General features: G+C 36.6%; 5 protein-coding genes and 1 long non-coding RNA gene across 10 annotated transcripts; 2 read left to right on the plus strand and 4 right to left on the minus strand.

Annotated features, from left to right (window-relative positions):
• Positions 1 to 26,906: 26,906 nt before the first annotated feature.
• On the minus strand, positions 26,907 to 29,933 carry LOC145141178 (E3 ubiquitin-protein ligase CHIP-like). The gene is made up of 8 exons (XM_079074499.1): positions 29,622 to 29,933; positions 29,448 to 29,515; positions 29,036 to 29,099; positions 28,000 to 28,071; positions 27,723 to 27,856; positions 27,474 to 27,627; positions 27,259 to 27,369; positions 26,907 to 27,142 (listed from the first exon to the last, which is right to left on the minus strand). Exons 1-8 carry the CDS (start codon positions 29,727 to 29,729, stop codon positions 27,017 to 27,019), a joined length of 837 nt encoding a protein of 278 aa, XP_078930625.1. The 5' UTR covers positions 29,730 to 29,933; the 3' UTR covers positions 26,907 to 27,016.
• Positions 29,934 to 51,414: 21,481 nt separating this feature from the next.
• HINT3 (histidine triad nucleotide-binding 3) lies at positions 51,415 to 53,493 on the minus strand. Its single transcript, XM_079074390.1, has 7 exons — positions 53,115 to 53,493; positions 52,435 to 52,490; positions 52,240 to 52,297; positions 52,086 to 52,152; positions 51,951 to 52,006; positions 51,768 to 51,821; positions 51,415 to 51,680 (listed from the first exon to the last, which is right to left on the minus strand). Exons 1-7 carry the CDS (start codon positions 53,313 to 53,315, stop codon positions 51,540 to 51,542), a joined length of 633 nt encoding a protein of 210 aa, XP_078930516.1. The 5' UTR covers positions 53,316 to 53,493; the 3' UTR covers positions 51,415 to 51,539.
• A 26,228-nt stretch (positions 53,494 to 79,721) lies between these two features.
• On the plus strand, positions 79,722 to 80,448 carry LOC145136382 (uncharacterized). The gene is made up of 3 exons (XR_013720427.1): positions 79,722 to 79,763; positions 79,858 to 79,931; positions 80,251 to 80,448. It is a non-coding gene; the product is annotated as an uncharacterized LOC145136382 (long non-coding RNA).
• A 14,694-nt stretch (positions 80,449 to 95,142) lies between these two features.
• On the minus strand, positions 95,143 to 96,579 carry LOC145139039 (uncharacterized). The gene has a single exon (XM_079072997.1). The coding sequence runs from the start codon at positions 96,577 to 96,579 to the stop codon at positions 95,143 to 95,145; it is 1,437 nt and encodes a 478-aa protein (XP_078929123.1).
• LOC145136866 (uncharacterized) lies at positions 96,537 to 101,056 on the minus strand. Of its 3 annotated transcripts, none has more exons than XM_079070975.1 (3): positions 100,944 to 101,056; positions 96,923 to 97,672; positions 96,537 to 96,821 (listed from the first exon to the last, which is right to left on the minus strand). In XM_079070975.1, the coding sequence occupies exons 2-3, from the start codon at positions 97,365 to 97,367 to the stop codon at positions 96,658 to 96,660; spliced, it is 609 nt and encodes a 202-aa protein (XP_078927101.1). In that variant the 5' UTR covers positions 97,368 to 97,672; positions 100,944 to 101,056; the 3' UTR covers positions 96,537 to 96,657. The 3 variants fall into 3 exon arrangements, with proteins under 3 accessions (XP_078927101.1, XP_078927099.1, XP_078927100.1); XM_079070973.1 differs by lacking the exon at positions 100,944 to 101,056 and adding an exon at positions 98,027 to 98,478; XM_079070974.1 differs by lacking the exon at positions 100,944 to 101,056 and adding an exon at positions 98,022 to 98,478.
• Positions 100,693 to 105,167, plus strand: LOC145136864 (serine/threonine-protein kinase OXI1-like). 3 transcript variants are annotated; one of them, XR_013720752.1, is made up of 4 exons: positions 100,693 to 101,343; positions 101,525 to 102,408; positions 104,698 to 104,890; positions 105,067 to 105,167. XR_013720752.1 is itself a non-coding variant. In XM_079070972.1 (3 exons), the coding sequence occupies exons 1-2, from the start codon at positions 100,961 to 100,963 to the stop codon at positions 102,375 to 102,377; spliced, it is 1,236 nt and encodes a 411-aa protein (XP_078927098.1). In that variant the 5' UTR covers positions 100,693 to 100,960; the 3' UTR covers positions 102,378 to 102,408; positions 105,067 to 105,167. The 3 variants fall into 3 exon arrangements, 2 of the variants coding, with proteins under 2 accessions (XP_078927098.1, XP_078927097.1); XM_079070972.1 differs by lacking the exon at positions 104,698 to 104,890; XM_079070971.1 differs by lacking the exons at positions 104,698 to 104,890; positions 105,067 to 105,167 and adding an exon at positions 104,131 to 104,354.
• The last annotated feature ends 39,012 nt before the right edge of the window (positions 105,168 to 144,179 follow it).

The following is a 144,179-nucleotide window of genomic DNA, read 5'->3' on the forward strand; positions in this document are numbered from 1 at the left end:
CTGTCAATCATCAAAATAACACCCAATCAGTAATTGGGTTCCAACTTATATCCATAAGTCCATGCTTGGGGTAAAAGGCTACTTTACCTCCATCTTAGCTTGATTCAAGCTCAAGGCCCAATCCAAGGCCTAAAAGTCAAACTATGAATCAAAACCCAACATATGGCCCAATTTTCCAAATTGGTCCCAACCTTTACATGGTCTTACCCTAAGGCCCAACCATTTAGTCCAGTCCAAACATTTGACATTTCTAATGGCCCAATATCTCATAATCATAAAGGCCCAATTATGGCCCACCTATGGCCTAATTTTCCAAATTGGGCCCAAACCCTCACATAGGCCTTACCCTAAAGCCCATCCACTTATTCTAGTCCACATGATTGTTCTTGGATGGCCTATTATTGGCCCAATCATCAAAGCCCAATAGAAAGGCCCGACTTAAGGCCCAAGTAAGATTAGGGTTTTCACATAAAATGACGATTAGGGTTAAGTGTTTCTTACTTAACCCATTAAGGACTTAATCCATTAAGTCCATCAATCTATTGGGTCAATCATGTAGTGTGGCCGGGCTTAATACATAATCCTAATATGGTCATCCAAAACGCGGGTCCCGACAACCCATAATCCATATATCCAAAATTAGGGGTTTCAACCCAATTAGGGCCAATAGCTAAGTCTTTGGATCAATTAGGGTTTCATTTGGCCCAGTAGGGTTTCATTAGTCGGGCACCACCCACTACCACCTCGGGTAGTGGTGGTCAACGGCGGCGGCCACCACCCCACGGTGGTGGTTATGGTTTTAGTCCATTTTGTCCAAGCATCCCAAACGAAATCCAAACAGAAACAAAGCACACCGCCACCCAACATGGCGGCGGGTGGCGGCAGCCACTACCTCACGGTGGTGGTTATGAGTTTTCTTTTTATTATTCTGTCACGATTACAGTTTACAACACAAATCCCAATAACACACACACTCACTAACATAAACACACACACACAGCCACCCTAGTGGTAGCCGGCGGCGGTACATGGCTGCAGCCACCACCTCACGGTGGTGGCGGTGGCTTTCTTGGTTTTCCGGCCAAGAAACCCTCACACAACACCCACTCACAGCAAAAATACACACATACACGTTTTTGCTTGCAAAGTGGACCCAACCACCCACCTGGTGGCGTTTGGCGACGGTAGGAGCAACCCAGGCGGCAATAGCCGCGATTGATGGCGGTTTGCGATGTAACAATGGAAGAGGATGGCGGAGCGCACCCGGAGCAACTAGTACGAAACGTATAGGCCGCGGCGGGTACAGGGAGGCGAGCAGCAGTCCTAGCGGCCACAACGGTACGTCCCGTCGAAAAGGGCAACAACGACAGAAGTAGGGTGGTGGTTGCTTAGCTTCGCTGAAGCAGGCCACCACGATGTTGACGGTGGTGCGACGACCAGACGTTTCACTCTCCGACTGCGTAGCTATTTTCTGTCGTAGAGGGAAAAAAGGACGTCGTCGATCAACCAAGATGGTGGCGGTTGAGTTCGGCTGTGACAGTGGCGGAACTAACTGGCGGTGGGGGCTAGAGGTCTCAAAGGTGGCTGGAGAAAGATAAAGAGAGGAATGGGGACCATCCTGTAGTCGCTTGTGGTCGTTCACCGATCTGAAATGGGTTGGAGTCCGGTGGCAACGGCGCCGGAGACGAAGAAGGGGGAGTGGTGGGAGGTATAAGGATGGATGTGACGGCTGGTGGTATCCCTTTAGGGTTAGGGTTACATTGGATATATATATATATATATATATATATATATATATATATATATATATATATATATATATATATATATATATATATATATACCCGACACAATGAAACCTATTGCCATAATGGCAGAAATGGTCCCTCCCCATAAACATCTTTGCAAACCAAGGCCCAAAATTTACTCTTTATACCCCTTCTCCCACAATTATTTTCATTTTAAGTCCAACAGTTACCAAACAGCCCCTCCTCTACAAATTGTTTTCAAAAGAAGTCCATATGTTACCATGTAGTCCCCGACTTCATAATTATTTACGAAACCAATCCGAAACTTACACTTTTAACCCCCGACTTCTAAAATTATGACAATTAGCTCCTCGAGACCAACACCTTGCTATATAATTATTGATTTTAGGGCTACTATACATTAATTAATTAATTAATTAATTTATTTAATAACTGGGGTGTTACATTTTGTGTCTAATTTTCCTAAAACCTCCCCAATCCTAAATACTAACCATCGTCATAAACACTTCCCCACTTCTTTTGAACAACATTCATTTTATGCATCCCTCCGAATATATCCTCAAAAATCTTTCTTAAGCTCAATGTAATTTTTGGTTAAGCCCGCAAGCATACATATGGAAAAATAACCTAGAAAGAAAAATTACAATAAATAATAACTTGGAAAATTGCCTTATTCTTGAGTCTTCGATTTTTGGATTTATTGAACTTTTCTTCATGATATTTCTTGATCTTATAACTTTGTAGTCTCCTATTCACTCAAACCTTCGCAACTTTTTTTCATTTCTATTTTTTTCTTTTCTTTTCTTTTTATTTTACAACTCACATTTTTCACTCAAAACTAAAAATCCTAAAAAGAAAAACATATGCTTAAGCAATGGAACTTAACTTCAACCTTTATTGGTTAGAGGTATTAGTATAAAGTTCAATGACTACATAAGCTCTCCTGGATACATTTCGGGTACACGATGTTAAAAGTATTATGTCCATCAAACTAAGCAAGGTTATGTTTTTGTCCCATGATTTTAGTAGGATGGGGATGCCACAAATATACTAGAACATATGTTGGCTCAAATAAACATCGAAGCTCGCATCGGATCGTCTCACACAACACTAGCAACCTAGGTCTCAACCCAAAGATACAACTTTTTTTAACTAGACTAAATATTAGACTGTAACGTCCCAAAAATACAACCCAAAAATTTCGTTTTCAAACCATTATTAAAGCCATCAACCATCCAAAATCATAATCGTGTATCATAAACATCATAGTATCTGTCTCAAATCAAATCTCATATCCAAATATCAGAGTCTAGCTCCCAAGCTGAAGACTGTGGTGTGTGCCATGCGATCATCCTGAGCCCTTCCCAGTGCTAGTGGAAGTACCTGAAACCAAAACTGAAAACAGTAAGCACAAAGCTTAGTGAGTCTCCCCAATCTACCACATACCGTCTACACATAGCATGCAACTAGGAGATACGGTCCTCGCCCACACTCGTGGAGATACGGGCCTCGCCCACACTCCGCTATCTAGGATACGGGCCTCGCCCACACTCCACTGTCTAGGAGATACGGGCCTCGCCCACACTCCACTATCTCTGAGGTATGGGCCTCGCCCATGCTCAGCTACTTCGACATACGGGCCTCGCCCACACTCGACTATGATGAGGTACGGGCCTCGCCCACACTCAACTACTAAACCCAACATACAAGTATCACACAGACAACATGTAAAGCTAATCTACTGCTCATACATCATATTTAACTACTACTGTGAGATACGGGCCTCGCCCATGCTCTGATAGGATAGGATACGGGCCCCGCCCACACTCAGCTACTATCATTTCACACTACGGGTCGGCCTTAGTGCCGTAGACCCGTTCCTACTGAAGGAGAACTCACCTCATATAACTGGTTGCTGATATCCCGAGTGAGAAATCCCTGTCCGCTGCTCCGGCGACTCCCCGGCTACAATCACATAACATTCTAAATCAACTGATGATTCCTCCTGGAGTAAATGACCAATTTACCCCCCCCCCCCCGGGTCAAAGTCAAAGTCCTGGTCAGAGTCAACTTCCAGGTTGACTCTACTCGCCGGGTCCTACTATGGACTCACCGAGTTCCCTAACTCACAATTCTCTAACTCGCGACTCGACTCGCCGAGTCGGGGCGTAGACTCGTCGAGTCCTTCTACTTTCAGATCCTTGTTCAAACTCACTGACTTCTCTTCCACTCACTGATTCAACTCGCAACTCTCAAATCGGAGAAATCAGGAGTTTGCACTCCTACTCGCCGAGTCCAATGAACGACTCGTCGAGTCCTATGCATGTCTTCACTAAACAGTTGATTCTAATCGATTCCAGTGCATCAAATTCATAGATCTGAGCTTCTAGGGCCCATATAACACGTAAAGTTGCCAACTTTACGTACATGCATAGAGGTATGAAGCTAAAACACCAAAATAAGCTAGAAATGGGAACCTAGGGTTTGGAACAAGGCCTTGCTTTGCATAAAGGTAGCTACTTTGAGCTCCTGGAGCTCAATGATGTCCAGATCTATAGTTCGCTACCCTAAGGGAGCTCCAATCTCGAGTTTGGACCTTGAAATGTCCCAAGAGTGGCAAAGCAAGCATATATGAAGATCTATTAGGAAAATAAACAAGGTAGAGGCTTTATTACCAGATGAAGTAGCAAATGGAAGCTAGTTTCTAGATCTCCTTCTTCTCCTTTGCACCTTCTCTCCTTCCTTCTCTTCTACACTTCCAAGAATACACCAAAACACTCGAAATCAAGAAGGAATCACTCAACTCACCAATGGAGGGCTAGGGTTTTGAGGGGGAACGCTCTAGAGGTGCTGGAGGCTGGGATGGGGGCTATAAGGACGTTTAAATAGGGTACAAATCCTAAGAATTAGGGTTTCATCCAGACTGGCAGACTCGACGAGTCGGGAATAGACTCGTTGAGTCGCCCCACTAAGTTCACGTGCATTCCCGCTTCTACTCGACGAGTCGGGGATACTGACTCGTCGAGTAATCCTAAGAAAGGAAATTCAATATTTAAATTACATACCAGGAATGGGGCGTTACAATTCTCCCCCACTTATCTTAGACTTCGTCCTCGAAGTCTGCTGTCTCTGGAAACAACTCTGGGTAGTGCTCCCTCATCTCTTCCTCGTACTCCCATGTCCACTCCGAACCCTTGCGGTGCTGCCAATGCACCTTCACCAACTCTACTCTCTTGTTCCTCAGCTCTTTTACCTTGCGATCTAGAATCGCCACTGGTCTCTCGATATAGTTCAGGCTGTCATCAACCTGAATGTCCTCCAGGGGTACCACTGCTGAATTATCCACTAAGCACTTCCGCAACTGAGAAACATGGAACGTGTTGTGGATCTGGCTGAGCTCTGCTGTAAGGTCTAACTGATAAGCAACCCGACCCACCCGGGCCAAAACCCTAAACGGACCAATGAATCTGGGGACCAGCTTGCCCCGCTTCCGAAATCTGATAACACCCTTCCAGGGTGACACTTTCAGTAGGACCATATCGCCCACCTGAAACTCCAAGTCCGAACGCCGCTTGTCGGCGTAACTCTTCTGCCGGCTCTGAGCAGTTTGGAGTCTGCTCCGGACTTGCTGAATCTGCTCCGTAGTCTTGAGTACCACCTCTGTACTCCCCATGACTCGCTGACTAACCTCACCCCAACAGATTGGGGTCCTACATTTCCTCCCGTAGAGCATCTCGAAGGGAGGCCGGTCTATACTGGAGTGATAGCTGTTGTTATACGAAAATTCCGCTAACGGAAGATACGTATCCCAACTGCCACCGAAATCTAACACACATGCCCGAAGCATGTCCTCGAGAGTCTGGATCGTCCTCTCGCTCTGTCCGTCCGTCTGAGGGTGGAAAGCGGTGCTGAAATTGAGACGAGTACCTATCTCGTCGTGAAACCGCTTCCAAAACCTGGAAGTAAAACGGACGTCTCTGTCTGATACCACTGAGACAGGCACTCCATGATGTGCCACCACCTCTCGCACTTAAATCTCAGCCAGTTTTTCGGCTGAGATGCTCTCCTGGATCGGTATGAAATGCGCACTCTTGGTCAACCGATCCACAATGACCCAAATCGAATCTACCCCACGTGTGGTCCTGGGAAGCTTAGTAATGAAATCCATGGTGATATCCTCACATTTCCACACGGGAATGTCCAGCGGCTGCATCTGGCCATGGGGCCTCTGGTGCTCTGCCTTGACCTTCCTGCAGGTCAGGCATCTCTCCACATACCAAGCTACGTCCCGCTTCATCTAGGGCCACCAGTAATCGGGTCGAAGATCTCTGTACATCTTCGTCTCCCCTGGGTGAATGGAGAACCGAGACTTGTGGGCCTCATCCATCAATACCTGCCGTACTCCGCCCCAGCATGGTACCCAGACCCTCCCGTGTAGGGTCAACAGTCCTCGGCTATCATAATCAAAAGAAGTCACCCGGCCCACGATCCTCTCACACTTCTATCTCTCCTCCTTCAGGCCCTCAACCTGTGCCTCTCTAATCTGCTCCAGCAATGGAGTCGTCACTGTCATCCTCAAACAGATGTCTCGTATCGGGGCCGCCACCACCTTGCGGCTCAGGGCATCGGCCACTACGTTGGCCTTGCCCGGGTGGTAAAGGATCTCACAATCGTAATCCTTAACCACATCTAACCATCGACGCTGCCTTATGTTCAGATTCGGCTGATCCATGAGGTACCTCAGACTCTTGTGATTCGTGTAAATAGTGCATCGGACCCCATAGAGGTAATGCCGCCAAATCTTGAGGGCGAACACAACAGCCCCCAACTCTAATTCATGTGTCGGATAGTTAGCCTCGTGAGGCTTCAACTGTCTAGAGGCATAAGCTATCACATGGCCTCACTGCATCAACACTGCTCCCATGCCTGTGATCGAAGCGTCACAGTAGACCACAAAATCATCTACTCCCTCTGGCAGGGTGAGAATCGGTGCCTCGCACAATCGCTGCCTGAGCGTCTCGAAGGCTGCTTGATGCTCAGGACCCCAGCGTTACGCAACCGACTTCTTGGTCAGTCGAGTGAGCGGTACTGCTATCTTGGAGAAATCCTGGATGAATCTCCTGTAGTACCCTGGCAAGTCCAGGAAGCTCTGAATCTCAGATGGAGACTTCGGGACCTCCCACTGCATCACGACCTCTATCTTGGCCGGATCGACTAATATACCCTTCTGGTTGACGAGGTATCCTAGAAACTGCACCTTGCGCAACCAGAACTCACACTTGGAGAACTTTTCGAAAAGTCTCTCCCTCCTAAGTGTCTCTAGCACCTCTCTCAGGTGCTCCTCGTGCTGCTCCTGAGTCTTGGAGTAAACCAAGATGTCGTCAATAAACACTATCACAGACCGATCCAGCATCGGCCTACATACGCGGTTCATGAGATCCATGAACGCAGCTGGAGCATTGGTGAGCCCAAACGGCATCACCATAAACTCATAATGACCATAGCGGGTCCTAAAAGCAGTCTTCTGCACATCATCATCTCTGACCCGCATCTGGTGATATCCGGACCGTATATCAATCTTGGAAAAGCAATATGCCCCGTGCAGCTGATCGAACAAATCATCTATCCTCGGGAGTGGGTAACGGTTCTTCACCGTTACCTTATTCAGCTCCCGGTAATCAATACACATACGGTGCGACTCGTCCTTCTTCTTCACAAACAGGATCGGGGCTCCCCATGGCGAACTGCTCGGTCTGATAAAACCCTTGTCTGGTAGCTCCTGCAGCTGCGTAGACAACTCCTGCATCTCAGGAGGAGCCAACCGATACGGTGCCTTGGCTATCGGAGCCGCACCAGGAACCAGATCAATCCTAAACTCAACCTGTCTCTCCGGGGGTATCCCAGGTAAATCCTCTGGGAATACGTCCGGGTACTCTCGCACTACTGATACATCATCAACTGTCGCCTTACTCTTTTCCCGGGTATCCATAACATAGGCGACGTATCCTGCGCATCCCTGCTGGAAATAGCGCCTCGCTCTCGCTGCTGAGCAAAGAATCGGTTCGCGCTGCGGCTTTTCGCCCTGAATTACTAACTCTCCCCCGCTAGGAGTGCGAACCCTCACCAACTGGCGCTCACAGTCAATCACTGCCCCGTTCGGGCTCAACCAATCCATACCTACTATAACTTTATTCCCTCGTAAGGGAATGGGAACCAAATCCACCATGAACTGCTCGTCATACAGCCGTAATGTACATCCCCTATGGACTCTCGCGACCCTGACGGTCCTGTCATCGGCTATCTCAACATCAAGTGGACAATCCAGCTCCCCTGGAGCTCTACTAAATCTCTTGCTAAATGCGAGCGAAACGAATGATCGGGTAGCCCCCGAATCAAACAATACCGTAGCTGAAATGTCGTTCACTAAGAACGACCCTATACACAAACACATAATCATGAGAAACAAACTATATCAAAAACAGAGATAAGAGGAAAATACATACCCGTCACCACATTAGGAGTCGCTCGCGCCTCCTCTGCTGTCAGCTGAAAGGCTCTACTCTTCGCCACTGGCGCCTCGGACCGACCCTGACGGCCGTCTGTAATCCTCAATGTAGCAGGGGCAAGTGCCGCCACCTTCCCTGCTGCTGCTGCTAAGCTCGGACACTAGGACCTATTATGGCCCCTCTGATTGCACTGAAAGCAAATCTGGTCAGAAAGTGACGTGGTAGTAACGGTAGAAGTAGCAGTACAATCCCTGCTCATATGACCTGTTCGGCCGCATTTGAAGCAGCCCGAACTCCCTGCCCTGCACCCCCCATCGTGCGACCCACCACACATGCCGCAGCGGCCTCGGCCATGCTGGCCCTTCCCTCGGTAATTTGTCTTGGGCCTTTTTCCCGAACTATCTGAACCAGACACTACCTCTGGTTTCCTCTTTCTCTCCATCTCAAGATCAATCTCCCTCTCACGAGCCCTCGCAATCATGTCATCCAGCATTTTACAGCTGGACCGGCTCACAAACTGTCTGATATCACTCCTCAATATCTCATGGTACCGGGCCTTCTTCATCTCCTCATCTGCCGCGTACTGAGGAACGAGAAGAGCCCTCTCCCTGAACTTGGTGGTAATCTCCGCCACTGTCTCCATCGTTTGCTGGAGATCCTGGAACTCCCTAGCAAGCTGTTGCACCTCTATGACAGGTACAAACTCGGCCCTGAACCGGGCCACAAAATCCGACCAGGTCATAGCATCAAGGGCTGCATCATCCCCAATGACATGTCTGGCCTCCTCCCACCAATCACGTGCCCTGCCCTTCAGAAGACAGGATGCAAGTCGGACCTTGTCCCCCTCGGGACATCTGCTAGTGCGGAAGGCGTTGGCCACATCAGCCAACCATCTGGTACTCGCAATGGGGTCTCGGGCTCCCTGGTAATCTGGAGCTCCACAAGCCCGGAACTCCCTGAAGGTCAAAGTACGTGACCCCATCATAGTCACCATCTCATCGCAGAACGCACTCAACCTCTCATCCAACAGCTCAAGAATACCCTCCTTGACCGATCCAAAGATCACAGGAGTCTGCTCAAGTATGCTACGCGTGACCTCTAAAGAGATGAACTCTCTGGTCTGCTCATCCAAATGCTCGGCTCCCGAGCCTGAACCTGATCCCTCTCCGGCACCTGAACTGCCGACTGCTGGTCTAGGGCGTAAAACCACCATTCTGAAACACATAATGACAATCGTCAGAAACACTGATATAACTAGAGGGATCACATCTACCACAAGTTTCCTGGTTTTGCCTCAGCCTTCCTCGATTCGAGTACGGATCCTCTACTTTCAGTAGTACGGGCCCATACTACCTTCCACATCTATCCGTACTTTCCTCAAAAACTGCCTTGACTCCACCAAGTCCCTTCTACTGCTACTGATCTCTGCTACGCTCTTCCTAGGCTTGCCCTAGGGAAATCTCCAACCCACTCTCCGCCATCAGCTGCGTAAGAAGTCCCTGCTTTCTTCCCTTAACTAGCTCGCAAATACTATTACATATCACTCAGACTAGATAATTCTTCGAATGAGAGATCCTACCCTACAACGGTTGGACTCAAACAAGAGCTACGAAATAGGGCTAGACCTAACCTTCTGGAATTATTTAGTCCTAGCAATATGTAACTTAACATATTTGTTTACTAGCTAGCGAAAGACAACTAGAACTCCTAAAAGCACAAAGCAAGCAGCATTCGGACATCGAGTGCACATAATCAAGCATATACTACTCAGGCTATCCTCCTGTCTAATCTGTACTAGCATGCAGTTCCCATAAAGCTGAAACACATATAGCAGGCACATAAGGCATCCTCCTAGATCCTTAGCCCTAATCTAGCATGCTGTTCTACTAAAACTGATAATCATAACATAAACTTGTATGGGTAAATTGGGAGTACTTACTTGAGCTCGGCTGATTGCATGCACCACACCCTTTTCTTTTTTTTCAAAACTCTTTTCTCTTTTTAAGTTTCTTTTTCAAAAAATCTTTTCGAAAATGATCTACTTTTGAAAACCTTATACCATTTCCTTAGTTGGAGTTCAGACACACCCGAAAGTGTGCCCGAATCCCTCAAACCAAGGCTCTGATACCAACTTGTAACGTCCCAAAAATACGACCCAAAAATTTCGTTTTCAAAACATTATTAAAGCCATCAACCATCCAAAATCATAAGTGAAATCATAATCGTGTATCATAAACATCATAGTATCTGTCTCAAATCAAATCTCATATCCAAATATCAGAGTCTAGCTCCCAGGCTGAAGACTGTGGTGTGTGTCATGCGATCATCCCGTGCCCTTCCCAGTGCTAGTGGAAGTACCTGAAACCAAAACTGAAAACAGTAAGCACAAAGCTTAGTGAGTCTCCCCAATCTAACACATACCGTCTACACATAGCATGCAACTAGGAGATACGGGCCTCGCCTACACTCGTGGAGATACGGGCCTCGCCCACACTCCGCTATCTAGGAGATACGGGCCTCGCCCACACTCCACTGTCTAGGAGATACGGGCCTCGCCCACACTCCACTATCTCTGAGGTACGGGCCTCGCCCATGCTCAGCTACTTCGAGATACGAGCCTCGCCCACACTCGACTATGATGAGGTACGGGCCTCGCCCACACTCAACTATTAAACCCAACATACAAGTATCACACAGAAAACATGTAAAGCTAATCTACTGCTCATACATCATATTTAACTACTACTATGAGATACGGGCCTCGCCCATGCTCTGCTAGGATAGGATACGGGCCCCGCCCACACTCAGCTACTATCATTTCACACTACGGGCCGGCCTTGGTGCCGTAGACCCGTTCCTACTGAAGGATAACTCACCTCGTATAACTGGCTGCTGATATCCCGAGTAAGAAATCCATGTCCGCTGCTCCGGTGACTCCCCGACTACAATCACATAACATTCTAAATCAACTAATGATTCCTCATGGAGTAAATGACCAATTTACCCCCCCCCCCTGGTCAAAGTCAAAGTCCTAGTCAGAGTCAACTTCCAGGTTGACTTTACTCGCCGAGTCCTACTATCGACTCGCCGAGTTCCCTAACTCACAATTCTCTAACTCGCAACTCGACTCGACTCGCCGAGTCGGGGCATAGACTCTTCGAGTCCTTCTACTTTCAGATCCTTGTTCTAACTCACTGAGTCCTCTTCCACCCACTGATTCAACTCGCAACTCTCAAATCGCAGAAATCGGGAGTTTACACTCCTACTCGCAGAGTCCAATGAACAACTCGTCGAGTCCTATGCATGTCTTCACTAAACAGTTGATTCTAATCGATTCTAGTGCATCAAATTCATAGATTCAAGCTTCTAGAGCCGATATAACACGTAAAGTTGCCAACTTTACGTACATGCATAGAGGTATGAAGCTAAAACACCAAAATAAGCTAGAAATGGGAACCTAGGGTTTGGAACAAGGCCTTGTTTTGCATAAAGGTAGCTACTTTGAGCTCCTGGAGCTCAATGATGTTCAGATCTATAGTTCGCTACCCTAAGGGAGCTCCAATCTCGAGTTTAGACCTTGAAATGTCCCAAGAGTGGCAAAACAAGCATATATGAAGATCTACTAGGAAAATAAACAAGGTAGAGGCTTTATTACCAGATGAAGTAGCAAATGGAAGCTAGTTTCTGTATCTCCTTCTTCTCCTTTGCACCTTCTCTCCTTCCTTCTCTTCTACACTTCCAAGAATACACCAAAACACTCAAAATCAAGAAGGAATCACTCAACTCACCAATGGAGGGCTAGGGTTTTGAGGGGGAACTCTCTAGAGGTGGTGGAGGCTGGGATGGGGCTATAAGGACGTTTAAATAGGGTACAAACCCTAATAATTAGGGTTTCATCCAGACTGGCAGACTCGTCGAGGCGGGAATGGACTCATCGAGTCGCCCCACTAAGTCCACGTGCATTCCTGCTTCTACTCGACGAGTCGGGGCTACTGACTCTTCGAGTAACCCTAAGAAAGGAAATCCAATATTTAAATTACATACCAGGATTGGGGCGTTACATAGACCATTATTTCAAGTCTTTATATACTAAAACTTTAAAATCCTAGTCATTTTTTCATCTCTTTTTTCTTTTTAATTTTTATCAGTATGCTTGCATTCCTATATTCGACCCCCTACCCCACACTTAAGTAATGTCCCCATTGCATGCTTAAAAAATAAAAGAACATAAAAGTAAAAAGGAGAAATTGGAACAGACTCTTCTGGGATAGTAGTGGTTATATCGAATTTTGAAAGTGTGTGGGAAAGCTTGAACATCTTGATAATATCTGGAAACTGGAAACTGGAATCCTGTTGCTCGTGAATGTGAATGTGTCGAATAAAAAATAATCAAAAGAACCAAAAACCCATCTTCAAAAAGTGTGTTGAACAGGGTCACGACGTAGATGTAATGGCCACGACGTGAAGGTAAGTCTGGCAGAACATTGATAGCGATAAAAATAAATGCCATGGCGTGGTATTGAGGATCACGTTGTAGAGGCTTCACAGAACGTCTTTTTGAGCCAAAATATAATTCATGTTTTTTTTCTTAGTGGCTTAGGACCATTCCTAACCTCTTCTTTTCTATCTTGAATAATTCTTTCAAACTCCTCCCGTCATTTGATAGACACCCCACACCCATTCTACAACCATAAGATCAAGATCTACAGAAACACATCATCATTCGATTAAAAGAAATAAACTAATCGAGAAAACAAAAACTAAAAATCAAAAAGGAAAAGGAAATGCAAACTCTAAAAAAAATGTTGGGTTTCCTCCCGATAAGCGCTTCTTTTTTGGAGGAGTCTTAAGCTGGACTCTTTCCCACTCTACGTTGTTGCGGGTGGGATTGGGCTCTCCCGCTTCTCCTTTTTCTCTTTCCACTTTCTCTTGTACGCTTGAACTCACCTTATGTACACCTTTTTGATTTTTCCTTCTTCTTTTGATTGGCGCTTTCTTCGTGTTTTCGTTTCAATCCTTTTTTGCCCTTTTATCTTTTTATTCCACTTCTCATCTTCTTTATGCTCCTCTTTGTCTACCTCCATCTTGACAATTATTGGCTCCTCTAATTGCTCACCCATATCCTCGTCATTTATCTCCCCCTTATCACCCGAATCACCTTCTTCTTTGTCACTTTCTTCTTCCCCTTGATCCTTTGGTGTAGTGAACTAGAATACTTCAAAGGTCAAACGAATCGAAGCTTTTGGCTTGGAACACTTTACTTCTTCGACTTGAGGCTTTTCCCAAGCTTTCAACTCTTCCTCCATCTGCTTCTCTATCTCATCTAACTCGTTTGGACTTTCTTCTATTTTTTACCTTCCACATCATTCACCTCTAACATTTGAAATAAAGGTTCTTCATGATTCACTTTTTGGTTTATTTCAAAGGTGATTTCTTTGTCTTCTACACGATGTGTGAGCTTTGATCATGGATGTTAACGAGGGCTCTCGCGGTACTCAAGGATGGTATTCCCAAGATTATGGGAAGGTCTTCATCTTCTTTCATATCTAAAACCACAAAATCTACTTGAAAGATGAATTTTCCAACCTTCACCAACAAATCTTCAATGATCCCGCATGGATGAGTGATTGAGTGATCCGCCATTCGAAGTGTCATCCTTGTGTTTTGTAGCTTTGGTAGAGCGAGCTTCTCAGAAAAATAATATGGCATGAGACTTATGCTACCCCCGAATCGTCTAAAGCATTTATTGAAGTTGAATTGCCAAATTCACAAGGTAGAGTTAATCAACCCATATCTCCTATCTTAATTGGCAATCCATCAACGATTGCAACAGAAAACAACCTATTTAGCACAATAGTTGATGCTTTTTCCAATTCTTTTCGGTTATTCATCTCATCCTTAGCAAATTTTGGAAGCTTAGCCATGGATTTGAGGAATGGAGCATTGATCGAGAGGGATAGCACTTGTTCCATGAATTTCTTTTGTTTTGTCTCCAGAGGATTCTTGGGGGCTTGAGATGGATATGGCAGAGGAGACTGGTACGGTTTTAAAAACGAAGAGTTTTTATTCTCTAGTGGCCATGTCGTGGCAAGGTCGCCACGTCATGGGCACTAGGCAGAACTCGATTCTTATTTTGCTTTGATCTTCTCTTCTTCTAGTTGTGGATTGGGATGTATGGTAGTTGCATCATAGATCACTAATGGCTCATAATGAACCTCTTTTTCAGTGTATATCACCATAAAGTGAGCTTGTGGTTTTGTTGCGGGATTCGTGAGTGGTAACCACTCATTCATGAGTTTGGTCAATTGCACTAATTGAATTTCAATATTTGATATCACAGCCTGTTGGTTCCTTATCGTAGCATCAGTTGTGTCATGCCTCTTCTAAAAAACGGATGCAAAGCATGCTAGAATCGACTCGAACTCAGATTTATTCTCGGGTGGTGGTTCTTTTTGATAAAAACCTCAGACCTCTTTAACTCTTGAGCTCCAATTAATTTCTAATCTTCCCAAGGTTTTCTGAGGGTTTTTGTCACAATCCTTCTCCAGAAAATCAGCTAGAAGTCCCTCAATTCGACCTAATGTTCGAATATTTGTACTTTCCATAATTCTGACTCCCACACCGTGGCGAACAGGATCCACGGCGTGGCAAACTGGCTCCATGTGTATTCTCCAAGGCAGTCATATAATCGCGAATCTTCCACCTACCACGACGTGGCAACGAATTCCCGCGTCGTGGGCTTCATAAGTCTTGTCTCTTTCGCTAAGATTCCACTTTCTCATCCGATCGCAATGATACTTGGTTTTCGCATCGGGTCGCAATGACTTATGTCGGATCGCTTTCGTTCTTACTTTCGCAACCAATCGCATCGCCTCGATTTCCCTTCGGTTTCGGTCTCCTCTTGTCTGATCGCAATGACGCTCGCATAGGAACACATCCTATCATAACCAATGCTACATAATTACAGCTTCAGTCCACCAAATTCCAACTTTTGTTCGGTTTATGCCCTTTTCTTGAAGAATCTTCTTTTTGGATGGAAAATATAATTTAACTCAATAAGTACCAAATATCTTTGCATTTAACCATATTATAGCTTACAATGTATTAAAATAATGCCTAGAAATATATATATATATATATATATATATATATATATATATATATATATATATATATATATATATATATATATATGGCACTATCAATCACAAATCTAAAAGTTCATATGTTAAGCTTCTCTTAACGACGTGTTTTGATGACTATCTTGTACCTATCCCTCAGCCTGCTTCACCCTCCTCAACTATGGATAAAACCACCACCCTGTCATCAATCCATATCGCTCCATGCGATTTTTGTCCTCATGATTTGGTACCACCACCATCCTCAATGCCTCCCATTGATCAAGATGCACCCGAGGAGCCCGCTCCACAGCCCACACCACCTCCTTATTCATCTAGTCATCCCATGGTAACTCGCTCCAAGGGTGGAATTTTCAAACCATTCTATATTGTTGATCTTTCTTCCATATCAACATCATCTCTCCATGGTTCCGGTCTCCATTGTTTCAGACCGTGATGTTCGGTTCACCTCCCATTTTTGGCAAAAGTTCCATGAGGAACTGGGCACTAGGCTACACTTCAGCACAACTTATCATCCGCAGACCGACGGCCAGAGTGAGCGGATGATACAGACTCTTGAGGATATGTTGCGAGCCTGTGGCATTGATTTCGGTGGGAGTTGGGACTCCTACCTGCCTCTTGCGGAGTTCTCCTACAACAACAGTTTTCACTGCAGCATTGGTGCTCCGCCTTTTGAGCTTTTGTATAGGCGGGGATGTCGTACCCCAGTCTGTTGGGGAGATGTTGGTCACATGGTTATGGGGCGGACCGAGGTGGTCCTTCAGACTACAAAGATGATCCAGCAGATCATGCAGAGATTGCAGACTACTCAGCGTTGGCAGAAGAGCTATGCCGACCAACGCCGATCTGAGTTGGAGTTTCAGGTCGACGACATGGTGTTGTTGAAGGTCTCACCTTGGAAAGGTGTGAGTCGTTTCAGGAAGAGGGGGAAGTTGGTTCCCCACTATATTGGACCATTTCGGGTTATTTCCAGGGTTGGCAAGGTCGCCTACATATTGGATCTTCCTAAGGAGCTCAGTCAGATTCATAGCACTTTCCATGTTTAGCAGTTGCGAAAGTGTGTATTGGATGAGGACGCAATGGTGTCATTGGATGATATTCAGGTGGATGAGCGTCTGAACTATGTTGGGAGACCAGTAGCTATTCTGGAGAGGAAAGTAAAGATTTTGCGAAGAAAGGAAGTACCCTTGGTGAAGGTACAATGGGAGCATCGGAGGGGCTCCGAGCGGACCTGGGAGCCGGAGGCGGAGATGCGGGAGCATTACCCAGATTTGTTTGTTGCAGCAGACTTCGAGGACGAAGTCTAAATCAAGTAGGGGAGAGTTGTAACATCCCGGGCTTTCATGTATTTTTCAAATTCTTCCTTTGGTTTTTTAAATATGTCATTTTGGGTCCTTGGAGTATAAAGAAGTAGCCTTAAGAAGCCCTAGTGGCAAACGGGTAATTCTTAGGAACTTGAGTGGTACGTTGGGCGTACATGTGGGTACGCTAAGCGTACTAGGGCGCGCCCTAGTACTCTGGGCGTACACATATGTACGCTGGGCGTACGTGTGTCCGGGTGAAAACCCTAAAATTTAGGGTTTGAGGGGTATTTAAGCATCTTTATGGACCATTTTCTTTCATCTTTCTAGCCTCCAAACCCTTGAGTCGTTTTTGGCAAACCTCAACCCCCATAAGTGTGTGTGTGTGTGTGTTGAGCTAAGAGTGTGTTTCTTGTGTGCTTGAAGAAGAAGTTGCATCAAGGTGGTTGGGGATTGAAGCAAGCTAGTAGATCTTGGATCATCACTTCATTTAGAAGCTTCATATGGTAAAAAGTTGCCACCTTTATGTTTGGTTTGTTTGGATCTCATTTTGGTAACTTTTTGGTGTTCTTTTGTCCCAAAAGTCCCATTCTTATGCATGCTTTTTTTTGGACGTATTGGGTTGTCCTTTCAGACCCTAGGTTGGGTTCTAAGGCATAAAAATGAGGTCCCTTTAGCTAGTTTGGCTCCATGTTCCTTATAGGAGGTCTTAATGGATTAAGACCGTGTATTAAGGACTTTGTGGACGTCTAAAGTCTTAAAGTTTGAGACATTAAGCACTTACCAAGGTTTTGGGTCTAGGAGGGTACGCCCTGCATAGGTAGAAGTACGCCCCCACGTACTTGATCAACGTCCCCGTATGCAGTCAATGCGAGGCTCGCGTACGCCCTGCGTATCTTCGGAGTACGCCCAGCGTACGCCATCTGTTGGGCTTTCGAACTTTGGGCCTTGATTGTTGGGCCACCTTTTGGGCTTGAATGCTTGGGCCTTATTGGACTTTCTAAGTATGGGTGTTTTGGGCCAATTGGAGAGTTGGACCTTAGGATAAGGCCCAATTTGGAAAATTGAGCCAATTATGGGCCTTGAAGTAAATTGGGCCTTTGAATCAAAATTGGACATTGGCCTTCGCCCAATTGGGGAAGGGGTAAAGTGGACATTTACTGTAAGTATGAATCTTTATTCAAGAATGGTAATCCAATTGCTAATTGGATGTTTATTTTGTTGTGATAGTTCGGGATTCTTCGTGAGACAGCAGTCGGAGGTTTTCAGTTTTGTTTGACATTGTGAAGTGAGTCTTCCTCACTATACTTTAGGGTCGAAGGCACCAAGGCTGGCCCAGTGGTTTGATAACCTGATATTGTGTATGTTGAGTATGGAGTATATGTGCATGCTAGTTTTGATATGCTAGTTTGGTAGATCTGTAGAACTACATGTGATACTGCCTATTTATCTGTTATATGTCGACATATGGTGTGGGTTGGGTTGAGGTTGTACTGCTCTGTGATGTAGCCAACAAAACTTGCGGCATACCAGATATGAGTTGAGGGCCAGGAAGGGAATGCCAGACTCATACTGAGGGTCGGGGAGCAAGCCAGACATAAGTTGTGGGCCCATGGGGCAAGCCAGACTTATGTTGTGGGCTCAGGGGTAATCGAGTCTGTTAGCTATAGACCCCTTGCATGCTGTTATCATATTTATGCTATTTGTTATGTATCAATATTTTGGGGGAAACTCACTAAGCTTTGGGATTACAGTTTTGGATTATGTTTCAGGTACTTCAGAGGATCGCGGGAAATCGAAGGCGTGATCGTGCACCTCCTCATGTTTTATTTCACGATTTTGGGATTTCTCTGATGTTGAACTTATTTTGAAAACAATTTGTAAACGATGATGGTTTTTGAGTATGTTTTAAAAGTTTAAATTTTTTGAAAATTTTATGAATGTTAAAAGTTTGGTCCAAGATTAAGGCCCAAACTCATAATCTAAAAGGCCCAAAAATCAACTAACCATCCAAGGCCCAAACATGGCCCAATTTTCCAAATTGGGCCTAAGCCCTTACATGGGACTTACCCCAAGGCCCACTAATTTTCCTAGTCCTAACACTTTCATTCAGATGGCCCAACAAGACCCCACGCACCTAAGCCCAATAGAATGACCCAAACTCGAAGCCCAAAATGCAAAGCCCATCAGACTGAGTACGTGGGGCGTACTCAGCTGTACGCTAAGCATACATGTTTTAGGGCTTGTACGTTGCGCGTACTGGCTTGTACGCCCACCATACTCCTCCTATTCAGCCACCTTTCACATTTATCCCTTAATCCCTTAAGACATTGCTCCCAAAACATAGATCTGACTTCCTTGAGCTGGATTATCACGTAAAGTTGCTAACTTTACATTCATGCATGGCTAAATGAAGCTCTTAAAGCTCAAGAGGAATTAATAAGTGACTTAATGCATGCATGTAACCAAAAATCCCATCAAGCTTGCGCCTTTATTCCTAAGGAGTCCATAATAAGCTCGGATCTAAAAGAATAAGTCCTTAAAACGACCCAACTCCTCAAACCAACCCAAAAAGGGACTAAAAGCATAAAAACTAAGAAATGAAGAGATCTAATCATGGAGAAGACAAGGTTTGCACTTGATACCTCAATAAGCTTGCAAAAAGGGTGATGATTCTGGTCTATAACCTTCTCACCAAGCAAAGCACCTTCAATCTTCTATACTTCCTTCACAAGGAGCAAAACAACCACCAAATACTTCTTAAGGACTCAAAAGCACAACAATGGAGGCTAAGAGACGATTTCTAGGGTTTTGGAGGCTTAGAGACTGGTAAAGAGGCCAGCCCTAAAGACTTAAGGTGCTTATATAAGATGCATCACCCTAAATTAGGGTTTCATTAATTCTCATGTACGCCTCGCGTACATAAGTGTACGCCCCACGTACGTGTCCAGAGTCCCGATCAAGCCTCACATCAGTAAGCTAAGCGTACCATGTGGTACGCCCCGCGTACTACCCAAGGACCAAAAGTGCAACTTTTAAATAACAAAAGGGGAAATAATGAAACATATCAAGATTCAGGTGTTACATATCTTGTCGTGTTTCTTGTCTTTTTCTTATCCAATCTAAATATGCTCATGACATTCTTTATCATTCTCACTTGCTAGATGCTAAGCCAGTTGACATTCCTCTCTTCATCTCAGCACACTTTACGAGCCAAGGCACTCCATACTTGGATCCAACTTTTAACCGGTCCCTCATAGGAGCTCTATAATACCTTACTATTACTCGTCCTGGTCTATCCTATGTGGTAAATCAGGTGAGCCAATTCTTGCATTCACCAATGCAAGATCACTTTCAACCAGTCAAGTGCATTTTACGTTATGTTAAAGGGACCATCTCCTATGGTCTTTCGTTTTCACATACCTGCTCTCCGTCGCTTCTTGGATATTCTGATGCCGATTGGGCTCGTTGCATTGAAACAAGACGCTCTCCTTATGGTTTCTATTTTTCTTGGCGGTAATTTAGTGTCTTGGAGTGCCAAGAAACAACCCACTATGTCGCGCTCTAGTTGTTAATCTGAATATCGGGCGTTGGAAAACACTGCTTCTGAGATAATTTGGATCACTCACTTGTTATGAGAACTTCACGTCTTGTCTTATGGACTTCCTACTATTCTCTGTTATAATCATAGTGTTTTGTTCTTAAGTCAGAATCCCATCTCTCATAAGCATGCTAAGCATATTTATATTGATTATCACTTTGTAAGAGAACTGGTGCTATCTGGAAAGCTCCATACCAAGTACGTCTCTATGCATCTTCAATCGGCCGACACTTCACCAAAATTCGTATATGCCCTCTGTTTGAAGATTCTTTAAGATCCTAGTTTTTTAGTATTGACTTTGTATATTTTGTATTATAGGAATTTTGTTGTATTTTCATTATAATATATTCAATACATATCTCCTCAAAGACACAATGATTATTGAAAACCATACATGGATTCAAATGTTTTTCAGGTACATATCAGATTGCAAAGACGGGACTGTACACACACATCAACAGTTTTATGATTCGAGATTCCGCATTGCTTTCCTTCTAACTCTAATTTTGAGTTATGGTTTATGAACAAATGGTTTGACTTGAATGTAAATTTATGAAAATGGGTGTTTATTCTATTTTAAAATTTTGAAAATTTTATTTTGTAATTTGGGATGTTACATAAACATTGTACATGTCACGCCCCAAAACCGGAACGGCGGAAACGTTCGGGGGTGGAGGACGTCATGTTTAGTATCACAAGACATGCATCATAGTAATCAAAGTAATAAACAACCATTTCATTTAGAAAGAAAGTGTTTACAAAGTATGTGGTTCACATAACGTAGACTACAAAGTAAATAACAAAACAAGACATGAAGCTATACTGCTCCATCTTCTAAATCCCAGTGCGCGTACCTGTCTACTGGTCTCCTAAGAATACAAGTTATTTTGAAAGAGTAGATCAGCATTTAAGCTGGTGAGTTCATAAGATTTTAGTGATGTAATGTAAGTTGTAAGAAAGTTGGAGTAAGTTGTAACTTTTTAGAAAAGTTCGTCTGTTCCTCCAGAAAATCCTATATTTCCTGCTTTGATGAAAGATAAGTAAAAATGACTCTACAATCCTTTCTATGAGTACTAAATGGATACAAGTTATATAAAACCCAGAGTAAACAAACAATCGGTTGTGTGTATCTGCCCTAAGCCCACAACCAAACAAGGAACAGGAAATGAGGCGGAAGGCACACATCCCATTGTTTGTTAGATCTTTGTTGTATATAACCCTGGTGTATTCACTTGGTACTCACGGAGTTAACTGTAATAGTTCCTTTATATTTGATGAAAAGATTCTTTAAGAAAACCCTTATTTCTTTTAGTAAAATGGTAACCACAATAGTTCCTTCTATAATCACTTAGTTTATACTAGCTATATATAATCTAATATCGAATAGATAGTTAATTGTATGAATCTGCCCTAAGCCCACAACCAAACAAGGAACAGGAAATAAGGCGGAAAACACATATCTAACTACCTATCGGATATTAATTATATATAACCCTTATGTATAAACTAAGGTATTATAGAATTAACCACCTAAGGTCCTTTAAGTTATACTGGTTTAATAAAATGGATTAAACCCTTTACTGGTTAAGTTTCTAGTTTTGTATACCAAATGTTCTATTTGAAAAGTATGTTTTGTACTAGAAAACGGCGCATTGAATTAGTGTCCTATGACCTGAACCATACATGGTACTCCTTATGATTGCTTGGTGTATACGGAATATATATATATATATATATATATATATATATATATATATATATATATATATATATATATATAGCTAAGATCGAATAGATAGTAGGCTGGGTGAATCTGCTCTAAGACCACAACCAAACAAGGAACAGGAAATGAAGCGGAAAGCACACATCCTACTACCTGTCGGATCCGATTAATATATATTCCTGATGTATAAACTAAGGAATCATAAAGTTAGCATTATAGGCCCCTTTCTACTGAATGTACTAGACTCGACTGTTCTGTTTGTCGTTTGAAAAGATGTAAGTTTTCCCTAGTTTATAACTATCTTAACTCGAAAATAGTTTGCATTAACTTTCAAGTGGAACTGTCACAATATGAAAGTAATGGGAAAATGTAAGTACTCAGTTGTCTTTTGAATTGACATCCTGACGTACTGATTACCTTAAAACATGTTTGTTTTATTAACGTCATAATGTGATAAGTAGTACCCATACTATACGCTCTCCCTGCAAGAGATTTTGGGGACCAAACGCGACTTCCGCAAACAAATTGCTAGGTCGTGTAAATTCACATTAATGTTATATGATCATGTATACCCAATTTACTATCACCTTTTGTTTAGAACAATGAGTTAGTGATTATTGGTATAATTAGATCCTGTATTGTTTTTCTGCTATAGCATTTAGTATGTTCTTTCTGTTATAGTGTATAGTGTGTCTCTCTGTTGTATTGTATCTTCCTCCATGTTTCTCCTTAGTATGCTCTTTATGTTATCGCGTATTGTATCTACCTCCTTGATTCTCTTTATAGTATGTTCTAGCATTTAGTATGAACTGAACCCCTAAACTATACCTACTATAGTTTACTAGTATGTTTACTTGAACTGTTATTGAAAAGACTCATTTATCTACTAAGTTATGATTGTACTTTAAAAACGGAGTTTTATAAACTATAAAGTAACATAACTTAAAAAGAGTTTTTGAAATGTTTTGATCACTTATAAATGACATAAGTAATCTATTGAAAGATGTTTATAACAAACATTTACACAATTATCATTGTGTTCAACTTGTATTCCCCTCCTTAAAAGCATTTAAAACAGTTTAAAAGATTGATTACAGGGGTATGAACTCACCTTATGTAGGTGATTCAAACGAATATGCGCGTAAGGATGAGAAGTTCCACGAATGAAGTCCCGAGACACAAACGAGTCTTAAATGACATATAATGGCATATATTGGCATGAATATAGTGTTTAAAAGCAAATACATGCAAGGAAACACCCTTAGGGACTAGGAAACACTTGGACCAAGTGTTAGAATCATATGTGATTGATCAAAGGAGTGTTTAAGGCCACACATTGGTGTTTACGGCCAAGATGTTCACGGCCCTATGTGTTTACGACCATAGGGTTTACGGCCCTATGTGTTTACGGCCGTAAAATCATGAAGTCTTGTGCCAAAGGGTGTTTTTAAGGTCTTTCAAGCATCAAGGAAGTGTTCTAGACCCATTCCTAGCCTTAAGAAGAGTTTATGGCCAAACTAGTAGCCTTAACAAGGGTTTACGGCCAAGGGAGATGCTCCTGGCCGTAAACTCTCATTGATCTTGGAAATTGGTTGATTTCAAGGATGTAAATCAGGAGCTTCTACTAGATAACAAGTATAGGGAAAGGATACTTACGATATGGAAGCAAAAAGGGTTGATTTCGGCCCAAAGAACTAGTGTGTTCTTGGTGTTCTTGGAGATCTAACCCAAAAGATGAAGTTCATGGATGAAATCAAAGGGTGATACTAGTTAAGGAGATGTATCAACAAATCAAAGGATGAAACACTTACATTTTTGAAGCTAAAAATGAAGATCCTTATGATACTTGAGAGAGAATTCGGGTTTCTTGACTTGAAATGGTAAATAATGAGAAAAAGTGAAGGAATATCATCCTTAAGGCCAAGAGTTTACGGCCACCTTGAGTTTACGGCCGTAAACTCATGTGATGTGGACGTAAACTCCTCATGAAGGAGTTTATGGCTTGATTGGTGGTTTTGAGCTTCAGCAGATACTTCCTAACACTCATTCCTTGGATGTACTAGGCTTAGAACGCTCAAACAGACCCTTAAACAAGGCTAACAGATAGCATAAACGAGTCTGACACAGGGTTGAATTGAATGGCTGTACTTAAAAGGCAAAAAATTTCGGGTTGTCATAGTACAATCATCTACTTTACTAAAGTTACAAATGACCTATAGCCTTCGTATTAAGTAACTTGGTAAGGCTCCCATACATCACAGTAAAGTATATCAAAGGGCTTATTTTCAACATTATTCATTAAAACAATTAAGCCTTCACATTGTAGTTGATTCATTGACTTCTGTTTCAACACTTAATTGTCATTGATCGATACCAACAGAATTGGCACGAGACTAATTTGCACCATTGTTTTGAGTTTTATACACAGGAGGAAAACCATGCAGTACGTGTGACCAGTTCTCTTGCTATGTATACAATATGGGAAATCTTTCTTGAAGTTTTTATATGATTGATTAGAATTAGGTCGAGTCTTGTTGACATTATCGTTGCTATTGTTATTTGAACTTCGAAGTAGGAACATTGAATGCAAGGGTAGAATTTTGCATGTTACCTAGATTGCTTTGCCTCTCTTCTTGAATTACTAGATGAGATTTCCTTAGAAACTGAATTAAGGATCCATGAGATAACAACATTATTGTTCCTGATCCAAGATCTTAAACTAATTTGATCAGTATATTTTGGTAGTGTAATTAATCATTCAATAAAATCAAGATTGATGTTGACTGATAAAGCAATACGCATAGATCTGCTCCATTTTGCGTAGTTATATGAATTTGAATCAACACTAAACCAAGTCCATCATTATTGTGGAGATAAAACGGATTGTTATATGAATTTGAATCAATAGATTTTGAATTTACAGAAATGGAATTTGAAGAAGTTGCCATTTGAAATTGATTCACATATCAAATTAGACTAAACTGCACAAATGGTACATGTGGTTTGCTCAAAATTGTCACTTTGGTCCAAAAAGGTTTGGACTAGCACCACAGGTCCAAAGTTTTCATTTTGTTGCGAGTTTGATCCAAAATTTTCAAAACTTTTTTTAAAGACAAATTTGCCCTTGGTATTTTTCCTTTTTCCTTTTTTTAATTATTTTACAATTTTTCTATTATGTTCTTTTAATTTTTTGATTAAAGAAATTGAAAAAAATACATCTCTCTCTCTCTCTCTCTCTCTCTCTCGTACTTATCTTCATCTAATTTTCACATAGAGAAAATACCACCACAACCACCACTGACCGGAGGTATAAACGCCACCATGACCACCGATCAGTACAACCGCCTTCATCCCCACCGTCGAACTGGGTTACATCTCCCAACCATCACGGGAGAATCAGAACGTCGCCGCCAACTTCCTCAGCAAACCCATTTCATGTCACCTTCTCAAACGCCCATCTTCCTCAGCAAACCCTTCGATTCTGACGACGACCTGGTGGGTGTTGCAGATCCGTAGGGAGGGAGGCCACGAGGCGACAACGATTTCAAGATGAACAGAACATAAGGACGATGGAACTGAGAAATATGGCGATGCCATTGTTCGATAAAAAGTAAGCTTACCATATCTGAAGTCTGGCGAACATATATGATCTCCTGTGAACGATGAAATGTCGGAAATGGAGAGAAACGAAGGAGATGACGAGCTAGGGTTTGCTGACAAAGATGGCGACGCTGGTGGTCCGACGACATATGCCGGTGACGAACAGATTTGATGGCTGAAATCCAAATCGATGAAGATGGTGACGCTAGGGTTTTTTACGACCATCATTGCAGATCCAGCTCCGATATTAGGGGTTTCAAGATCTGGAAGGGCAAATCATCGCGTATGTTCTTGGTGCAAACCCAAATCCGATTTCATGTTGCTGCTTAACGATAAACCCATCGATCTTTGTTCAAAACTAGGGGAGATTGGGATAAAAAATATGAAGGTGGATGAAGAAGGGGATGGGTGGTGGTTTTCGACAGATGATGATGGTTTCCGACAGATGATGGTGGTTTCCGGCTGGTGACGGTGGTTTCCGGTTGGTGGCGGTTGTTTCCAGCGACAATGGCAAGTGGTCGGCGATGCTTTCCTGCAGATATTGTAGGGAGAGAGATGGAGTGGTGTTTGTGAAAGAAGAAGAGGGGGTGGAATAATATTTTACTTTTTCTTTTTTGTTTAATTGTTGCAACAAAAGAAAAAATAAAAAAACAAATTAAAATGGGCAAAACTTTAAACATAAAACATATTAAAGTAATTTAAAAATTTAAAAAAGAAAACATCAAGGTTAAAATCATCATTATAAAAAATTTCAAAAAAAAATTGGACCAAACTCGCAACAAAATGAAAACTTTGGACCTTAGGTGCTAGTCCAAACTTTTTTGGACCAAAGTGACAATTTTGAACAAACCACAGGGACCATTTGTGCAGTTTAGTCATCAAATTAAAAAGATTTTAATGATGAAATCAGCATTGATAAATGTAGAACACTCTGATACCATATTAACTTGTTTGAAGAAAATGAAAGAGATAAAAAGCTTCTGATTCTCATTAGGGCAGATTACATCACTATACACAAGCTTAGGCTACGCCATCCATGCTAACCTAGTAACATGTACATTCCGCTAACCATTCTAACAAACTAAGTTTAGTAACTAGCAAGGTTAATTAGTTAAATTACTAATATACCCCCATAGCGTATTGAACTCTAAATTGACATTTAGTATTTGAGTTTGGTGTTCACAAACACAGAAAGGTTCCAAAGAATAAAAGACTTTTACGTATACCAATATTTGATATTTCTACCAATGTCGAGTAGAATCAATCATGATAACCAACCGAATTTAGCATACCAAAAATAAAAACATCATCTACAATTGACTGTACAAATTGAGCAGAAGAACATCTCAACCAGAAAAAGAAAAAAAAAAGTATTTTTCAGTCCATTCTGTAAGCCCAACCATGTGTCTCCAAAAATGCTTGAACTGCTTCTTTTACTGCTAAGTTCTGAACCAATTGAGATGGCCGAAGAGGTTGACGTGTTATCGGATCAAACATTCCCACCTGTCATACCATATTCAAATATATGTAACAAACACACAAAAAATATATATAAAGACTTGAGATTTATAAATTATTAAAAAAAAAAAAAAAAAAAAAAAAAAAAAAAAATTAAAAACCTTGTTGAGGTGATCAAGAATGACTGCTCTCTCGTATGTAAAACCGCTTGGGGCAATGACAGGGTCACGGAAAATATCAAGTGTGATTCTGCAGCATAGATAGTCTGGTATCTGAAATCACATACATACATTTATGTAATTATTAAAAAAAAAAAAACAAAGAGATATTTTATTTTAAAATGAATTCTAAGAACCCGTATGAAAAAAATTTAAACCTCCTTTGGTGTGTCGGGTTCTGAAGCTTTGGAGAAAACTGAATTGAGAGCTTGTAATTGTTGTGAAGCGGAATCTGTGATTTCATCTGTGAATCCTTCCACTTGAGTCACATCAAGCGAATATTTTTCTACAAGAGCTATCTCACAAGATTCTCTATACCACAAACAAACAAACAAACATCATTTTATAGAAAAGAATATGAATCTGAATATATAAATAATAATAATAATAATAATGGAAACACATACTTTAGATTTTGCAAATCCCATGATCTTTGGGTGGAATCATGTTCCCATTCTTGGTATTTTGCTCTTGCTAGCTCTTGCCATACCTCCTCCACCATGTAACTATGAGGGTTTGCTCCTCTTCCAAGATCCAAAGACTGAATATCATAATGTGGGAATATATATATATATATATATATATATATATATATATATATATATATATATATATATATAAAACATTTGCTTCTTTTTCTTTTTAAAAATTATAATCATCAAGTAAACTTTATATAGTTTATACCCTTTCCAAAGCTTTTATTCCTTCTGCGTATTTTTTTCTCTGCATTAATGCAAGCCCTAGCATGTAATGACCCTGCAATTCCAATTTTTTTCCAAAAGCATTTCACCTTGTTAGTTGTTACACAGCCATAACTGGAAAGAAGTGTTAGTGTTATTAACTTATTATAGTAAGTAAATACGTTCATATATCACTGTATTATCAAAATAAAGTTAAAGATGATACATAGTGCTCTAAACGAGATAAGTATAAATCCTACAAACCTTGCTTATGAAAAAACAATGAGAAAGCATAATCATTAAAAAGCATGTTTGCATAAGCAATTCACTTCAAACACTATTTAAACATCAATGGCAAGTATCACTTTGTTAGATGGAAATTATTCCATAAAGATATCCAATAAGTAATGATGAAGTTCAACATTAATGTGGATTCTCAAAATTGGATTGAGTGAACATCATTTGTTTACTTTATCTTCATGGTGGAATACTTGCCATCTTTCGCCTCTTTCTACACTTTAGTTCTCTATTTTTATTTATTTCCCTTTTGTGTATTGATTGCCATCAATAAACCTAACAATTTTGCAGAAAATAAAAAGCATAGTTTGGTGCCATTAGGACTTGATTGATGATTCGTGGACAGAATAAAAGGTTCTTGTCCACATGTCCAAAATTTGACACCTTTTAACATATTTCTTTTGGCTTCTTTGTAAGGAATCTAAAGTTGCACGTAGTAAATAACAAAATGTACTTTAGAGAATAAACAGATATCATCGCCCTCAGTTATTCACGTCACTCACTTTTCCACAAATCATTATTTACAATTTTCATTTGAGGAAATGGTTTCTTTAAGCCATGTGTAAGATGCTAAAACAATGACTTGACTACTCTTCTAACTATGTATCAGTACATACAAGAACTGTATGTCTTTCAATCCTAAAAACTATGTGATGTGATTAGTGCAAGGCTAAGATTTGCTGCTGGAGAAACAAATGAAACAAATCAATATTTGAGTTGAAAAGAGAGAGTATGATCTAGACCTTGACAGAATTATGATCAAGCTGAACAGCCTTTCGACAGTCTTCCTCAACTCTTGTCCAATCACTACAAAGAAAACATAGGCAAAACATGGAACACAAGATCAAAACAATTAAGTTCCAAAAGAAAAAGGTGATTTTTGACTTTTGATGCTAAATGGTCAATATGTTTCCAACAATTCAACTTGAAAACTGATAACTGTAAATCTTTCCTAAAATCTTGACTACTACATTTGAAAATATATATGTTACTGTGCTTATCATAACAGCATCCGATTCAATTTTTGGTTGAAAACGACTAGGGTTGACTGATTCTCTCTAATTTCCAAGTCTTTCTAAGCAACGAAGCAAGAAACAAAACCCTAATGACATAAAAGAAAGCTTAGTAGAAACAAAAGGTTCCGATCATACGTACTTGCGCTTGCGATGGCATAAAGCCCGATTGGTCCAATAAATCGCAACATTAGGGCACAACGTGATAGCCTGAAATTTTGAAAAAGCGAAAGCAAACCAAACAAACATTTTGTCAAACACTATATGATCATGAAACAAATCCAACTTCACAAGAGATAAAATCTTGAAAAAATACCTCCGTATAAGCATCGATAGCGGCACCGAATCTGTTCTTCATGAAACAGAGGTTACCATCAAGTTTAAGTTGTTCTGCTTGAATGGCCGCCGAATTCACGCCCTTCATTATCACCAGTCTCTTCGCTATACAGAATTCCCTACACGTTGCTCTCTATACTTCTCTCTCTGAAATCTTTTGAGTAAGAGAGGAATCGTTTGTGATGGATGTAGTAGGAGGTGGAGGAGGCAAGCAAAGCGTCGATGGCAAGTCGTATTGGGTGATGAAGACTAAAATAACAGGTTGTTGATGACAGTCGGATATGATTGGTCTGTTATTTGATTGGAAATTTCTCTTCTGTTGCAATAGCATCGCTATCGAATAGTGTGAATCCTACGGTCAACAGTTAGAGAAATTGAGGGATATTTACTTTGTAACTTCCAAGTTGTTTCACACTTGTGGATATTTTATTGATAATATATTAAAATGTGATTATAAAAAATACAAAAGAAAGTCAAATTGCTCATAAAAGTTCCATGCTTTCATTATCACTGCAATTAGTAAATGTTTTTTTTAAATGGTTTTTGATCGATATTTAAAATGGTATAAGTTATGTATGACTATGTTTTGTAATTTTATTGGTTCCAAATTTCTATATTCCGTAACAAACCATCTCTTAGATATGTTTTATAAGGGATTCATATTCATTTGGTTGAGACGATTCAAGGATGTTTATCTTTATCCATATGTATTGATTAGGATAAAAAAACAAACATTATTTTTAAAAAAATTAAATATACTTATGCATTTTGTTTCCTGTAATGATATGTAGAATTTGTTAATTCTCTTTTTCAATCTCATATTTTGATTTTGATATTTGTCTTCATCTAATGAATAAAAAAAGATAGATAAATATAAAAGGTAACAGAATATTTGATTTATCTTACTTTCTTGGTGGACAATCTATGGTGTAGGGATGGTGCACCTTACAGTAATCTATATACTCTATACTAAAAAAATAAATAAATAAAAATCTTCACATATGTATTTAAAACTCTCAAACTCTTTATATTTCATTCTAATACATATATTTTATTAAATTAAATAAGTTATTAAATGTGAAATATAATCATATTAATGATAGATTTTATGAATAATAAATACAATAAAAATGTTAATTTAAATATCATGTTAAATCCAAAATATAAAACAAAACATCAAAAAAAACTTTAAAATATTCAAAGACTTTTAAAAAAAATAATATATCTATTTTATTAATTTAAATATGTTATTAAATGTGAAATATTATCATATTAATGATAGATTTTATGAATAATCAATATAATAATATAATAAAAATATTGATTTAAATATCATGTTAAATCCAAAATATAAAAAAAAACATCAAATAAATTTAAAAATACTCAAAGATTTTTCTTTTTAATAGTTTAAAACTTTTAAATGTTTTAAATATAAAACTGAATCGACATGTAAAATTAATTAAAAAAATATCAAAACTATTTTTTTATAATAATTGAAAATTTTCTGGTGTTTCAATTAATTACAAATAATAATAGTTAAAAATATCATAACCTTATAAGTTACATTATGTTAACTTATAAAAAATGTCAAAGAGGTAATTTCTAAATTTGTAACATTTGTATTTCGAGGTATTATTCTTTAAAGTTCCCTTTGTATTTAAGACTTGGATTTAGAGATTTTGTCTCCCCGCAACGTGGTGCATTGATTGTCACGGCGTGGTGGCGACAAGTCACCACAACGTGATGGTTATTTGTGACCACGACACCGTAATACGCATAAAACCCTAAGTTTCGTGCTTTGGGCCCTATTTAAAGGATGTGGGGGTTAAGGTTTCGACCACCCTCAACCTGTATCATCATAGAAGCATCCTATCCAAACCCTAGCTCATATATCTCCATTATTAAGCTCCATTTGGTGGTTTTGATCTTTAAAGGAAGAAGGAAGGATTATAGAGCAAAAAGATCAGCAAGCAAGCACCACCCCAACCTCTTTGAGTATCTCCTAGACTTTTGTAAGTCTCCAAGCCATTAACTTTGTGGTTACCTCCTTCTAGATCTAAGTTTTGAAGCTAGATCTTATTGTTAGGAATATTTGAGTGATTGTTCTCGATAAAGCTTGCAACTTTATTGCTCCTTGGGGTCCTAAAAGTAACATATGTTGCAGATCTAGACTTCCATGTTGTTTTGATGCCATGCATGAAGTCTTAACCCATTTCTTACCATTTTGACCTAGTTTAGTTTATAAAGTCATTGTACATGCATGTCCATAAAGTCTGGATTTTTATGGACCATTAGGGTTCCATTAAGCCTTCTGGAAAGTATGAGGAATAGTTTTAACAGGTTAAAGACTTAATGAAGATTTGGATTTGCCAGCGTTACCACGGCGTAGTCAAGTGCAGACCATGACGCGGTGGGCAGATCCATCGTGTTTTTCTGACCAAGCCAGACTATGGTGTGGCTAATGTATTATCACGTGGTGGTGGTTTGTGTAGTTGACTTTGATCGTTAATCGTTGGATTTTTGACCAGGTTGACTTTGGGTCAACTTGTTGGTTTAGGTAGTGGTCTGAGGTTTGACCTTTTGATTAATGCTTAGGTTGTGTGTAGTACTAGACTTTACTATTGCGAGTTGTGGTGTTAGTCTACTTCGACTCTAATGTGAGTTTTCTCACTATACTATGTAGAACACTTAGTGTCATGATATGTTATATTTTTTTTTGACTTTTGCATGAAAGACCATCAGGGACCATGATAATTATATGAAAGACCATAGGGGGCCATGGAAATTTCATGAAAGGCTATGGGGGACCATAGCAGGAAATACTGAAGGAGTTTTGGAGCAATGGACGTAACTGTAAAACTGTGGGTGAACCATAACATTCACATGGGTTGAAATATACTTATAGGGCGTGGCCCATTGTTATGTGTTGAATGTGGTATCTTGGGAAACTCACAAATCTTTATGCTTACGATTTCCATTTTAAAAGTTCTATGTACTTCTTGTAGCAAAGGGAAGAGCCAAGCTTAATTGCAACGCACCCAATAGAGATTTATGTATTATCTGTTTTGGTGTTTTCACTATGATGTTTTGAAACTATAACTTATTACTCTAATTGTTTTGGGTGAAATGGCATTGAATGGTTTTTAGTTTATTTTGAAAATGAAAATTCATTCTACATTTTTGGGATGTTACAAAATTAATTAGTCATAACATTAACATTAAGTCAAGAGTTATATTTAGTTTTATTCACATGTCAAATGCGAGTATCGGCTATTAAATCATATGATTTTAATAGATGTTATAGTATTGTTCAAAATCATTCCAAACTTATGTAACAAATTACTATAAAAAAAACTATTATTTCATAGTTAATATCAATAACATCATTATTTTCAATATATATTTTCCAAATTTTAACTCTGTAATTTTATTTGTTCAATGTGCGGATATTTGTCTAGTATCATATCATACTATATTATAAAGGAAACATTTTTTCTTTCACCACATTCATTTGAAACTCTCATGTATTTTTCCTTTCACCACATTCATTTGAAACTCTCATAACTTTTCAATTTCTTTCTAATAATAATTATAAGTTGGTTAATATAGTTAAATAAATATCAAACCTAAAGTGTAATCACATATAAACTAAATTTCAATATTAAAATAATATATTTACTTCTACTTATTAAGTGAATTTTTTTTAACTTTTAACATATTATACTTAATTTATTACTTTTAATATATTGTTGGATGTAACCATTATCATTTTAACGATATAATTTTCGAACAATTTGTATAAAATACTTAAATTATTAATTTCAACTATATAGGTGTTTCTGTGTAACGCACGGGCATTCGTCTAGTATCATACATACTTATAAAGCTAGCATTTTTTCTTGAATCTCATGCATTTGAAACCGCCATTTTTAAACTTCCTCAAACCACATTCATTTGAAACCCCATTTTTTAACTAATGCAACTCAAAAGTTTTCTTAATTATGATTTAACACTCAAAAGTTTTATAACTTATATTATGTTTAATTAGCATTTAGTGAAAAGTTTACTATAAAAAAGCCAATATTTTGTGTCTTTTGTGTTATATAAAATCTTACATGTAAGAAGGATGTCATAACATCAATGTTTTGCTTGTAATATCTTTCAACCAAAACAAATGAAGCTTTTCTATTATTATTTTATATTCAGTTTCTCATTTAATCGTTATATGTGATTTGTGTGTATTACTCAATCTTGAATGTGACTCTCCAAACATCAATGTTTTGCTTGGAATATCTTTTTTATTCTTTTTTTTCAAGAAAAATATATTGATTGCAGGTTAGTGAAGAATTGTCATCAAGTTTCTATGGTTGAATGGTGTTAAATGAAGAAAGAAGATTCAGAAAACGGATATAGGTTTTTTTTGTTTGAGCAAAGTTGACGAATGTTAGTTTTTTCTTTTGATTTAAATGTATGTTTATGTAACATCTTTATTTATATATTCAACCACCCAATGCTCTTATTTATTTGATTGTAGTTTTTCTATTTTGATTATGTTTATTTTCTATTATTTTTTTGTTGGGTTATCCTACACAACATATTTAAAAGACAATATTTAAAAGATAACATAATTTTTAACATTTGATATGTAATTATGATAGACTTATCATGATATGTTCTTCATATGAAAGTAATTTATCCATATTACTACGACAAAAATTACATATGACATTTACGAAAATATATATATTATATGTGATTTGTTTAACATGTATATGCACCTATGTATGTTATAAATTTATAATTAAATATCTTTATGTTTAATAATTGAAGGGATTAAAATTATGCATCAAAACCAATTATTTAGAAGAATATAATAATAATAATAATAATAATAATAAATACACATTTCCAAGTACCGCATTCATTTGAAACTCACACTACAACTCAAGAGTTTTCTAATTTATGTATATTTATTAGTTACAACTCAAGAGTTTTTAACTTATGATTATTAATTAGTAATCACTAATAACTTTTTATTTTCCTTTCTTTTATAAGGTTGTAAAGTTTTGTTCATTAAAAACATTAATGTATTTGAAGAAATTTGTGATTTAAATATGAAGAGTTAATATAAATGTTATAATAGATGTTTTAGTGTTTTTATGTTATTAAAAGTTATAGTGTTTATTGTTCATATTTTTTATTATTCGTTGTATATATATCTTTTTTAATACAAATGTTATAATAGATGTTTTTCTATTTTTATGTTACTAAACGTTGCAGTTCATATTTTTGTTCATACGTTTTGTTACCCGTTATATTATCATTCATTTGATATATAATTTACACAATTTTAAACGGTTTATAAAATTATCAAATAGTTGTATATATCACAATGACTTAAAAATTAAACTATAATGTTTAATAAAACTAATATGTTAACTATATGTTTGCTTTACTACTAACATTTTGTTTCAAAGTAGAAATATTAAATAATAATTTGGTAAAAGTTATTATTTTAACAATATAATTTTATTCTCGCGCAACGCGCGAGGATTCGCCTAGTATCTTATAAAAGAAACATTTTTTCTTGCACCATATTGATTTGAAACCAATCTAACTCTTCATTTTCACATAATTAATAAAAATCATTCAAGAGATTTTAACATATAATATTTAATGGTACTTATATCCCCTAACTTACTATTATATATATATATATATATATATATATATATATATATATATATATATATATATATATATATATATATATATATATATATATATATATATAGGCCATATTGGTCGCTTATGTTGGTAAGGTTAAGAGAATTATGAGTGATTGTGTAGTAGATTGAAGACTTTATAAGAAAACATACCATTTTAATTTAGATGTTAGAACATAATCAATGGCTTAGTTTTTAGGATAAATTTGGTGGTCAAATAAACTATTATTATAACTTTCTCTTTGTTTTTTCTTCATATTAAACTTTTTTTTTGTATTTTTCATATTGTTTCTATTATTAGATTATATGCATTTGTTTGTTATTTTTATAAAACTCTATTTTAGAGGTTAGAACATAAGCAACAATTTAGTTTTTTGTGAAATACATGCTGGTCACATAAATTATTATTTTTCATATTGTTTCTATTATTAGAATTTATGCTTTTGTTATTTTAACATAGTTTCTTGATTCTCTATTTTTAGTTTGAAAGTTATCTTATTTGTGTAACGACCCAAATTTTCTACTCATACATCTAAGAGAAGTATTAGAGTTTTATCTACAAAATGCGGAATTCTACTAAAGTTAAAACACTTTAAATCTCATGTTTAATCATGGGTCAACAGTAAAATCTATCTATTAAATAAGCAACAAGGAAAAACAATAAAATAAAACTATTCCTAATCTAAGTCCTACTACATCAGATCACATGTATGGTGAGTTATATTCTATCTATTTTCATGTTCATTTACGCTTTCTATCTTTTCTCTTCTTTTTCTTACTCTGCAATCTAATTTCTTCCTCTTAATAGCATACACTGTTATTCTTCTCATTCATCTATATCTTCTATCTTTTCTCATCGTTACACACTCTATCATCTGACCTTTTTTCTCATACTCTGCTCTTTATTTTCTCTACTCTTCTCTAATCCCATCTACTATGTTCTCTTTCATGCATCATCATTGCATTCATCCTTTCTCATACTCTATCTTCTAAAGTTCTTCTCTAATCTATTCTCCTCATCTCTTACTCTTTCTTAACCTCTTCCTAGTCCCATCTCATGCTCTGCACATACTATATCTTTTTCTCTACCTTTATCTCTTCTCTGCTACATCTTTTCTCTACTCTCTCGCTTCATCTTTCCATCTTTCTCATACTCTACCGCATCTCATATTTTTGTTCGGTTCACTTTATGCATGCTCTTCTATATCTCTTACTTTGTTCTTTTCATACCTCTTACTCTTAGAATGTCTACCCCTCACTTTACTACACTTTGTCTCTCTATCTACTTCTCTTCAAACCCTTACGAATTGTATCTAAGTTCTTGAAAATAACTCTCTTGTCTTGTTCCTCTTAAGGAACCTTTCTCTACCTTCTCTAACCATACTCATTCTTATTCATGTAGGAATCATCTATCTACATCCCCAAAGGGACCATACATTTATTCCCTTAGGAATCCTACTCTTGTTCCCGTAGGAACCATACTCTTATTCCCAAAGGAATCTTCATCCATATTCCCGAAGGAATCATCTTTCTACCCATCTCTATTTTGTTATGTGACTCATCAAGAGATACTCAACTACTCATCCAGTACTTAATACATTAAATACTTAATCTTTATCTATGTCTAACATTATATAGGTATTATACATACATACATACATACATAGGATTATAAAGCACATAATCATATTCTTTTATCATCTACAACTTGCAGGTATTACTCATAATACCATTTTCATCTACTCATGCATACATACTCTATTTATATGATTATATTGCATATAATCATATTTCATATTTTTCCACATCTCTTAGGTATTTAACAAATACCTTTGCCATCTTTAACCATTTATAGGATTATTTTACATATAATCCTATTATTTATTTATCTACTCTTATGGGTATTACTCATAACACCCATATCTTTTCCTTATGCATCTATACATACTTTGGTTATACGTACATGCTCAGATACATGATCTTACATGTATAACCACAAGTACATAATCACTTATAGGATTACTATGATTTTTAGGATGCTACATTTTATCTATCAACTTAGTATAAAAATTTATATATATATATATATATATATATATATATATATATATATATATATCTTATCAACGAAACAATTTTTTTTGTAACATATTGATTTGAAACCCCTTTAACCCTACATTTTCACCTAATTAGTAAGAACCATTCAAAAGTTCTTAACATATAATATTTAATGGTATATATGACCCCTAATTGAATATATATATATATATATATATATATATATATATATATATATATATATATATATATATATAGGTAGCTTATTTTGGTAGGGTTTGGAGAATTATGGGTGATTGTGTGGTAGATTGAAGCCTTTATAAGAAGGCATGCAATTATATTTTAGAGGTTAGAACATAAACAATAATTTAGTTTTGTGATAAACACGTTGGTCAAATAAATTATGATTATGGTTTCTCTTTATTTTTTCTTAATATTAAACTTTTTTTTTGTATTTTCATATTTTTGTTTGTTATTTTTTATAAACTCTACTTTAGTGGTTAGAACACAAGCAACATTTTAGTTTTTTTTGTGTTAGACATGTTGGTCAAATAAATTATTATTAGGATGATCTCTTTGTTTTTTATTCATATTAATTAAACTTTTTTTTGTATTTTTCATATTATTTCTATTATTAGAATTTATGTTTTTGTTTGTTATTTTAATATAGTTTCTTGATTTCCTATTTTTAATTTGAAAATTATATTATTTGTCGTCGTTTACAAACTATTAAAAAAATAAAAGTCCAGAATAATGAAAAGGTTTGTTAAGAGATGGTGTATGACATGAATAATACATAATGAATAACTAAATATTAATCGTAAATAACTTGGCGATTTGTTAAAGCCACGAGTAATGCACATGACATGCCTTTAGTTGAGAGTCGTGAAAAACTGAAGTTTGGAAGATAGGTTTCAAACAAGTAACATTTTGTATTATTATTACGTTTTTTTTACAATTTAGATTTTAAGGTAATTCATGTAAATACGATCATTAGGTTTTAACATTGATCAAATAAATTACTTTTAAAACTAGTTAACCACAATAATATTACTTTTAAAACTAATTAACCACAACAATAATAAAAAATAATACTCAATTACATTTGTAGTTTTTAAATTAATTAATCATAACAATTGTTAAAAGTAACACTGAATCGATAATTATATTTAATTTTATTCATGCGTAAAACGCGGGTAGATGCTATTTATAAAATGTGATTATAATATATGTCTATCTAAGCATATTGTTAAAAAAAAGTTACAATTTTATCTATCAACTTAATATATGAATTATTATTATATAGGTAATATCAATAACATAATCATTTTTAACCATACATATTTTTCAAAATTTTAACTACGTAGTTTTAATCTGTCCAACATGACATTCACCTACTTGTAATATATATATATATATATATATATATATATATATATATATATATGAGAAGAGTAACTATAATTTGACATTTTATGTGTATATATACATATTTTTTCTAGTGCATATATGTATATTTCTTATACTATAATATTCATAAATAAATCATAAAAAACTCATTTTTATTACTAATCTATAAAAACAGTTATACAAGTATTTTATTCGATACAAATTTAAATAAAAAAAATGCTACAAAATTCAAAGCGTTTTCATGTCTTCGTGTGAATATTTACATATTTTCTTCAATTTATCACTTTTCACCTCTTCAATATTTTCCAAAAATTCTTTTAAATCTACAAGAAAATTAAAAAAAATGATTAATGCAAGAACACTCACAAAAATATATACGCATATATAATGTAAGATTCACATGTGATTATATAATGTGATATTCACATGTGACTGTATCTTTTAAGATTCAAATGTGAAATTCACAAGATTTTAAAAAAAAAAAAATAGCGAAGAACACTCACACAAAATGCATGTGTGTATATAGACGTAATTCATATGTGATTCACTTGTAATTTACATGTGATTCACTTGTAATTACATGTGAATCACATGTGATTCATATGTGAATTACATGTTATTTACATGTGAATCACATGTAATTTATGTGTTTCACTCGTGATTTACATGTAATTCATATGTCAGTTACATCCGATTTACATGTGAATCACATGTAATTCGTATGTGAATTATATGTTATTTACATGTGAATCACATGTAATTCATATGTGTTTCACTCATGATTTACATGTGAATCACATGTGATTTATATGCGAATTACATATAATTTACATTTGAATCACATGTAATTTATATGTGAATTACATGTTATTTACATGTGAATCGTATGTAATTCATATGTGAATTACATGTTATTTACATGTGAATCACATGTAATTCATATGTGTTTCACTCGTGATTTACATGTGAATCACATGTGATTCATATGTGAATTACATGTGAATTACATGTTATTTACATGTGAATCGTATGTAACTTATATGTGTTTCATTCGTGATTTACATGTGAATCACATGTAATTCATATGTGAATTACATTCGATTTACATGTGAATCACATGTAATTAATATGTGAATTACATGTTATTTACATGTGAATCTCATGTAATTAATATGTGTTTCACTCATGATTTACATGTGAATCACATGTAATTCATATGTGATTCACGTGTGATTTACATATAAACTAAACTTGAGTGCTTTTAAAGATGATCAAATAAGTAACTTCCTGTGAGCAAACAAGGAAACAGGATGACAGTTTCAACAAAGCAATCAAACACATAACTCTGGTAGTAAGATCCGATGTGTGGTATTTGATTGCAAGTTCAACAACATCATTTCCAGTTACATGTTCTTAAAAACTCAAAAATTAACAAATATATCATATGCATAATATCGGTGACAATAATTAACTTGTCACTGACACCATTGTTGATGCCTTTTTTGATGGCATCGACCAAATTTAGGTAATTTTAGAGTTGATCAAACCAAAACAAACACCCCATGCTTATTCTTCTGATCTGACACACAAAATAAGAACCTAGAGACCATAATTATCATTAAATCATCGATGCTCGTACAAAGAACACATCAATTTCAAACACAAGAATATCAAAAGGAACTGAAAAATCTAATATGTAATCAATAATCTAAAACATATGCAAATAATCAGATTTAGCATCATGAATAGAAAACCTAAATTTGTCTTATGTTAATTTAACGAAGAAGAGGAGCAATTAAACTTGAGATTATTATCTGTATAAGTAAAACTTACATCAGGAACAACAATTTTGGTTCCTGTGGTTAAATATTTTCTACTTTTAACCTTTCATTGACACTTTCTAGTGATTAAAGGTAAAACAAATAGCATATACTTCGATCTAGTGATTTTGTTTGCCAAACCCTAGAAAAAACTCACCTCTTATCGATCTTCAGCACAGAAGATGGAGAGGGCGAAATCAGAGGTAGCATCGTGTTCGCCAACTATGTCGGAATTTACTCGCGATTAGAAGACATGGTTGAGGAAACAGTGAGAGGTCGTCGAAGATATGCAGGTGCGCCATGACCTCGTGAGGAAATATACAGATGAGGAACTGATAAATGATGAACGACTTCGATCGATTGAGGGAGATAATGGAACACATTCATCATCATCGTCGGTGGAGGTTGGGACGTGATGTAGAGGTGAGATTCGGCGATTTCATCTCTAAATCTGGGATGAAGATGAACATGAAGGAAAGAGAAAGACGGTGAGAGAGAGAGAGAGAGAGAAAGAGAGAGAGAGAGAGAGGGGGTTGTATTTTCAAAATTAATTTTGATTAATTATTAGGTATTTTAATTTTTATTCCTTAACTACCCTTGTAATTTATTGTAAAAAGTCAATGTTACCATTGAAATTGTTAATAATTACAAATATGTCATGCTTGATCTAGACCATTAAAAGTTTTGATCTAATGTTCCACTTTTAGTTCTCGGAAAACTATAGGTTCTCAAATGATCATTCCTCTCTCTTTCTCTCTCTCTCTCTCTCTCTTTCTCTCTCTCTCTCTCTCTCTCTCTCTATATATATATATATATATATATATATATATATATATATATATATATATATATATATATATGGGACGGTTCACTTGAGATTCAAAAAAATAGAGATCTTGGGATTCAACATCAACTACATATTTTTCATTTGCCGCTCTAACGCTCCAGCGTACCGACAGCAACGAAGTATGCCTAATCATAAATGATTATATGGCAGAGAGGTATAATCATATATGATTATACATGTTTATACATATATGTGTAATCATAAATGATTATACATATATGTTTGTTCATAGATTGAGTAATCATATATGATTATAATGGTTGATGGCAGAAGAAATCGGAGCAGCAACCTCCTACCATTACCACCGTCTCTAGTCTTCTCCATCACCGAACCACCGTCCGGTCCACTCACCTCCTATCAACCGTAGAAAAACCACCACCGAAGCCTCGATGCTTCCCCCCTTCATTCTTCAACCTTGCCTCGCTGTAAAGAACTACTCCCATTATCGTCACCCCGAAACCGGAAATCCCATCCCCGTCACCGGATTTTTGAAAATCATTACAGAAACCACCACTGCAACAGCAGGCTTGGCGTCAGCAACAATCCTTGAACCACCGGGAAGATGATGACCAATTGCAATCGTTTGAAGCGATGGAAGCAGACGACATAAAAAGGGATTAGGTTAAAATTGATCCTACAACGATTGATCAGATCAGTCGTATATAAAAGGGGGATTAGGTTAAAATCAAACGTAACTAGCAAAATTATAGAGAGTATTTGCGGAAGTTATTTCTCAAATTACCTAGTTACCCTTATTAATTTATTTAATTATTGTTTTTTCTATTAAATTTTTATTGGTCCATAATCATGCATACAATAATACAATACTTAGTTAAAATACTTGAACCTATATATATATATATATATATATATATATATATATATATAGGTTTATTAATTAAGTATTTTTATTGTTTTTATATTGTGTTATTTGTTATAATTTGGTTTATTTATATGGATTAATTACTATGAATCAGCATTTATTATTCTCTATTCTATGTATAATGTTAAGCTTTTCTTAAAAGAAAGGTAGAACAAGTTATTTATATGGTGATAATAAAAGAACGTATGAAGCAGTAGCGGACCGTCTTAGGGGCTGGGGGAGGCCACCATGATTTTAGGCCTTCTAATGATTGATATACATAATCAGATATTATAGTTGGAAAAAAAATATATACTAGAATGACATCTTTGCCCCAAAGATCTAATCCAAATTAAAACAAATATATGTACATGGTAAAAAAAATATACTTAATATCTATAAAAATCCAACGATCTAATCCAAATTATAACAGTTTAACCCAAATTTGAGTTTAAGAAAACTGAAAAGTTTAAACCTAGTTTATTTCGGCCGCCAGAATACTATTTTTCGAACTCACCGGAAGAACATCGCCGCCCGTTAAGACCGCTGTTGTCTTGTACTCTTTTCCGATCACCGGATTGTTCACACCGTTCGTATCGTATGCTCTCTCTCATCTTCGCTAGTCGCCGCCTCGCCGGACTGTTGTTGACTGTTGAAACTTGACCTCCGGCTCCATTGTCGCCGGAGCCTGCACCTTATTTGTTTCCACCGTCTTCGTTCTCACTTTACCACTTTACCATGTACATATATTTGTTTCTTTCTTTTACTTTATATATCAGTTTATCGATTATATGATTCATAGACTCATTGTCTAGACACTAAGGTACTAGGCAAATAGTAGAAATTAATAAAGTAAAATATTGTGCTTTTGAATTGATTATGACTGCACATCTGCACGCTTTTCTACTCCTCTCACATACTGACATACACATATTGAATTACACATATTGAATTAAGATATTAGATATACATATTGAATTAATATATACGTAAAAGTATGTATACATTATTTTATATTTATTAATTTATTATTCATGTTGATTTATTATATTTACTAGGTTATAACCCGTGGACACTACGGTGGAGAAATGTAAAACAATCACTTTCAATTATTAATGTATTATAGCATTATACTTTCATTTCTATCTATAAAGGGATTGTACTTTTTGGAATCATAATGGTAACATGAAGACATGAAAGTAGGATGATATACTAAACAAACTAAAAGTGTAAATTTTGTTTTGTTTAAAAGAATAAGTTTGTAGAAAAAGAAACCAATTTCAATAAACGATCATTAGAAAAATAATATAACAATAACTTTGTTTTCTATTACTACAGTATTGTATTTGTTAGTGTAAAAGAAATAACCAAAATTTGATGCTGCCATTAAAGAAAAACAATAGAAAATAAACAAAATTGATTGGTTTATTATTATTTTTTTTATAAATTCAATACAAATGAAACTTAAAATAAGCAATTTATTATTATTGTAATTTTTACACATAAGAATGCAAGGAAGTGGATATAAGAAAATGAGAAAATACATATCTTAAGCTTAGGAGCATCTACGACCTAACATTAATAATGCAAAAGGTTAGGAAAGGTAAATTAAATATACTTTTATTAATATTTTTTAACAGCGTAACTATTATTTTACCACTGGCTTTGTAGAGGTTGGAAATTATTATCACTATTCTAATCCTATATGAAAAATGTAGTAAAGAAAGATATTATCTAAAATAATAGCACTTTCTCATGCATAAAATGAAGAAGGGAGTCAGTGAAGCAATATAAAAGGCAACATATGTGGGTAATCTTAGTTCATGGTAAAATGGATAAGCAATAACCCTTTTAGTTTTGACTTCACATGAATTGCTGATGTCCTAATTTACCAGTGGATTGCCATTGTTAAAAATTGGGTATTACCTAAACTAAACAATTTACTTAGGTTGTGTTCGTGTCACAAAGTTTTGGACGATTATATTGAAAAGACTTGGTATGTTTTTTTTACCTTGCATCAAACAGTTGACATGCAATACAAAAATTCATAAGAAACGTCATGTGTATAAAACAACAAAAAACTTGAAATCCAAAAATGTATAACATATTCCAGATAAGTATGGAAGAAGTAATGGAAAGAAGTGGAATATTAGGTAATAGGCAAAGTAGACAACTATGTTACGCAAAACCAAGTCATACAAAATTCAAAAAATAAAAACATATATAAATCAAAATAAAAGCAACAAAGCAACATATTTTGATAATGGTCGTGGGGAATCACTTTCTTTCTTTCTTGTTTGTTTTCTCCTTTGGTTTTCTTAAATTCAGTTCCATGTTATAGATTGTGAGATTGCAAACAGATGGATTAGCATCTCGTTGAACTTACAAAAAGATATATAAATAAATAATAACCAAAATATTAAAAAATTAACAAATTTTTAAGACATATATCAAATACTATACCTCAAGTAAATCAACATTGAGTCCCTTTGCAAGCTTCAATGTTTCATGACTTGACACAACACCATGTCCTGCAAATTTACCATTATGCCCAGATAAACTATTTCTCTATTTTTCTTAATTGGCCAATAAATAAAATGTGATTGCTATACCGTAAAGACCCATTACGAAAGCAGTTGATGCTGGGCAATAATGCTATATTTGGTGAAAAATTAATTAGTATGCATCATTGAGGCGTTTCATCGAGCATGTAAAGTGCAAATGCGTTTTCTACTAAACTCATAAGTATAAATGGGATCCCTTATTCTCTTTCACCAAATTGATGATCTGTACAAAATTTCCCATCAAAATCATCAACAAATGACTGAATTGTGGACCGAATTTGACCCAATTGACAAAGTTGCCAATATTTTAGCGCTATAATCCTAGAATTCAAGGAAAAACCAACCCCTCTCGCCCCCTTTTGAACTCCTTGAGTATTATAGAAAACGGAATTAAGACTATGGAAGGGTACATACCGATCTCTGGTATGAATTCCAAAATAGAAAATGAGATGTCTTTTTCTTTTTGTCTATATTAATGGAATGAAGAAAATGGAAGGTACCTGCACAGTAAATTGAACACCAAACTACAACAAAATCGACCAATCTTATGAAATTGGTTAAATAAAAACCTGTTATTGTTATCAGTGTCAATTGTATTTTATTGACAAGTTCGTTGTCACTTCGAAAGTTTACAGATCCCATCTTGGCTTCTCCATTTGCAAGTCGGGTGCGTCTCCTTAAGCCCTAGGGTTTACAACGACACCCCTAAAAGTTCAAAGCTGAGATGGATATGCTGAGAAGATGGTATATGTTGATTTACAAAGTTAGGGATTTTGAAATCAAATTTAGAATCATGGGACCGAGATTTTAGGCAAGATATAGTTAAAGATTTTAATATAGATTACTGATTTCCCGTGATTGATTGAATTAAAGAATTGAAGTGAAAAAGTTTTAAGTGGTTTGAATTGAAGTGAAAAGGTTTTAAACGGCAAAACAACTTGGGCGGGAAAGTTTTTTGTTAATTGCTTCTTATAATGCCACGTGGCAGATTCTTAGTCTAAAAGTTGTACAAGTGGTTTTTAGTAGGAGTAGAGATTAGTTTATTATTCATTATTTTAAAGTAAATGTTGATTTATTTGCATATAAATTCATAAGAATTGTACATGGTATATGTTGGACTTAAGAGCAACTCCAACCTTCACACAATAAAAACACTAAAATGGTGTAATTTTCTCAATATTTTTTTTTTTCATTCCAACCATACACTAAAAACATATTTTTAATTTATTAATTACAAAATATTTTTTCTGTATTTTTTATTTGTGAGTTCACAATTAATATTATCCTCTTTATTGAAACGATTCCTCTCGAAACAACCATTTTCATCCTCCAATTTTCCTACTAAACTCAAAAATCTTTGTTGACAATTTCCAAATCAAGTTGAAGAACTAGTAAAAATGAGTCTGCATTTCAATTACAGTTTCTATTCTTCAAAATCAAGAAAGAGATAGGTTCTTTCAAATTTCATTATGAAAAATAAATAAATGAAATACAAGATGACAGCGATAAAGAAGGAACAATAAAGATGAAATCCAGTTTTACTTACTTTAAAATGAATTAGATGTGTATAAAATCATTATTATATTAGTTAATGTATCTGGCGTTCATGAATAGTGTCTCAGCATTTTTGTGTGTTACTGTTCATTATCACTATTTTGCTGTTGAAGATGGTGGTCGGTTGGAGCTCTTTTGGCCGGCAAATCACCATTTTGCCGGTCCATTGAAGCTGGTCTAAGATATATATTTGTTCAAGTTTTGTAACAATCTTTATATTAGTTTTCTTGTTTACACTTTTGATATATCATTATTTTGAACCAAATAAAACTTGTTAATATAATTTAATTATGAAGTTTTGATATGTCATAATATAGTTCAATTATGAAGTTTTGATTCCGGCCCCCTAGCTGTAGTGCTTGTGTTCCGCCCCTGATATGAAGAATTACATATATTTTTTTCAAAGTATAAAAACTTCTCGTGAATAATTGTATGACTAGTATTTTTTTTTAAATTATGTTGATCGTTGGAATTAAAGTTAATAATATGTTTTCTTTAGATGATATATTATTACAATCTCAGTGCTAATAAAAAATGATCTATTTATTTAGTCACATCAAATGAATTGGACACGCGTGACTTTAAATCATAGATTTGCCATTGACAAAACACTATGTCCAGTATAGTGTATGGTTGTGTTAGAACCTAGATGACAATCTGATGTTTATATGTCAAGAATGGAAGTTTCTTATATTTTTTTGTTTTTATTTTTATAAATTATTCTTTAAATTATTATTTGTGTAAATTATAGTTTTAGTCCATGTGGTATCAATGTTTTAAAAACCAGTTTTTTAGTTGAACCGGCAGTGGCGAGTCTAGAACGTAAAATCACATGGTTCACTATTTAATTGAAACAGATAGTATATATATATATATATATATATATATATATATATATATATATATATATATATATATAAGTTACGGATTCAGAGCGGATCGAATTGTATAAGCATAAAAATCAAATTATTTTTAAAGACATTCTTTATTGATTTCGATATAAACAACAATCAATACTAACAAGCAATAATTAGAAAAAGAAAAAAAAAGTGAAACCCAAATAGCTTTGCCTTTGATGCTTATGGAATAAATATTAACAAGCAATAATTAGTAAAAGAAAAGTAAGGAAACCCAACAGTGAATGCAATTAAACCTACAACTAAGCTATGAATATTCAATTCACGAATTACAATAGTGATATTTGTCGACTTTTTGATGCTCATGGAATATTGGAATCGGAAATAAAATTTCCATATAGTTTAATCAATTTTCACAAAGTTAACAAAGTAGAATATATTTACCGGCGGTTGCAAATTGGATCGGCAATTATGTGAAATTGAAGATCGAAGGTTAACATGCTGTGAAACGATTGATTTTTTATTCAATTTTTCTATTTTTATTTTATTGTAAATTGTATTTGGCTATGCATATTGGATAATACATTAAAAGATATTGGGCTATTAAAATTTAAAACTTATGGACTTCAAAAATCTAATTTATACACTTTTTTTTATTGCTAAAAATATTAAGGTGGTTCATTTGTATTTTTTTAGATAGGTCACAATTTTTAGTTTTATATAACTTGTTATACAAAAATAAAAAAAAGGTGGGTCAAGTGACCCACCATAGTTAAACCGGTATGGTGACCGGTTCCCAGTTCAACCGGTTCGACCGCTGGGTCAACCGCTTTCTATAATTTTCATTTTTTTTTCTATTTTCGTATACATACATACATATATAAATAATGAATTTGATGTTTACAAGTTCAAACATTAAAAATATACATAAAAATAAGTTGTAGATCACTCCAAATACATTAAAACAACACATAACCATAAGTTTTAGTATTTTACATCAATCCATATACGTCGAAAAAAAAATAAAGTATAATACCGAAACAAAATATAGTTTTAGATGCATACAAACACATAAAAAAAATTTATAACATTTATCATATATTTTTATTTAGAGAAAACTACATAGATTTGAAAAAATTCACTAAAATTTATTATGCAAATGGTTCTTTTCCATGTGTTTTTATTCGGTTTAACCGGTTCAACCGGTTTATTTTGACCAGTTCAACCGAATTTTTCTAAGAACCGGCCGGTTCAATCCGGTTCAAAAATCAACGTAAAATCGGTGATAGTTGAACCACTATCTCCCCCGGTTCTCGGTCCAACCGGTTCGACCGGCCGGTTCCAACCGGTTTTTAAAACATTGTGTGGTATACACCTTTCTACCGGTTTAATCATAATTTTGAAACATTGATACTAATTATCTTCATGGTTTCAAAAATTCATCAACATTTGGTCATTTCCATTAACACCTTTAGAATGTTCCTCTAGGTCCAAAATAAAAAGGCATTTTTGCCTTTATTCCATTACGGTTTTTGTCCACGTGGTATGCTCTTTTTGTCGCACACATCCTTTCCTGTTTCTATTATTCAGATTTCTAATTTATGGTTTTCATTTAGGTTTGGGATTTGAATTTGGTTTGATTATATTTCATAGATATGTTTTTTAGATTCTGTAATGGAGTTAGGTTAGTTAACATTAGATTCGGATCTTGATTTGATTTTAGGTTAGGTAAAACCGGTGATAGTTGAACCACTATCTCCCCCGGTTCTCGGTCCAACCGGTTCGACCGGCCGTTTCCAACCGGTTTTTAAAACATTGTGTGGTATACACCTTTCTACCGGTTTAATCATAATTTTGAAACATTGATACCAATTATCTTCATGGTTTCAAAAATTCATCAACATTTGGTCATTTCCATTAACACCTTTAGAATGTTCCTCTAGGACCAAAATAAAAATGCATTTTTGCTTTTATTCCATTACGGCTTTTGTCCACGTGGTATGCTCTTTTTGTCGCACACATCCTTTCCTGTTTCTATTATTCAGATTTCTAATTTTTGGTTTTCATTTAGGTTTGGGATTTGAATTTGGTTTGATTATATTTCATAGATATGTTCTTTAGATTCTGTAATGGAGTTAGGTTAGTTAACATTAGATTTGGATCTTCGTGGGGTTAGAGTTAACATTGATAATGATTTCTAATTTTAGTTCATGCTTGTATTTGGTTTATATTCTATAGATGAAGAAAAATAATGGGTTAACATAAGATCTTGATTATGATTTTCAAACATTGATTTTTATGTTTGGAATTTTAATTTGGTTTTAATTTTAGGTTAGGTAATTGAAGGTGGTGTAGATGGTGTTAGACTTCTTACAAAAAAGAGTAAATTATATGAATTGATCATTGTATAGGTGTCTAAAGATATGTTCAGTCTTTATTTTTAAAAATTAACTCAGACCGCCTCTTGTTTGATTAAAAGTTGCACAATCCATCTCTCATTAGTTTAAGTTTGCACACTTCATCCTTTTTCAGACATAAAATGACTATATTATCATTCCTATTTTATTTTTAGTTTATTTATAAATTATTTTGTATTTGTTTAAAAAAAAATCCAATCCTACCCCACCCCACCCATCCTAAATTTATGACCTAATATATCCCTCTCCTTTTTACTATTAAAGCTTAGATTTCTAACCAAAAAGCATCATTAACAACATCACTGTTGAACCATGACCGTCGGCACCAACGATCAACAATCCACCACCACCTCTCTAGTGTGCTAGATACCCTAAACTGATGACTACATCATGTTTGTGGAAGCTATAGATCTACAAGCTACGAACCACTACCGTCGAAGCACCACCTCTCTTCAAACAACCACCGTCCGTTAAAACCCTAGCGGTTGTGTAGTTCTTTCTTGATCGTTGCTTAAAACCCTAGCAACGTTATCATCACTTGAAACTGCCGATCTCCGTGGAAACCCTAGCGCCACTTGACAACCATCAATCTCCTTTGGTTGAAACCCTAGATCTAAGGTGGTGGTTGTGTAGATCTGGTAAAGAAAGGGAGAGGATATATGTGCTACTTTCTGGTGGTTCACATCTCCGATGACGACGTTAACAGATCTGGTGATGGTGTTGGCCGTCGGCGATTAGAGTTTTAATAGTGTTGGTCGTCTATGAAAGAGAAGCGGTGGCTTTTGATGGTAGTCGATGGTTGGCAATGGTAGTCAACGGCAATAGACGATGGTTTCCGGTGGAGATGATTCTGATTAATAGAAAAGGGAAAGGATCATTAAGTTTTATGGCTTTGAGATGAGAGTGTTCATTCAAAGAGGGTAGGGTGTATGTGGTAGGGCCCTACTACCTTTCTAAAAAAATTAATTAATAATAAATAAACAAATTAAACTAAAATGTTTTTTAATAACTAAAATTAATCAGAAACATTAAAAATAATTGAAAAAGAATTTCTAAGACGAAATATAGTCATTTTATGTTGTTCAGACAATGTGCAACTTTTTACAATTTAAAGAACAATCCGAATTAATTTTTGAAAACACATATTGAACATACATTTTGGCACCTTGCATGAGAGACAGTTTGTCCAATTTACTCTAAAAAAATTATAAAAATTTATTCTAGTTTAACATAAATAAATAAAATGACAAAAATGGGAAAAAGACAAAGTGAAGATAAAATAACCATTTTACCCATAATTAATGGAGGTCCTTTGATGTTAACAATCAAAAGGACCAACCGTGATGGATTTGGAAACTAGTAGATATCTTTAAGCTTTTGCACTTTCGGTTCATGTTTTATGTTACAATTGAGTCCCTATGTTTAGGCTTTGTTGTGAAAAAAGGTCCTTTCCTTTAACTCCATAAAGTTTTATTGCCATGTTCATTGCAAAAAGGGAACCTTTTTCTGCCCTTATTCAAAACTGAAGTTATTCATCATACAAAACAGTAACTTAAGACTTGTATGTTGCGTTTCAGAAAGGATGAATCACTATCTAATTCTATCTATAAAACTTTCAATATAATAAACTGATTATAGAACACAACTATGAACAAAGATGAAACAAGTTGCAAAACTCCTTATACTCCAAACCATCAACCAACTTTAAAAAAATAAAAACAAACCAAAAATATTGCAAATGTTTTGATTAAATTACAATAACTGAATCCAATCAAACCTGATATCAGCTTCCAATGAGAGTGGTTCCACCATGATCTTTACTAGTGTTATCTTCAAATCCATCCACAAATGACAATTCTTGTCTAATGCCATTAACAAGATGCATAGCTTCCTTGTCTACCTTCAATGGATGCCTCTTCAAGCTCTGTAATCAATAAAATCACATTTAAATTCATTTACAAATCTTCAAACTTTGTAATCTTATTATTAAAAAATAATAATAATAATATACCTCAGAAGCCCATAAGCAATCCCGTGCCCTACGAGGTATTATATGAATGTGTGTCTAAATCAACAACAACAACAACAACAACAAGATCATTCATCAGTTTCTTACACATTTTATAAAATAATAAAGAAAAAATAAGTTTTATTTTATTTAACTATTTAGTATTTATCAGTTCTTGATACTTACATGAAATATAACTTGGCCTGCGTCCACGCCATTGTTCACCAACAAGTTGAAAGAATCTGAAAATGTCAATTAATATTTAGGGAATAATCTTGAAATTTGTTCATATTCTTTTTTTTTTTTTTTACAAAAAATTACCAGAACCAGTGGCTTTCATAACTGCCTTGCTAATATAAGGGACTTTGGAGCACATGGCAGCTACCACCTGCACAATTACCAAATCATTTTAACATTTTTTAAATTTTTTCTCAAAGTGAGATTAAAATTTGTTATCTGTAAAGTAAGAACTTACAGATGGAGGAGTTGCTACCAGAAATGGAAAATGGCTTCTTGGAATAATAAGACAGTGCCTGATGAGATGGAAAATAAATTACTTGGGCCAAAATATCATATTGTTACATGAAAATGTAAAAACTTTTATAAACAAATCTTGTACATATAATGATGCAATGAATTTTAATGGTATATTATAGATATGATACCTTACCCAGGGCTAACGGGATTTGTATCCAAAAAGCATAGGCATGTATCATCTTCGTATAGCTGCAAGCAGATGAAATTGAATGACAATAAGAAAGTTGATCATTATAAATTATGTTAATCTAGATTCTAGACATACAAACTATGTATGAAACATTAAAGCTAAATGAAACCACTAGTAAGACTATGACAACCATGAGGGAAAATTCCCATGGATTCAAGAATCATGTGAAAAGCAACTCCATAAAGAAAATAAGTTATGAATGCTCACGAAAATGGCAGAAAAACTGGTGGGTTAGATACCATGTGAGAGAGGCCCTTTGCGTGCAAGTCATTTGTCACATGCTTTGCTTACTAGAGACTACTAGACCTAACAGAAATTGTTACAAAATTGATCACTTCAACAAATACGATTCTGATTTGCTTGAAACCCTAAATACATGATTATTTGTTATCTAAATAGGCCTGTTGATTAATGGCTATTGCAGAGGTTTTATGATAATCCCAATGAGTAGTGAGAAATCTAAAGTCCATATTTGCTCCAAATTTGGGCATTTAAACAAACACAAAGGAATAAAATAATTCATCAAGTAACTCGATCAAGCATCATACATAATGCATGATTCGGAAACAGCTAAAAATCCAACTCAAAGCAAAATCAAAGACGAAATCCGAAATCAGGTATACCTTTAAAGCAGGTGCGTCGCCTCGAATAATCTTACAGAAAACACAATCAGCCTCGAGATTGCGCAGCTTCTCAGAATCTGAGGAATTGCAATGAGAGGGCGAGACAATAGATGAAGAAACATTGGTCGTAGTTGGTGGAATGGGAATTTGGCGAAGATGAGAAGCGATGACGGACAAACGACGTCCCTGTGCGGCTTCCATTATAAATCAATCAATTGATATCAAGAGAAGCAAACTAGTGTCGTTGTGATGAAGTGAGTGATGAGCATCACCGTCGGCACCACCATGGTCTGTCTGCAATAAAGGTGGTTCCGATTCAACACGGCACGTGACGTGAAGATGAAGATGAAGATGAAGATGGAGGGTCTGGGGATTTGTGGCGCAGACAGCAAGGGGTGAGGGGCCTCTGGTTTCGTTGGCTATGGATAATCCACAGTGTATGTGTATGTGTAAACGACAAGTCAATTGGTATTTTTGGGGATGGATTTAGGGGTGTATAATACGAGATTTAGGTGCTGTCAGTTTTTTCTTTGGCTGTGGACCATATCTGTAGACCTCTGCAGTAGAAGAAGTGGACCAAACGTCTGCAGTCTGGAAAAAAAGATTGTTTGTTTTTTTAACATCTGTGGGCTACTATAATAAACTGAAATCTAAATAAACTGATTTTTTTAAACTTCAAAGTGATTTTTTAAATATTTTTATGACTTTGTTATAAATAATTAACGAATCTAGATCAACTTTTATGTATTATTGTATAAAAAATAAAAATAAAAATAAAAATGGTATGAATTAACGTATATATTTGATAAAAACCAACAACTTTGATTGCAAAGTTATAACTAAACATTATAATTAGTGATCAAGAATTTGATACATAAATGGATAGAAATAATCTTCGATTTTTTCAATTAAATCCATTAAAAACGTACCATAAATATTTTCTCGAGAAATTGACGATACTGTATTAAATAATGTTTTACAAAATTTTGCAAAAAAATATAAAAATATATTATGATTTTTTTTTTCATATTTATATAAACAAAATCAACGACTATTATTGTAATAAATCTTTATTTATAAATTTGTGAAAAATATAATGTTTGTATCGTCAAACGTTTTTTTTTAAGTTTTGTAATTTTTTTTCAAATTGTTTATCATTAATAAAGTTGGAAAAAATATAAATAAAAAAAACTTTAAAAAAATTAAGATATATATATTTTTTTAGGCTAGAAGATGTCTGAAGATGTTAGAAGACTCTGGTCCACATCTGCGCCAAGAAGAGGGCGCGCAGACATTTTTAGGTTTGCAGTCTTCAAAAAAACAAACAGTCTGCGAAGGCTAATGTCTGCGCGTGGTCTGCGCGGCGCAGACAGAAGAGGCCACGCAGATCTGCAGACAAAAAACAAACACTACCTTAGGGGTGCATAATACGAGAAAGGGGGAAAGATAAATTTTGCATGAGTTTATTGACTCCTATATCTTAAGTTGACTTTTTATATATAATTATTATGTAATTATGTCCCCAAATTTTTTGAAAAGGCGTTTATCTCATAATCTATAGTATTTTATAGACAAAATTACATTTTTAGTTGTTTATAAAAATCTTATTTGTAGGACAACTATAGGAAATAGTAGGGGTGTTCAAAAATATATGTATCCAAAATTCCGATCCGGAGTTCCGAATCCGAATTATCCGAAAAATTAGATATCCGAATTTTCGGATATCCGGTTTTTCAGAATCAGAATTGGATAGTGTTTTTCAGATTTTTCGGATAATTCGATATCCGATATCCGAAAGTTTTGATTTTAGTTTATACATTATATGTTATTTTAATCACATATGTCATATAATATGAATGTTAGTAACTAAAACATATTCATAATACCCTTAATTAAATACATATATTACTTCATATGTCTTTCTAATATAAAAATATGTTTTTCTAATATAAAAACTTTCAAATTTGAACAAAATTACAAATTTTCAGATATCCGTTTTGGTATCCGAATTCGTATCCGAAATTTCGGATATCCGAAATTTCGGATACGGAATCGGATACCAAAAATCAACTATCCGAAATTCGGATATTCGAAATTCGGATATCCGAAATCCGTATCCGAAATTTCGGATATCCGGTTATGAACACCCCTAGGAAATAGTAATACCATGCCGTTAGTCATTTGGTTTGAAATTGTTACGGGATTGGTCCCTCACCATAACTTCATCTCGTTAATGCCCTTAGACATAAATTCAAGGAAGGTCTTTTGTTATGTTAGTGGTGACCCTCTCATCCTCTAAGGCCCGAGGGAGTAGTGTTATGTTTGTCACTTTGCCACATTAGTTTTTTGGCATCCACATGACCTCGTCGCCACATCAATTTTGCCACACAGCATACATGGCATACTATTTTGGACATGTAGGTCAATATTAGTTTTCTTGATTTTTTTTAAAAAATATCTTGATGTCCCAGTTGGTCTGAATATGTCTCATATTAAAAGTTAGGAGCCTATGTGTGACAAATTTAGAGCTAAACTGACTCGTTGGAAAGCTAAAATGCTTTCAATAGGAGGGAAGTACACTATAATTCGTTCAGTGTAGGTTCGTTGGGAAATTATTATTTCTCGATTTTTAAGATGCTAGTTAAAGTTACGGAGATTCTCGAGACTTTTAGAGCTAAATTCTTTTGAGGGACAGATCAAGAGAAAAAAATAATTATGTGGGTTAAATGGAAGTTGATTTTAGGCTCTAACATAAATGGAGGTTTCGGAGTTGGCAGCTTAGTTGCTTTTAATCAAAATTTGTTGTGAAAATGGAGATGGAGGTTTGTGAACAATCAAGATACTTTATGGGTACAAATTATTAGATCTATACACGAGTACAATGCAAGTTTTAATCCGGGTAGTCGACTTTCAATCATAGGGGTTTGGTCTTCTATTGTGGATTTGATTTTGAATCCTCATCATATATAAATTATTCCTTTGTCTACTTTGAATAAATTGGTTGGTGATGGTAGAAATACCATTTGCTGGAAGGAGGTATGGATTAGAAATGAGTCTTTGGGATATGTGTTTTCGAGATTGGCAGCTCTTGATAGTAACCCTAATTGTCTCATTGCAGATATACACGAAGATGGTGATTATAAGTAGGTTTGGAGGTCTGAGTTGAGAGGTAGTGCATAGTCGACCCTGATGGGTTTGAGCCATAAGAACTTTCCTATGTGCACATGCAAACCCTAATGCTTGGATCTAGGTTTCTCTAAATGAACATGCAATGTTTCCAAGGCTTACAATGCTAGATTTAGAGATAACAATTGAATCATAACACATGAAATCAGATCTAGAAGAATACCTTAAGTTGCTTGCTTGAATCTTCTTGTTCTTGGAGCTTAGAGTCACAATTGTCACTCCTCTAATGGCTTACAAACACCAACTAGCAAGAGGATGATTTGGAGAGAGAGGAGAGATGAGAAAAATCGGCTCTAGGGTTTCAATCTAACAAGAGTGGCCGATTTCCCTCACCCATAGTGTCACACCCCGAAACCGATGGTAGAAACGTTCCGGGGCGGAGGACGTCATGTATAGCATCACAACCAATGAATAATAGCAATCATAGCAACACAACCAGTACAGTGAATACTAAAATAAAAATGTTTACATCAGTTTGAAACTTTGTCTGGAACTTTGTTTGAATTACATTCAATAGCTTTGTATAGTATAAACTTAAAACTCTGATTGCTCCAGTTCCTTGAAAATCCAGCAAGTACCTATCTACTGATTTCCTGAGAATACAAGCAGTTTGAAAGAGTATCAGCATAAAGCTGGTGAGTTCATAAGCGGTGATTTGCAGTGAAAATCGTTGATGAGTTCGTAAAATAATTGTATAGTTCCAAGAAAATCCGATATTTTCTTTAGTGAGAAAGTAGTGATTTCAATTTTGTGTAAAACCATGAATGTTTGTCACTGAAAACTGTAATGATATGCGAAATTATTACTTCATGTAACTAGCTAATGCTAATCATGATGTAATAGCATTTCGTGCGTGAAACCATTGTATGCTCGTTTCTGTTTGAAAACCCTGAAAGTTCTCCAGTTGTAGTGTTTAGCAGTTCAATTTAATGTAAATTAAACTGTTGAAGAGTGTTAAGTTGTAAACTAAAGGTGATTTATACATATTGTGAGTCGTATAACCATGCTTGATATTACTAGAGACCTTTCCAACGTTCTTCGGGCGTCGAGTTAAATGACATTTGTACATCTCAGGCGTGCCCGCCTAACTGTAGCTAGCAGTCCAGATGTGGGATTGTCAGCCCCGAATAGATCTATTCACAAATATCACGCTCTCCCTCCAGGAGACTCTGGTTATACTATGGTAGGATTTATCCATGTACACCTAAGGGTACAGTAGTGAAGTAGCGCCTCACAGTATCGTACAATCTAGTTTACATGTAGTGCAGTAGCGTTTTACCGTAGTGAAAATCCGTATGTATATCGTATGTAGTGATAGTTACAGTTATGAATACCATGATAAAGTAGTGATGTAACTGTAAACGATTTCTGTCTTAGTGCATATGTTTAGTAGTGAAAGTTTCTGTACTTGTTACGTTTAGAAAAATCCCAAACTATACCGATTATTGCTTGCATGTTTAGTGAATAGCGTGTCCGGAAAACTATGCAATTTTAGTGGAAACGTCCCTTATGCTCAACACAGTACAAAAGGGTTAAAGTATGAGGTTTGCATGAGTTTTTGAAAATATTTATGTTTAGCTTGTATCCCCCCCCCCCCTGAAAACATTGAAAATATGGAAAATGTAGGGGTATGAACTCACAGTTGTTGCGTGAACGCGTTGACTGAAAGGAAGTTCCACGAGTTGTTGCACGTGACACTTAACGAAATCCTATTATCAAATAAATACATATATGTATCTAAATTAGCGATTTCGATAGGTAAAGTGTTAGAAGAACACTTGTATTCGGTTGAGGAATGTTACCGGGACTTGATCGAATCGATGAAAGTGGGTTTTCAGCCAAAAGCACCACTTAAAAGGTGTTTACGGCCGTGAACCAAGGGTTTACGGTCGACTGATAGTTTACGGCCGTAAACAGGGTTTACGGCCGTGAACTAGGGTTTACGGTTTCTGAAGGCTTGGTGAGTTTACGGTCTTTGAAGGCTTGGACCGTAAACTCAAGAACAGGGCTTACGGTCTTTGAAGATGGACCGCAAACTCAAGAATGATGGTGCTGATTTCGAAGAGATAAGCGTCTCCAGACGTTCCGAAGTGGCTCCAAACGGTGTTTCTCGATGTTTCCCGAAGTTTTGAAGGCGTTTTCAGGTGTTTACGGTCAAGGTTCTTAGAGAGAGAAGGAGAGAGTTTTTGGCCAAAAATGTTCAAATGAAGGTGGAGGTCTCATATTTATAGTGGTTTTGTGGTCGGTGGTGGGGGTCCACTCTTTACTGGCCGTAAACGGGTTTACGGTCGTAAACGGGTTTACGGCCGTAAACTCACTTAGACCGGAAATGGTTGATTTTTCGAGATAATCGGGTTTCCGCGCGATTTTTGGTTCCGACTCGTAAATAATTTAATTATATATAACTAGATTATTTTCTAAACCAAGAAGTTTGACAGAAAAGTTAATGAATTCGAAATTTTTATTAACGGAAATCGCGTAACGGAAACAGAACAAGTTTCGGGTTGTCACATCATCCCCCCGTTAGAGGGAATTTGGTCCCGAAATTCGAACATAGAATACAAATCATGGATTAGGAAAGAGATGCGGATACTTCTGTTTCATCTGATCTTCGCGCTCCCAAGTGAATTCAGGTCCCCACTTGGCATTCCAGCGCACCTTCACTATCGGGATGTGACTTTGTTTCGTTCGTTTGACTTCCCGATCCATGATTTCGACAGGTTCTTCCACGAAGTTTAGGTTCTCGTTGATTTCAATATCGTCGAGAGGAATCACAAGTGTCTCATCGGACAGACACTTCTTTAGGTTCGATACGTGGAAGACAGGATGGATGTTGCTGAGCTCCCGAGGTAAATGGAGTTTGTATGCTACGGGACCGATCCTAGCAAGGATTTCGAACGGTCCAATGTACCTTGGGTTTAGCTTTCCACGCTTCCCAAAGCGTATTATGCCTTTCCAGGGTGAGACCTTCAGAAGGACGCGGTCACCAACCTGGAACTCCAAGGGTTTTCGTCTCTTATCAGCGCAGCTCTTTTGTCTTTCTCGTGAGGCTTTCAGTCGTTCCCGGATTTGTACAATCTTCTCAGTCGTCTCTCGGATAATTTCAGGACCAGTGAGAGTACTGTCGGGGACTCGACCCCTGGCTAGCTGCGTGTCACCCACCTCAGCCCAGCACAGAGGGGATCTGCACTTACGGCCATAGAGGGCTTCAAACGGCGCAACCTTGATGCTGGTATGGTAACTGTTGTTGTAGGAAAATTCAACCAAAGGAAGATGAGTGTCCCATGATGCTCCGAAATCGATGATGCAGGCTCTCAACATGTCTTCCAATGTCTGAATTGTTCTCTCACTCTGTCTGTCAGTCTGCGAATGATAAGCCGTGCTCATATCCAACTTAGTTCCAAGAGCTTTCTGTAGTGACTGCCAGAACCTTGATGTAAACCTGCTATCTCGATCGGAGATAATGGATGCAGGTACACCATGAAGGCGAACTATCTCTTGAAGGTAGATCTGTGTGAGTCTCGCCATCTTGAAGCTTTCTTTGATTGGCAGGAAGTGGGCGGACTTCGTCAACCGATCGACAATTACCCAAATGGCATCGTGCCCACCCGATGATCTGGGTAACTTGGTGATAAAATCCATAGTTATCCTTTCCCACTTCCACTCAGGTATTTCCGGCTGTTGAAGTAGACCTGAGGGCTTCTGATATTCGACCTTCACCTTGGCGCAAGTCAGGCACTTGCCCACGAAGGTAGCAATCTCTGCTTTCATGTTTGGCCACCAATAGAGTTGTTTGAGATCCAGATACATCTTATCCGTGTTGGATAAGGTGTATAAGTCCATAACTATTTCTGGTATGTACTTGACCCGACCCGGCATGATCCATTTTGGTTGCATGGCACCATGCAATTGGATAAACTAAAATGAGAGAAATAACACTTATGGTTTATTAATATATTATAAGTTCTAATATATTAATAATATTATTTAATTAGTTTGATCAAGAATTAATTTAGAATTAATTAAGTGATCAAAAGATAACTAATTAAATATATGGGTAGATTATGTAAATCTTCCATATCTTATATAGTAGGCTAAGAGGCTCCATGGATTATCAAGTTGGGTTCCACCCATAGGATGCTCCATGGGAGTTATAAACCCATGGGTCATGGAAATGAAGAGTCATGACACATTAGGGTTTACATGGTGTAACCCTAGATGTGTCAACACTATATAAGAAACCCATTCTCCACCAAAATCGGGTACACTAAGAAACAAGAGGGCTAGAGCCGATTTTGCAAGTGTAAGATTCTCTCAAAGTTTACTCCTTTGCATTTGGTGTTGTGTGAAGCATTTGAGGCATCACATTTGGGGTGCTAGGCTCACAAGGTTTCAAGGATCATAAGCAACAACAAGGTAAGTTATTCTATCTTTCATGCAAGTTAAAATTTGTTCCCCATGTATGCTAGATAGGAATATAACCTTGGAATTCAACTTTGCATGATAATTAGACAAACATAGATCCAAGGTTATTAGGGTTGCATGTACACTTAGGAAGTGTTAGAATGCTCAAAACCCATCAGTGGTATCAGAGCCTGGTTCGTTTTTTTTTTTTTTTTTTTTGTGTGCAAACAGCTTGGAAAAAAATCGTTTTTCTGTTTTCTGCTCGTATGAAAGTTTGCACATTTGTTGCTGGAAATGGACTAGAAACATTACCCTAAACTGTTTTGATATTTTAAAGCTTGTTTTAGATGGTGTAATGTTTATGCTAATCCATTTACAATGGCAATTATTAAAATTACAAGTTTTTTTTAAGTGTAATTTTTGATTCTTGAAAGTGTTCATATTCATGTTCTTGAACTTATGAAGATTAGATGATCATAGGAATTGTTTGTAACCTTCATGGTAGTTTAATTCATGATCATAATGTGTTTTAATGGAGTCCATAACTTGTCCTCAAGTTATGGAAAACCAAAAGTCTCACTTTTATTAAAGCCATTAAAAGAACACAAGAGTTATAAAAATGAAGAGTCTTCATTTTTATTACTCAATTAATTCATAAGTTATAAGAAATGAAAAGTTTTGGAAGTTTACAAAACTTGCCCTCAAGTTTTGGAACATGTAAAGTCTTGATTAAAACTTTAGTTCCAACCCTTAGAATTTTAAAAGTTAAAATTCAACCCTTATACTTTATAATATTATAAGTTACTAATATATATATATATATATATATATATATATATATATATATATATATATATATATATATATATATATATATATATATATGTATAACGTCAAGTCGTCTTACCGCTAGTACGCCTCATTCACGAAGCCGGTCTATAAGGGGGGTATAAGGTTGTTGCCTATAAAATGGCAACTTAATGGGTGTCCACTCTCACCCACCGCTTCCTTGATCGGTGGAGGGTCGTTAGCCGAACGGGTAAGACAAGGACTTATAAATTCTCATTAAAAGTATGATGAATATTATAAAGTAACTAAATGCTTTTATTAAATTCCCAATCTTAGTTACTTTAGGAAAATGTGAATAAGGTGCTAATCCATGAAATTACACTTTACACTTTGTTTAAGTTGTTGGTGGAGCGTGTGTGGTTAACCGGCACACTAACTTGGACTTAACAAGGTAGGTAAAGGGTGACTTAAGGTTTACCATAGCATCGGTGGAGCGTGTGTGTTTCAATCATTGAATCTCAAAAGAATCTAGGAATTTCTAAGAACCAATTAAAAACCTAATATTTATATTTCGTTTTTCATGGTGGAAATTGGTGAATCGTCATTCACCTACCTTTCAAATATGTTATAGCTTGGATTACGGCATACCTCTTCTAAGTTATAATATATTGTGATTGGATCCTAGCCTTAATATTACATTTGGGTGTTTTATTAAGGACTCTCTTAATATCTAAACTAATATTGTTCTCTTCTTTCAGATGTCTTCAAACAATGCTGCTTTTGGCTCTAATCCTAATGGCTCCTTTACCCTTATGAACTTGTGTGGGAAAGTCACTTTTGATGGATCCAACTTCAATGAATGGATCAGAAACATCAGGATGATTACCCGCTACGAGGACAAAGAATATGCCCTTGACAAGGAGCTTAAGGAGATTGATGAGACCACTGCAACTCCCCAGGAGATCGCTGACTTCCGGGCACATGAAAGGGATGCTACAAAAGTGGCATGCATCATGTTGGCCACCATGACAGCGGAACTCCAAAAGTCCTATGAGGACTTCTACCCTTTTGAAATGCACCAAGATCTGATGGAAAGATACCATCAAAGTGCACGACAAGAGAGGTATGAAATCATATGCTCTATCATAACAACCATGATGAAGGACGGGGAATCCGTCACGAGCCACATGCAGAAAATGCAAAGGTATGTGGATCGGTTGCTGAAGCTTAATGTGAACTTCCCTGAGGAGCTTGCAATAGATATCATTTTGCACTCCTTACCATCGTGCTATGATCAATTCCGCATGACATATCACATGAATAAGGAAGAGGTCACACTCAGCAAACTTCAGGGACTCCTCAAGACCGTAGAAACAGGTCTTAAGGGTAAGCCGGTTGTTAACACTCCTACTCCAAACTCCGCCCCGGTTTTGGCAATCGGGAAAGGTAGAGGGAAGAAGAGGAAGAGCTCTTCGAAGGGTACCAAGGCTAGGACCCTTGATGGCTCTTCTTCAAGTGGAACCAAGAAAGGTTTTGTCACTCCTTCTTCTGACCCTAAAGAGGCTGAATGCTTCTATTGCCATGAAAAGTCACATTGGAAGCGGAACTGCCCAAAGTACCAGCAAGATGTGAAGGATGGGAAAGTTAAACCCAACCATGCAGGTATTTACACTATCTTATCTAATAACTCACCCCATTCTAACTCTTGGGTCCTTAATACCGGTTGTGGTATTCATATATGTTCTGATTTGCAGGGACTAAGAAGAAGTGAGAATGTGGAGCATGGAAGAATAAACTTAATCATGAGGAATAGGAAAGCTTTACCTGTCACCAAGATTGGAGTTTATACTTTATCGCTAAGTAGTGGGTTTAGTTTAGATTTGAATAAATGTTGTTATTCGCCAGAAATTGCAAGAAATATTATTTCCTTTCATGCATTGTATAAACAAGGTTTCACCTTTTCATTTGATAATGAAGTTGGTTCGATTAATGCTTTCTTTAATAATGTTCTTTATTTTAAAGCATTACCTTGTGATGGTGTGTATGAAACTGTATCTGTGGTTGATAACTTAGGAAATAATGTATTGTGTATTGATTCTGTTAATGATAATAACTTGGATAAAGCATCATTATGGCATTGTCGTCTTGGACATATAAGCAAGAAACGCATAGGCCAACTCCAAAAGGATGGAGTATTGGAGTCATTTGACCTAAAGTCAGATGATAGTTGCGAATCATGCTTACTTGGAAAAATGACAAAGTCACCCTTCACAGGTTCTTGTGAGAGGGGTGAAGGTTTGTTGGATCTTATACACACGGATGTGTGTGGGCCCTTCAAACATGCCACAAGGGATGCTAATCGCTATTATTTGACTTTTACTGATGATTACAGTAGATATGGATATGTCTACTTAATCAAGCATAAGTCAGAGACTTTTGAGAGGTTTAAAGAGTTTAAACAGGAAGTCGAGAATCAATTGGGCAGGAACATTAAGATGCTTCGATCCGATCGAGGTGGTGAGTATCTTAGTTCAGAGTTCCTCGACTATCTTAGGGAATGTGGGATTGTCTCACAATTGACACCTCCCAGGACACCGCAGTTGAATGGTGTAGCTGAGAGGCGTAATCGAACCTTGTTGGATATGGTTCGTTCCATGATGAGTCGAGCTTCGCTACCAATCTCATTTTGGGGGTATGCCTTAGAGACTGCCTCCCATATCCTTAATCTAGTTCCCACAAAGAAAGTTGCCAAAACTCCTCATGAGATGTGGACTGGTAAAGTACCCAAACTAGACCACATTAAGATTTGGGGTTGCGAGGCTTTCGTGAGACGCGAGACTCATGATAAGCTCGAACCTCGAAGTGAGAGGTGTATTTTCATCGGCTACCCACATAAATCCTTTGGTTACCTCTTCTACAGACCTAGTGAGAATGTGGTCTTTGTAGCTAGGAGGGCGTTCTTTCGAGAGAGAGAGTTCATAAGCCAAGGAGACAGTGGGAGGCAAGTTGACCTTGAAGAAATTCAAGAGTCAAGTGGTGAAGGAACTTCAAACCCTAGCACTCAACTTGAGGAGGAAACTTTTGTTGAGCCAATTGACAAGTCTGTACCTCTGAGGCGTTCCACAAGGGTTAGGAATGCACCTGAGCATTACTATGGATTCCATATTACTGCGGAAGGTGATACACTTATCAGTGATGAGACACTGATAGGTCTGGATGAACCTAACAGTTACGCGGAAGCCATGGCAGGCCCTGAGTCAGCCAAGTGGAAAGAGGCAATGGACAGCGAGATACAGTCCATGTATGACAATCAAGTTTGGAACTTGGTTGAGAATGTACCAGGTCGTAAGACTGTAGGGTGCAAATGGATCTTCAAGAAGAAGATCGACATGGATGGTAATGTACACACTTATAAGGCACGACTGGTTGCAAAGGGTTTCTTACAAACTCCGGGAGTTGATTATGATGAGACCTTTTCTCCAGTGGCCAAGATTAAGTCTATTAGGGTTCTGTTAGCCATAGCCGCATTTCATGACTATGAAATATGGCAAATGGATGTCAAAACAAGCTTTCCTTAATGGAAAGTTGGCTGAGGATGTTTACATGAGTCAGCCAGAGGGTTTTGTCAACACAGAGTACCCTAATAAAGTGTGTAAGCTTGAGAAATCCATTTATGGGTTAAAGCAAGCACCTCGCAGATGGAATCTTTGCTTTGATGAGAAAGTCAAGGAATTTGGCTTTTCTAGGAGTGAAGATAAATCTTGTGTATATGTCAAGGCTAGTGGGAGTATAGTTAGCTTTTTGGTATTGTATGTGGATGACATACTACTCATAGGAAATGACATCCCAACTCTGCAGGAAGTTAAGTCCTGGCTTGGGAAGTGTTTCTCTATGAAGGACCTAGGAGAAGCTGCCTATATTCTAGGGATAAGGATCTTGAGAGACCGGAGTAAAAGACTAATTGGACTTAGTCAGAGTACTTACTTGGATAAGGTGTTGAAGAGATTCGGCATGCAGGACTCCAAGAAAGGAGAGTTACCCATCCAGAGTAACGCCGGATTGAGTAAGACACAAAGCCCTAGTACTGAGGCTGAGATAGCAGAAATGAGTCGAATACCTTATGCTTCGGCTGTAGGATCGATCATGTATGCTATGACGTGTACTCGACCTGATGTAGCCTTTTCTTTGAGCATGGTTAGCAGGTATCAGGGGAACCCTGGCAAGGCACACTAGACTGCGGTAAAGAATATCCTCAAGTACCTACGGAGGACTAAGGACTGGGTCCTTACCCTCGGTGGGAGTGAAGACTTGAGAGTCGTAGGGTATAGTGATGCTAGCTTTCAGACTGATAGAGATAATTTCCGCTCTCAGTCAGGCTGGGTCTTTACCTTAAATGGAGGAGCAATTTCTTGGAAGAGTTCCAAGCAAGAGACAGTGGCTGATTCAACTTGCGAATCAGAGTATATAGCAGCTAGCGAGGCAGCAAAGGAGGCGATATGGCTGAAGAACTTCATTGGAGATCTTGGAGTTGTACCAGCTATTAAAGAGCCAATGGAAATTTTCTGTGATAGTGAAAGTGCAGTTGCCTTAGCCAAGGAACCAAGGGATCACGGGAGATCCAGACACATCGACAGAAAATACCATTTCATCAGACATCGAATAGAAGAAGGACTCCTCGTGGCAAAGAGGGTATCATCGGATGAGAATCCAGCAGATCCCCTCACGAAGGGACTGACTCGGGTTAAGCATCTCCAGCATGCTCGGAGCATAGGGCTGAAGGATAATATTAGATTTAGTAGTTAGATAACCTTGAAATTTGTAAAGTGTAATTGACATTAGATGATGAATAAAATGTGTTTTATTTATGAGTAAAGTGTTGCTATCTCTTGTCGATCGTTTACTATATTTCTTTTGCATGTTTTGACTTCCAGAATAATTATGTTTGGTATATCATATTATTCGAACCTCCACAGTCGGTCATATGTCGGAAGTAGGTATGAATCAAGACTGTCATGATTGGTTGCAGAGGTCTAAGTTGTTGGACATGGCTACAACACTCATGAGTGCTCATAAGTTCTGAGCATTGGACTCAACCCACGCTCACTGGAATCACTTCATGGAATTTATCTCGAGTGATCGTGAGACGGTAATATCATATAAGTCTTCAAACCTAGAGATATGATTTGTTACTTATGAGTTGGTTATGCATTGATTGTACGTTAACGCATTGGTAACTCGATGTTATAAAACGTGCTTTTGTGTATAATTCAATGAGTGGTAGAACAAACATATGAGTCGAAGTTTATCTGTTCCTTCTTGGATTAGAAGCTGATATCTGGGCCCCTTGATGATTTTTTTTGACCTATGTACCGGGCCCGGTCAGAACTAAGTTGATGTGTTCAATTAAGTTCTTTGTCAAACAAATCGGAAATCGGGAAACAAACTGCTGGACAATAAGTAAGACATTGTTCCATGTATTTGTCCGGCTGATATCTAGAACAGAGGATTATATGATCACTTATCTTAAATGGCGTATCATCATCTTCTCAGTTCCGAGAGACCTTGAAAGAGCTATGATTGCCGATCGGTTCCTGAAGTATTGCAATTATAGTTATTAGACTTATCCAAGTGGGAGACTGTTGGATAAGGTGTATAAGTCCATAACTATTTCTGGTATGTACTTGACCCGACCCGGCATGGTCCATTTGGGTTGCATGGCACCATGCAATTGGATAAACTAAAATGAGAGAAATAACACTTATGGTTTATTAATATATTATAAGTTCTAATATATTAATAATATTATTTAATTAGTTTGATCAAGAATTAATTTAGAATTAATTAAGTGATCAAAAGATAACTAATTAAATATATGGGTAGATTATGTAAATCTTCCATATCTTATATAGTGGGCTAAGAGGCTCCATGGATTATCAAGTTGGGTTCCACCCATAGGATGCTCCATGGATGCTCCATGGGAGTTACAAACCCATGGGTCATGGAAATGAAGAGTCATGACACATTAGGGTTTACATGGTGTAACCCTAGATGTGTCAACACTATATAAGAAACTCATTCTCCACCAAAATCGGGTACACTAAGAAACAAGAGGGCTAGAGCCGATTTTGCAAGTGTAAGATTCTGTCAAAGTTTACTCCTTTGCATTTGGTGTTGTGTGAAGCATTTGAGGCATCACATTTGGGGTGCTAGGCTCACAAGGTTTCAAGGATCATAAGTAACAACAAGGTAAGTTATTCTATCTTTCATGCAAGTTAAAATTTGTTCCCCATGTATGCTAGATAGGAATATAACCTTGGAATTCAACTTTGCATGATAATTAGACAAACATAGATCCAAGGTTATTAGGGTTGCATGTACACTTAGGAAGTGTTAGAATGCTCAAAACCCATCAATCCGAACCTGGGTAAACGGAGTATTTAGTCTTGTGAGCTTCGTTTATTACAACCTCTCTGTAACCACCGAACTTTGGGGTCCAGATCCGGTCCATGAAATAATAGACTCCGTCTCCCTTGATCTCTAGCTTCTTTTCCATTACTCTCAAGGCTTCACCCGGCATGTTCTCTGGTTTTAAGGCTTCCAGCTGAGCCTCCTTGATTTGCGCGGGTAAATGGGAATGGATGGTCATTGTTAGTGCCTTCACCTTACGCCCTGAATACTCCTTTCGACTGAGGGCATCTGCTACCACATTGGCCTTGCCGGGATGATAGCGAATTTCGCACTCGTAGTCACTGAGTAGCTCTACCCATCGCCGTTGTCTCATGTTTAACTCCTTTTGATCAAAAATATGTTGCAAGCTCTTATGGTCGGTGAAGATAGTGCACTTGGTTCCATAGAGATAGTGTCTCCAGATCTTTAATGCAAAAACCACTGCTCCCAACTCCAAATCATGGGTTGTGTAATTGACTTTGTGTGTTTTCAACTGCCTCGAGGCATAGGCGATGACCTTTCCTCTCTGCATGAGCACACACCCTAGGCCCTGATTGGATGCATCACAATAGACTACGAAGTCTTCCGTCCCTTCGAGCAGGGACAAGATAGGTACGCTGCATAGAGCCTGTTTCAATGTTTGAAACGCAGTGTCTTGCTTAACTCCCCAACTAAAGGTTACACCTTTTTGTGTCAAGGTAGTTAAAGGCTTAGCGATTCTGGAGAAGTTCTGGATGAACCTGCTATAATAGCCCGCGAGACCCAAGAATTGTCGGATTTCCGTGGGTGTCTTTGGTGCAGACCAATTCTCAATCGCTTTGATCTTGGAAGGGTCCACGTGTATTCCTTCCTTGCTAATCACGTGTCCTAGGAAATTTACTTTCCTGATCCAGAATTCTCACTTCGAGAATTTCACGTATAGTTTTTCTGCCCTTAATGTTTCCAACACCTGCCTTAAGTGCTGTTTATGATCATTCTCACTTCGCGAATAGACAAGTATATCGTCGATGAACACAATCACAAACTTGTCTAAGAAAGGGCGGCATACCCGATTCATCAGGTCCATGAATACTGTCGGTGCGTTGGTTAGACCAAAGGGTATTACTACAAACTCGTAGTGTCAATATCGAGTTCGGAATGCTGTTTTGGGCACATCATTCTCATGAACTCGCAACTGATGGTACCCTGACCTTAGATTTATCTTTGAGAAATAACTGGCTCCCTGAAGTTGGTCAAAGAGATCGTTGATTCTGGGTAAGGGATATCGGTTCTTGATGGTAAGCTTATTCAGCTCTCGATAGTCAATGCACATCCGAAAGGATCCATCTTTCTTTTTCACGAACAAGATCGGAACTCCCCAGGGTGAGGAACTCGGCCTTATGAATCCTTTGCTGATCAGCTCATTGAGCTGGCTGGATAATTCCTGCTTTTCCGTTGGCGCTAAACGGTAAGGAGATTTAGCTACAGGAGTAGCTCCAGGGATTAAGTCGATACGAAACTCGACTTGGCGATCGGGAGGAATTCTTGGGAGATCTTCGGGGAAAACGTCAGGAAAGTTACAGACTTCAGGGATGCTCTCGAGGTCTCTAACTTTTTGCGATTCGTCGACAACATGAGCTAGGAATGCATGACACTCCTTCCGCAGATACTTCTGAGCTTTGATGCACGAAATGATACGAAGGTTCGAGTTAGGCTTATCCCCGTAAATCATGAGGGTTTCACCAGAGGGAAGATTGAGACGGATAGCCTTCTCGAAGCAAAGAATATCAGCACGATTGGAGCTTAACCAGTCCATGCCGATAATAACGTCGAAACTCTTGATGGACACAGGCATAAGGTCGATGGGAAACAAATAATTGTCTAGAGTAAGAGTACAGCCTATGAATATGTCGTTAGTGCTCTCCTTCTTTCCATTAGCCATCTCGACGGTAAATGTTTCGGTTAGAGGTTGGGATTTACATTTGATTAGATGTTTGAATGTATGACTAACAAAACTCCTCTCCGCACCAGAATTGAAGAGAATGCATGCATAAGAGTTGTCAAGGAGGAACGTACCCGTCACAATGGTAGGATCAGCAACTGCTTCCTGCCAGCCCATCACCAGAACTCTTCCTGTATTGCTACCAGTTGTTGCCTTGGGGCAGTTTCTCCTGAAGTGCCCAGCCTCTCCACATCCATAACAAGTTTGACCAGCGCCCGCTCCCGGAGCCTGGTTGGTTGGTTGAGCCGGTGTCTTGCAGTATCGAATTGTGTGTCCTTTCTTTCCACAGCTGTTGCAACTCAACTCACGGCAGGGTCCGTGATGATGGAAGTTACACTTGTTGCACAGGGGCAGTTTGCCAGCATAACCACCGGTAGGAGATTGGGTGGTTGGAACAGCAGTGGAGCAGCAGCAGGAGCAGTAACAACATAAACTGCCACTGTTTGTTGTTTCTTGGAGGGCTCTTGCGAAGACTGACCCTTTCGTTTGTTACCAAACTTCTTCTTCTTCCCACCACTTTCCTTTTGTGGCTCGGAGATAGCTGCCACCTCATCCATATCGATTCCATGATCGATCAGGGTCTGTGCCCGATCCTTGGCGCTTTCAAAAGTAATTGATCTAGCAGCCAAGACATTCCCTTTTGTTGGTCGTGTTAGTCCCCATATGTACCTTTCGATTTTCTTGCTTTCTGGGGTGAGCATTCCCGGACAGAGGAGAGCCAGATCACAAAATCTCGCGGTGTAGGCAGCGATGTCGGAACCCTTCATCTTCAAGTTCCAGAGTTCGTGCTCCAGCTTTTGCACTTCGCCCCTCGGGCAGTACTCCGCGAGCATGAGCTCCTTCAATCTTTCCCAACCCATGGCGTTAGCCACTGGCAGGGTTAGGGTTTTGACTCGACCATTCCACCAGGTCAAGGCTCTGTCGGTGAAGGTGCAGGCGGTGAACTTCACCTTGTTTGCTTCAGAACAAACGCAAATTTCGAAGATGGATTCGATCTTCTCGAACCATCGAGTCAGGGCGATGACACCTCCATTTCCGTCGAAGGACTTGGGTTTCGCAGTCATGAAGTCCTTGTAGGAACACTCTTTTTGATGTCCCTGACTTCTACCTTGTCTCTGGGGGTCGGTTCCACCTCCAACCCCACCAGCATTCACTTGTGCCATTGCTGCAGTCACGACGGCGGTAACTGCTGCCTGAAACATGACAGGGTCGAACTGAGGAGGTGGTGGTGGTGGCGGAGTGTCGTCGTTCCTTCTGATGGGTCTTGGTCGAGGAGGCATCTCGTTCTAGAAAACAGTCAGGAAGAAGAGGACGGTAAGTCCTCGAGATATATATAAAACAAAATATATCTCATCCTGATAATAAAAGTATACTACCGCTGCGATAAGCACAGAAAGGTTACTAACGCAAGTAAGTTATCGCTTACGGGAGAAGAGGTAGCAACACTTAGAGTGAATCTGTATACTGAGTTTGGCTCTAGCGAAAATACTCCTATAGTATTTTATGTGGGATGATTTTGGTAAGTTTTAGGCCTGCTGTAATACCACAGTCACTCTCAAGCACATGTTGGTCATGTCTCGACTGAATATAATTGATCAGGCTATATTCACCCTAGACATGATTACATAACTGCCCAGGTTTAACCGCAACGTTCCAGCATCCAAATACTTTTGTTATGTTCTACTAGTGACACGAATTTTGTTATGTATGCATGCCCGTATACTTTTTATAAAAATACTTTATTTTTTGAAAGTATACTTTTAGCGTAGAGCACTTAGGCCCCTTAGTGTTTATAGTTGTATACCACGTAAGGTTCGGTATACTAGTTTGCTATAAACAAGGGCTCTGATACCAATCTGTCACACCCCGAAATCGATGGCGGAAACGTTCCGGAGCGGAGGGCGTCATGTATAGCATCACAACCAATGAATAATAGCAATCATAGCAACACAACCAGTACAGTGAATACTAAAATAAAAATGTTTACATCAGTTTGAAACTTTGTCTGGAACTTTGTTTGAATTACATTCAATAGCTTTGTATAGTATAAACTTAAAACTCTTAATGCTCCAGTTCCTCGAAAATCCAACAAGTACCTGTCTACTGATTTCCTGAGAATACAAGCAGTTTGAAAGAGTATCAGCATAAAGCTGGTGAGTTCATAAGCGGTGATTTGCAGTGAAAATCGTTGATGAGTTTGTAAAATAATTGTATAGTTCCAAGAAAATCCAATATTTTCTTTAGTGAGAAAGTAGTGATTTCAATTCTGTGTAAAACCATGAATGTTTGTCACTGAAAACTGTAATGATATGCGAAATTATTACTTCATGTGACTAGCTAATGCTAATCATGATGTAATAGCATTTCGTGCGTGAAACCATTGTATGCTCGTTTCTGTTTGAAAACCCTGAAAGTTCTCCAGTTGTAGTGTTTAGCAGTTCAATTTAATGTAAATTAAACTGTTGAAGAGTGTTAAGTTGTAAACTAAAGGTGATTTATACATATTGTGAGTCGTATAACAATGCTTGATATGACTAGAGACCTTTCCAACGTTCTTCAGGCGTCGAGTTAAATGACATTTGTACATCTCAGGCGTGCCCGCCTAACTGTAGCTAGCAGTCCAGATGTGGGATTGTCAGTCCCGAATAGATCTATTCACAAATATCATGCTCTTCCTCCAGGAGACTCTGGTTATACTATGGTAGGATTTATCCCTATACACCTAAGGGTACAGTAGTGAAGTAGCGCCTCACAGTATCGTACAATCTAGTTTACATGTAGTGCAGTAGCGTTCTACCGTAGTGAAAATCCGTATGTATACCATATGTAGTGATAGTTACAGTTATGAATACCATGATAAAGTAGTGATGTAACTGTAAACAATTTCTGTCTTAGTGCATATGTTTAGTATTGAAAGTTTTTATACTTGTTACGTTTAGAAAAATCCCAAACTATACCGATTATAGCTTGCATGTTTAGTGAATAGCGTGTCCGGAAAACTATGCAATTTTAGTGGAAACGTCCCTTATGCTCAACACAGTACAAAAGGGTTAAAGTATGAGGTTTGCATGAGTTTTTGAAAATATTTATGTTTAGCTTGTATCCCCCCCCCCCTGAAAACATTGAAAATATGGAAAATGTAGGGGTATGAACTCACAGTTGTTGCGTGAACGCGTTGACTGAAAGGAAGTTCCTTGAGTTGTTGCACGTGACACTTAACGAAATCCTATTATCAAATAAATACATATATGTATCTAAATTAGCAATTTCGATAGGTATAGTGTTAGAAGAACACTTGTATTCGGTTGAGGAATGTTACCCGGACTTGATCGAATCGATGAAAGTGGGTTTTCAGCCAAAAGCACCACTTAAAAGGTGTTCACGGCCGTGAACCAAGGGTTTACGGTCGACTGATAGTTTACGGCCGTGAACAGGGTTTACGGCCGTGAACTAGGGTTTACGGTTTCTGAAGGCTTGGTGAGTTTACGGTCTTTGAAGGCTTGGACCGTAAACTCAAGAACAGGGCTTACGGTCTTTGAAGATGGACCGCAAACTCAAGAATGATGGTGCTGATTTCGAAGAGATAAGCGTCTCCAGACGTTCCGAAGTGGCTCCAAACGGTGTTTCTCGATGTTTCCCGAAGTTTTGAAGGTGTTTTCAGGTGTTTACGGTCAAGGTTCTTAGAGAGAGAAGGACTGAGTTTTTGGCCAGAAATGTTCAAATGAAGGTGGAGGTCTCATATTTATAGTGGTTTTGTGGTCGGTGGTGGGGGGTCCACTATTTACTGGTCGTAAACGGGTTTACGGTCGTAAACTAGTTTACGGTCGTAACCTCACTTAGACCGGAAATGATTGATTTTTCGAGATAATCGGGTTTCCGCGCGATTTTTGGTTCCGACTCGTAAATAATTTAATTATATATAACTAGATTATTTTCTAAACCAAGAAGTTTGACGGAAAAGTTAATGAATTCGAAATTTTTATTAACGGAAACAGAACAAGTTTCGGGTTGTCACACATAGGGTCTATTTATACTATGAGCTACTAGGGTTACATCCTTAACCCTAATTGAATAACTTAGGCCCTAAGCAATCCAATGATCCTTCTAGAGATGAGGCTTGGACGAATTTAAGATATCCTAACCCTAAAATTCGGCCACCCTAATATCCGTAAGGATTCATAGCCCAAAAAACACAACTATCACACATTTGACAGTTTAAGCCCCTTTATTCAATTAACATCTTTTAGTTACCAAATTAATTCCTAATTAATTTATGACTAACATTAATCAAATAATATTATTATTCATTTAATATATTATTCTCATAATATATTAATATAATAATATCTCTTCTCTCTTCATAAATCACCCTGTCAAGTTGTTATGGTGAAGGCAACCCAAAAGGACCATGCACAACCGGGTCAAGTACTTATCAAATATAGTTACTGGCTTAGACACTAATCCAACAGACCCTACTCTCAGGTATGTTGATTTTGTTAACTACGGTTGATTTTCAAGACAATAAGGGTTCGTGGGTTTGGGATATTACTCATAATATTGAATTTACAGAAAGATACAAGGTTGTTAATTGATTAGCTGACATTACCTCATGGTATGATTGAAACAAAGTGGAGTAGGCAGATTCCAGTTAAAGTAAATTTTTTTAGTTGAAGAGCTTGTATGAATGTGTTCCCTACTAAAGATTGTTTGCTTCTTAGAGTTGTTGATGTTCTGAGCTCTCTTTGCCCTATATGTTTAGATGAAGTGGAGAAAGTTGATCATATTTCCTGGAGTGTGTGGTTGCTAGATCCTTGATGCAGAAGATAAGTCATTGGTGTGATTTTGATATCCGTTTATTAAGTTCAGTTCAAGGGTTTCATTATTTTATAGATTTGGTTAAATTTTGCATGAAACCTTTAAACCGAACTCAAACAAAGAGTTATCGGAACCAATGTCAAAAATAGTGACATTGAAAAATAGCATGTTCATCAAAATAATCATACATCAAACGTTGGTGGACAGATTCATGATCACTCTGTATATATCTTCTTCGTCTTCGTTGCACATTTCTCACTTCCTCTCTCATCGACATTCAAATACCGTTTCATCTTGAAGAACTCGACATACCGCCATGGGGCGGTGTGTGTTGAGTTTGTCGTGGGTTTTCCACCCTCCTTGTTAAGCCACTCACTTGAGTTAAACTACATGGACTAAATTTGTGACAATTTTTTTTTATATAAAAACCTTACTTCCTCCCTGATACTGCACCGCATATATTTCCTTCCACCCTTGATTAGCCTCCATCACTATCGTGAGCTACAAACTTAACTACAACACCACCCACCAATACCCGTCACCCCCCCTCCCCCCCTTCTCTTCTCACCCGCCTTTCCATACCAAATCAATATTTTTGATTTTCAAGTCCATTTGTATTTCACGGTAAACAATTAACAAAATCCAACATCCCTCCACCGTTAACCCACCAACCAACATCGCCGTCTCAAATCAGCCACCACAAAGATTGATCCCACCATCATCATTTGCCCTTTCTACATCCGTAGCCTTGTGTAATCGATCCATAAGGTTAGAACATATATTCTTTTGTAATCACTTTTTTTAATAAATAACATGAGTAGCACTCTTTTCTAAAAATATGATATGATTTTATTATTGTATACTTGTAATCACATTATTTTCCAAAAATAGAAATTGATTTTATAATCGTATATTTGTAATGACATTATTTTTTTGAAAATATGATTTGATTCCATAATCGTATACTTGTAATCACATTCTTTTCTGAAAATACGATTCTTGTAAAATACTTCTTGTAAAAAAAACAATATTGTTAATGTAGCATGTTTTTCTAATTTTGTAATCGTATGGAACATGTTAGCATAATACGTCCTATGTAAATGTTTTTTCTTATAAAATACATTTGTAGTTGGAAATTTAATTATTTTATGGTTTTTCAGAAAATAATGCATCTAATAATTTTGTGTTTATTTATTGTCTTGAAGGAGTAGCATATACAAGTAACAATCATTTACTGATTATGGGCGTGTTTGGCAAAAGTAGCTGTTAGCTGGAAACAGGTAGCGGGTAGCTGGTAGCATGTAGCGGGTAGCTGGTAGCGGGAAGCTAAAAGCTAAAAGCTCCCAAACGCTTCCAAAAGCTAAAAGCTAGAAGCTCCCAAACGCTTACAAGAAGTATTAGAGCGTTTTGTCAAAAGCTAAAAGCTAGAAGCTCACAAACGCTTCCAAAAGCTCCGTGCCAAATCTATAGAAAAAAGTATTCATTTTGTTATTTTATCTACACATATTATTATAGAAAAAAGTATTCATTTTGTTATTTTATCTACACATACATATCGGAAAATAAAGCATTATTGAGTATTAGCTATTTTTATAAAATTGATAGATAATTAATCAAACTATGATTTCTTGATATACAAATCTATAGAATGAAAAGTCAAGTCTCTTTCATAGAATGAAAAGTCAAGTTAACTGGGGTTAGTACTTTACTACTTGGGATGAGCTGACAAAACTCTGAGGCCCATTTGCCAATTGGAATGGAAAGTCAAATTAATTGGGGTTGGTACTTGGGATGAACCGTCAAAACTCTCAGGCCCATTTGTCGATCGATATCCATATAAGTAATACTTTTAGACAAAATTGCGAAAATGGCATGACGTATGTCGAAAATGATTATTTTTTGTTCAAAAAAATTTAGACTGACATTATTTGTTAAAAATTTTGATTTTTTTTTTCCAATTTATTTAAAATTTTCTTTTAAATAACAAGTTTTCCTTTGTACTTATTTTTTTATTACAAAAATCAGAAAAAAAAAAAAAAAAAACACATCCCACCCCTCTTTCTCTACAATACCCATCTTCCACTTCCGTTTGATTTTAACACGGAAAAATACCACCATCATCAACGGTTATTGACAACATCGATGTCACTATTTTTATCTAACCACTATCGCTGCTGACGTAGATTTGAGCCACCGCCGTTGTCAACGTAAATCTGAACTTCCGACGATGGCTTTTGATCTCTGTTGTGAAGGGGTGAAGTGAAAACGGAGAGAGACGAAGTTGCCGCGATTGTTGCATATACAAACTCTAGGAAACTTGTCAGTCAGCACCTTCACAACGTCTTTGTTTTTTCGGTGAGAAAGACGTTGAAAGGGTAAAGAAAGAACGACAACGACATCTATTCGTCACTGACGAGAAGGGGTGAAGCGAGAACGCCAATGATGTTTGTGGCTCGAGTTTCCTGCACCAACGTCGCATCTGCAAACCCTATCTTCGATCTATGTGGTACGAAGAACAGATCCAGATTTGTTGCTCCGATGAAGCTGGCGTTGAAAACATATCAAATCCTTGGGGTTTTTTATGCCTTTCTGAGGTGGTTTAGGGTTTGCAGACCCTTGTTTCGTATGTGTCTCTCTTCGTCTCTCTCCTTCTCCTTCTCCTCCTCTTTTTCTTTTTCTTTTTCTGACAACGACGATAGCAACTTCCGGTGGTGGTGGTTGTGATGTTGACCGGTGATGGTGGTGTTAAGTGATGCCCCTTGCAGATAAGAAGGCTCATGTGATGTGAAGTGATAGGTGGTGTTGCTCTGGCAGGCAACAAATGGCGGTCGTCATAACCTTCTCCGCCGAAAGTCGGTGATGGTGAGGATATTTTCTTTTTATGAAAATCATAAAGGACATGATATTGAAGATAGAGAGATAGGGGGTAGGGAATGGGGTTAGGTGGTATTTTGTTTTAGCTTTTTGTTTAATTATTGTAATAAAAGGAAAATGAAAATTGAAATTGTAAAGGGTAAATTCATCATTTTTAATATTTAAAAAAATGGACCAAAACAGCAACAAAATGAAAGTTTTGGACAAATGATGCAAGTCTAAAACTTTTTGAACAAAAATGACAATTTTGAGCTAACCACATGGACTATTTTTGCAATTTTGTCATACTTTTATAACAAAAAAGAATTAAATTTTGGTTCAAAATTTCGATTTCAAATTTCACACTAAGTATTTCGGATAAGAAAAATAACTTATTACGAGTCCAAGTTAAATTATTTTTATTGTTTTCCAAGTTAAATTATTTTTATTGTTTAATGAAAATGAACAATAAGTTAAAAGACAAATGACATAAAAACCCTTAATTTTTTCAAAAAAATGATGGTTTTACCTTTGGCGTGTTTTAGGTTCAGTAAAGTCGGATGTTTTATTTAATTTGTTCATTTATATCATTTTAGCCGTTTTCCAGGTCACCTACCTGTTACCTGATATTAGTAAAGCTCTTAAGTTTTAAAAAATGTTCGCATTTACCATTATGTTTTTAGAATGTTTAGATTTATTATTATTATTATTATTATTATTATTATTATTATTATATATATATATATATATATATATATATATATATATATATATATTAAAGTTGTGAAAAGTTTTAACAGTAAACCTGAGAGATTTTGGCCAATTTTGGTCCCTTAAATTACATTTCCGGTCCCTCTATTTTTGTTTCTGTTCCTTGGGTTACCACAGGGTTACGCGTATTCCTTCCCGATCCTTCCACCGTCTTCCTTTATCTATCTCTGTTCCAATTTCCACCGTCTTCCTTTTATCATCTTCATCGGGTCGATGGTTCTTCTACTTCATGCAGCCGTCTGGCTGCACGACAGCGACCGTGCCTCCATTTGATCGTGTTATTCTTTCCAGTACCTTCAATTACCCTTTTGTTCTCAGTCTTCGTCTCCACCGCTTCTCGGCTCCACTGCACCGGAATCAACCATCCGTACACTGTGCGAGTTCCGCAATCGATATCAACCACAGATAACCCACATCTGATCTGGCGGAATTTCAAAGAACCCTACACCACCGGTGCTACGACAATACTCAGCGGAAGGAAAATCAGTATCGTCTCCATCATCACTACCAGTTTCCTTCATCCCTGTATTTGGCTTCTCCGCTGCCCTGTTCTTCGCCGACGCACCACCAGCAGCAGCATCCGCATTCGACGTTAATCTCACAGAAGGTCGAAAAAGGTGTTTTACTTTTATTCGTTCACCATATGTTTACATTTAATTTCGATCATGGGTTATTGTAGTCGCCTTCTCTGGTCTCCCTATTTGTACTTTTAGAGAAGTATATGTTGTATGCAGATAGGGTGTTTGATGAAATGTTTGTCTGCTTTTTATTTGGAGATGTATATTTTGGATGCAGATAAGGTGTTTGATGAATTGTTTGTCTGTTTTTTTATGACCGGTTATTGTTTTTCTTTGATTCCTGTGGCAGATCTGTGGCTCATAATTTAAGTTTTTAGGGATTGAGCATATACACATGGGAAACAGACGATGCAAATACTCATCAAATACTTTGTTTGCTTCAATAACTCCATACTCCCAACCTTCTTACACTTAACTTGGGGATTCTCCATGTACTGGATTTGCTCATTCATCTTTTAATCTCAACTATAACACATACACTTCCATAATTACTTTTCTTTTTCTTTCACAAAATAAGATATTCAATTTGCATCTATTTTCTTTAGTAAATTATATTTATAATTTGTTAATATAATAATTTGTGATGACACGAACGATAGAGATGCAAATATGCTCCCGAAATTTAATAGAACACATATTTAAAACTTAAAACATTCACTCAAGAATTGTGGTCATGAGATACAGGAACTATTCTGTTTGATAATTTACTCAAATCTTCTTTTATCTTTCCTGTTATGATGTTATGTATATTTTTAGACTGATTTTACCGTTTTCATTGTTTACAGTTACATGTTGTTTATCTTTCCCATTATTGTAGTATAAGAGGTAAACTTTCATGCATTGTTTCTTTACATATTTTTATAATCTTTCAGAATTAGTTATGTGGTATTCGAATTTCCAAATTTTTATTCTTATACAGTGAATGGAGAAGATCACATACCATTTCTTCACAAACAAAGTATAGCCAACTTTGAAGCACTTTCTAAAGGAGGGGTAAGTGAGTCTTTTGTCTTGATTTCTCTATCTCTCACATAAACACTCAGTTTTTTTTTTCACTACCATACAAATTCCAATTTTAAGTCTGGATCTTAAATATCAGATAATTTCCAGTAAACAGGAAATAAAATTATGTCTACAGCCATTTCTTGCTTTTTGTTTTTCTAAAAAAAATTGTTTCTTATTAACTACTTTAGAATTTTTAAAATAAGAAATACAATGTTTTTTCCTTTTTTTTTAAAATCATTTAATAAATGTGATAATGAATAATTATATTACTAAAAGAGGTTGTTATTATATGATGGAAAAACTGCAGAGGTGAAGGTTGGATTGTCTACAAAGAACGCCCACAAATTTTGTTCATGCTATAATGGACGAATCATGTAAGTGCGATCTCCATTTGACCAATTTTGTTTTGTTATTATATGATGGAAAAACTGCAGAGGTGAACATTAGGTGTTTGACTACATAAAAAAAAAACTCATGCTAAGCTTTTTATACTTTTGTTGTTACAGTCCCTAAAGAAAAGTCTCAAGTTGTTGATGTGAATTTGTAAAAGCCATGGTTGGATTGTGTTTTTGGTTTTTTACTTTTTCCTTTTTGCCTGAGTTTTAGGTGTTCTGATATCAATATTGATGTGTATGTGTTTATTACTACCATGATTTACCGTTGCATTTCTTATTTTGGGCTTTATGGTATGCTAAGAAAGTTGATGGTGGTATTGAACTATTGATGTTGTTTTGCTAGCCACTAACGACATGTTTGTTTCATCCGATTCATGACAAATTACATAGATTAGCAATGTACTTTACTATGGATACCATTCAGGCAGTGCACTTCAGATAATAGTAATGTATGAAACACATGAACATACACACAAAACTAACGCTTTCCGCCCTGCGCAACGCGCGGGAAACCTTTCTAGTTATTATTATTATTATTATTATTATTATTATTATTATTATTATGATTATTATTATTACGTTTTTAAATGTATAAAATTATTTTATATATACATTTTTAAATGTATAAAAATAATTTTATAGATATAAATACATTTTTTAAAATATATGTACTTGTGTTTACTATGTGTATACATTTGAAAGCTTTTGTATTCCTTGAAAAACGTATTTATATATTTAAAATATATTTATTTGTATTTCATAGGTATAAATATATATTTATTTAATATAAAAACATATTGTATACAAATAAATATAAAAATACATATCTATAAAGTTTATATTGTATAAAAGATATAATTATATATATATATATATATATATATATATATATATATATATATATATATATATATTTATACGTATTACTAAGTATAAAAATGTATTTATTTCATATTTATATGTATACCATATGTATTTATACATATTTATATGGTAAAATACATATAAACAAAATATTATTTTTATTCTTTAGGTGATTCATCAACCAAAACACAAAATAATAATAATAATAATAATAATAATAATAATAATAATAATAATAAAATAAAAAATAATTGGTTTTTGCATACTAACTATAAGTATGTATTTATTTCATATTTATATGTATACAATAGTTTTTACAAGTAAAAATATTTTTAAATGTACAAATATGTTTTTAAATATATAAATATGTTTTATTTGTTTTTAGTTGTATTTAATAGATATAAATATGTATTTATTTTGTATAAAAACTATCTTATACATATAAATATTAAATAAATACATATTTATACTTATTAAGCAAACTCCATTTTTTTTGTTTTGGTTGATGTATCATCCAAAGAATTAAAAAATATGTTTCGTTTATATGTATTTTACTATATAAATATGTATAAATACATATCGTATACATATAAATTTGAAATAAATACATATTTATACTTAGTAATATGTACAAAAAATGGATATAATTATATCTTTTATATAATATAAACCTTAAAATTATATATTTATATATTTATATCTATACAATATGTTTTTATACGATATATATGTAACATCCCAATATCATATATTTTTATTATTTCGTGTATCTTTATCAAAAGTTGCACCATTGGTCCCTTGAGGAAAAAGGCTTGTGATTGTGGTCGTACACAGGGCGTACTTAAGAGTACACGTAGCGTACTAATGCAACATGGAATCGCGAATGATCAGCTAGTACGCTGGGCGTACGTGTGGTACGTCTGGCGTACTAGCCCAGACTCCAAACCCTAATCTTAAGGGTTGCTCCCTATTTAAACAACATTATGTCCCCATTTGATCATCCTTATCAACCACCATACCCTCCCTAAACCCTAATTCCGATTTTGCGTTGCTTGTGTGAGTTTTGCAAGTTTATTGAGTGTTTTTGGTGCATTTAGTTGAAGAAGGAGACTAGAGAAGAAGGAATGGGTGCTAGCAAGCTTGTAGATCCAGAAACCATTTCTCTTTGTGAATCATTTTTAGGTATAAAGTTTATACCTTGATAAGTTTTCCATTAGATCTATATGGTTGAAGTTTTATGAACTTTTATCCCCAAGATTGGACCTTTATGAATTTGGAGCACTCTAGGGGCTTGTAGCTATCCTTTCCTGCATTATAGGACTTGTAGAATCATAAAAATGATTGCTTGATCAATTCCCCTGCCTCATGCATGAGCAAAGTAGCTTAGAATGTGTTGGAAGTTTAAGTTTGTTGCGATGAGACTTTTCTAACAATGCAAATGCTTAAATTCGATGACCTTATGGAATAAGACATCTTAGAATGGTCATATCTATGGTTGGGTTAGTTGTCTTAAGGGATTAAGACACAAAGTAGGTGAAAGTGGAAGCAAATAGAGTACACTGTGCGTACTCCTGGCTACTCCCCGCGTAGCCGATTCCGACCCTGACCATATGTTGTTCGAGTTGTATACCCTGCGTAAGAAGAGGTACGTCTAGCGTACTCGTTGGGCAATTGACTTTTATTGACTTTTGACTTTGGTCAAGATTTAGGGTTTTGGGCCATGGAAGGGCAAAATGGTCTTTTCGCCGTTATAGGACTTAGTTGTGGGATTGGTCTGGCGAGTTGAGTTTTGGACCTTAATTACTAATTAGGGTTAATTATTTTGTTGATTAGGCGGAGTCTGGTTCCGGCAGTTCGAGTGTGAGGTTTACTTGTCGTCAGTATTAGGTGAGTCTCCTCACTTATTCTTACATGTGTGGTATAATAGTTGTATCTGTGATGACCAGCTGGGTCTAGCTGTTATTATTATGTTATGCTATTATTATGTGACTGAGACTACTGATAGTCTCCAAGGTTGTTGATAACCCACAAGACGTGCTATGAGCCCACTAGGACTGCTGATAGTCCTCAGGGTTGCTGATAAACCATAGTTGTTTATTTATGATGTGATGTATGTGGTATCTTGGGGAAGTCACTAAGCTTCGTGCTTATAGTTGTTGATTTATATATGACAAGTACTTCTGAGGACCGCGGGAAGGCGAAAGTCTGATTGTACACATTTGTTGGGGGATTTACTACTGGGATAATTTATGAACTCTGATATTTTGTTAAATTGGTTGTTTGGATAATTATGTGGTTGATAACTTAGTTTGTGAAACTTATTTTGGTAAATTAAAAATGAAAAATTTGGTCTAAAATTTGAGGTGTTACAATATATATATATATATATATATATATATATATATATATATATATATATATATATATATATACACACTAAATACAAATAAATACGTTTGTAAAGACATCCATTATAAATACTAAATACAAGTAAATGTATTTTTAAATCTATAAACATATTTTATACATTTAGAAACTCATTTAAAAATATATGTATAAAATATTTTTATACATTTAAAAATATATTAAACATTTAATAATAATAATAATAATAATAATAATAATAATAATAATAATAATAATAATAATAATAATAATAATAATAATAATAATCAAAATAAGAATCAAAGTAATAGTAAATCTGAACATTTTTTAAAAATTATGGGTAAATCTGAAATTTTTTGAAAATTTAAAGCTTTTCTGGTATCAAGTAATCGGTAGGTGACCTGAAACCAGCTAAAATGGTATAAATGAACAAATTAAATGAAACATCCGACTTTACTCGAACTAAAACACGTCTAAAGATAAAAACATTATTTTTTGAAAACTAAATGATATTTATGTCATTTGACCTAAGTTTAAAAAAAAAGTTATACGATGACATAAAAGATGTTATTTAGTTGAAACGAGAATCTCCTGTTCATCGAAGAACCAGTCGAGATTATGGACAGGGAGGTGAAGCGTACAAAGCAAAGTCTCATCCCGATCGTGAAGGTTCGATGGAGCGCGAAACGCGGACCGGAATTCACGTGGGGACGTGAAGACCAGATGAAGCATAAATACCCTCACCTATTCATTCCTTCACAATCCTAGTTTCGAAAGAAATTTCGGGACGAAATTCCCTCTAACGGGGGGATGATGTCACAACTAGCATTTTAGCTAGAAAATTCTATTCCTGTGTAACCATTCAACTATTGTAAATCATATACACTTAGTAAATCTCACTCAATGCTCATATAGATTCATCAATTATGTTCCTCAAAGAGTCTGAAGCCCTAAGAACCATGGTTTGAGTCCATATTGGACTAGGATTTCCTTATTGGGCCTAATGGACCAATAAACACCCAATTCAACTTTATTGGACTTAGAAGACCTAATTGGATCCTAATTGGATCCAAATTCATAAATCTAAAACATTTTGGACCACTTGGGTCTAGAATGATTCATTCTAACCCTAATGGGCCTTATTGGGCCATATCTAATCCAATTAACCATTAGTGAGCCATAAGCCCATTCTTTTATTCTAATTTGGCCGTGAATGCTTCCAAGAGCCCAATGGGCCGAAAAACCTTATGATTAGGATCCAAATGTCCTAGCTAAAGTTAATGGGCCCAAACTACTCCACCATTTCTTCTTGGCCCAAAATCTCGGTCCATGTATAAAAAAAAAGAGAAAAGAAGAGATTAAGGGAGGGTTGACTTTGGGAGGTGCCACCTCATTTTTGTTTAGAGGATAACTAGGCTTTAAACCACCATGTATCCATACTAGTCACTTCATCACTCTCTCCCCTCTCCTCTTCTACTCTCAGCCGAAGACAAACACACACACACACACTACACCAAATTCTCTCGAACACTCTCAAGGATCATCCTACTCCTTCCATCAAAATCTCGAAAATTACTTGTGTTTCAAGAAGGTTTTCACAAGATAATCATCACTTCTTGGTAAGTCTTTACACATCCAAGTTTATAACTCCATTCTCATGATTATATCACTCCTTTAAGCAAAGTTTTTTGTAGATTTTGCTTCCTAGAACTTCTTAAGTTCGAAATCTACTCAAGAAAGTTTGTTAGGACCAAAATCTTCTTCATTTCTTCTTCAAAACCGAAACATCAAAGCAAAGGTGAGTTCATACCCCCTTGTTTTCGGTTTTTATATGATTTTTGGGAGAGAATGCAAGTAAAATGTGTAGATCTATGTCTTATATGCATGTTTTGTGTGAATTCTTAGTTTGTTTAGTAATAATGTGTTAGATCTTAGCAAATCTCAAAACTTTAAACAAAAATCTATGAACTATGACATGATATACATAACAATAACAAGCCAAAAGTGATACATGTTTAAGATGCAAAAGAATTCAACAAAAACCTTGCTAAAAGTCAAAATTGTCAAGGAAACAAAAGATAAGGGTAAAAAGTGAAAATTATGTTTTTAAAGAGGCCAAACAGGTCCTACATGTATAAAAAGGTATTTTTATGCTAAACATACTTTTAAAAGGGCCAAAAATGCAAATTTTAGCCTAATGGGCCTCACGGTTCGGGCCCAATTTGCGAAAAAAATGAGTTTTGGGGTTAAAAATGTTATTTGGCCAAAGATTGAGTCATAAATGTAAATAAACCAAATTTAGAGGTGAAAATATCATTTATTTTCAAATTGGACCAAAAATGTAAAGTTTTCCAAAAATCGGGCCGAAAGTGTAAACTTTTACAAACAAGGGGCTAAAAATGTATTTGTCTGCAAGACAGGGTTCTAAATGTAAAAATATAACATTTTGGGTTAAAACCGTAAATTTATAGACATTTGGGACAAAATTGCAAACTTTTATAAATTATGGACTAAATTGTCATTTTTACAAAACTTTGGGCCTAATTAAAATTTTGAGAATTTTTGGCCAAAAACGTCGTTTTTACAAAAAGCAGGATTTTTATCACCAATCTATTGAACTTCAAGTCAAAACAAACAACGAAATAAAACAAAACGAACGAAATACAACAATAACTATTTATTGGGCCTAATATACACGTTACTTGGTCATTGGACCCTAAGGGCCCAATTAAGTGTATATTGAGCCGAATATTTTCCATGATGTGTTTATTGGGTCTTATGACCCACTTACATGTTAATTTGGGCCTTAGTTATGAATTACATGTTTATTGGGCTTTTGTGGCCCATTTACATGCCTATTGGGCCTAAATTACCCTCTTACATGTTATTGGGCCTTTGTGGTCTAACTACATGCTAATAGGGCTTGGAATGGAAATTTCACATGTTAATATGACCGTAACTATACCTTTGCGAAATCATTAAATGTCGAATACTTTTATATGTACCTTTCGAATACAAAAACATACCACATATACGTAAACGTTAAACATAGAACAAAAAGGGGTTAAGAATCTAGTGAGACATGTCGGTTGGCACCTCTGAGTGTACAATCGTAGCCTGTGGTTATAATCAGAGTTTCCTGGTAGGAAAGCAGGAGTTTGTGTATAGATCTATACGGGGTGACCCCCCACGCCTTAACTGTTCGCTACAGCTAGACTAGGCCAGTCTAGGGCGACAACATCCTTAGCAAGACCGACATTTGGAAAAATACCAAGACGGGCGACCTAGTCATTATCATGCATGGTTATAACGGCTCATATAGGGATTCAATACCAAAAGTTAACCTTTTGAAGATAAATTCTTTAATTGTGTCAATGCAAAACGACTTATTTAACGATACAAGAATCTAAACGATGTTATAAAACAGAAAATATCGGATTTTCTGGGGAGATTATTCATATACAATTATCATTTATTCAAAATACAATGAACCTAAACTACACTCATACAAGTTTTTAACTATGAAATTCACACATGCATTTATACTCGATTTTCACATCATTTTCAAAACATTTTACAGAAAATATCGGATTTTCTGGGTTTTTATGAAAGATACAAAGACTTTTACTCAAATATACTTATGAACTCACCAACATTATATATGTTGACCGTTTTCAAAATAACTTGTATTCTCAGGTAATCGTTAAGCTAGAAGATATGCAAGTGTGTATGGTTTTGTTTATGTAACATCACTTATCGTACTTAGAACATTTTGAACTTATGTATTTTAACAATGTACTTGATGTGAGCAATGTTGGTTGTAATATGTAATGTTGGTGATGAATGTGTTATGTTTCATGTATATTCATTGTGATGATTATTCAATTGTTAGTCACACGAGCCCCAAGACGTTTCCGCCGTCTGGTTCGGGGGTGTGACACCATATATGGATTGAAACAGGTGTCTCGCAGCTGGAATCTTTGCTTTCATGAAAAAGTCATAGGATTTGGTTTTTCTAGAAGTGAGGATGAGTCTTGTGTGTATGTCAAAGCTGGTGGGAGTATAGTAACTTTTCTAGTATTGTATGTTGATTACATACTACTCATGGGAAACGACATTCCAACCTTGCAAGAAATGAAATTTTGGCTTGGAAAGTGTTTCTATATGAAGGATCTAGGAGAAAGCTACCTATATTCTCGGGATAAGAATTTTGAGAGATAGAAAGAATAGACTAATTGGACTTAGTCAAAGTACATACTTGGACAAGGTACTAAAAAGGTTTAGTATGGAAAATTCCAAGAAAGAAGAGCTACCTATTCAAAGCAATGCCAAATTGAGTAAGACTCAAAGCCCCAGTACAAATGAAAAAATAGATGATATGATTCGAGTCCCTTATGCTTTGACTATAGGATCGATCATGTACGCTATGACATGTACTCGCCCTGATGTGTCCTTTGCTTCAAGCACGATCAGTCGCTATTAGGGAAATCCTGGCATAGCTCATTGGACAGCAGTTAAGAACATTCTCACGTATCTGCGAAGGATAAAGGATATGATTCTAGTCTTTGGAGGCAGTGATACGTTGAGAGTGAATGGGTATAGTGACGCCAAGTTTAAGACAGATAGAGACAACTTTCGTTCACTGTCGGGCTGGGTGTTTCTATTAAATGGTGGGATAGTTACTTGGAAAAGTTCCAAGCAAGACACAGTGGCTGATTCTACTTGTGAATCAGAGTACATAGCGGCAAGTGAAGCATCAAAGGAAGTAGCTTGGTTGAAGAACTTCATCGGAGATCTAGGAGTAGTCCCAACCATTAAGGAACCAATGAAACTTTTCTGCAATAATGAAGGTGTGGTTGCTTTGACTAAAGAACCGAGAGATCACGGCAAATTAAGACATGTCGACAAAAAGTGCCATTATATCATACATAGAGTAGAAGAAGGTCACCTCGTTGGGAAGAGGGTTTCATCAGAAGAGAATCCTGCAGATCCTTTGACAAAGGCTCTGAGTAGGGTTAAGCACAATCTTCATGCTAAGAGCATTGTATTAAGAGATGATATTAGTTTTAGTAGTTAGATGATTAGTTTGAAACTTGTAACAAAATAAATGTAATTGACTTTTGGTGATTAAATAATAGAGATTATTTATGAGTTTGTTTACTGCCTTTGGCAATAATTTATTCTTGTGTTTCATTTTGCATGTTTTACTTCCCGAATAATTTTAATTATTCAAATTCAATAGACACTCATACTTTGAGAAGTAAGTAGTGAATTAAGACTGTCATGAATTGGATTGTAGATTGTCTAAGGGAGTTAGACATAGCAATTGTATTGCTACAACATTCATGAGTACTTAGAAATGAAGATTTAAGTATTGGATAAACCCACACTCAGAGAATTACTTCATGGATTATATCATGAGTAATTCTGAGTCGATAATATCTTATATTCTTGAAACGGAGATATATGAGTTGTAATTTACAAGTCCGTTGTGCATTGATACTGTGAAAACGCATCAATAACATGATGTTATAAAACGAAGTGTCATGTATGATTTGTTGAGTAAAGGATACAAGCATATAAGTCAAAGTTTATTCGTTCCTTTTTCCCTAACGGGAAAAACAATATCTTTGGTCCCCATCGGTGGTTTGGTGTTCACTTATAGTGTTGGGCCCAACCAGAACTCAATTGATGTGTTCAATTTGAAGTCTTATGTTGTCCTCACAAATCAGAAATCGGGAAACAAAACTTGGACAATGAAATTGATTCTAATCCATGTCTCATATCTGTATGGTATCTAGTAGAACGAAGGAATATTTTATCACTTATCTAAGGACCAATGTCTGTTTAGATTAGAGTTCGACAGTTGCTTCGGAAAGCACACTTTGTTGTTTAATTTAGAAGTTGTAATTTAGTTATAGACTTATCCAAGTGGGAGACTGTTGGATTAGGTGTCTAAGCCATTAACTAAATTATTATAAACTTAATTATTAGCAAAGCCCTTTTGGATTGCCCTCAAACCTAGTAAAAGACATGAATGCAATTTGGAGAGAGAGCCTGATTTATTAATTTATTATATGATTAATAAACTATTTAGAACTCAAAATAAGTAATTTATTGATATGTTTTGAGATACATATATTAATTCAAAATTATATTGTTTAAACCCCCTCTTGGGGTTTTTATTTTCGACACTCATAATTCCCAAAGGAATTCCGAAAATCCTTTCCCTTCTCCTCTCTCCTCTTTAGCCTTATGTTTTTACTTTTATGTTTTTTTCTCAATACGTCAATATTAAAACTTACACACTTATATATATATATATATATATATATATATATATATATATATATATATATATTACAGATTTTATTTGATCTTTATTTTAATTGAATTAAATAGATTATTTATTAAATTATTTTTATTTTTTAAATCAATTATCTAAGTTATATAAAATCACATTATTATTTATTTATCTTTCTTTTGGTGATTTAAAAATCTTTTAATATTTTTGACGTTTTATTTGAATATATTATTTGATGTTGTTTTTTTAACGTTTTGTTTGTTTACATTATATAATGATTTTTTTACGTTTTGTTCGAATAGACAAAATAGAATACTAACCCGGATATTTTTTACGTTTATTTGTATATATTATTTGATGTTGTTTTCTTTTAACTTTTTGTTCGTTTACATTATATAATGATGTTTTTTTTGCGTTTTGTTTGAATAAACAAATTAAAATAATAAATCGGATAACTATAAATCGTCCAACATAATTATTTAATGTTGTTTTTTATGTGCTTTTTATTTACATCATTCACTTAAATATTAGTGTTTGTTCTTTTATAAAGTTTTAAGAGGTTTTATAGTTTTTATGTGTTTTTTGTTTACATCATTCGCTTATATGTCAGTACTTCTTCATTTATTGCTTAAATAATTATATTTTTTTCGTATAACTATTTATGAAAAAAAAAACCAAAATAAAATTGTTCAATCTAATATATATATATATATATATATATATATATATATATATATATATATATATATATATATATATATATATATATATATATATATATATATATATCGTTAAAAGAAAAGAAAAAAACGAACATTAAATAATTTTATTGGAAGATTGATAGTTATGTGGGTTATTGTTTAAATTTGTTTATTCGAAAAAAAACATAAAAAAAACCATTATATAATTTAAACGAACAAAAAGTATATATATATATATATATATATATATATATATATATATATATATATATTCAAACAAAATGTCAAAAATAATAAAAGATTAATAAACCACAAAAACAAAGATAAATAAATAAAGAATAATAATAATATGATTTTATATAATTTAGAAAATTGATTTAAAAAAATAAAAATAATTTTATAAATAATCTATACTAATTCTATTAAAATAAAGATATAAAAACAATAATTTCTTATATATATATATATATATATATATATATATATATATATATATATATATATATATATATATATATATATATATTGTTAAAAGAAAAAGGAAAAAAGAAAGAATGTGTAATTTGGTCTTTTTATGTGAAGCAACCACGTGCAGTGCAATATTCACAAACCATAGAGATGTAACCAAACAAATTTTAAACTTATGGACCAAAACTGAGAATTCGATCAAACAATAGAGACTAAATAAACTAATATCATCCGTCGTGACCATGGTAGCACGTCTGACGTTCCTAAAGACAACCACATTATGCTCCTTTCAAATTAACTAGAGAGTGGTGTACTCCAAAGACAATCTAAGTTTCTGCATTTTTTTGCTGCTGGTACATGAATTGATCATCTCCAATAGGTCAACCTTTGAACATATTGGGATTAAATTGTTCTAATGTTTTAAAATAACTAGTGTGTAAACCTGTGGTGAACCACGGGTCACGTTATTGGCGAACGTTTGGTAGTAGTAATAGAGCACTATTCGGTGTTGATGACGAAAATTTGAAATCCTAAATTTGGACGAGAATTTGTCTGAAACGTCAAACTACAGAGTTAAGAGACATTATTCAAAATATAGATGGTGAATATTTACAAAGTTATATGGTGAAACTCTTATAGTTATAAAGTTTACTATTGTTAGTTGTGTTGGTTTTGATATATGTATATAGCTGAAGAAAAAAAAAGTTACCCATAAAAATCTTTAAAATGCGAAATAACTTTATTTATGTAGGTGCAATCTTGAAAGGATTCAAAATCGAAGCAGGTCGTAAAGGTATTGCTTTTGCAATGTAAAACAAACTTGTATTTGATGAACAAAAATGGTTCACTAGATACCAACACTTCACACACACACGACTATAAACATGAACAATAAACACACTAAAAACTACAAATTGAAAAGTAAATGTCGTTAGGTATTAAACAAATTCATAGACACAATAAAAGATTACGACTGTTTGTATTTTTTTTGTTTGAATATGACATAGTTTTTATTGAATATTTACAGATTATTGTTTATAAACATAATGTGTTGAATGTAGTCTATAATATGGACAAAAGCAGTATAATAAAGAGAGTATAGGTTAAGTCTAAGTATGTTATGAAAAGATCAAATAATTTTACTGTTTTTTGGCATGTGTTCCTTCGTCTGCTTTGTCGTGGTTATATAACCCTAAAATAAGAGGAAAATAACATCCATTATGAGTAAAAAGTAGGCTTCAATATTGTCATTGAGATAAGATAAGAAAATTAGCATTAGAACTCCTCAAGTGTCTGTTTAAAATTGTAAACAAATTTTTTTAAAATACACTACTTATATAACCGTTCAGCTCAGTGGAAGCAGTTATCATATATTTAATAATAATGATAATTTAATACATTTACCATTTATAAACGGTTGTAAAAAAACCACAATTACAGAACCCGTGGTTGACCACAGGTTCAACACTACTAATTTTTTTTAGATACACTACTAATTTTTTAGATACACTACTTACATGAATTTGAATCTGTATATGGTATCAAGTCTCATTCCATAGCTATAAGGACTTGGAATAAATTGACAGATAGACAAAATTCTTGGTATCCTATGGGCTCATGTCATCTAGGAAAAGTCTGTTGCTATGATATTTTTGTTTATTCATGACCATATTAACCTCAAAACCTTATAAATATGTTTGATCAGTTACTTGATTAGAGTTGTTGTATGGGATTTTTTTAGGTTTGTATCATATTTTTTCATTTACATGTGTTACACAGTAAAATTTAAACAGGTTATGTTATTTTTTTTAGGTAAATTTTTTCTAGCATTACAAAATACGGTCAAGTGCATTATGTCCTTATGTGAAAATGCAATATAAAATCATAGAATATGAGTAGGGGTTTTTTTCTTAGCTTTTATTAGGTAAAGAAAAAAAAGGTTAGTGGCATTATTGTCATTGCAGAAAATGCATGCTAAAATCGGTCTAAAATTTAAAAATACATTAATTAATATAACTTGATTGTTAGAGGCATGTTGCATGGTTTTAGAAATTATTAGCAGATTGAATTAACTTGGAAGGAGAGACATTAAGACTAATGCTTACACTTTTTGTAGATCGAAAAATTATTGCTGTCATAATTAAGATTTTGATAAATTTAGAAATAGTCCCATGTCTCCTTAATTTTTGAATTTCATATTGTGATTTTTTTAATTAAAAGCATAAATGAGACGTGGGAATCATGACCGAAATACCTCCTGATATCTACATTGCAACACATTACTGGCGTAGCCACTCGACATGTGATTTAAAAGAAAAAGCGTAATATTTATTCAGTTGGTTTTATTCTTTAAAAGTTTGATAACAATCTAATTGGAATCAGGGAATTTCCACAAAAAAAAAAATTGATCATCATCATCATATTATAAATGAGCTTGTTAATATTGATGTATCTCTTAATGAAAGTTGTTCTATATACACGTACTATTGGATAATTCATATATGGGACAAAAAGAGTTCCAGGGGTATTTTGGGAAGTTTTTTATTTTAATTGTTTACAGGAGGAATACTTTTGGATGAAAAAAGTTGCAATTAATATTTCAAAGGATGTGAAGAAATTTTGCATCAAAATTGAGAACTTGGCAAGTTTTCCATGATTTAGTTCAAAAAGAGTTCCAGGGGAATTTTGGGAAGTTTTAAGGATGTGAAGATATTTTGCATGAAAATTGAGAACCTGACAAGTTTTTCTTTGATTTAGTTATGTTGGAATTGCAAAAAAATTATATTTAATGTAGTAAGAGTCTGTGATGGTTAAGGGTAGAATAGTAAAAAAAGAGCCTGAATGTATAAACTCTGCCTCCTTTCTCTTTAAACATTAAGAAATGCTAATTGAAACCTAATAGCTTTCTAGAATACAGATTTACTTTTTGGGTCATCAATTGTCATATGGTCATACTACTTTTTCTCTAGATATGGCATCAAGAAGTTTCATCTCAAGCCTGACATCAAGGTTGCTTCCCAATTTTCATTCTCATTAATTGTATTTGATAAACGCATAAGGTTTTAAACATCACATGATGAACTATTATATCAGGACTATGCTATACGATTAAAATGAGATTAACTTGTATTTTTTTTTCCTAAAATAAGAGTCAGAGGCTTCGTTTAACAAAAACAGAACGAACATCAATTATAAAGAAAATCAAGATCAATTAGAAACAATATTAGACATACCGAATTGTAAACAATTACACAGGCGTTTGGTTGCTATTGTAGTTGGTGACAGAAATCGACTCCTGATTCTTGGATGGGATGCTGATAGTTAAACCCAAAAAGTCGGAGACATCGCTCAAAAACACAGAAGGATTAGAAAGAGAGGCAATTGAACCAAAATCATAAGGAAATTGAAAGAACCAACAACATACTGGAATTCCTCACACAGGCTGATGTTTCGTGGCGGTTTGATGGCAGACGTGGTTGTTGACAGAAATCGAATCCTGGTTCTTGAATGGAAATCGTCGATTTTCAAACCCAAACAGTCAGAGATCGCTCCTAAACACAGAAGGATTAGAAAGAGGAGAAATTGAAGAAATATGATTACGTAATTGAAAGAACCAACAACATACAAAAATTCCTCACTAAACAGGGTATACACGGTTCGTTGCGGGCGTTTAGTGGCGGCAACAGAGTTCAGGAGGTTGTTACTGAGGAATCGAATTACTTTCTTGTTGGATGAGATCGTATTCCTCTATTTTGGATGAGAAATCGTTGGGAGAGTCAAATGATCACAGTCCCAATTCTAGGATGAGAAGTCGCTGGGAGATTTCTGAGACGATTGAAGTAGAAAGTGGTGGAGGAATTTACAAACTGATATTTGGTGGTTTTGTTAGAAGTAGGGCCGGTTCTGAGGATTCAAATGCCCAGGACGAAACGGATAAAAAAGGCCCTTAGACCTTAACGTGTAACAATGTAAGGAATTAAATTACGTAAACTAATTTTTTTTTATTAAAATGACGATAAACCTTATAGCAATAAACATAGCAAAATCATAGTATTTTAATGACTAATAACATATCCTAACAGCTAACTGACGATCCTTGAAGCTCTCCTAGCATTCTTGATTGCAAATTGGTTGATCAACTCTTTGTAGTCTATATTCTCTAAGATTTCGTTCTCGATAGATATCATCGCCAAACCGCTAAGTCTTTCTTGGGTCATTGTGGAGCGTAAGTAAGATTTCACAAATTTCAATTTGGAAAAACTCCTTTCTGCAGATGCGACCGTTACTAGAATAGTCAACAATATTCTATATGCAATGCTTGCATTTGGGAAATAATCAAGTTCTTTCAAAAACTTCAAAACATCTATAGGGTTGCTAAATTCATTGGTTTCCAATGTCTCAAATAATTTCAACTCCGTATAAAGTTCATCAGCATCAATATCCGATCTTTCTTCAAACCTGAGTGATTTTTCAAGACGATAACAATATAACTTAAGATCTTTATCTTCAATTCCCCTCAAATTATGTGGAAATAAAAAACCAAATACTTTATCATACTCTTTGAATTGTTCAAATCTTGTCTCAAGAGAAGAAATAGCTTGATCAACAATGTATAAGAAATAGTTGACTCTGAAATTCTCTTCAGGTGTAAATGAAACTTCTTCGCTACTTGAACTCTCATCAAACCTTTTCTTCCTTTCAATCACACGCTTTTGTGGAAATATTGGATCAATACCCATTTCAATAGCAATCTCCTTAGCTTCAACAATCGCTTTTGAAAAACCAGTCTCTCTATAATCCTTGAAGTATCCAATCAATTTGTTTATTTCTGTAATAGCATTATCAAGATGCATATCCTTTGATTGTAACTTCTTACTTACAATATTCACACAGTTTAGTACTTCATACCAAACAACAGTTGATACCAAAAATTCAAAGTCACTAAGTTCTTTTTCTGCTAGTGAAGTTGCTTCACTTGCAATTGCATCATCATTATCTTTTTCTCCAACTTGAAGTAAAGCTTCCCGTACATCCACAAGTTGCAGTTTAATAGCCTTTACACTCTCAACCCGGCTTTCCCAATGAGTTTGACATAATGACTTAAGACTCCAAGCTTTAACATTATCTTTCAAAATTTCCCACCTCTTAGTAGAATTTGCAAAGATAGTATAAATATGTTGGATGAATCCAAAAAAGTTATTTCCTTTAACACACTTGTTAGCCATATCACATAATGTTAGATTAAGAGAATGGAAACCACAAGGAGTGTAAAATGCTCTAGGATTTATATCTAAAAATCTCTTTTGCACTCCTTGGTGTTTTCCTTTCATGTTTGCTCCATTATCATAGCCTTGACCACGCATATCATCAATTTGAAGACCAAGAGACTTTAACTTCTCAAGTGTAATATCAAATAATCCTTTTTCGGATGTATCATCAACATTCAAAAAACCTAAAAAGGATTCCTCGATAGTAATAGAATTATATGATAACTTTAAATACCTCACTATTATAGTCATCTGTTCTTGGTGACTTGAATCGGGAGTACAATCAAGTATGATTGAGTAGTACTTTGCTTCCTTTATCTTCTTGATAAGTTATTTTTTAATTTCTTCAGCTAGCAAAGATATTAGTTCGTTTTGGATTAGGTGGCCAAGATAATGCACATGAAGCCCTTCACTTGTGATGCGTCGCACATGCTCTTTGATAACCGAGTCAAACTCTTCCAACATTTCAATGACACCCAAAAAATTTCCATTACCTGTTAAATACAATTAACAAATAAGAAGTGGAATCAGTCATCATAATTAACAAAAAGATTTTTGGTGGAACTGGAACAAAAAAAATACAATTTATAGTTACCTTTTTGATACAACTTTTCATTGGATCCACGAAATGCTAAATTATGTTTAACAAGAAACTTCACCACTGCAATAATTCTTAAAAGCACTTGTTTCCAGTAATCTCTTTCTTTCTTGAACTGCTCATGTTGAACTTTATCAATTGTTTCGTTCAAGTTCAATCTTTTACGCATGTCAAACCACTTATTCCTATTTGTAAGATGATCCAATGAAATTTCGTGTTTTTTAACCCTAGTGGTAACATGGTGCCAATCTGCATAACCTTCACCATCCAATTTACCTTTCGAAATCCCTTTTCTAAACACTTTACAACAAAAACAAAATACCCTATCTAGCTCTTTCGAATATACTAACCATTCTCTATCACACTTCTCCAAATTTGATAAAGTTCTTGTATATAAAGCTGTAGAAAATCGTCTACCAAATTTATCATAGGGACCATACATAATACTATTATCTCTTTTAGGACCTTTCTCAACCAAAATTTTAATCTCATCAGAATTAAGTTTTTCCCATCTTCTTGGATCATATATATCAACAAGCTCTTTAACAGCCTCATGCTTTTCTGTCTCCTATACTTCTACATGCTCTTGATCTTCAATGTGCTCTTCAACATGTTCTTCAATGTGCTCTTCAAGAGGTTGTCTATGGATAAACTTATCTAGAGCATTTGCGTCAACCTTTCTCTTTTCTTCATCTAGTTTTCTCTTTTTACGTTTTTGATAACCGGATGGTTGTTTAGACTTCATCCCTACAAGTTCATTAGTTTCAACTTTCAACATTCAAGCAATTACAATAAACATAATTTGACAAACAATTTTACAATAAACATAAACTTATAATTTAAACTACTAAACTGATTTCTATGAATCTTATAAACTAATATATTCATTCACTATTCTATTAAACTGATTTCTATAGTAGATAAACCGATAATAAAATATTAAATTCATTCAATATTCAATTAAACAGATAATCTATTAAAGTATGAATCATTCAAGTATGCAATTGACAACTATAAACTTGATAATCCTACCTGATTGGCTGATAATCCTTAATTTCTCAATTCTCATAAATCAATTTTTCATAAATCTTAGTACCTTACCTGATCGTCTAGACGCCTACCCTTGCTGAATCGTTGAGCCGTTGACTGAGTTGCTGTTTATACGTCTACCCTGGCTGATCGCTTTTTTTTGTGAACAAACGAAATTGATCGACTAAATTATGTTTTCGACTTCTGTTTCATGCCTTTGTTTCGTTCCATTCTTTTCTCCCAAATTATTGGGTTGCCGGTGCAAATGGTATATACTAAATTTTTTTTTTGGGCCCCTCAAAAATTTAGGCCCTGTGCCTATCCTATGCACATATTGCACTTGGGCTAAGCCGGCCATGGTTAGAAGGACAAAATTGTAGTTCTGCACAAAGTGACGTGGTAAAACTCTAAAAATTTAGAAGTTTACTGTTCCCATACGTGTTAGGATTTAATATATGTATATAATAAGTGATATTAAAAGTATTTCTACTTTTAAAGGTTGGAAGAATTTTCTTAAAAAAAAAAAAAAAAAAAAAGAAGGACTATGTATAATTGATTTCCGAAATGGCTACTTTGAAAATGGGTTGTTATTTCCAAAATAATTTGGTTATTTTTGTGATACCCAGAAAAAAAGTCCACATAAAGCAAGCAAATTTGTTATTTTAATTATAAATTATCCTAAATCCTAAACGAAAAAATCTACGAAGTTAGTAAAACAATCATATTTATTTTGTATCTACTCTAATAAATGAAAATTCTTTTGTCATATATCACACTCTCACTGATTTGATCACATGTTATTTTGTGGTTATTTTCAATTAAATTTTTTCCATATGGCATTTTGTGGTTTTTTTTATTTTATTAAATTTCACATAATATTTAAATGTAATAATTGTAATAAATGTAATAATAAATGAATATCAATTTCATTAATTGACTTCCTTCTAATTTTAAAATTTCTAAATTAAAATTTTATTAATTTCCTTTGTTTATTTATCTAAATTATTTGTTTAAATTTAAAAAAATAAAAAAACACTTTAATTTTAATAATTCAATATTTTTCTAATTTTTCTTATAAATTCAAACTTCTTAAATGTTTAGAATTTCATATTAAAATTTTCTTTTAAATTAATTTATGTAATACATGAGTTTTACACCTAGTATATTATATCAGAAAATAGATCATAGTTCTTCAATATTTTATTTGACATTCTCATTTTATTTTCTTCATCATCCTATTTGGTTTTCATCAATACGTTAGAATATTTTATAAATGAGTTTATATATTATATAATGTTTCAACTTTAAATTATGTCAAACGTGAATTCCGAGTTTTAAAAGCATATTGAGTTCGACATAATATCACTCAAAGTTCATCTAAGGCCATAAGGTATACCAACAACGCACCTAACAGTGAGGTGAACTGGCACCCGGAGGTGCGATGAACACCATACCGTCTGGTATGCGGTGAAACGGTCCCCCGCGAAAGAAGAAAGCACAACACTTTTTTTTATGTTTTATATCATTGTAGGATACAACATTTCATTTGTTGTATATTTTGAGGTAAGTAAGAGGTGGTCATTTCCTCTCAGGGCCTGAGAGTATGAGATGATTGCGAGTGAAGAATGATGTAATGATGAAATGACATGGAAAAAATAAGATGCAGTGAAAAAAATATACCATTTAACCTAACTGACTAAGGTACTGTTTGTTTTTTCAAAGCGAAAATTCATGAAGTCTGCGGACCACCTCTGCAGTCCTCTGTAGCAGAAGAGGTGGAACAAACGGCTGCAGTCCATAATAAGAAGCATGTTTGTTTTTTAACATCTGTAGACTGCTGCAATAAACTGAAATTTAAATAAACTAATTTTATAAACTGAAAATAGTTTTCAACACCGAAATTTTAATAATTCTAGTATTAAAACATTGAAAGAGTACTAAAAAGAACATATAAAAAAACAAAAATATAAAACTTTTTTAAAAAAAACTTACAAAAATATAAAAAAAGCTAACAACTTTATTCTAGAAAAAACTAATTTTAAAAAACATAAAAAAGAAAATAATAAAAAAAATTAAGAAAGTATTGCAAACGATATCTACAAAGTTCGTAAAAAATTATACACGTTAAAAAAGATGAAACCGAAACTGAAAATATTATTAACAGAAAAGGTACAAAATTAAAAAAACTCAGTTTTTTTTTTTTTTTTTTTTTTTTTAAATCAAGTTTAAAAAATTTGTGGAAACTATAATAAGAAATTGTATCAAATCCGTAAATAAAAGCTTTTAAAAAAAAAAAAGTTATACCAAAATTCTAAAAAAAACACTCAAAAAATAAAAGCTGAAGATGTTTGAAGAGGCAAGTCAAGTACTGCGCCACGCAGCACACGCGCAGAGGTTTTGCAGTCTGAACTTTTCCAAAAAACAAACTGTTGCAAGAGGGAAAATGATGCACGTGTGCTGCGCCGCGCAGCAGAAAATGATTTGAAAATGTTTTTTTAAAAAAACAAACAGCAACTAAGTGTCAGAAACACAAATTTTAAAACCCGGTTCGCATTTTATCGAAAGGGATTGATAAACTAAATGCAACGACTTAACATATTTATAAATAAATAATTTGATTTATATTAATATATTAAAAAATGTAACTAAAAAGAAACAAGGCAAATAAGCATTTTGACAATTTACTTTCTTCTAGAAAAAAAAAAGGTTGTGTTCGCTTTTATTACACTTTTATTGTTCACCAATCGAGTCATATGTAATAGCTAAGCAATTTCCCTTTCGAACTAACTCTCTTTCGCATACCGAGTGTGTGTTGTGTTTGATGCTTCATCACCAAGAAAAAAAGAAAAAGCAATACCCCCTTCATCACGTACCCCAAATCCCCAGATCAAATATTATAAAATTTCAATCAGTTAACTATAAAATCGCAATCGAATCAATCACGGAGAAGAGAATTTTTGAAAAATTGGAGAACAGTAAGAGTTTGTACCTGTACCTGAAACCACCATGGACGACGATCAAAATCAAATCCCGGTGTTAGACCTCCGGCAATTGAAAGTCTTATCGGCGCTAGGTCGAGGAGCCAGGGGCGTCGTGTTTCTGGTCCAAGACGAGTCGTCCAATGGAGATTTGTTTGCTTTGAAGACGATTTTGAGAGCTTCCATTAAGAAGAATGTTAAGAAGACAGATATCATTGGTAATGAGAGTAAGCAGATTTTCTTTGAGCAGGAGGTGTTGCGACTATCACAGCATCCATTGCTACCGAAACTTCGTGGAGTTGTATCCACCGAGAATATCGTGGGGTACGCCATTGATTATTGTCCCGGGCGTGATCTCAATTGCCTTCGTAAGAGACAAACGGAGAGAATGTTTTCCGATGACATAATCAGGTGAATTTTGTGTCTTGTTTTGGAATTATGAAGTCAACTCTGTAAACGCATTGTTCAGATGTTTTACTTTTGGATTTCAGATTGGAGATGCTAACTGAATCGATTTTAATCTACCCGAGTTGCTGTTTAACTTTAATCAAATGTTTATATAACAGTAGTCTCTTTGATTTTGTGATTTTAGGTTTTATGCAGCGGAGTTGGTGATTGCATTGGAGTATCTTCACGGATTGGGGATCGTTTACAGAGACTTAAAGCCAGAAAATGTAATGATTCAGGAAAACGGACATCTAATGCTTGTCGACTTCGATCTATCAACCAAATTATCACCTAAACCTCCGTGCGAAGCTCGATCACCAAAAACCACGCCGTCGCTGTCACCGACGACATCCGAGTCATCAACGAATAACAAAAACCGATTTTCATTTTTTTCCAATTGTTGTCGCCCGGCCATTCCGGCGGAGGACTCGGTACATCCCACCGCCGAGTCAGTCGACAACTCAGTCTCAGAACCAAATTGCGAGCCTCGTCACTCCTTCTCAAAATCAAACTCCTTCGTCGGAACGGAAGAGTACGTTGCGCCTGAAATGCTACAAGGAAACGGCCATGATTTCTCGGTGGACTGGTGGTGTTTAGGCGTCGTTTTGCACGAGATGTTGTACGGGAAGACGCCGTTTAAAGGAATAAACCGAAAGGAGACATTTTACCAAATTCTGTCGAAGACGGCGGAGGTCGTCGGAGAGCCGACGCCGTTGAGAGACTTGATTCGAAAGTTGCTGGTGAAGGATCCGAAACAGAGAATATCAACGACAGAGATCAAGGGCCACGATTTCTTCCGGGGAGTTGACTGGGAAGGACTGTTACAAATCAGTAGACCACCATTTGTTCCGGGAACGTCCGATGAGGATGTGGATGTGGATGGCATGGATGTAAATAAAATCGATATTGAGGCTTTTGTTCAAGGAGTGTTTCAAGTCGATGATTCTGACGTCCAAATCCGTGAGAAGGAACATGACAACGCTTTCTTGCCTTTCTAACAGATTTTGGCGGTGATTCAATACTTTTATGGTAAACTTTTATTTATTATTTCTCTTTAATTTAATTAAAAACAAACCGTACAAAGAACAATCAGTTACAGTATTTATGAATATAATTATAAATCTTATACACGATTTTGTTTAAATTCTTTTATTTCGGTTTTAATGTTAGGTTAATATTATAAAAATAATATATTTTCAGATTATTTCTGTTTAAATATAAAAAAACAATTTATAAAAAGTTGTAATAATAATTATAGCGATGGAGGTGACAAGAAGATGCAAAATAGGGTTTGAAGAGAGGGTGGAGGTAGAAACAAAAATAAAGACGACTGAATTTTATTAATCCAATGTATAAATTAAACAAATGCATAAGTTAAGTTGAGTGTGTTTTATGTGGTACCTCACATGAAATTAAACAAATACATTAAATGAAAAACCACATTGTCAACTATAAAACGATAATGTCACGAGAATTAAATTTCGGAATTGCTTTCAAAGCCACATTATTTTGGTACATATGGCATGATCTCAACAACATATTCTTATCCTAATCCTTAAAATGAAAATTTGTATTTTATCTTTATTATTATTAGATAAAAGTATCATATCATATTATTTTGAAAACAATTACATAAATGGTCCTTTTGTTGGCAGAAAATACCACAAATTCCTTTTGAGAAATTTTGAATATAGATGGTTTTTGTTGTTTAATTTTCTTACATGGTTGATCCTTAAGACTAACGACGTTAAAAAAACACTGTTAAATACATATAAAATTCCTAATTTACCATTTCTCTTTTTTCGTTATTTTATAATTAATCCTATAAATATCGTTTATGTAATCTCTATATATTTGAGGATAAATAAAAAAAAAACCCATCCCTACCCATGGTTGTTTCTGTGAACCATCCCCGCCACCATTGATTCTTGTCAAACAAAGTACATAGAAGGAGATATAAAGAGGCAGTGGAAGAGGAAGTTGAGGAAGGGTGGAGCTCCAACGGACGTTGCACCATTATTTGCTAATTTTCACCACCGCTCAACCTTCCATTTCCAACCAGATTCTCCTAGTTCAAATTCAAAATTTCCTATCGACAATAAAAAAACTTCACCTCAGCATAACATCTAAGACCTCCAATAGCTCCACCACCACCGCCATCCACAAATCATCTTTCTCTACCATCACCACCTGGATCACCTCATTAACCTCCTCCATAGCGTTATCTAATTCTTATCCAACTGCCTATCCATCAACTTGTCTGTCATATTCACTAACCAATACAACAACGTCGTTGTTAAACTATCATGTATCATCGACATAGCCATCCCTATCTCCGACTTTTTCATCGATCTCTACATCTGCGATCTCTATATATAGGGTTGTAAACAAACTGAAAGTTCGGCGAACCGTTCGTGAACTGTTCGGCGGGAAGTTCGTTTATCTTCGTTTATTTAATAAATGAACGAACATGAACACAAATTCTTGTTCGTTTAGTTAAACGAACAAACATGAACAATAGTCTCGTTCGTTCATTTACGTTCGTTTATGTTGTTCGTTTACGTTCGTTTATGCTCGTTCGTTTAAGTTTTTTTATGTTCATATATTTTCAATGGTTTTTTTTATTACATAACTATATTATAGTTCGTTTATGTTCATATATGTTCAATTGTGTTTGTTTATCTTTGTTCGTTTATGTTCATATATGTTCAATTGTGTTTGTTTATCTTTGTTCGTTTATGTTCGTTTCAGGGCCGGCCCAATAGGGTGGGCAAGCTGGACGACCGCCCCGGACCTCGCCAAATCTCGGGGCCCCGTAAATTTTGATTACTATATATATGTAGCTGATATAAAATATAATATGCAAAATATAAACAGAAGTAACTTTGGTTGAGATGGTTAAAGTGCTTTTGTTGAGTTGTGCGAGGTCTTGTGTTCCAACTTTTTGTGTTCATATATTTTGGAATTTTTATCAATTTACTTGTTAATCTAATACAAGGCTAAAAGCCCAACATCGTAGTTAGGTTTTTTTTGCTTCTTAAGAGATGAAGTCGACACCTTTCCAAGAGATGACGTTTCAGTTTTCAATAAGAAATTATGACTATTTGATGTTACTCGTAATACACGGGCTCACATCAATTTTCAAGAAGGCAAAACATAAATGGGCGAGCAAGAAACCGAAAAGCTGTCATATTATTTTCATGTTGTTCAAATTTGGGTTGCTCTCTTCCCTGGTGGATTTTTTGACCATGTAGACGGTAATGCCCCTGGTTCCATTTGGCTCTTGATATGCTTGTCTTTCTCTACGATGTTTTACAGTTTTCTCCTCCTGAGGTGGAAGTGTATACGATTTTTCTCTTCGTTTTGGGATCATCTATACCGTAGCTACATGATTTTTGGTCATTATGGACGGTTTTACCCCTTCCTCTAGTTTTGCTCATGCTGTGGTTTTTTGTCCTGTTGTCGGCATTTCTCATTGTTGTCGATTGGTGGTTCAATAGTTGTTTTCGAGGTACCTTCTTTTTGGCTTCTTTGTATTTATTATCATGCTCGTATTTCTTGTTTTCATCGGTTGTGCCTTAGTGATGCTTCTTTTGATGTTATTTTACAAGTTTTATGCCCTCTTTACATCTGTTCTAATTTTTTCTGATTTATGAGTTATATATATTTTTTCTGATTTTTGTGTAGGTAAACTGAAAGAGATGTAAACAAAGAGATTAGAGGAGGGATCACTTGTAAATTACTGATATAACGATATTGTCAATGACAATTTTGCCACTTTTCACTTACTTTGTATATTTTCATATTGTGGGCCGTATAACATTAGTGGTAAAAACCAAAAGTTTGACGGTAATGGTGATTATGGGTGTCATATATGAATTTTTTTGATGAAAAGGATGGATAGATGTAGTTGAATGTAATTTTTTTTTACATACGGGTGTTTAAGCTTATACGATGTGCTTTGATAATAAAAGAAAAAATAAGATTACTTGCTTATTGTTTTAAATTGTCATATTTTATTCCATCCACTTCGAAGGTCCAAAATGGGGCCTCATTTTCAAATTTGCCCCGGGCCCCAAATCGGCTTGGACAGGCCCTGGTTCGTTTAGCATGTTCACGAACATGAACAAGCCTTTGTTCGTGTTCGTTCGGTTCGTTTACCGCCCTATATATATATATATATATATATATATATATATATATATATATATATATATATATATATATATATATATGGAAAAAGAATTGAGTCCGACCCCTCATATTTAAGGGTATTTTAGTTATTTTACAAGCACTTGACCCTCATTCTCTAACAGGGTAAGCCATAAGGATCACAGTGCAACATTTCAGACTTTCAAGGACCATTCATGGCCAAAATTACTCAAAAGGACTTTGCGGTGGTAAATTATGCCAACAAAAAACCATTTTATGTAATTTTGTCCATTATTTTATTAGTCACGACGTATCCAACTTAAACAATGAACAATGACTACTTGATATATACAATATTTATTGGTTTTTTTAGAATGATTGATAAAACTATATTAAAAAACTAGTATTATGGAACCACAGTTACAAAATTAATTAAATTTTAATAGTAAAAAAAACTCAAAATTATTAATCATTTATTTTAAATAAATTATTAATTAAGATATTTTTTTAGTTATATAAAATTATAATCATTGATTTAAATAAATATGTAAAATTATATCACTTTATAATTTGTATTAATTTTATTTCAAATTTTATTCTAATGTTATTAATTTAATGTAATTAGAGTGTCAAATTTAAAATTTACAATTTGAAATGGATAATCAATAGGTTGACAAGTGTCATTCATTAATTAGGAGACATAATAGGGCGGCACATAACAAAAGAGAAATAAATATAATTATGAATGCCTAATATAGTGACACATGTCAAAATAAGAATAAAATTATTCTTTTATTAGAATAGGGATTAGAAAGGATATAGAAAAGGAAACAATTACAAATAAATAATAGACAATTTAGGCTTGTGAAGCTAATCATCCTCCTTCGAGTAGCACATAAGCAACATATCAACACTCTGAAGCTTATCAAGATAACCAAAATGACATACCTTGACCATAAGATGGAGCACCTTATCCAAAAACGGTGCACCTTGTGCCATAAATGGCACATCGTGAACCCATAAGGGGCATCTTGCACCTAAGGGGCGCATCTTGTTGTATGATGCATCTTCAGATGCTCCAGTCTTCTGTCAGGTACTCCAGTGTGACATCCCTATTATCATGGCCCGAAAAAACTTTTTCTTTATGCTTATTTAATTCAGATTATTCTTTTATTGCGGAATTTGTTCCCAAACATTGTTTCGATGTGAGTTAATAAAGCTTTTCCGAAGAAATGGTTTTCATTAATATATATTGGGATGTCATAACTGATATATAAAGCATAAGCATAAACTTGTCTTAACAGACCTTACAACATTTTATTATACTAATGACCTACATCTCCTCGAATCTCTCATCAGATCCAAACATCATTATCCAAATACCTTCGTACTGCTACCTGTGATATAAAGAAACTGAGTGGAACAGACTTGAGACCATGGTGAGCACATAGGGTTTTCAACCCACAATAATTAATTCTTTAATTATATATTTTTCATCAAATAATCAACCCGCTTACCTATTCCCGTTATTCTCACTTTCTGATCCTAAAATAATAATCTCAAGGGACCTATCCTAAGGATCATCGTAAGCAACGAGTAGACAATACTGCTTCGGGGATTTCATAACAATTTATGTCAATAAGGCAACCAGGGGGTAGAGTACATCGAATGCATATGTGGTTCATTACCACGTACAAGTTGCGAGTCTGCCAGCGTTCCACTGGACTGTCTAGAATAGTCTGTGATCGTCATCTATACTCTACTAGATGACTAGTTCATCAATATAATAGTACTATAAAGTCATGTCTTCTCATCATCATTATTTCATCTTCCTCAACCCTTATCTACCCAGTAGATTATAAGTACAAAATACATATACGATTAAATCATGTTATATAATTGATAGCTTATTCTATTTCCTTATTTTTATTAGTTTATTTTAGTTTTTTTAGCTCTTTTTATTAGTATTGCATTGTATATTCTTTATTTTCTGTATCATGGATCGTGTCAGGTACTTTCTATTTTGCATGAGATATTTTGCAGGGTTTTGGAGCTCGTTGCGGTTGCGGTTTGACTGGAGTTGGGCTTGGTGGGATTTTCGATGCATTATTGGGCTTTACGGATCCATCAAAGGAGATTTGGGCTTAAAAAGTTGAAGATTTGGATGAAGTGGGATTTTAAAGATGGGTCATGGATTCTTATTTTGGGCATGGACTATCCATATTTAAAGCTTGAAGGTGATTGACCAAATTTGAATCATGTCTGGCATGGAGGGGACCAAGGGAATCTTGGGTAGTGAAGTGGTGTAGTGGAGAAAAATGGACCAATAACATTACAACAACACTTGCGAGGGTGGAGTCTTAGTCGCGCAACGCTTACGAGGGTACCCGCATAACTGCACACTTTTGGGCATTTTGGTCATTTTGCTCACCAACCTCATATGAGTTAATTAAACCAACCAATTTGATTAACTAATGTTACAAGTCTTACTTGATTTGAACTGAACACTAGGAAACCTGTTAGTTTAATCAACCGATCACGGTTTGAATTAACTTGTTTGCTAAAGGATTAGTAATAGTGAACATGAACCTAATCACATTAGAAATTAGTAACCATTAATATATTAATCCATTGTACTTGCCACGAAATCAACCATATGAATAAGTGAATCGAATCTAAATAGAAGTATCTTTATCTTATTGAATCTAGTTGTCTTTTGTTTCTCCTTAGTTGTTAATTGTCTTATGTTTAAGTGTTTAGTAATTGCTTAAGTTTCTAATCTTGCAAAACTAGAGAAAACCCTTTTTTATTACTTGTTTTATTTAGGTAATACTAGTATTTATTTTAATTGTTTACTGTTCCCTGTGTTCGATACCTTACTTACCTGAACTAAACTGCTAAGCGATAGGTACACTGCCTTTCGTGTGTTTGTCTTTGTGTTTAAGTTAGTAGGATTAAAACTAGTACATTCCACACGTATCACTTACCCTTTGATATAAAGCTTCAAGAACACCTAAAATAAGGCTGAAAATTCGTACTTAAGGGGCTGATTTTTAGAGAGAGAAAGTGAGGTTTCTAGAGAGAAGGAAGAGAGAAAGTGAGATTCTGTCTTTCTGGATAGACCATCTGTAAGTCCCCAAATATGCTTGTGTATCAATCAGATCCAATTGATGGTGCGGAATCCCAATCAATTGGATGATGTCAGATCAAAAAGAAGAGAAAGAGAAGAAGAAGATGATGAATCTTGAATGTATTGATTAGAATGAAGTTCCCTTACACAAGATTCACACACTTACACACACTAAAACTCCTCCCTTCTCTCTATGCCGTACACTCCTTTTCTGTTCATCAATCCCTCCTCAACCACCTAACACCTATATATACTTGGGGAATATGGGCCATAAATGGGTTTACGGTCGTAAATGGGTTTACGGCCGTAAACACCCATTGGGCCGTAAATACAATTGCAAAAATATATTACACGACCAAAAACTATTAATGCCTAGAAAAGTAAAGTATAAACCATATTTTTGACCCAACAATCTCCCCCTTGGTTTATAGCTTTCTTTTCTTAAATGACCCAACAAGCTCCCCCTAAAAAGTAGCTGGCTTTCTGGTTCATCTTCATTGTAAGCTTGGCTTCAGCATTTATCTTAAAATTCTTCACAACTTCAAGATGAACTTGATGAATCTTCAATGAATGACTTCATCTTGAGCACTTGAGCTTTTCTTCAGAATTTGGCATTGAACGCACATTGGGAGAGGAGGCTTGACGTACTGATTCTTGAAAGATAGCGCTTTCAGCTTGAGAATCTTCAGAGAGAACGTCAGAGAGAACAAATCTTCTGGATCACTTCAGCAGGTTCAAGATAGCAGCAGACTGATTGAGGAGGCTTCAATGCAATCCGTCACATAATCTTCAATTTCAGCCTCACCTTGTTTCTGGGGTTGAAGGATTGAATGTTGAAAGAATAATCTTCATTTCTTGCTCCTTCGAATGAGAATTCTTCGATGCTCACGGATGAAGCCTTGGCTCAGAAATCTTCGACACAAACTCCATGAGTTTCATCTTCAACTGAATTCACTTTTCAAGACAAAACAAAACTAAAAGAAAATTTAGCACACAATATTTTTGGATTTTTCATATTTTTTGAAAAAGAAATAAAACAAAAATAACACTATTTTTTGATTTTTAATTTTTTTGATTTTTGTTTGGTTTTCAAAATTTTTAATTCTCCCCTAATATTTAAATTAGAAGAAAACTATGAACAAATTTAACAAAAATAAAATGATATCTAACTTTAAGAGTGATTTGGGATCAAAGTTTTTAGACAACCTTTATCCGTTTATCAGTACCTCTCCCTTCATGAATAGATCTGGTCAATCGCCGGTATTGCGGTCCACTTAAACATGAGAAATTGTGACAAAATTAGGACATACTATAAGTGACAAGACAATGTGATCCTAAGTTCCTAGATAATATTCCTTAAGGACCATTCAGCTGACGACGACCAAAGATACTGTTGTCCACCTAAATTGAGCAGCGAGATCTACAGACAACCTAGTGATTGTTCAATTTTAAATGTACTAGAACATGTTTCCCGCTTCCTGACATACCCCAATAATCAGGAACTTCCAAAGTACTCCTTACTTTAGGTGAGCAGACAATTATTATGAGAGAAGTCAGATTTAGAGTGCATATGCTATACACCCAGGTCGGATCTCTTCCAATATCGCAGAGGGTGAAACATATGACTAACCAGATTTAGAGGGATTTAGAAGTAGAATGGTGCATACGCTGTGTACCAGGTCGGATGGTTAATCACGCGAAAGAGACAGCATATGGCTAACAGGCAGGAAGAATTGCATAGATAGAAGATGCATAGAAATAGAGTTGCATATGTTGCAGTCCAGGTCGGATGTATTTCAATCACGCAGAGGGTGCAACATATGACTAACAGACAGAAAGAAAGAAAATAATCTTCTACAGACCTACTTTATCGGAATTCCCCAGTTGCCCCATCAATACCGGAATTAAGGACAAAGTCCGTACATCGAGGAAGAGTTAAACCACAGTTCTAGATACGGATTACTTTAATGTGACCGGTGGATTATCATGTATATCTCCCTGCTCAACCTATCTGAGCGTCGTATTGTCAGGCTAAATGGATCTATCTAGGTCAAGATTTTTCAAGTCTCTAGATTCCTTAAGTTTATTAATACCTAGTCAAGTCCATTTTAATCTCTCGTGCCTACCAACGCATCGAACACAAAGCGTAGACAATTCAGATTCAGTCCCTTACACAGATTCATATTGCGTGTTATCACATGATTATATCACTTCCCATCACATCACCTGCAAGCACATTCCATAACCAACATATTTTTGGATTTTCTGATTTTCTAATGTTTTTTGATTTTTTTAAAATTTCTAATTTTTGTTTTGTTTTTATTTCTCCCCCGTGGTTTATAGCTTTTTTTTTTGTTTTTGTTTTTATTTTTCAAAAAAATATGGTTTATACTTTACTTTTCTAGGCATTAGTAGTTTTTGGTCGTGTAATATATTTTTGCAGTTGTATTTACGGCCCAATGGGTGTTTACGGCCGTAAACCCATTCACGGCCGTAAACCCATTTATGGCCCATATTCCCCAAGTATATATATAGGTGTTAGGTGGTTGAGGAGGGATTGATGAACAGAGAAGGAGTGTACGGCCAAGAGAGAATAGAGGAGCTTAAGTGTGTGCATTTTGAAGGTGTTCTACAGAGAGAGAAAAGAGAGTGTGTGTTAGTGTGTGTGAATCTTGTATCCGGATCTTCATTCATATCAATACATACAAGATTCATCATCTTCTTCTTCTCCTTCTCTTCTAAATTGATCTGACATCATCCGTTTGATTGGGATTCCGCACCATCAAACGGATCTGATTGATACACAAGCAGATTAGGGACTTACAATTGGTATCAGAGCTTGGATTGTATCAATCATTTTTGTCAGATCTGGAGGTTATTTGATCTTATTTTTGAAGGATTCCTGCGTTTTTGGATAGATCTCTGAAAATTAGGGGGGGTTTGTTCTTCGTGTTTTTCATAAAAACGGGTTTTTGATCGAGTTTTGGAGCAAAAAGGGGCAAAAAAACGTTGTTTTTGGTCGTAACCAGCGAGAGAGTGGCGGCGTGTACGGCCAGCAGCTAGGGTTTCCGAGGAGTTTACGGCCGGAGTTTTCTGTCCGAGATTACGGCCCTCGGAGTTTACGGCTCGCACGTGTACGGTCCGAGGTTCACGGCCAGCAGCAACATCGCACGTGTACAGTCGGGGTTTGCGGTCCTCGCCTCGGATTGGTTCCCAGCCTCGCTTCGGACGTTTACGGCTCGGATTCGTGGTCAGACTTGCACCTTGCACGTGTTCGTTCAGCAGTCTCGTTCAGCAACCCTCTTCCTCGCACGCGCATCTGAAAAAAATAGGAAGCGACTTGCAGTCGCCAAGAATCGAACCCGGATCACCTGACTCATTTCCCCTTCGCCTTACCAGTTGAACCAACCTGTGACACGCATTAAACCTTCGCGATTTAATTCATAAAGACTCTTTTCTTGGCTCCTAATTTCGCATTTTGACACTTTCAGCCCAAAATTCAAAATCTTTTATTTTAAAATTCCATTTTCAATCAAAAATTTTAGTTTTTAAATTTTGACTTTTATTTTTGACTTTTTACTTAAAATTTTGACTTTGACTTTTAAAATTTGACTTTGACTTTAAACTTTGACTTTCTCATTTAACTTTTAAATTTTCAAATTTAGCTTTTCGGTTTGACTTTTCAAGTTTGACTTTTGAGTTTGACTTTTTAAATTTGACTTTTAAGGTTGACTTTTCAGGTTTATAGTCAAAGGGTTTGACTTTTTAGTGTGATTTTGGCTTCTAGTTGTGTTTTTAATGGCTTTTGAGATCAACAAGGGAAATGAAGACATGAAAGAGAGTCAGGATATGTTAAGACGAAAATTCAACATGTTCAATTATATCCCTGGAGAAACCCTGGAAGCTCAGTTGCAGCGATTTACTACACTTACTACTGAGATGAATATAGCTGGGATCTTCTTGACTAAATCTGAGATAAACAAAAAGCTGCTGAATGCACTTCCGAAGTCATGGGACATGAACGTGGCTGTCATCAAGAAGACAAAAGATGTCAATCGTCTTAGTCTTGCTGTTATAATTGAAGAACTTGACGCTTTGAAGTGTGGAAAAACAATGAGTTCCGCAAACCTTCCGGTCAATGAAGTTTCATGTACTCCAGCTTGTGAAACTACGATTAAATTTCTTCGGGAACAAATTGATTTATTAAAAAGAGAAGTTGAGGACCTGAGATATGAAGGATACCAACTCAGGAAAGGACAGAAACCCCTAAATGCCCAGTTAGAAACAAAAATAAAGGACTTTAGGAGACTTCAGGAAGACTACAGTAACAAATGTGAAAATTATGATTATATCAAGAGACAGAATGCTGAGTTAATTACTGAGCTTGATACATTAAAAGGGCAATTTGAAACTGCAAAATTTGATTTTAAAAGGTTTGATGTATCAAGCGAGGTAGTTGTCAACATGATTGACCATTGCCTGCAGTTCAAACAAAACCAGCAAAAGGGTTTAGGATACGATAATGTACCTCCTCCTTTTAATCATACATATCAGTATCACCCTTTGACGAAAGAGGAGATTGCCAACGAACCATTCATGGTTTATGGCAAGCCATCTGGTTTTGTTTCAGGAGGATTTATTAATGTTGAAAGTACTAACGTTTCTACTTCACCTGCAGATCAATCCTTAGATCAGTCAAAGCACGAAGTTGAAGGATCTGTTTCTGATAACAAAACTGAGTCTGAACCTTATGTTTTTGTTTCAAATGATAACTCTTTTGTTTACGATGTTAAAATCAATGATACATCTTGTGATGCTTTTGCATCAGATCATGTTGAGTTAAATTTTTTTGACATATTTGATGATTTGTTTGAGAATACTTATGTTCCTGTTTCTAGCACATCTACTTCATGTGCAGGTAAAGTAGCAGAGGATGAGAACAAGGAGAACACCATTGAACAAACCAACATCTCCTTGAACTCTGAATCTGTTGCTTCGAACTCAACTGCTTCTGATCAACCTGCTGTTGTGAAATACAGGCCACCAATTCCAGTGAAACAGAGTGCCTGTTGTAATTGTGCTTGTGGGAACAATAAGAGACAAGGCAAGGATATGCCACCGGGGGCAGGAAGAAACAACTTCACAGTGAAGAAAAAAACATGTTTTCACTGTGGAACACCTGGACACATTGCCAAAAATTGTCCTGGTCGCGCATACATTCCCTACTATGCACAAGGCTGGTAGAACGCGCCAAGAGGGAGATACTCTAAAAGAAACCCCTCAAGGTCACGTTCAGACAATGGTGACTGGAACGCGCAGAAGGCCAAGAATAAAACCCACAAGGCCAAGAATCCGAATCCCAAGGGCAAGAAGGGAATGTCGGCCAAGAAGCCCAATCCAAGAGATGCTCTAGTGAAACAAAGACCGGTTAGGTCAAAGTCATCTCAACGGCCGACATCAAGATCAAAAGCAAGTACTGAGCCACCCATCAGATCGAAAAAGAAATGGGTTAAACCCAACTACAAATGGGTTCCAAAGGCTCACTCTCCCAAATCTTCTAACGATTCTAATATTTCTTCATCTTCTATTTGTGATAAACAGGATATGTCATGGGAGAGAGTACCGTGCAAGGATGAAAAAGGTCAACCCAGTTTCAAAATGGACTGGGTTCCCAAGACCAACTGATCCCGCTCTGTGTCGGAGCAGCTATGGAGGCATATCATCAGACGGGAGTGGCTGTTCCAGGCACATGATAGGGGACATCTCTCAACTGTACAACATTCATAACATTGTTTGAGAGTATGTGTCCTTTGCGGGAAAGGAAGAAAAGAAGGGACCACACATGGGGTTAGTGCTTAACGATGTGAAGAATTTTTGGATCTGTTCTGAGATTACGCGTGCTGTTCTCTGACCTTCTTGATGCAAATTCAATCGGTGACTTACGGTTTGAGTTTTCTTCTCTAAACTCCTGAGTTTTTCCTAAGCTAATTCACTTTAAAGACTAATTTTTGTTTTAGGATAGTTTAAATTTGTGCATTTACTTTCGTTTCTATCCTATGCACAAATTTAGGGGGAGAAATAAAAACAAAACAAAAAATTAGAAAATTTTAAAAAAATCCAAAAACATTAGAAAATCAGAAAATCCAAAAATATGTTGGTTATGGAATGTGCTTGCAGGTGATGTGATGGGAAGTGATATAATCATGTGATAACAGGCAATCTGAATCTGTGTAAGGGACTGAATCTGAATTGTCGAGGCTCTGTGTTCGATGCGCTGGTAGGCACGAGAGATTAAAATAGACTTGACTAGGCATTAATGAACTTAAGGAATCTAGAGACTTGAAAAATCTTGACCTAGATAGATCCATTTAGCCTGACAATACAACGCTCAGATAGGTTGAGCAGGGAGATATACATGATAATCCACCGATCACATTAAAGTAATCCGTATCTAGAACTGTGGTTTAACTCTTCCTCGATGTACAGACTCTGTCCTTAATTCCGGTATTGATGGGGCAACTGGGGAATTCCGATAAAGTAGGTCTGTAGGAAATTATTTTCTTGCTTTCTTTCTGTTAGTTATATGTTGCCTCCTCTGCGTGATTGAAATACATCCGAACTGGACTGCAACATATGCAACTCTATTTCTATGCATCTTCTATCTATGCAATTCTTCATTCCTGTTAGCCATATGTTGTCTCCTTTGCGTGATTAACCATCCGACCTGGTACACAGCATATGCACCGTTCTACTTCTAAATCCCTCTAAATCTGGTTAGTCATATGTGATGGGTTTGAGCCATAAGAACTTTCCTATGTGCACATGCAAACCCTAATTGCTTGGATCTAGGTTTCTCTAATTGAACATGCATTGAATCCAAGACTTGCAATACTAGATCTAATGTAATATATTGAATCTAATCATATGAAATCAGATCTGAAAGAATACCTTGAATTACTTGCTTGATACTTCTTCTTCTTGGAGCTTAGAGTCACAATTGTCACTCCTCTAATGGCTTACAAACACCAAATAGCAAGAAGATGATCTTGAGAGAGAGGGAGGAGGGATAGAAATCGGCCCTAGGGTTCCTTGGCTTGCAAGAGTGCCGATTTCTTCACCCCAAGGGTTCTATTTATACTATGAGCTATTAGGGTTTCTCCTTTAACCCTAATTGAATGACTTAGGCCCTAAGCAATCCAAGATCCTTCTAGATACAAGGCTTGGACGAATTTAAGGTTCCCAAACCCTAAATTTCGTCCACCCTCATATCCATAAGGATACATAGCCCAAAATACAACTATCACACATTTGACAGTTTATGCCCCTTTATTCAATTAACCTCTTTAAGTCACCAAATTAATTCTCAATTAATATATGACTTATATTAATCAAATAACATTATTATTTCTTTAATATATTATTCTCATAATATATTAACAATAATATCTCTTCTCTCTTAACAAATCATCCTGTCAAGTTGCTATGGTGAAGGCAACCCAAAAGGTGTTGGATATAGTGTCTAAGTCCATAACTTTATTTGGTATGTACTTGACCCGACCCGGCATGGTCCATTTGGGTTGCATGGCATTGCAATACTTGGATAGACTAAATGAGAGAATAAGGCACTTATGATTATTAATATATTATAAGTTCTAATATATTAATAATAGTATTATTTAATTAGTATTGATCAAGTATTAATCTAGGATTAATTTGGTGATCAAAGTGAGACTAATTAAATATATAGGGTTGATTATGACAATCATCAATTCTTTTATGGTGGATTAATGATCCATGGTTTATGGGTTATGGATGTAACCAAATGGAGCTCCATGGATAGTCCATGGGAGTTACAAATCCATGGGTCATGGGAAATCAAGAGTCATGACAATTAAGGGCATTCATGTGTAAACCCTAATTGTGACAACACTATAAAAGGAACCCTATGGCTAGCAAAAGAAGGGCTAGTGGACCTAGTGTTACTAGAGAGGGCATAACCAATTTTGAGTGCTAGAAGTATTCTCTCAAGTTATTCCAAGTCTTGTAGTGTTGTGTGAAGCATTTGAGGCACAACATTTGGGGTGCTAGGCTCACAAAGTCTTGAAGGAATCCAAGCAACAACAAGGTATGTATTTCTACTAGTTTTATGTTTTATGTAATCCCCATGCCATGCTAGTTAGGAAATAAACTTGAAAAAGAAATTTGCATGTATATAGAGAAAACATAGATTCAAGGTTATTAGGGTTGCATGTACACTTAGGAAGTGTTAGAATGCTCAAAACCCATCAGTGGTATCAGAGCCTAGGATTGTTTTCTGTATACTTGATGCAAAACTGCTTAAAAATCAAAAATTCTGCATTCTGACGACTGGACTCGCCGAGTCCATGGGGAGGACTCGCCGAGTCCATGAACAAATTCATTCTACTCGCCGAGTAGAATAGTGCACTCGGCGAGTAGGAGCGTGCTGGGCAGTTTTTTCGAGTTTTGTTGCTGGAAATGGATTAAGATCATTATCCCAATCTGTTTTGGACTTGTAAAATCTGTTTTTCAAAATGATAATGATTATGTTAACCCATTTTACATGGCTTTTATCAATTTTCAAGTATTGTATATAGTTATATGATTTCTTGAAATTGCTTGACATGAATTTGTGTTCTTATGAGTTTTTAGAAGATCATAGGAATTATGTGTAACCACCGTGTGTGTTTAATTCATGATCTTAATGGCTATGATGGTGTCCATAACTTGTCCTCAAGTTATGGATAACCAAAAGTCACTTCTTTTAATTATGATTAAAGAACTAAAGAGGTTTCATAAAATGAAGAGTCTTCATTTTTATGAACCATTAAAACTCATAAGTTACAAATTGAAGAGACTTGGAATAGTTTCAAATCTTGTCCTCAAGTTTTGGAATTTGAAAAGTCTTACACTTTAATACTTTTATTCCAAATTGAACCTTAGATTTTTAAAAAGTTTAAAAATCAACACTTATGCTATTATTATAATTTTATTATATAGATATGTATAAGAATATGTCATTCTTACCGTTAGTAGGCCTCATTCACGAAGCCGGTCTATAAGAGGGGTATAAGGTTGTTGCCTATAAAATGGTGACTTAATGGGTGTCCACTCTCACCCACCGCTTCCTTGATCGGTGGAGGGTCGTTAGCTGAACGGGTAGGATATGACTTTAAATACTCGTTAAAAGTATAATGAATTATAAAGTAACTATACATTATAAATTCCCAATCTTAGTTACTTTAGGAAAATGTGAAATTGGTGCTAGTCTATAAAATTACACTTTGTACCTTACCAAGTCGTTAGTGGAGCGTGTGTGGTTAACCCGCACACTAACATGGACTAGTAAGAGTGTCAAAGGGTAACTTGACCTTATTATAGATCGGTGGAGCGTGTGTGGTTAACCGGCACATCGATTAGGTAATATTGTTGAGGGTACCAAGTCAATTTGTATGGTTATTCACACCTTGTTTGTGATCCTCGGCATCCCAGTCACAAACTTGAGAGGGCACAATCGAGATTCAAACATGCCATTGAAAAGTTCAATGTATCTCAAAAGATCTAGGAGTTTCAAAACCAATAAAACCTAATAATAAAATATTTCGTTCTTATGGTGGAAATTGGTAAATCGTCATTTACCTACCTTCAAATATTTTATAGTATGGATTGCGGCATCCCTCTTCCAACTATAAATAGTTTGTTGGATCCTAGCCTTAATATTTCATTTTGGTGAATTATTAAGGATTCCTAATCTAATAAAACTTGTCTTTCTTTCCTTTCAGATGTCTTCCAACAATGCTTCTGGCTCAAACCCAACAGGCTCCTTTTCCCTTATGAACTTGTGTGGTAAGGTCATCTTTGATGGATCCAATTTCAATGAGTGGATCAGAAACATCAGAATGATTACCCGCTATGAGGACAAAGAATATGTCCTCGATAGGGAGCTTAAGGTTGTGAATGAAGCCACTGCTACTCCTGAAGAGTTTGCGGAGTTTGTTGCACATGAAAAGGATGCTACTAAAGTAGCATGCATCATGATGGCCACCATGACTCCTGAACTTCAAAAATCCTATGAAGATTTCTACCCCTATGAGATGCACCTGGATCTGATGGAAAGGTACCATCAGAGCGCGCGTCAGGAGAGGTATGAAATCATCTCCTCCATGATAACCGCAAGGATGAAGGATGGTGAACCCATCACCGGTCACTTGCAGAAGATGCAAAGGTTCGTTGACCGGTTGCTGAAGCTAAATGTTGACTTTCCTGAGGAAATGGCGATTGACATCATTCTCCATTCCTTACCTCCAAGTTATGATCAGTTTCGTATGACTTATCATATGAACAAGGAGGAAGTCACACTTAGCAAACTTCAAGGACTCTTAAGGACAGCTGAGAATGGCCTTAAGGGTAAAGCGGTTGCTACTTCTACTCCTTCAACAGCCCCTGTTCTGGCTATTGGGCAGGGAAAAGGTAAGAAGAGGAAAAGCCCTTCGAAGGGTACCAAGGGTAAGACTCTTGATGGTTCCTCTTCAAGTGGGACAAAGAAAGGTCCCATTACTCCTTCTTCAAACCCAAAGGAAGCACAGTGCTTCTATTGCCAGGATAAGGGACACTTCAAGCGAAGCTGCCCTAAATATCTGCAAGATCTAAAGGATGGGAAGGTTAAACCCACCTATACAGGTATTTACACAATATTGTCTAACAACTCATCTAATGCTAATTCTTGGGTGCTTGATACAGGTTGTGGTATTCACATCTGTACTGATTTGCAGGCACTAAGAAGAAGTGAGCAAGTAGAGCACGGGAAGATAAACTTAGTCATGGGCAACAGGAAAGCATCACCTGTTACCAAGATAGGAGTTTATTCTTTATTGCTTAATAATGGGTTAATGTTAGATTTGAATAAGTGTTGTTACTCGCCCGAAATGGCGAGAAATATTATTTCTTTTCATGGCTTGTACAAACAAGGTTTTTCATTTTCATTTGATAATAAAAATGGTGCTATTAATGTTTATTACAATGATGTATTTTACTTTAAAGCATTACCTTGTGATGGTGTATATGAAGCCGTGAATGTTGTAGACAATCTAGGAAATAATGTGTTGTATATTGATTCTTCAGATAGCTTGGATAAAGCATCCTTGTGGCATTGTCGTCTTGGACATGTTAACAAGAAGCGCATAGGCCAACTCCAAAAGGCTGGAGTCTTGGAATCATTTGACCTCAAGTCAGATGATAGTTGCGAGTCTTGTTTACTTGGAAAAATGACAAAGTCACCCTTCACAGGTACTTGTGATAGGGGTGAAGGTTTGTTGGACCTTGTACACACAGATGTGTGTGGGCCCTTCAGAGTTGCTACAAGGGATGCTAATCGCTATTATGTGACTTTTACTGAAGTTTATAGTAGATATGGATATATTTACTTAATCAAGCATAAGTCAGAAACCTTTGAAAAGTTCAAAGAGTTTAAGCAGGAAGTTGAGAATCAATTGAGCAGGAACATCAAGATGCTCTGATCCGATCGAGGAGGAGAGTATCTTAGCATTGAGTTCCTTGACTATCTTAAGGAATGTGGGATTGTCTCACAATTGACACCTCCCAGAACACCACAGTTGAATGGTGTAGCTGAGAGGCGCAATCGAACCTTACTGGATATGGTTCGTTCCATGATGAGTCGAGCTTCGTTACCAATCTCTTTCTGGGGGTATGCCTTAGAGACTGCTGCCCATATCCTTAATCTAGTCCCTACTAAAAAGGTTGCCAAAACACCTCACGAGATGTGGACTGGGAAAGATCCCAATTTGGACCACATCAAGATTTGGGGTTGTGAAGCTTTCGTGAGGCGTGAGACTCATGATAAGCTTGAACCTCGAAGTGAGAGGTGTATTTTCATCGGCTACCCACAGAGATCCTTTGGTTACCTCTTCTACAGACCCAATGATAATGTGGTTTTTGTGGCAAGAAGAGGAGTCTTTCGTGAGAGAGAATTCATAAGCCAAGGGGACAGTGGGAGGCAAATTGACCTTGAAGAGCTTCAAGAGTCAAGTGGTGAAGGAACCTCAAATGCTATCGACCAACCTGAGGAGGAAACTCCTGTTGATCCGATAGATGAGTCTGTACCTCCAAGACGTTCCACTAGGGCGAGGAACACACCTGATTTTTATTATGGTTATCACATCACCACTGAAGGTGATACATTTATTAGTGATAGTACACTAATAGATTTGGATGAACCTAATAATTACAGGGAAGCCATGGCAGGCCCTGAGTCTGCTAAATGGAAGGAGGCTATGGACAGCGAGATTCAGTCCATGTATGATAATCAAGTTTGGAACTTGGTTGACAATGTACCAGGTCGTAAGACAGTTGGGTGCAAATGGATCTTCAAGAAGAAGACCGACATGGATGGGAAGGTACATACTTACAAAGCGCGACTGGTTGCGAAGGGCTTTACTCAAACTCCGGGAGTTGACTATGATGAGACCTTCTCACCAGTAGCTAAGATTAAGTCTATTAGAGTATTGTTAGCCATAGCTGCATTTCATGATTATGAAATATGGCAAATGGATGTCAAAACCGCTTTCCTTAATGGAAAGTTGGCTGAGGATGTTTACATGGCTCAACCAGAGGGTTTTGTCGATACAAGATACCCTAATAGAGTGTGTAAGCTTGATAAATCCATTTATGGATTGAAACAAGCATCTCGCAGATGGAATCTTTGCTTTGATGAGAAAGTCAAAGAGTTTGGCTTTTCTAGGAGTGAGGATGAGTCTTGTGTGTATGTCAGGGCTAGTGGGAGCATAGTTAGCTTCTTGGTGTTGTATGTGGATGACATACTTCTCATAGGAAACGACGTCCCAACCTTGCAGGAGGTTAAGTCATGGCTTGGGAAGTGTTTCGCTATGAAGGACCTTGGAGAAGCTGCCTATATCCTAGGGATAAGGATAGTGAGAGATAGGAGTAAGAGACTAATTGGACTTAGTCAAAGTACTTATGTGGATATGGTACTGAAGAGGTTCAGTATGCAAGATTCCAAGAAAGGAGAATTACCAATCCAGAGTAATGCCAAGCTAAGTAAGACTCAGAGTCCGAGTACAGAGGCTGAGATAGCTGAGATGAGTCATATACCATATGCTTCCGCTGTGGGCTCGATCATGTATGCTATGACTTGTACTCGCCCTGATGTGGCCTTTGCTTTGAGCATGGTCAGTAGATATCAAGGGAACCCTGGCAAGGCACACTGGACAGCGGTAAAGAACATTCTCAAGTATCTGCGGAGGAATAAGGATTGGGTCCTTACCCTCGGAGGCAGTGATGACTTGAGAGTGGAAGGATATAGCGATGCTAGCTTCCAGACTGATAGGAATAATTTCCGCTCTCAGTCAGGCTGGGTCTTTATCCTAAATGGAGGGGCAATTACTTGGAAAAGTTCCAAGCAGGAGACAGTAGCTGATTCTACTTGTGAATCAGAGTACATAGCAGCAAGTGAAGCCGCTAAGGAGGCGATATGGCTAAAGAACTTCATCGGAGACCTTGGAGTTGTACCAGCTATAAAGGAGCCAATGGAAATTTTCTGTGACAGCGAAAGTGCGGTTGCTTTGGCTAAGGAACCAAGAGATCACGGGAGATCTAGGCACATTGACAGAAAATACCATTTCATCAGACATCGAATAGAAGAAGGACTCCTCGTGGCTAAGAGGGTATCATCAAATGAGAACCCGGCAGATCCCCTCACGAAGGGACTGAGCAGGGTTAAGCATTTACAGCATGCGAGGCGCATTGGGCTGAGGGATGATATTAGTTTCAATAATTAGATTCCTGAAACTTGTAAAATGTAATTGACATTTGATGATAAATAAAAGTTGTTATTTATTTATGAGTAAGGTGTTACTATCTTGTGTTGATTGTTTACTATGTTTCAATTTTGCATGTTTTTACTTCCAGAATAATTATGTTATTATTCAAACCATCCACAGTCAGTCAAACTTTGGAAGTAAGTATTGATTTAAGACTGTCATGAATTTGGCTTGTATGATTTGTCTAAAAGTGCTTTGGACAATGCAATGGTTGCTACAACATTCATGAGTACTCATAAGGGCTGAGTATTGGATCCAACCCACGCTCACTTGCATCACTTCATGGAATTTATCTCGAGTGATCGTGAGACGGTAATATCATATAAATCTTCAAACCTAGAGATATGAGTTGTTGACTATGAGTTGGTTATTCATTGATTGTACGAAAACGCATTGGTAACTCGATGTTATAAAACGTGCCTTTGTGAATAATTCAACAAGTAGTTAGTACAAGCATATCATTCGAAGTTTATCTGTTCCTTCTAGAAATAGAAGCGATATCTGGGCCCCTCGATGATTTGGTTTTGACCTATGTACCGGGCCCGGTCAGAACCTAATTGATGTGTTCAATTTAGTTCTATGTCGAAACAAATCAGAGATCGAGAAACAAATGTTGGACAATAAGTAAGACCATGTTCCATGTGTTTGTCCGGCTGATATCATGAGAACAGAGGATTATATGATCACTTATCTTAAAATGGCGTATCATCATCATCTCAGTTCCGAGAGACTTTGAAAGAGCTACGATTGCTAGTCGGATTTTGAAGTCATATTTGCAAATATAGTTATTAGACTTATCCAAGTGGGAGACTGTTGGATATAGTGTCTAAGTCCATAACTTTATTTGGTATGTACTTGACCCGACCCGGCATGGTCCATTTGGGTTGCATGGCATTGCAATACTTGGATAGACTAAATGAGAGAATAAGGCACTTATGATTATTAATATATTATAAGTTCTAATATATTAATAATAGTATTATTTAATTAGTATTGATCAAGTATTAATCTAGGATTAATTTGGTGATCAAAGTGAGACTAATTAAATATATAGGGTTGATTATGACAATCATCAATTCTTTTATGGTGGATTAATGATCCATGGTTTATGGGTTATGGATGTAACCAAATGGAGCTCCATGGATAGTCCATGGGAGTTACAAATCCATGGGTCATGGGAAATCAAGAGTCATGACAATTAAGGGCATTCATGTGTAAACCCTAATTGTGACAACACTATAAAATGAACCCTATGGCTAGCAAAAGAAGGGCTAGTGGACCTAGTGTTACTAGAGAGGGCATAACCAATTTTGAGTGCTAGAAGTATTCTCTCAAGTTATTCCAAGTCTTGTAGTGTTGTGTGAAGCATTTGAGGCACAACATTTGGGGTGCTAGGCTCACAAAGTCTTGAAGGAATCCAAGCAACAACAAGGTATGTATTTCTACTAGTTTTATGTTTTATGTAATCCCCATGCCATGCTAGTTAGGAAATAACCTTGAAAAAGAAATTTGCATGTATATAGAGAAAACATAGATTCAAGGTTATTAGGGTTGCATGTACACTTAGGAAGTGTTAGAATGCTCAAAACCCATCAAAAGGACCATGCATAACCGGGTCAAGTACTTACCAAATATAGTTATAGCCTTAGACACTAATCCAACAGTCTCCCACTTGGATAAGTCTAGTAACTATATATGCAAATATAATCCGATTAGCAATCGTAGCTCTCAAAGACGCTGTCAACTCTGATCTTATCAGTATCCTGTCCTTTAGATAAGGGATCGTATAATCCTCTGTTCTAGATATCGTGCGGACAATTACATGGAACATGGTCGTACTTATTGTCCTGCAATTTGTTTCTCGATCTCAGATTCATTTGACATAGAACTTAATCGAACACATCAATTTAGTTCTGACCGGGCCCGGCACATAAGTCAAATCAAATCATCGAGGGGCCCTGATATCGCTTTTACCCTCTTAGGATAAAAGGAACAGATAAACTTCGACTTATATGCATTTATTATCCACTAATCAATTTACACACAACAATACGTTTTATAACATCAAGTTACTGATGCGTTTGCGTATTATCAATGCATAACCAATTAACAAACAATAAACCATATATCTAGGTTTTAAGACTATATGATATTACCATCTTGTGATCACTCGTGATAAATTCCATGAAGTGATTCCAACAAGTGCGGGTTTATTCCAATGCTCAAATCAAGTTCATAAGCACTCATGAACGTTGTAGCAAACCTTTGCTATGTCTAATACACTTTAGACAATCTACACACCAATTCATGACAGTCTTCATTCATATCTACTTCCAACATATGAACGACTGTGGACTATTCGAGTAATTCGATTATTATCAAATAATTAATTACTCAGGAAGTCAAAACATGCAAAATGAAACAATAGTTAAACAATTAACATAAGACAGTAGCTTTACTTATAAATAATACTCCTTTATTTAATCATCAAATGTCAATTACATTTATCTATTACACGTTTCCAAACTATCTAATCTAAACTAATATCGTCCTTTAGCCCAATGCTCCTAGCGTGCTGCAAATGCTTAACCCTGCTAAGTCCCTTCGTAAGTGGATCTGCTGGGTTATCCTCTGATGATACCCTCTTTACCACGAGGTGTCCTTCTTCTACTCGATGTCTAATAAAATGATATTTTCTATCGATATGTCGAGATCTACCATGATCCCTCGGTTCCTTGGTCAAGGAAACCGCTCCTTCATTATCACAGAAAATTTCCATAGGCTCCTTTATGGTAGGCACAACTCCAAGATCACCAATGAAGTTCTTCAACCACATAGCCTCCTTTGACGCTTCGCTCGCTGCAATGTACTCTGATTCGCACGTTGAATCAACTACTGTTTCTTGCTTGGAACTTTTCCAAGTCACCGCTCCCCCATTAAGGGTAAAGACCCAGCCCGACTGCGAACGGTAGTTGTCCCTGTCGGTCTGAAAGCTGGCGTCACTATACCCTCGCACCTTTAAGTCATCACTCCCTTCGAGGACTAAAAACCATTCCTTGGTCCTCCGAAGGTACTTAAGTATATTCTTGACTGCAATCCAATGAGCTCTACCTGGGTTCCCTTGATATCTACTGACCATGCTCAAAGCAAAGGCCACATCAGGGCGAGTACAAGTCATAGCGTACATGATTGAGCCAACTGCGGAAGCATAGGGTATTCGGCTCATCTCAGCTATCTCGGCTTCTGTACTCGGGCTTTGAGTCTTACTCAATTTGGCATTACTCTGTATCGGTAGTTCTCCCTTTTTCGAGTTTTCCATACTAAAACGTTTTAGTACCTTATCCAAGTAAGTATTCTGACTAAGTCCTATTAGTCTCTTACTTCGTTCTCTCACTATCCTTATTCCTAAAATATAGGAAGCCTCTCCGAGGTCCTTCATAGCGAAACACTTCCCGAGCCAGGACTTAACCTCCTGCAGAGTCGGGACGTTGTTTCCTATGAGCAGTATGTCATCGACATACAAAACGAGAAAGCTAACTATACTCCCACTGGCCTTGACATATACACATGATTCATCTTCACTTCGTACAAATCCAAACTCTTTGACTTTCTCATCGAAGCAAAGATTCCATCTGCGAGACGCTTGCTTAAGCCCATAAATGGACTTCTCAAGCTTACACACTCTATTGGGATGCTTTGGATCGACAAAACCATCTGGCTGAGCCATGTAAACATCCTCAGCCAACTTCCCATTAAGGAAAGCGGTTTTTACATCCATTTGCCGTATTTCATAGTCATGAAATGCAGCAATGGCTATCATCACCCTAATAGATTTTATCTTCGCAACTGGTGAGAAGGTTTCGTCGTAGTCAACTCCAGGAGTCTGAGTGAAACCCTTCGCAACCAATCGCGCCTTATAAGTGTGCATGTTCCCATCCACGTCGGTCTTCTTCTTGAAGATCCACTTGCACCCGACCGTCTTACGACCTGGTACATTGTCAACCAAATTCCAAACTTGGTTGTCATACATGGACTGAATCTCGCTGTCCATCGCCTCTTTCCATTTTACAGACTCTGGGCCTGCCATGGCTTCCTTATAGCTATTAGGTTCATCTAGATTTATTAGTGTACCATCACTAATATACGTGTCCCCTTCGGTAGTAATATGAAAACCATAAAATTGGGAATGAACTCTAACTCTTTCGGAACATCTAAGAGGTAAGGACTCGTCAATTGGTTCAACCGGATTTTCCTCCTCGGGTTGAGCGCCAGCGTTAGAGGTTCCTTCATCGCTCGACTCTTGAATCTCTTCAAGATCGACTTGCCTTCCACTGTCTCCTTGGCTTATGAGTTCCCGCTCTCGGAAAACCCCTCTCCTTGCAACGAAGACAACATTGTCACTCGGCCTATAGAAGAGATATCCAAAGGATTTCTGTGGGTAGCCGATGAATATACATCGCTCACTATGAGGTTCGAGCTTGTCGTGAGTTTCTCGTCTTACGAAAACTTCATAGCCCCAAACCTTAATATGTGCCAACGAGGGAGCTTTCCCTGTCCACATCTCGTGAGGTGTTTTGGCAACCTTCTTTGTGGGTACTAAATTAAGGATATGGGCGGCAGTCTCTAAGGCATACCCCCAGAATGAGATAGGTAGTGAAGCACGACTCATCATGGAACGAACCATGTCTAGCAAGGTTCGATTACGCCTCTCAGCTACACCATTCAATTGTGGTGTCCTAGGTGGCGTCAATTGTGAAACTATTCCACATTCCTTGAGGTAGTCGTGGAATTCAAGACTTAGGTACTCTCCACCTCGATCAGATCGAAGCATCTTGATTTTCCTGCCCAATTGATTGTCCACTTCTTGTTTAAACTCTTTGAACTTTTCAAAAGTTTCTGACTTATGCTTGATTAAGTAGATATACCCATATCTGCTATAATCATCTGTGAAAGTCACATAGAAGCGATTTGCATCCCTTGTGGTGGATCTAAAGGGTCCACATACATCTGTATGTATGAGATCCAATAAACCCTCACCCCTCGCACAAGTGCCAGTGAAGGGTGACTTGGTCATCTTTCCAAGTAAACAAGATTCGCACGTGTCATCTTCCCTAAGGTCGAACGACTCCAACACTCCATCCTTTTGGAGTTGGGCTATGCGCTTCTTGTTGACATGTCCAAGACGACAATGCCACAAGGATGCTTTATCCATACCATCGGAAGAATCCATACACAACACATCATTTCCTAGGTTATCTACAACCATAACAGTTTCATAAATTCCATTACAAGGCATTGCTTCAAAATATAAAACACCATTTAGATAAGCATAAATTGAACCATTCTCATTATTAAACGAATATCTAAATCCTTGTTTAAATAAACCATGAAAAGAAATGATGTTTCTTGCCATATCTGGCGAGTAGCAACAATTATTTAATTCTAAATTCAAACCATTCCTAAGCTCTAAAGAATACACTCCAATCTTGGTGACAGGTGACGTTCTTCTGTTTCCCATGATCAGATTTATTCTTCCAAGCTCCACATCCCTATTTCTTCCTAGTCCCTGCAAATCAGAACAAATGTGGTAACCACACCCTGTATCAAGAACCCAAGAAATAGCATGAGATGAATCATTAGATTTAATTGTGTAAATACCTGCGAAAGATGGCTTGATCTTCCCATCCTTGATGGCTTGCAGATATTCCGGGCAGCTTCTCTTCCAATGCCCTATTTTGTGGCAATGGTGGCACTCTGCCTCCTTTGGGTTTGGGTTGGGCTTAGCAGGATCAACCTTGGTCCCACTAGAGGAGGAACCATTTTGGGACTTTCCTTTGTGGTGGTTCTTTGAAAAAGCCTTCCTCTTCTTGCCCCTTCCCTGTCCAATAGCCAAAATAGGAGCAACGGGTGGATTAGGAGTTGGTACAACAGACTTGTCCTTGAGGTTGCTCTCAGCAGTCCTCAGGAGCCCTTGGAGTTTACTTAGGGTGACCTCTTCCTTGTTCATGTGGTAGGTCATCCTAAATTGGTTGTAGCATGAGGGCAAGGAGTGAAGAACAATGTCGATAGCCAAATCTTCCCCAAAGTTGACATTCAACTTGCGAAGACGATCAACATACCTTTGCATCTTTTGCAAGTGCACAGTAAGAGACTCTCCACTTCCCATTTTAGCAGTAATCATATTCGTTATGATTTCATAGCGCTCTTGCCTCGCGCTTTGGTGATACCTCTCCATCAAGTCTAGATGCATCTCATAAGGATACATGTCCTCATAGGACTTTTGGAATTCTGAGTTCATTGTGGCTATCATGATGCAATGGACCTTCGTTGCATCACGCTCATGGTTCTCAAAGACAGCCATTTCTTCAGGAGTAGCAGTTTCTGGATTGATCTTTTCGAGCTTCTCATCGAGAACATACTCTTTGTCCTCGTAACGCGCGATTGTGCGAATGTATCTTATCCATTCGCTAAAGTTCGTTCCATCGAATGTCACTTTTTGACAAAGGCTCATTAGAGGAAATGAGCTAGCAGCTGTGTTTTTTGCGTTAGACATCTACAAATAGAAAGAACAAAGTTTGATTAGATTAAGTCCCTAATTAACACCCAAAAATAAAATTAGGGCTAGGACCCAACAACATTATTTACACATTAGAAAAGGGATGCCGTAATCCAACATGCAAATAATTTGGAGGTAAGTGAATGACGATTCACTAATTCTTCACCATGAAAAACATAAGCTTTAAGTTTTAAATGTATTGAGAATTCCTAGATTTCATTGAGATTCATTGAACCTTTCAATGACATGTTTAAATCTCGATATGCCCCTCTCGTTTGTGACTGGGATGCCGAGGATCACAAAGTGGGTGTGAATAACCATGCAAATGTAAAAGGTGCCCCCACTGTTACAGTTACCTATTCAATGTGCTGGTTAACCACACACGCTCCATTGAACTATAACAAACAATGAGTCACCCTTTGCCACCTTTGCTTAGAACCCAATTAATGTGCCGGTTAACCACACGCGCTCCATTAATGTCTTAGCGAGGGTACAAAGTGTAATTTCATGGGATTGCATCAATTCACTTTTCCTAAAGTAACTAAGATTGGGAATTTTATAAAACATGTTTAGTTACTTTATATAGATTCATTATACTTATTAATGAGAGGAGGTTTGCCCTATCCTACCCGTTCGGCTAACGACCCTCCACCAGTCAAGCAAGCGGTGGGGGTGAATGTACACCCATTAAGCACCATTTTATAGGCAGCAACCTTATACCCACCTTATAGACCGGCTTCGTGAATGAGGCCTACTAACGGTAAGACTAGCATTGTAAATCATACATATATATATATATATATATATATATATATATATATATTAAGCTTGTAATAATATAATAGTATAGGGTTGAATTTTAAACTTGTAAAATTCTAGGGATTTGAAATTTAAAATTATCCAAATTAAACTTTTAATCACAAAATTTAAAATTTCAAAGCTTGAGGACAAGTCTTGAACTTTTTCAAAGCATAAGGATCAAATAGCAAATAATATAAATCATCTAATTAGATTATCTCAATTTGATCTTATTTAATGTTACTTGCAAAACAATTTACCAATTCAATTCAAATAATCAACAATTATCATATAAGGAAATTATTATTCAACTAATTGGTAATTATCTTTTGTTAGGTCAAGAATATACTCATATATATGATTAAAATCGGATTTTAATGACCCAAAACAGTTAAGGCAAGTATGCTCAAGTAAAACAGCAAGAAATCCCGAAACTTCCTCCTTCTGACGCTCAAACTCGCCGAGTACCTCTATGGACTCGCCGAGTCCACAGTGGAACTCGCCGAGTCCACAGTGGAACTCGCCGAGTACAGCAGTCAGAATCACAAAATCGAATTTTTCAAGCAACAATCAATCAACCAATGCATCAATTCAATAGAAATCAATCAAAGCTCTGATACCACTGATGGGTTTGAGCCATAAGAACTTTCCTATGTGCACATGCAAACCCTAATTGCTTGGATCTAGGTTTCTCTAATTGAACATGCATTGAATCCAAGACTTGCAATACTAGATCTAATGTAATATATTGAATCTAATCATATGAAATCAGATCTGAAAGAATACCTTGAATTACTTGCTTGATACTTCTTCTTCTTGGAGCTTAGAGTCACAATTTTCACTCCTCTAATGTCTTACAAACACCAAATAGCAAGAAGATGATCTTGAGAGAGAGGGAGGAGGGATAGAAATCGGCCCTAGGGTTCCTTGGCTTGCAAGAGTGCCGATTTCTTCACCCCAAGGGTTCTATTTATACTATGAGCTATTAGGGTTTCTCCTTTAACCCTAATTGAATGACTTAGGCCCTAAGCAATCCAAGATCCTTCTAGATACAAGGCTTGGACGAATTTAAGGTTCCCAAACCCTAAATTTCGTCCACCCTCATATCCATAAGGATACATAGCCCAAAATACAACTATCACACATTTGACAGTTTATGCCCCTTTATTCAATTAACCTCTTTAGGTCACCAAATTAATTCTCAATTAATATATGACTTATATTAATCAAATAACATTATTATTTCTTTAATATATTATTCTCATAATATATTAACAATAATATCTCTTCTCTCTTAACAAATCATCCTGTCAAGTTGCTATGGTGAAGGCAACCCAAAAGGACCATGCATAACCGGGTCAAGTACTTACCAAATATAGCTATAGCCTTAGACACTAATCCAACAATATGTTTCACCCTCTGCGAGATTGGAAGAGATCCGACCTGGGTGTATAGCATATGCATTCTAAATCTGACTTCTCTCATAATAATTGTCTGCTCACCTAAAGTAAGGAGTACTTTGGAAGTTCCTGATTATTGGGGTATGTCAGGAAGCGGGAAACATGTTCTAGTACATTTAAAATTGAACAATCACTAGGTTGTCTGTAGATCTCGCTGCTCAATTTAGGTGGACAACAATATCTTTGGTCGTCGTCAACTGAATGGTCCTTAAGGAATATTACCTAGGAACTTAGGATCACATTGTCTTGGCACTTATAGTATGTCCTAATTTTGTCACAATCTCTCGTGTTTAAGTGGACCACAATACCGGCGATTGACCAGATCTATTCATGAAGGGAGAGGTACTGATAAACGGATAAAGGCTGTCTAAAAACTTTGATCCCAAATCACTCTTAAAGTTAGATATCATTTTATTTTTTTTTAAATTTGTTCATAGTTTCTTCTAATTTAAATATTAGGGGAGAATTAAAAATTTTAAAAAACCAAACAAAAATCAGAAAATTAAAAATCCAAAAATAGTGTTATTTCTGTTTTATTTCTTTTTCAGAAAATATGAAAAATCCAAAAATATTGTGTGCTAAAATTTTCTTTTAGTTTTGTTTTGTCTTGAATAGTGAATTCAGGTGAAGATGAAACTCATGGAGTTTGTGTCGAAAATTTCTGAGCCAAGGCTTCATCCGTGAGCATCGAAGAATTCTCATTCGAAGGAGCAAGAAATGAAGATTATTCTTTCAACATTCAATCCTTCAACCCCAGAAGCAAGGTCAAGCTGTAATTGAATATTATGTGACAGATTGCATTGAAGCCTCCTCAATCAATTTGCTGCTATCTTGTACATGCTGAAGTGATCCAGAAGATTAGTTCTCTCTGATAGTACCTCTGAAGATTCTCAAGCTGAAAGCGGTATCTTTCAAGAATCTTTTCAAGAAGCCTCCTCACCCAATGTGCGTTCAGAGTCAAATCTTGAAGAAATGCCCAACTGCTCAAGATGAAGTCAATTATTGAAGATTCATCAAGTTCATCTTGAAGTTGTGAAAAAATTGAAGATTAATGCTGAAGCCAAGCTCTCGATGAAGATTGACAAGAAAAGCCTGCTACTTTTTAGGGGGAGCTTGTTGGGTCAATTAAGAAAAGAAAGCTATAAACCAAGGGGGAGATTGTTGGGTCAAAAATATGGTTTATACTTTGCTTTTCTAGGAAAATGTATTTTTATGTCTAGGACCGTAAACAACTCAGTGTTTACAGCCATATATGTGTTTACGTTCAGTGTTTACGACCGTAAACAGGTTTACGGCCGTAAACCCATTCACGGCCCATGTCTACTATATATAGGGTGAGGAGTGCATAATTGCTATAGAATAGAGGAGCTTAAGTGTGTGCATTTGAAGGTGTTCTACAGAGAGAGAAAAGAGAGTGTGTGTTAGTGTGTGTGAATCTTGTATCCGGATCTTCATTCATATCAATACATACAAGATTCATCATCTTCTTCTTCTCCTTCTCTTCTAAATTGATCTGACATCATCCGTTTGATTGGGATTCCGCACCATCAAACGTATCTGATTGATACACAAGCATATTTGGGGACTTACACCATCTCTCTCGTCGTCTCTTTGGGGCTATACTCCACCAAAATCGTCCACAAACTCCAGTAATGTGAGACAACTTATGTAAACGAAATGAAAAAAATCTCTCCTAGAGAATATGTCTCTAAGATCCCTTTTTTGCTCTCATATTAACATGCAAAATCTGGTCTCGAATTTTGCAATATAGGGGTAAGATGTAATGAGTGAGAGAGAGTGAATAAGCGGTTGTGTGTGGCCGAATTTTGGGGGAGGAGAGAGGGTTATTATGAGGCTTTTCTTGGTAAGGGTACCCTCTTAGAGCCTTCCCTTAAATTTTAAAAAAAATATGGCTTTAATTTTTATAAAAACTCTAACTATTTCATAAACTTCCAAGAGTTTATTTCTTGGTTTTTATTGAACTATTTGCTTTTAGAAATAAATTCATAAACTTGAATTATCTTGAATTAAGTTATAAAAATGATAACTTATGATTTGATTTTTATAAAATCAAAGTTTTATATTTCAATTAAATTAAATAAAGGTTCATAACATATAAATGTAGGATTAGACAATCATTGGATTATATTTTTGGCTCATAGTTCAAATTATGATGTGTGGATATTATTTCCAACTTGTAATTAAATCAAATTATGATTTAATTAAATTGAGTTTGCTAAGTAGTTAAACTAGTTAAGCACGTCATATGTTCCAATTAATAAATTAGCGTATTTAACTTACCCTTGAGCCGTGATCTATTGAACATGGTTTTGTGTTTAGTTTTGAGATTGAACTTTGGTGCTTTACAACCTAGTTGGAGTATTCACATATCAATGTGACTACTTAGTACAATTTAAGTTACACTACTTGTTCTGAGGGATCTATTAAGTTGATTTCTAGCTCAACTTGTTGCATCTAAAGCCAAGTTATGTGCACGCATGGAAATGACAAGGTTCAAGATGAGTCTGTCACACCCCGAAACCAGAAAGGCGGAAACGTTCCAGGGTGGAGGACGTCATGTGTAGCATCACAACCAATGAATAACAGCAATCATAGCAACACAACCATTACAGTGAATACTTAAGTAAAAATGTTTACATCAATTCTGAAACTTGTTTGAATTACATCATATAACTTGTATGAATATAAACATTAAACTCTTATTGCTTCAACTCTTCAAAAACCCAGCAGGTACCTGTCTACTGATTTTCTGAGAATACAAGCAGTTTAAAAGAGTATCAGCATAACGCTGGTGAGTTCATAAGCGGTGGTTTGTAGTGAAAATCGTTGATGAGTTCGGAAAATATTTGTATAGTTTCAAGAATATCCGATATTTTCCTTAGTGAAAATGTAGTGTTATCAATTCTGTAATAAACCATGAATATCTGTATGTTTCCAAGAAAATCCGATATTTTCTTTAGTGAAAAGGTAGCGTTATCGATTTCGTATAAAACCATGAATGTTCGTTACTGAAAACTGTAATGATATGCGAAAATACTACCTCATGTGACTAGCTAAAACTAATCATGAAGTGCAAGTATTTTGTATGTGAAACCATTGCATAATCGGTTCTGTTTGAAAAACCCTGGCTTTAGACAGTATACGTAGTGTGTATCAGTTCTATTTAGCAAAAATAGAACTGTTGAAGAGTGTTAAGTTGTAAACTAAAGGTGATTTATACATATTGTGAGTCGTATAACCATGCTTGATATGACTAGAGACCTTTCCAACGTTCTTCAGGCGTCGAGTTAAATGACATTTGTACATCTCAGGCGTGCCCGCCTAACTGTAGCTAGCAGTCCAGATGTGGGATTGTCAGTCCCGAATAGATCTATTCACAAATCTCACGCTCTCCCTCCAGGAGACTCTGGTTATACAGTGGTAGGATTTATCCCTTTACACCTAAGGGTACAGTAGTGAAGTAGCGCCTCACAGTATCATACAATCTAGTTTACATGTAGTGTAGTAGCGTTCTACCGTAGTGAAAATCCGTATGTATACCGTATATAGTGATAATTTCAGTTATGAATACCATGATAAAGTAGTGATGTAAACTGTAAACGGTTTCTGTTTCAGCACATATGTTTAGTAGTGAAAGTTTCTATACTTGATATGTTTTAGAAAAATCCCAAACTATACCGATTATTGTTTGCATGTATAATGTAGTGAATAGCGAATCCGAAAAACTATGCAATTTTAGTGAAAACGTCTCTTATGCTCAACACAGTACAAAAGGGTTAAAGTATAAGAATTGCATGAGTTTTGAAAACATTTATGTTTAGCTTGTAATCCCTCCCTGAAAACATTAAAAATACGGAAAATGTAGGGGTATGAACTCACAGTTGTTGTGTGAAATCGTTGACTGAAATGAAGATCCTCGAGTTGTTGCACGTGACACTTACCGAAATCCTATTATCAAATAAATACATATATGTATCTAAATTAGTGATTTCGTTAGATAACGTGTTATAAGAACACTTGTATTCGGTTGAGGAATGTTACCGGGACTTGATCGAATCAAAGAGAGTGAGTTTTCAGTCAAAAGCACCACCAAAAAAAAAGGTGTTTACGGTCGAAGAGGAGTTTACGGTTCTTGAAGGCTTGGACCGTAAACTCAAGAACAGAGTTGACGGTTTCTGAAGGTTGGACCGTAAACTCAAGAACAGGGTTTACGGTTCTTGAAGGTGGACCGTAAACTCAAGAAAAATGGTTCTGATTGCTGATTTTGATGAGATAATCGTTTCCAGGCGCTCCCTAGTGACTCCAAACGTGGTTTCTTGATGATTCCGAAGTTTGAAGGCGTTTTGAGTGTTTACGGTTAAGGTTCTTAGAGAGAGAAGGAGAGAGTTTTTGGCCAGAAATGTTCTAATGAAGGTGGAGGCATCGTATTTATAGGGGTGAGGTGGGGGGGTCCAATATTCACTGACCGTAAACAGGTTTACGGTCGTAAACGAGTTTACGCTCGTTTACGGTCGTAAACGAGTTTACGGTCATAATCTCATCTAGACCGAAAATGCTTGATTTTTCGAAATAATCGGGTTTCCGTGCGATTTTGGTTCCGACTCGTAAATAATTTAATTAAATATAACTAGATTATTTTCTAAACCAAAAAGTTTGACGGAAAAGTTAACGAATTTGAAATTTTATTAACGGAAATCGCGAAACGGAAACGGGAAAAGTTTCGGGTTGTCACATCATCCCCCCGTTAGAGGGAATTTCGTCCCGAAATTTGAACGTAGAATACAAATCATGGATTAGGAAAGAGATGCAGATACTTCTGTTTCATCTGGTCTTCGCGCTCCCAAGTGAATTCAGGTCCCCGCTTGGCATTCCAGCGAACCTTCACTATCGGGATGCGACTTTGTTTCATTCGTTTGACTTCCCGATCCATGATTTCGACAGGTTCTTCCACGAAGTTGAGGTTCTCGTTGATTTCAATCTCGTCGAGAGGAATCACAAGTGTCTCATCGGACAGCCACTTCTTTAGGTTCGATACGTGGAAAACAGGATGGATGTTGCTGAGTTCTCGGGGTAACTGAAGTTTGTATGCCACGGGACCGATCCTAGCAAGGATTTCGAACGGTCCAATGTACCTTGGGTTTAGCTTTCCACGCTTCCCAAAACGTATCATGCCTTTCCAGGGTGAGAACTTCAGAAGGACGCGGTCACCAACCTGGAACTCCAAGGGTTTTCGTCTCTTATCGGCGTAGCTTTTTTGTCTTTCTCGTGAGGCTTTCAGTCGTTCCCGGATTTGTACAATCTTCTCAGTCGTCTCTCGGATAATTTCAGGATCAGTGAGAGTACTGTCGGGGACTCGACCCATGGCTAGCTGCGTGTCACCCACCTCAGCCCAGCACATAGGGGATCTGCACTTACGGCCATAGAGGGCTTCAAACGGCGCAGCCTTGATGCTGGTATGGTAGCTGTTGTTGTAGGAAAATTCAACCAAAGGAAGATGAGTGTCCCATGACGCACCGAAATCGATGACGCAGGCTCTCAACATATCTTCCAAGGTCTAAATTGTTCTCTCACTCTGTCCATCACTCTGCGGATGATAAGCCGTGCTCATATCCAATTTAGTTCCAAGAGCCTTCTGTAGTGATTGCCAGAATCTCGAGGTAAACCTACTATCTCGGTCGGAGATAATAGATGCATGTACCTCATGAAGACGAACTATCTCTTGAATGTAGATTCGGGTGAGTCTCTCCATCTTGAAGTTTTCTTTGATTGGTAGGAAGTGGGCGGATTTTGTCAATCGATCGACAATTACCCAGATAGCATCGTGCCCACTCGGAGATCTGGGTAACTTGGTGATAAAATCCATGGTTATCCTTTCCCACTTCCACTCAGGTATTTCCGGCTATTGAAGTAGACCTGAGGGCTTCTGATATTCGACCTTCAACCTGGCGCAAGTCAGGCACTTGCCCACGAAGGTAGCGATCTCTGCTTTCATGTTTGGCCACCAATATAGCTGTTTGAGATCCAAGTACATCTTATCCGACCCTGGGTGAACGGAGTATTTTGTCCTGTGAGCTTCGTTCATTACAACCTCTCTGTAACCACCGAACTTTGGGGTCCAGATCCGATTCATAAAATAGTAGACTTCGTCTCCCTTGATCTCCAGATTCTTTTCCATTCCCCTCAAGGCTTCACCCAGCATGTTCTCTGGTTTTAAGGTTTCCAGCTGAGCCTCCTTGATTTGCGCAGTTAAATGGGAATGGATGGTCATTGTTAGTGCCTTCACCTTACGTCCTGAATACTCCTTTCGACTGAGGGCATCTGCTACCACATTGGCCTTTCCGGGATGATAGCAAATTTCTCACTCGTAGTCACTGAGTAACTCTACCCATCGCCGTTGTCTCATGTTTAACTCCTTTTGATCGAAAATATGTTGCAAGCTCTTATGGTCGGTGAAGATAGTGCACTTGGTTCCATAGAGATAGTGTCTCCAGATCTTTAACGCAAAGACCACTGCTCCCAACTCTAAATCGTGAGTTGTGTAATTGACTTCATGTGTTTTCAACTGCCTCGAGGCATAGGCGATGACCTTTCCTCTCTGCATGAGCACACACCCTAGGCCATGATTGGATGCATCGCAGTAGACCACGAAGTCTTCTGTCCCTTCGGGCAGGGACAAGATAGGTGCGCTGCACAAGGTCCGCTTCAATGTTTGAAATGCAGTGTCTTGCTTGGCTTCCCAACTGAAGGTTACAACCTTCTGCGTCAGAGTAGTTAAAGGCTTAGCGATTCTGGAGAAGTTCTTGATGAACCTGCGATAATAGCCCGCGAGACCCAAGAATTGCCGGATTTCTGTGGGTGTCTTTGGTGCAGACCAATTCTCGATCGCTTTGATTTTGGAAGGGTACACGTGTATTCCTTCCTTGCTAATCACGTGTCCAAGGAAATTCACCTTCCTGATCCAGAATTCGCACTTCGAAAATTTCGCGTATAGATTTTCTGCCCTTAATGTTTTCAACACCTGCCTTAAGTGCTGTTTATGGTCATCCTCACTCCGCGAATAGACAAGTATATCGTCGATGAACACAATCACGAACTTGTCTAAGAAAGGGCGGCACACCTGATTCATCAAGTCCATGAATACTGCCGGTGCGTTGGTGTTAGACCAAAGGGCATTACTACAAACTCGTAGTGTCCATAGCGAGTTCGGAATGCTGTTTTGGGCACATCATTTTCATGAACTCGCAACTGATGGTACCCTGATCTCAGATCGATCTTTGAGAAATAACTGGCTCCCTGAAGTTGTTCAAAGAGATCGTCGATTCTGGGTAGGGGATATCGGTTCTTGATGGTAAGCTTATTCAGCTCTCGGTAGTCAATGCACATCCGAAAGGATCCATCTTTCTTTTTCACAAATAAGATCGGAGCTCCCCAGGGTGAGGAACTCGGCCTTATGAATCCTTTGCTGATCAGCTCATTGAGCTGACTGGATAATTCTTGCATTTTCGCTGGTGCTAAACGGTAAGGAGATTTGGCTACCGGAGTAGCTCCAGGGATCAGGTCGATACGAAACTCGACTTGGCGCTCGGGAGGGATTCCTGGAAGATCTTCGGGGAAAACATCAGGAAAGTTGCAGACTTCGGGGATGCTCTCAAAGTCTTTAACTTTTTGCGTTTTGTCGACAACATGAGCTAGGAACGTATGGCACTCCTTCCATAGATACTTCTGCGCTTTGATGCACGAAATGATACGGAGGTTCGAGCTAGGCTTATCTCCGTAAATCATGAGGGTTTCGCCAGAGGGAAGATTGAGACGGATAGCCTTCTCGAAGCAAAGAACATCAGCATGATTGGAGCTTAACCAGTCCATACCGATAATGACGTCGAAACTCTTGATGGACACAGACATAAGGTCGATGGGAAACGAATAATTGTCTAGAGTAAGAGTACAGCCTATGAATATGTCGTTAGTGCTCTCCTTCTTTCCGTTAGCCATCTCGATGGTAAATGTTTCGGTTAAAGGTTGGGATTGACATTTGATTAGATGTTTGAATGCATGACTAACAAAACTCCTCTCCGCACCAGAATCGAAAAGAATGCATGCATAAGAGTTGTCAAGGAGGAACGTACCCGTAACAACGGTAGGATCAGCGACCGCTTCATTCTGGCCCATCGCCAAAACTCTCCCTGTATTGCCACCAGTCGTTGCCTTGGGGCAGTTTCTCCTGAAATACCCAACCTCTCCACATCCATAACAAGCTTGACCAGCACCTGCTCCCGTAGTCTGGTTGGTTGGTTGGGCTGGCACCTTGCAGTATCGAGCTGTGTGTCCTTTCTTTCCACAGTTGTTGCATATCAACTCACGGCAGGGTCCGTGATGGTGAAAGTTACACTTGTTGCACAGGGGTAGTTTTCCAGCATAACCACCGGTAGGAGATTGGGTGGTTAGAACAGCAGTGGGAGCAGCAGCAGGAGCAGTAACAGCATGAACTGCCACTGTTTGTTGTTTCTTGGAGGGCTCCTGCGAAGACTGACCCTTTCTTTTGTTACCAAACTTCTTCTTCTTCCCACCGCTTTCCTTTTGTGGCTCGGAAACAACTGACACCTCATCAAGATCGATTCCATGATCGATCAGAGTCTGTGCCAGATCCTTGGCGCTTTCAAAAGTAATTGGCCTAGCAGCCTAGACATTCCCCTTTGTTGGTTGTGTCAGTCCCTAGATGTACCTTTCGATTTTCTTGCTTTCCGGGGTGACCATTCCCGGACAGAGGAGCGCCAGATCACAGAATCTAGCAGTGTAGGCAGCGATGTCGGAACCCTTCATCTTCAAGTTCCAGAGTTCGTGCTCCAACTTTTGCACTTCGCCCCTCGGGCAGTACTCCGCGAGCATGAGCTCCTCCAGTCTTTCCCAACCCATGGCATTAGCCACTGGCAGGGTTAGGGTTTTGACTCGACCATTCCACCAGGTCAAGGCTCTATCGGTGAAGGTGCAGGCGGTGAACTTCACCTTGTTTGCTTCAGAACAAACGCAAATTTCGAAGATGGATTCGATCTTCTCGAACCATCGAGTCAGGGCGATGACACCTCCATTTCCGTCGAAGGACTTGGGTTTCGCAGTCATGAAGTCCTTGTAGAAACACTCTTTTTGATGTCCCTGACTTCCATCTTGTCTCTGGGGGTCGGTTCCACCTCCAGCCCCACCAGCATTCACTTGTGCCATTGCTGCAGTCACGACGGCGGTAACTGCAGCCTGAAACATGACAGGGTCGAACTGAGGAGGTGGTGGTGGTGGCGGAGTGTCGTCGTTCCTTCTGATGGGTCTTGGTCGAGGAGGCATCTTTTTCTAGAAACAATCAGGAAGAAGAGGATGGTAAGTCCTCGAGATATAAAAACAAAATATATCTCATCCTGATAATAAAAGTATTCTACCGAGCGATAAACACAGAAAGGTTACTAATACAAGTAAGTTATCGCTTAAGGAAGGAGAGGTAGCAACACTTAAAGTGAATCTGTATGCTGAGTTTGGTTCTAGCGAAAATACTCCTATAATATTTTATGTGAGATGTTTTTGTAAAGTTTTAGGCCTGCTGTAGCACCACAGTCACTCCCAAACACATGTTGGTCATGTCTCGACTGAATATAGTTGATCAGGCTATATTCACCCTAGACATGATTACATAACTGCCCAGGTTTAACCGCAGCGTTCCAACATCCAAATACTTTTTGTGTTGTTCTACTAGAGACACGAACTTTGTTATGTATGCATGCTCGTATACTTTTATAAAAATACTTTTTATTTGAAAGTATACTTTTAGCGTAGAGCACATAGGCCCCTTAGTGTTTATAGTTGTATACCACGTAAGGTTCGTTATACTAGTTCGCTATAAACAAGGGCTCTGATACCAATCTGTCACACCCCGAAACCAGAAAGGCGGAAACGTTCCGGGGTGGAGGACGTCATGTGTAGCATGACAACCAATGAATAACAGCAATCATAGCAACACAACCATTACAGTGAATACTTAAGTAAAAATGTTTACATCAATTCTGAAACTTGTTTGAATTACATCATATAACTTGTATGAATATAAACATTAAACTCTTATTGCTTCAACTCTTCAAACACCCAGCAGGTACCTGTCTACTGATTTCCTGAGAATACAAGCAGTTTAAAAGAGTATCAGCATAACGCTGGTGAGTTCATAAGCGGTGGTTTGTAGTGAAAATCGTTGCTGAGTTCGGAAAATATTTGTATAGTTTCAAGAAGATCTGATATTTTCCTTAGTGAAAATGTAGTGTTATCAATTCTGTAATAAACCATGAATATCTGTATGTTTCCAAGAAAATCTGATATTTTCTTTAGTGAAAAGGTAGCGTTATCGATTTCGTATAAAACCATGAATGTTCGTTACTGAAAACTGTAATGATATGCGAAAATACTACCTCATGTGACTAGCTAAAACTAATCATGAAGTGCAAGTATTTTGTATGTGAAACCATTGCATAATCGGTTCTGTTTGAAAAACCCTGGCTTTAGCCAGTATACGTAGTGTGTATCAGTTCTATTTAGCAAAAATAGAACTGTTGAAGAGTGTTAAGTTGTAAACTAAAGGTGATTTATACATATTGTGAGTCGTATAACCATGCTTGATATGACTAGAGACCTTTCCAACGTTCTTCAGGCGTCGAGTTAAATGACATTTGTACATCTCAGGCGTGCCCGCCTAACTGTAGCTAGCAGTCCAGATGTGGGATTGTCAGTCCCGAATAGATCTATTTCCAAATCTCACGCTCTCCCTCCAGGAGACTCTGGTTATACAGTGGTAGGATTTATCCCTGTACACCTAAGGGTACAGTAGTGAAGTAGCGCCTCACAGTATCGTACAATCTAGTTTACATATAGTGTAGTAGCGTTCTACCGTAGTGAAAATACGTATGTATACCGTATATAGTGATAATTTCAGTTATGAATACCATGATAAAGTAGTGATGTAAACTGTAAACGGTTTCTGTTTCAGCACATATGTTTAGTAGTGAAAGTTTCTATACTTGATATGTTTTAGAAAAATCCCAAACTATACCGATTATAGTTTGCATGTATAATGTAGTGAATAGCGAATCCGAAAAACTATGCAATTTTAGTGAAAACGTCTCTTATGCTCAACACGGTACAAAAGGGTTAAAGTATAAGAATTGCATGAGTTTTGAAAACATTTATGTTTAGCTTGTATTCCCCCCCTGAAAACATTAAAAATACGGAAAATGTAGGGGTATGAACTCACAGTTGTTGTGTGAAATCGTTGACTGAAATGAAGATCCTCGAGTTGTTGCACGTGACACTTACCGAAATCCTATTATCAAATAAATACATATATGTATCTAAATTAGTGATTTCGTTAGATAACGTGTTATAAGAACACTTGTATTCGGTTGAGGAATGTTACCGGGACTTGATCGAATCAAAGAGAGTGATTTTTCAGTCAAAAGCACCACAAAAAAAAGGTGTTTACGGTCGAAGAGGAGTTTACGGTTCTTGAAGGCTTGGACCGTAAACTCAAGAACAGAGTTGACGGTTTCTGAAGGTTGGACCGTAAACTCAAGAACAGGGTTTACGGTTCTTGAAGGTGGACCGTAAACTCAAGAAAAATGGTTCTGATTGCTGATTTTGATGAGATAATCGTTTCCAGGCGCTCCCTAGTGACTCCAAACGTGGTTTCTTGATGATTCCGAAGTTTGAAGGCGTTTTGAGTGTTTACGGTTAAGGTTCTTAGAGAGAGAAGGAGAGAGTTTTTGGCCAGAAATGTTCTAATGAAGGTGGATGCATCGTATTTATAGGGGTGAGGTGGGGGGGGGTCCAATCTTCACTGACCGTAAACAGGTTTACGGTCGTAATCTCATCTAGACCGAAAATGCTTGATTTTTCGAAATAATCAGGTTTCTGTGCGATTTTGGTTCCGACTCGTAAATAATTTAATTAAATATAACTAGATTATTTTCTAAACCAAAAAGTTTGACGGAAAAGTTAACGAATTTGAAATTTTATTAACGGAAATCGCGAAACGGAAACGGGAAAAGTTTCGGGTTGTCACAAAGTCCTAACCTGAGTTTTGACAGATGTCACAACACTGCTCTGAATATCAACTCTACCGGTCACTTATTCAACCAATAGTGACCAATATCAAATACAACTCAAAATACCCAAAATACCCTTAGGTGAAACTTGGTCAAACCCTGGTCAAAGTCAAAATCAAACCACACTCGAAAGTCCCACAATCCACTAGTCATGTCGTGACCTAATAGATCAAAATAGTCGAGGAATACCATCTTCACGTCGTAAGAATGCTCTGATTAGAAGTTCTTTATGAAACTCTTAATCTCTTTTTATCCAAGCAACCAAATCCTCCATAGTGTCTTATTTACTCCATAACATCATAAAAATCATGGCTTTTTGGACATGCATGTCCAATGCATGTCCCAAACACTAATTAGGGCACAGAAGGAAGAAATGATACCAAATCTCCTGCAAGAGTCCTAAAACTCAACCATATTCCAGATCTAGCAACTATACTACTCAAGGGATACTGGAGATCCATAAAGCTGGGAAATTTATATATGGCTCAAAGCCCAAAAAATAGGTTTTAACCTGTCTAGAATTGCCCTATAAGTTGGCAAATTCTGGAGGTGTGAGGACGAATGAGGGTTGCAATCTGTATTTATAGGGCAATTTTTAGATGTGCACACCGCGCTTAGACCAGGTGTGTGTTGCGCCCTGTCTTGGTCGACACTCTCCCCCTCCAAAAATGGGACACGTGA

This window comes from Lactuca virosa, chromosome 9, assembly GCF_052849685.1.
Source record: "Lactuca virosa cultivar CGN04683 chromosome 9, Lactuca_virosa_CGN04683_v6, whole genome shotgun sequence".
NCBI lineage: Eukaryota > Viridiplantae > Streptophyta > Magnoliopsida > Asterales > Asteraceae > Lactuca > Lactuca virosa.

Bases quoted from the DNA above. Each gene is read 5' to 3' on its own strand.
- LOC145141178 (XM_079074499.1), bottom strand. From the start codon at position 29,729: ATGAAGGGCGTGAATTCGGCGGCCATTCAAGCAGAACAACTTAAACTT. The intron at 29,516-29,621 runs GTATTTTTTCAA...TCAAAATTTCAG, and splicing joins CTATCGATGCTTATACGGAG to GCTATCACGTTGTGCCCTAA. The intron at 27,370-27,473 runs GTTTAAATTTTT...ATGTGATTTCAG, and splicing joins AACCCGACACACCAAAGGAG to ATACCAGACTATCTATGCTG.
- HINT3 (XM_079074390.1), bottom strand. From the start codon at position 53,315: ATGGAAGCCGCACAGGGACGTCGTTTGTCCGTCATCGCTTCTCATCTT. The intron at 51,822-51,950 runs GTAAGTATCAAG...TTGTTGATTTAG, and splicing joins CAGGCCAAGTTATATTTCAT to ACACACATTCATATAATACC. The intron at 51,681-51,767 runs GTATATTATTAT...TATTGATTACAG, and splicing joins ATTGCTTATGGGCTTCTGAG to AGCTTGAAGAGGCATCCATT.
- LOC145139039 (XM_079072997.1), bottom strand. From the start codon at position 96,579: ATGACTATAATAGTGAGGTATTTAAAGTTATCATATAATTCTATTACT.
- LOC145136866 (XM_079070975.1), bottom strand. From the start codon at position 97,367: ATGTATGGTCCCTATGATAAATTTGGTAGACGATTTTCTACAGCTTTA. The intron at 96,822-96,922 runs GTAACTATAAAT...TGTATTTAACAG, and splicing joins TGAAAAGTTGTATCAAAAAG to GTAATGGAAATTTTTTGGGT.
- LOC145136864 (XM_079070972.1), top strand. From the start codon at position 100,961: ATGGACGACGATCAAAATCAAATCCCGGTGTTAGACCTCCGGCAATTG. The intron at 101,344-101,524 runs GTGAATTTTGTG...TTGTGATTTTAG, and splicing joins TTTTCCGATGACATAATCAG to GTTTTATGCAGCGGAGTTGG.